The 144179-nt window shown below is 39.6% G+C and overlaps 2 protein-coding genes, 1 long non-coding RNA gene and 2 pseudogenes across 5 annotated transcripts; 2 read left to right on the plus strand and 3 right to left on the minus strand.

The window, feature by feature from the left end:
- Positions 1-4437: 4437 nt before the first annotated feature.
- On the minus strand, positions 4438-12438 carry SETD9 (SET domain containing 9). Its single transcript, XM_043488549.1, has 6 exons — positions 12308-12438; positions 10528-10895; positions 8690-8813; positions 7632-7747; positions 6830-6935; positions 4438-4904 (listed from the first exon to the last, which is right to left on the minus strand). Exons 1-6 carry the CDS (start codon positions 12403-12405, stop codon positions 4817-4819), a joined length of 900 nt encoding a protein of 299 aa, XP_043344484.1. The 5' UTR covers positions 12406-12438; the 3' UTR covers positions 4438-4816.
- Positions 12422-70206, plus strand: LOC122454239. The gene is made up of 3 exons (XR_006273351.1): positions 12422-12616; positions 60115-60403; positions 70081-70206. It is a non-coding gene; the product is annotated as an uncharacterized LOC122454239 (long non-coding RNA).
- Positions 21949-22092, plus strand: LOC122454668 (annotated as a pseudogene).
- MAP3K1 (mitogen-activated protein kinase kinase kinase 1) lies at positions 32758-106366 on the minus strand. Of its 3 annotated transcripts, none has more exons than XM_043488546.1 (20): positions 105858-106366; positions 62311-62461; positions 61486-61686; positions 58079-58279; positions 57212-57328; positions 56685-56833; positions 51941-52062; positions 51276-51357; positions 50978-51161; positions 48382-48660; positions 44877-44998; positions 43162-43253; positions 42722-42911; positions 41122-42403; positions 40597-40749; positions 39734-39896; positions 38472-38603; positions 37323-37465; positions 36589-36720; positions 32758-35340 (listed from the first exon to the last, which is right to left on the minus strand). In XM_043488546.1, exons 1-20 carry the CDS (start codon positions 106334-106336, stop codon positions 35191-35193), a joined length of 4524 nt encoding a protein of 1507 aa, XP_043344481.1. In that variant the 5' UTR covers positions 106337-106366; the 3' UTR covers positions 32758-35190. The 3 variants fall into 3 exon arrangements, with proteins under 3 accessions (XP_043344481.1, XP_043344483.1, XP_043344482.1); XM_043488548.1 differs by lacking the exon at positions 105858-106366 and adding an exon at positions 105403-105568; XM_043488547.1 differs by lacking the exon at positions 105858-106366 and adding an exon at positions 104777-105273.
- LOC122454238 lies at positions 52072-53288 on the minus strand (annotated as a pseudogene).
- Positions 106367-144179: the final 37813 nt, after the last annotated feature.

Here is a 144179-nt window from a genome sequence, read left to right on the forward strand (position 1 = left end):
GCCATGATCTTAGTTTTCTAAATGTTGAACTTTAAGCCAATGTTTTCACTCTTCTTCTTTCACTTTCATCAACAGGCTTTTTAGTTCGTCTTTGCTTTCTGCCATAAGGGTGGTGTCATCTGCATATCTGAGATCATTGATGTTTCTCCCAGCAGTCTTGATTCCAGCTTGTGCTTCATCCAGTCTAGCATTTCTCATGATGTAATCTGCATATAAGTTAAATAAGCAGGATGACGATATACAGCCTTGACGTACTCCTTTCCTGATTTGGAACCAGTCTGTTCCATGTCCAGCTCTAACTTTTCCTTCCTGACCTGCATACAGATACCTCAAGAGGCAGGTCAGGTGGTCTGGTATTCCCATCTCTTTCAGAATTTTCCGTGGTTTGTTTGTGGTCCACAAAATCAAAGGCTTTGGCATAGTCAATAAAGCAGAAGTAGATGTTTTTCTGGAAGTCTCTTGCTTTTTTTATGATCCAGCGGATGTTGGCAATTTGATCTCTGGTTTCCTCTGCTTTTTCTAAAACCAGCTTGAACATCTGGAATTTCACAGTTCACGTATTGTTGAAGCCTGGCTTGGAGAATTTTGAGCATTACTAGCATGTGAGATGAGTGCAGTTGTGTTGTAGTTTGAGCATTCTTTGGCATTGCCTTTCTTTGGGATTGGAATGAAAACTGACCTTTTCCTGTCACCACTGCTGCATTTTCCAAATTTGTTGTCATATTGAGTGCAACACTTTCACAGCATCATCTTTTAGGATTTGAAATAGCTCCACTGGAATTCTATCACCTCCACTTGCTTTGTTTGTAGTGATGCTTCCTAAAGCCCACTTGACTTCACATCCCAGGATGTCTGGCTCTAGGTGAGTGATCACACCACCATGATTATCTGGGTCGTGAATATCTTTTTTTGTACAGTTCTTCTGTGTATTCTTGCCACCTCTTCTTAATATCTCCTGCTTCTGTTAGGTCCATACAATTTCTGTCCTTTACTGAGCCCATCTTTGCATGAAATGTTCCCTTGGTATCTTTAATTTTCTTGAAGAGATCTTTAGTCTTTCCCATTGTATTGTTTCTCTCTATTTCTTTGCATTGATCACTGAGGGAGGCTTTCTTATCTCTCCTTGCTATTCTTTGGAACTCTGAATTGTAGTGGGTATATCTTTCCTTTTCTCCTTTGCCTTTAGCATCTCTTCTTTTCTCAGCTATTTGTAAGGCCTCTCAGACAGCCATTTTGCCTTTTTGCATTTCTTTTTCTTGGGGATGGTCTTGATCCCTGTCTTTTGTTTGGTAGACTCCAGAAATAACTTCCCCTAGTCTTCATCTTCCCAAGCTAAATATCTCACTTTGGCCTAATTTCACAAGTCACCGTATTTCACTTGTTCTGACCAGAGCTTTCTCTATTTGCTTTCTTAATATGCAGTGATCAGATGGCACCTAATGTCCAGATTTTGTACAAGGACAAGAGGATATCTTTGCTTCAGTTGCTCATCTAAAACCACATTTCTTCATTCACAGACACCAAAGAGCCTTGATGAGCAGGCCTCCCTGGTGGACACATACACAGAAGTGCCTTCAAAGTGGGAGAAGCACCAGTGTTTCTGGGCTGATACAGCCAGGCGTGCAGCCGGGTGCCATATGAGATCTCAGCCCTTCAGGCTTTTAGGGGAGGGAGGAGAGCCTCGTGAGCGCAGAGTCATCTAGACACTTGTAGACCTTAACCCATTTCATCCATCCATGGTTTGCTTTTCCAGCATACTGCTTCTCTTCCTTTTTCAAAGGTTTCGTGGCATCTGTCAATTGGGTAGTTTGTTATACACACTTCCATTTTTAATTTAAATTAGTCTTGGGGTGTAGCACTGTTTAGGATTTCCCACCCAGGTAAGTGATCTCTCATCTGTATTCTTTTCTGTGGCTGGCTGGGTTCTCTGAAAAAAAAACTGCACAGGAGCACTGAGGTCCTAGTCCTAGATCAGAAATGCTCACATCTTTCAAGGCTTAATATACTTTAGCTGGCATTCACTTCAGCAAGAGACATGCTTCATAGTATACCTAGATTTTGATGAGATTGTTTTTATACAAGTAAAGCTAATACTGCCGAAGTTGTTTCCTGGTGTAGAATTAATAAAAATATTTCATAAACATGTCAGAAATGAAATAAGTCATTTATAAATCTTGAAAAGTTATTCAGAAAGTTTTCAAGAAATTCTTGAAAAGTTTTTCCAGTAAGGAAAAAATGATTAAAAAAAAAATAGCAGTGTTTTCTTTTTTAAAAATAACTCCATCCCTCTAGTCCAGACCAAGTCATCATACTGGCAAGCTCTATACTCCCATTGTGAGCATTTTATCAGCAGGAACTGTTTTATTCTTTGAATCTTCCAGGACCCTTCACATAGTAGGCATTCAGTAAATGTTTGATGAATTTGATGTTTGTTTCACTATATTACACTTAAGCTGATGGTAACTTTCCCCCCAACTTAAGATAGTAAAACTTTTAAGACAAAATAAGAGTATAAAGAACACTCCTGATTGAACAATTAATGTTATACCATATTTGTACTCTATGTTATACACATTTTTTAATGAATTATTTTTAAAAAGTCTGACATGGCAACACTTCACTCCTAAATACATCAGTCTACCTAACACTACCACAGGAGTTACATTTCTGTATTTAACATAAAGTTCTGGATAATAGGATCTTCTTGATCAACTAACTTGGCTTCTTTTATATATATATATATATAAAATACTATTATTTACTATATATATACTCTACTAAATATATATAAGTAATGCTAATAATAAATAATATGTATAAATAAAATGTACATTCTACATATATGTGTGTAGAATGTATATTTTATTTGGCTTTTTTATATATATGTAGAATGTGTTTTATTTTTGGCTTATATATGTGTAGGATGTATATTCTTGGCTTTTATATATATATATATGTAGAATGTATATTTTATTTTTGGCTGTGCCGGGTCTTTGTTGCTGCAAGAGGGCTTTTCTCTAGTTGCGGCAAGTGGGGACTACTCTCTGGTTGCTGTTCTCGGGCTTCTCTTTGCAGTGGCTTCCTCTGTGGAGCACGGGCTCTAGGGTGCTCAGGCTTCAGTAGTCGAGGCTCCTGGGCTCCAGAGCACGGGCCCAATAGCCTGTGTGTTGCACAGGCTTAGCTGCTCCGAGACATGTGGGATCCTCCTGGACCAGGGATTGAACCCATGTCTCCTGCACTGGCAGGCGGATTCTTTACCACTGAGCCACCAGGGAAGCCCTTGGCTTTTTAACAAAGTGAGTTCCCCTGGTGGCACAAATAAAAGACAAATGAGGCTGAGAAAAAGATGCTCACATGGACTTAGGTGCATATACATCATACACACTACGTAAGAGAAATGAATGGGGAGTGTTAGGGGTTGGCGGTTGAGGATTGTAAATTTCAGTAGGTTAGTTAGGGAAGGTGACGGAATGAGCTATATGGCTATTTGGGGGGAGGTTTTTGGAGGCAGAACTAGTACAAAAAGCCTGAGGTGGGAGTGCACCCTGCAGTCTCAGGAGTGGCAAGGAGACAGCTGAGGCTGTGTGGAGAGAGCAGGATGAGATCAGTGAAGGACTTGGCATTTATTCTAAAGCAGGAGTAATCAAGAGTTCCGAGCAGATGCCAGCAGGATCTGATTTGTGCTTAAAAGAATCACTCTTGGCTGTCTATTCTGAAAAGGGGGCAGGAATGGAAACATGGAAAGCAATTAGGAGGCTACTGAAATTGCAATAAACTTAAGTGAGAAAAGCTGTTGGTGTAGCAGTAAAGGTCAGAATCTGGTTGTACAGGTGCCATGGAGAGGCCCATAAATCACACCCTCACTATCCAAGTATGGAGCTGAGGGCTGGACGTGAGTCAGGTTGATGGGGATCAAAGTAACTCCTACTAATAGAACCGGAGGATGTGGCTTCAGAGCTGATGCCAGGCCAGCTCACTTGATACTCCACCTCTGAACTAGACTCACTCCTTTCCTGGCTGGGCTGACTACAGGCTATTCCCCATCCAGGGCTGAGAACCACCCAGAACAGACTCTACTGGGGGAGTCCACAGAGAAGGAACTAGTGGGGTTTGGGCCATGGTGTCTAGTTCTTCTCTAAAAGTAATCTCAGAGAACCATTCTTCCTCCAAAAGGTGGAGAGAGAGGCAGAATTACTAATGGAAGCCTTCTAAACGTGAGAAATGGGAATAGGTGTTCCTCCCACCACTATCTTTTAACTATGTTTCCATATGCCAAAACAATCTCTCTTACAGTCTCTTAAGCTTTGTAGGTGTGCACGTGTGTGAAAATGTTCAAATAGAGAAAATAGTATAATGACTCCCCATTGCCCCCTTAACCAGCTAAAACAATCTTGAAATTATACACAAACCCCAATTAACTCATGACAACACAATAAATATTTTTGGTCTTGATTTATTCTGAATAAGTTTTTATGGATGTTAGTACACATCAACATGTAAGAACTGCTGATGACTTGGCTAAAATTTGATAAACTACCAAAGACAATCAAAAGAACAGTTGAAATTATAAATTCAGATGGTGGCTTTTAATTTAGTAAGCTACTGTGTACTTAGGTGAAAACCAAATTAACACTGGAATTGCATTACAAATTTGAAATTGTAACGAGGCAAATAGGTTTTATGATGAAATACTAATATCAATAAACACAAAATTCCCAGTCCAATTAGGTATAAAACATTTGTTCTGCACGTGGAACTTAACCAAAAACATTTAGAATTAACTCAATAACTGAGGAGTAAACGTAATTTCATAGAGCTAGCTGACAATTGTATAGTAGTTTGAAAAAAGCTCTTCTCCTTGTTCAATGTCCCTGAGTGCAACAAGAACAACACATCGTAGTGGACTGCAAACAAAAAAACAGACAAAAGTTAGGAGTGTTAACAGATACAAGCTCATATTTTTAATACCATCAAGATGGATTTTATTGATAATTTTATTCAGATTCCTTACTATCATCTCAATTTATGTATTTGATTTCCATAAAGAAATAGCTCTCATCACTGATGGAGGCATTTTAGAGCATATTTGTTTTGCATCATTTTAAAAAGCCCACAAATTAATAAGTATATATAACTGACTGCTTCTTTGAAAATGTTTCTATGTTCCAGTCCTCAAAACTGGTATCATAAAATGCATTTTAAAATGACATTATAGTTCAACACTTCAAAAAAAATTAATTTGTATCTTTGTATTCTGCAAGGCTGGAAACGTTACTTGAAATCTTTTGGAATTTAAAAAAATACCTTTTATGGACACAATAAAACATATGCATACCTTCAATGTTCCTACTCTTATAACTTTTCCTGTACTTGCTGAACAGTAATAATATAAATAAAATTAATAAATATAAATAAATAAATATAAATTAAAAAGCCCCAGAATATCAGGTTAAAAAAACTTCATTGTTAAAACACACAGACACATACATATAGAGACATAAAAGTTATCAAATTTTAAGTACAGGGAATTGTCTAAGTTTTAAATATCATTCATCGTCAAAGGACAATAGGACCTGTATAAAATAAAGTTTGGTAGCAACTGGCAGCTAAGTGAAATGATATAAAGGTAATGTCTTCCTATAGCATTGTTAATTTAAAAAAAAAAACTCTTAGTTATATACAATTACTTATGTTTAAAAATTGTTACATGAGTATTCTCAGTAGACTTTCCACTTAATGCACAAAATATAAGTGTGACATTAAAATATATTCTTGGGCTTCCCTAGTGGCTCAGTGGTGAAGAATCCACCTGCCAAGGCAGGGGACACGGGTTTGATACCTGATCCGGGAAGATCCCACATGCTGCGGGACAGCTAAGCCCATGCACCATGACTACTGAGTCAGAGCACTAGAGTCCACAAACCGCAACTTCTGAGCCCACATGCCACAACTGCTGAAGCCTGTGTGCCCAGAGCCAATGCTCCGCAGCGAGAGAAACCACTGCAGAGAGAAGCCTGTGCACTGCAACTAGAGAAAGCCTGTGTGCAGCCAAGAAGATGCAGAGCAGCCATAAATAAATATTTATTCTTATCACTTATATGTGGAATCTAAAAAATACAACATACTAGTGAATATAACAAGAAAAAAGCATACTCACAGATACAGGGAACAGACTAGTGGTTACCAGTGGGTGGGAGGGGAAATGCAAGGGTAGAAGAGTAAGAGGTACAAACTTCTGGGTATAAGACAGGCTACAAGGATGCAGTGTACAACATGGGGAATATAACCAATATTTTGTAATGACTGTAAATGGAAAATAATCTTTAAAAATTATATAAAAATAAAAACAAAAGCAAAAAAAATGCATATTTTTTTGAATATTTCCCTTTTATTTACTCTTAAGTTTCTGAATCTAATAGCGAAGTACACAAAGTCAATAACGTGTAATTTGGTCCCTTTCTTCAACTGGGTGCTCTCATGTAAAATGGAGAACAGGATTCTTAAAATGATTAAAGTTCATTTGAAGTGTTTGAAGGTAGGAAAAACAATAGAATCACCTAAAAAACTTTTAAGGTTGAAGCTTATAAAGTACTACATAGAATAAAAGTGGGTAGTGATAATAACCAGAATGAGCTACGTTAATGGAAATTTTAAAATTTCAAATAACCTACATTAACACATTTTATGATGAACATAAAAATCTAAGTTATACTTTCTCACACACACACAAAAAACCCAAACTCTCTATAGTTTTTTCTTAGAAAATATATATCTATTTTAAGGTACAGCATAAGACAGAAGATAGGAAAAACTTTTCGCGAAGACTAACCTTTGTCTGTCATAGCTGTAGGCAATGTTTGGAAGATACTGCTTCAGTTCTATAGGGAAAACTGCAGGCACATCAAATTCCTGATAACAGACATTAGCTGCTCTGTCTAAGAACAAGTACAAAATTTTTAGAAGCAGAACCATTTTATCTGGTCATGGAAAACAGTATGGAATTATGGCAACTGATGTATGGTTTTCTAAATTATCAGAAAATGCTCAAATTAATAATCACTATTATGTTCCAGGCACTGCGAGATTATATATATACATATATTTGCATGTTTTATTATTTACTTTTTGAAGATTAGGAAACAGAGGCTCAGAGAGAATAAAGGTTAAGTAGAAGAGTCAGGCTTCAAGTTCATGTCTAACACTAAAGTCTGTGTTAAACGTAGCCAGACGATCAAGCTTATAGGAAAGTAAAGACCTAGAGAAGACTGGTAACTCACAAACTTAGTAACAGAACCAATGTAGTGATTAATCTATAAGGCTGTGTTGAGGAACTGACAAAATAATCTCTAAGTTAACTAGTAAAAATAACTAAAATAATAGTGATCAAAAGGGCAGTTATCAATTGCCTCGTTTATTGCAAAATCAGAATAAAAACAGTTAAAGAATTCCAATTAATGTATATCATTATCTCCCCAAATTCTCTGGTTGATATCAGCCATTATAAAATTTACTTGAGGGCTTTCAATATCTGAGATATTAAACTTAACTGCCTCTGGCACTCAGTCATATGGCAAAGGAGGAACATTACCACTGCTATATTTTTATCTCACAGCCCCAAGGTGCCAACTTACCATTTGAACAATTGTTCACATACTGTCCTATAGCCAATGGATTATGAATTTCTGATGTTAGCCATGTACTATCACTCATTTTTAAAGGGCCAAGTCGATCCCTCCCATGGCAAGATCTGAAACATGTGGAAGCATTAGCTAAGAGACTGTTCCTCTGTATCTTAAAATTCAGTTAACCCTAGAATTGAGCAGTGAAATTTTTCTTAAAAACTTTTTATTGTTGTTTTAAACTTTTTAATTTTGTATTAGGGTATAAGCTGATAAACAATGTTGTCATAGTTTCATGTGAGCAGAGAAGGGACTCAGCCATACATATACACGTACCCATTCTCCCCCAGACTCCCCTCTCATCTAGGCTGCCACATAACGTTGAGCAGAGTTTCATGTGCTATACAGTGCTGGCTATCCATTTAAAATATAGCAGTGTGTACCTGTCTATCCCAAGCTCCCTAATTATCCCTTCCCCCCATTCTTCCCCCCACCCACCCCCCAGCAACCATAAGCTCGTTCTTGAAGTCTGTGTTAAAAAAACTTATCTAATCAATAGGGCAATTAACTAAATAGATTTTATTTTTGGTCAATTTTCTAAATTGACTTTTTCAGAAGAGTTTAAGGTTCACAGCAAAACTGAGGAAAAGGTACAGATGTTTCTTAGGTACCCCCCATTCCCATACATGCACAGCCTCCCCGTTTTTACCATCCCCAACCAGAGTGGTGTGTTTGCTACAACTGATGAACCGACACTGACACATCATAACCACCCCAGAGCCTATACTTTGCCTTACAGCTCACTCTCGGTGGTGTACGTTTTATGGGTTTGGATACATGTATAATGAGAGGTTATCCGTCATGATGGTATCATAGAATATTTTCACTGCCCTAAAAATTCTCCATGCTCCACCTATTGACCTCTCCTCACCTCCCCAGACTTTAGCACATGCTGATCATTTTACAGTCTCCATAGTTTGGCTTTTGCTAGAATGTCAAATAGTTGGACTTGAGTCATTGTGGTATGGTTCTGTCTCCTACAATTAAATTTGAACATGGCACCAACTTACCTATACACGACTTTTGATATTCCTTTGTCATTTCCATCAATGAGTACTCCATCTAGGCATCTAAAAATAAATGGATTTCCAATGGACTGGAAGAAGATTGGCTCGTACTTCTGATATACTGTACCTAACATACAAGATAAAAACATATTATAGCAACTTATAAAAATCATTACCATCATGATAAGGACCTTTCTCTGGAACATAACATGGAAGAATTTGCTTTAATTTCTCTACCTTTTTCTAATGTTTCCAATCTAGACTATCACATTCTCTTTGGCTACTTCCCTCTTTAAAAAGTGCCCAATATCAGAAGGAACACTGAACCAACTTGTCCGCACATGTGAACACCACATTTTAGGCTCAGTTTCAAAGTTGTGTTTTTGTTTTTATTTTTTAAAGTAGAGTTCTATTTGACATCTATTAAAGAGACAAATAAGAAATGTATTTTGTTATCAATCAATTAGTGTAGATATGTACGTGAATAGATGAGGCTGGCATTCAGGTTGTTTTTCCTTTCATTTGCAATGGAGGAAAGGAGCAAATATTTACAGGGTGCTTCCTATGCCGCAGGCATAGGAAAGTGAAGTCGCTCAGTCGTGTCCGACTCTTTGCCACCCCATGGACGGTAGCCTACTAGGCTCCTCTGTCTATGGGATTTTCCAGGCAAGAGTACTTAAGTGGGCTGCCATTTCCTTCTCCAGGGGATCTTCCCAACTCAGGGATTGAACCCAGGTCTCCTGCATTGCAGACAGACACTTTACTGTCTGAGCCACCAGGGAAGCCCTGTTAATTTATTTATTAAATTTATTTTAGTATTTATTTGTTGCTGGCTTGTTCTGTTTAGTCTTTACGGAGTTAGGACAGTTGTGAAGGAGGAAACAGATGCCCCTGTTTAAGGACATAGAATTAGACCCCTGTTTAAGGACATAGAATTAGAAGATAGTAGAATGACTACTTAAAAAACAGGTCTGTCTGACAAACATTCACACATACTTGCTACTGCACCAAATAACAGGTTTAACAAATAACATATTCTACTGAGCATTCCAGTTAATGATCTTTTGCAAAGAAAATGCTTTACTTATCAAGTTTAGAAATGGCAGGAAGATCTTTACTCAGTGATTTATAGATTTAAATTTAATCTTTATGTTTTAATCCATATCATTTTTTACCTTTAATTATTATCTAAGCCAAACTGACTTACTCTGTAGTAATTTCTAAGTAATCAGTCTTATCAAAGCAGGCCATACTATAACTCACCTAAATTTAAATATTGATTAGGAAAATTTCCTTAAAAGAAAAATGCATTTATCCCAAAATTCTCCCGGATACTTTCTAATACATGATATAATTTACAAACAGTTAATTTCCAACTCAAGATTTAAAAGTCCATGGAAATCATATTTGCAGGGAAGGAATACAGATGCAGACATAAAGAATGGATTTGTGGATATGGGGAAGGAGAGGGTGGGACAAACTGAGAGAATAGCATTGAAACATATATATTACCATACGTAAAATAGATAGCTAGTGGAAAGCTGCTGAATAACATAGCTCAACTTGGTACTCTGTGATAACCTAGAAGGGTGGGGTGGGGGTGGTGGAAGGAGGGTCAAGAGCGAGGGGACATGTGTATACCTATGGCTGATTCAGGTTATTGTATGGCAGATACCAACAGGACACTGTAAAGCAATTATCTGCCAATTTAAAAAAATATCTGTGGAAATCAGTTTCCAATACAACCCCTTACTGTAAGTCTTATAGGGTTAGGTATTCTGTTGAACTTATATTTATCTGTATGTAAGAAACTCTTGGTCAAGTACTAATTATGTCATTACCGGGATACATAGATACAACCGCGCCTTTCTGTACCAATCCTTTAGTAACGAAGACACCTTTTCCAGCAGAAATCAATGAGCTAGGTGCTCGGGCAACACTGAAACCCAATGTCTTATAAAGAATTTCTTCTGGTGTAAAGGTATTTTGCTGCTGATGTCTGTATTCAAGCTGTTTCACCCTTGGATGCTGAACTGACAGTAGGTCTTGATATTTTGATTTAACAGGTTCTGGAAGCACAGTCAAGATATCTGATTCTTTACTGAAATCATTTACGAATAGAGCCTGGAAAACTTTCAGTAATGTTCCTAGGACATCTTCATCTGAGATAACTTTGTCTTTGGATTCTTCTGGAACATATCGGAGGGTCCTGAAAATGGGAAAAGTTTCTATTCACTACTCTTCAACTGATAAAAGCCAGACCGTCTTGATGTTCTCAGGGTTACTGGCCTTTATGAAGATAATTCTTATGTGTTTGAAGCGCATAAAACTAAGAAGTTCGGAAAAGAGTTTTGGGGGTTCAGTTCTAGTTACCTGACTCCCAACAATACTTACACAATCAACAACGGCTAATACTTACAAAAGGCCCATTCCATACCAAATTCTGTTGGGTCCTTACTTTCATTATCCCATTTTTGCAGACAAGGAAACTCAAGCTTAGAGATGTTAGGGAACTTGCCCAACGTCCTAAAGCTGGTAAACGGCAGAACCAGAAGCAGAAAATGGGTTGGTTCCCAGTACACCTAAAGCCATTATGTCCTCAAATTGCAATGGCTCTTTTTACACGCGTGTAGCTTCAAAGACACATTTAACATTATATATGTCGTCAGTCTCTCTCAGGAGTACTTTAAGGATCACTTTTTAAGTATTATTCTACTTCTTGTTTTACTTACAAGGAACCAATTTCCGCCTCACAGTTTGATAGTAATGAAGCACCTGAATTTACATTTCTGTAGTACGAAACTCTGGGAGAGCTCTTCGGCTATTAACCAGCCTTCAACCGAGCTAGTCTGCCTATTTAAGTGAGCATCGCGTTGACTTCTTCCAAGAAGGCTATTTACTAAAGCCAGTATTAACACTGATCCTATGGCCATCCACTCAGCTAGATCGCCTTCTTTAGGCGCTGAATCCGTATTCTAAACCCAATAATCCGACGTGCTTTTGGTGGCTTCTTGTTCGTTTTTATACGTCAACTACTCCAAGCTGTTACCCTCACAGCCGAGCTGGGTTGTTTTCTCCGTACAAACTACAGAGCTGTAAAAATAAACCACGGTTTGGCTTTTCTAAGGCACTTCAAGCTCCTAACTATGCCTTGATAGAGAGAAGGCCACGCACCTTCACGCCGTACACGTTATTTCCCTTTTTCAAAAGTTCCTATTTTTTTGCCCAAACACAAGCACCCAACCTCTGCAGACAGTAAGACTTAAAACTCTAGCCAACGACCGCGGGCAACAGGGTCTGGAAGACCTCGCAGCGCCGGGAACGACGGGAAATGCGCCTTGGGCCCCGCCCACTAAAAGCCGCGCGCTGTCTTCAGGCCCCCAGCCGGCCTCTGACTCACCAGCCTCCGCCTCGCCCACCTGGGGCCTTGCCCACTTCGAGCCCCGCCCACTCAGGTCCCGCCCGCCTCAGGCCCGTAGGCCGTCTTAGGCTCCGCCTGCCTGAGGTTCCACTCGCCTAAGGCTCCGCCCACCTCGGTCCGCCAGCGTAAGTCGCAGCGGCCGCGATGGCGGCGCTGGGAGGTAGGAAAACGGCCTGAATCGAGCCGCGTCGCCCTCTCACCTCGGGTTGTGGCTTAGGTTCAGCGCGATCCAGGGTACGAAGCGGTACCTGTAACGGCGCCATCGCTGCCAGAGGCCCCGCATCAGGCGGCCCGGCATGGCTGTACCGTGGCGCCTTGACGAGGACGGCGCGGGAGAGGTGGGTCGCGGTCTCGGGCCCGCCCCGACCGAGGAGGAGCGGAGGCCGCGCCGTCCCGCCCCTTCGTGGTCTCAGCCCTCTTCGCTCCGCTTGGCTGTCCTGGTACTCCTTGGCTCCAGTTGCCGCTTCTCCGTGCCTCCGCTCTGTTGATGCCAGCTCGCTGAAACAGAGGTTCGTAGAGCTGTAGGAGGGCCCCTTATTTCCTTTTCCTTCTCCATTCGCTCGTGTATTTGCACACACGAGACTAACTCAGTCATCTTCACATCAGATGTTCATTAAGAAATAGATAATTGCCATTTCCTTCGGATGGAAAGTTTGCTTTCCTGTTCTTTGCCTGAGAGTGACGGTGAATCCTAACCTAAAAGTTTAAATCGAACTAGTCAGATCTCGTGGAAATTCAGGGAAATCAAGTAGCTTTAGGACTAATACGTTCTATTCCAAATAGGAATACAAAGAAAAAAATATGTCAAAGTTTCTGTTTCACCCTATTATAATAGGATAATTGGCAAACTCCAGAGGCTCTGCTGTCAGGTGTTGTGTTTGGAAATCGACATCCTCCAGAGTTAACCTGATTTGCTAAATGGAGACAATTAAGTTCCAGGATGTGTAACAAATGGCATTCAGAGAGTAACTTCACAGTCTCCAGACTTAAAAGGAACCAAAAAGAACTAGTTGACTTCTTATCCATAGTGATATACTTAACCTTTAAAAGCAAAAAAGCAGTTTTTGTATATATTTCCAGTGCTTTAAAATATTTTATCATACGTGTAATCATCTAGGTGTACACCTAGTACCAAGGACCATTTTGCCCAGACCTTATTTATTTACTTTTTTGAATTACAGTTGACATACAACATTATATTAATTTCAAGTATGCAACATAATGATGTGATATTTATATATATCACCACCATAATGTAGTTAACATCTGTCACCATACATAGAAAATTTTTTCCTGTCATGAGAACTTTGAGGATGTACTCTTAGTGACTTTGAAATGTGCAGTACAGTTTTATTAACTGTCATCTCCATGTTGTACATTACATCCCCATGACTTACTATTTTATAAAAGAAAGTTTGTGCCTTTTCACCCACTTCATGCATTTCATCCACCTGACAATCACCAATCTGTTCTGTTTCTATGAGCTTGTGTTTTTTGTTTTTGTTTTTGTTTTCAGTTCTTTCTTATTTTTGTTTCCACATATAGGTTAGATTATACGCTATTTGTGTCTGTTTTATTTCACTTAATGCCTTTAGGGTTCATCCGGTTGTTGCAAATGGCAAAGTTTCTTGTTTCTTTTATGGCTCTTCAGTTCAGTTCAGTCACTTAGTCCTGTCCAACTCTTTGCGACCCCATGAACCACAGCATGCTAGGCCTCCCTGTCCATCACCAACTCCGGGAGTCCACCCAAACCCATGTCCATTGTGTCAGTGATGCCATCCAACCATCTCATCCTCTGTCGTCCCCTTCTCCTCCTGCCCTCAGTCTTTCCCAGCATCAGGGTCTTTTCAAATGAGTCAGCTCTTCGAATCAGGTGGCCAAAGTATGGGGAGTTTCAGCTTCAACATCAGTCCTTCCAGTGAACACCCAGGACTGATCTCCTTTAGGATGGACTGGTTGGATCTCCTTACAGTCCAAGGGACTCTCAAGAGTCTTCTCCAACACCACAGTTCAAAAGCGTCAGTTCTTCGGCGTTCAGCTTTCTTTATAGTCCAACTCTCACATCCATACATGACTACTGGAAAAACCATAGCTTTAACTAGACGGACCTTTGTTGGCAAAGTAATGTCTCTGCTTTTTAATATGCTGTCTAGGTTGATCATGACTTTCCTTCCAAGGAGTAGCTTGTCTTTTAATTTCATGGCTGCAGTCACCATCCGTAGTGATTTTGGAGCCCAGAAAAAGTCAGCCACTGTTTGCACTGTTTCCCCATCTATTTGCCATGAAGTGATGGGACTGGATGCCATGATCTTAGTTTTCTGAACGTTGAACTTTAAGCCAACTTTTTCACTCTCCTCTTTCACTTTCATCAAGAGACTCTAGTTCTTCTTTCTGCCATAAGGGTGGTGTCATCTGAGGTGTCATCTGGCATATCTGAGGTTATTGATATTTCTCCCGTCAATCTTTATTCTAGCTTGTGCTTCCTCCAGCCCAGCGTCTCTCTTGATGTACTCTGCATATAAGTTAAATAAGCAGGGTGACAATATATAGCCTTGATGTACTCCTTGTCCTATTTGGAACCAGTCTGTTGTTCCATGTCCAGTTTGAACTGTTGCTTCCTGACCTGTATACAGGTTTCTCAAGAGGCAGGTTAGGTGGTCTGGTATTCCCATCTCTTTCAGAATTTTCCACAGTTTTTTGTGATCCACACAGTCAAAGGCTTTGGCATAGTCAATAAAGCAGAAATAGATGTTTTTCTGGAACTCTTGCTTTTTTGATGATCCTTCAGATGTTGGCAATTTGATCTCTGGTTCCTCTGCCTTTTCTAAAACCAGCTTGAACATCTGGAAGTTCACGGTTCACATATTGCTGAAGCCTGGCTTGAAGAATTTTGAGCGTTACTTTACTAGTGTGTGAGATGAGTGCAATTGTGCGATAGTTTGAGCATTCTTTGGCATTGTCTTTCTTTGGGATTGAAATGAAAACTGACCTTTTCCAGTCCTGTGGCCACTGCTGAGTTTTCCAAATTTGCTGACATATTGAGTGCAGCACTTTCACAGCATCATCTTTTACAATTTGAAATACCTTGACTGGAATTCCAGAATTCCATCACCTCCACTAGCTTTAGCAAAGCTCTTATGGCTGAGTAGTAGTCATCCTATGTGTGTGTATTTACTGCATCTTCTTTATCCATTCATCTGTTGATGGGCACTTAGGTTGTTTCAATACTAATGCTGCAGTGAACGTGGTGCAGATAACTTTTCGAGATTGTGATTTGGTTTCCTTTTGGAAACAACCAGAAGTGGAATTGTTGGATCATATGGTAGTTCTAATTTTAATTTTTTGAGGAACAGCCATACTGTTTTCCATAGTGACTGCATGGATTTACATTCTCACAAACAGTGCACAAGAGTTTGCCTTTCTCTACATCCTCACCAACACTTGGTTTTGGTTGTCTTTTTTATAATAGCCATTCTGACAGGTGCAAGGTGATATCTTATTGTGGTTTTGATTTGTATTTCCCTGATTATTTAGTGATGTTAGCATCTTTGCATGTACCTGTTAGCTATTTAGATAACTTCTTTGGAAAATTGTTCAGATCTTTAGCCCATTTTAAAAATCAGATTGTTAAAAAATTTTTTTAAATAAAAATAAAAAAATAAAAATCAGATTGTTTTTCTGCTTTGATTTGTATGAGTTGGAGAATTCCATGGACTCTAGAGACCACGGGGTCACAAAGAGTGGGACATGACTGAGCGACTTTCACTTCACTTTATATATTTTGGACAATACCCCCTTATCAGATTTGTGGTTGGCAGATCTTTTTTCCCACTCAGATGCTTGCCTTTTCATTTTGCTGATGGTTTTCTTTGCTGTACAGAAACTTTTTAGCTTGATGTAGTTGCACTTATTTTTTATTTTTGCTTTTGTTGCCTTTTCTTTTGATGTCAAATCCAAAAAATCATTGGTTAAGAATGAGCTTACTGCCTGTGTTTTCTTTGAGGACTTTTATGATTTCAGGTCTTACATTCAAGTCTTTAATCTATTTTGAGTTAATTTTTGTGTATACTGTAAATTGGTATTCTAGTTTCATTCTTTTTCATGTGGCTGTCTAGTTTTCCCAACATCGTTTATAGAAGATACTTTCTCTATTGTGTATTATTCTCTCCTTTCTTGTAAATTTATTATTGTAAATTTATTTATGTGCATGGCTTTATTTCTGGGCTCTCTATTATGTTCTGTTGATCTGTGTGTCTATTTTTATGCCAGTGTCATTCTGTTTTAATTACTATAGTTTCATAATATTTGATAGCAGGCAGCATGTTGCACCCTCCTTTGTTCTTCTTCAATACTGCTTTGGTCATTTGGGATTTTTTGTGGTTCTACACAAGTTTAAGAATTGTTCTGTTTCTGTGAAAAATGACATTGGGAAGTTGACTGCATTGATAGGGGTTGCAGTGAATCTGTAGATTGCTTTGGGTGATATGGGCATTTTAAAAATATTAATACTTCTAATCCATGAGCATGAAATATCTTTCCATCTATTTGTGTTTTCTTCGGTTTATTTCTTTAATGTCTTGTAGTTTTCACTGTCTAGGTCTTTCACCTCCTTGGTTAAATTTATTCCTAAGTATTTTTTTTTTGGATGCATTTGTAAATGTGGTTGTTTTTTGTCTTTCTCCTAGTTCCTTATTAGTGTATGGAGATGCAACAGATTTTTGCATGTTGAAATTGTTCTCCACAAGTTTACTGAATTTGTTAGTTTAACAGTTTTTTGGTGGAGTCTTTAGAGTTTCTTATATTTTGTATATTCAGTTTCTTTTATTTATTGAAAATATATTTTGGGGTCTCACCTTATTAGTTCATATAAGTATACTTCATTCTTCTGTCTGTTTCTAAGGTTTCACCTTCAGGTTTAATATTTAATGTAATTTTCTGGTAGGTGTAATTTATAGAGTTTAAAAAGTTCTCTTCTGTTTTTGGTTTGTGAAGAATTTTTGTCTTAAGTTTTAAATGAATGGTGAATATCAAATACTTTTCTTTGCTATTTATTAAGATGATCACATAATTTTTCTCTGTTCTCCCGTTAATGTAGTAAATTATAATATTGTTGTTGTTTAGTCAATCAGTCGTATCCAATTCTTTGCAATCCATGGACTGTAGCCCTCCAGGTTCCTCTGTCCATGGGATTTCCCAGGCAAGAATACTGGAGTGGGTTTACATTTCCTTCTCCAGGGATCTTTCCCACCCAGGGATCAAACTCAGATCTCCTGCATTACAGGCAGATTCTTTACTGCTGTGCCACTGCTGAAGCCACGTTGTCAAATGTTGCACCATCCTTGGATTCCTGAGATGACACTACTCAGTTGTGAATGACACTTTGGTCACACCCTATCATTTAAAAACTTTATTTATTTAGATGTTTTTGGCTGTGCTGGGTCTTTATTGCTGCACGCAGGCTTTCTCTGGTTTCAGTGAGCAGGGCTACTCTTCCTTATAGCATGCAGGCTTCTCGTTGGGTGGCGTCCCTCGTGGCGCACAGGTTCTCAGCACTGGGCTTCAGCAGTTGCAGCCTGTGGGCTCAGTGGTTGTGGCTTACAGGTTCAGAGGCAGGCTGCGTAGTTCTGGTGCCTGCTCCGCTGCTCCACAACATATGGAATCTTTCCTAACCAGGAGTCAAATGCACATTGGCAGGTGGGTTCTTTTTTCAGTTTCATGGCTTCTTTGTAGCTTTATTTCAGATTTTGGTGTTTGGCTTATGCTGACCTCCTGCAATGAGTTCAGAAGTGCTGCTTTCTCCTCTACTTTCTACCAAAAAAAAAAAAAAATTAACTATAAGATTGGTGTTATTCCTTTGTTGAATGTTAATGGAATTCACCACTGAAACCATGGGCTTCTAGTTTTCTTTGATAACGAATTGAGTTTCTTTTAAAGATTGTAGGGCTATTCGGAATTTCTCTTTCATCTTGTCTTAAGTTTGATAAGTTATATTTTTCATGGAATTTGTTCATTTCGTCTAAGTCATCAAATCTGGTGATATAAAGTTGTCCATAAATATCTTACTGTCTTTTTAATATCTATATGATCTGTTGTGATACATTCATTCATAATTTTGGTGATTTGTGTTTTCTTTTTTCCTTCATCATTGTAACTGGAAGTTTATGGATCTTTTCAAAGAAACAGCTTCTGATTTTATTAATTTTCTCTGTTGTTTGTCTATTTTCTATTTTGTTCATTTTACTGTTTTATATATCCTACTCACTTTGGGTTTATTTTGCCCTTCTTTTTCCAGCTTCTTGAGGTAGAACTTTAGCATCAGTGGTTTTAGACCTTTTTTCTTTTCTAGTATATGCATCTAAAGTTAAAAATTTCCTTCCAAGCATTATGTTAGCTGAGTCCTGGGAATTTTGATATATTTTATTTTCATTAGCATTCAGTATAAAATATTTTTAAAATTTCCCTTGTGATTTCTTTTTTGATTCATGATTTAGAAGTGTTTTTAATTTCTAAATATTTGGAATTTCCCTAGATATGTTACTGTAACTGGTTCTTAATTGTTTTTGTCATTAGAGAATAAGTATGTTTTCAGTTCTTTTAAATTTATTAACTCGTCTTATGTCCTAGGATATGCTCTCTCTTGGTGAACATACCAAATGCGGTTGAAAAGAGTATATACTTTATAGCTGTTTGGTTTAAAATTTTATATATATCAATTAGGTCATAGTGGCTGGTAGTGTCCTTTAGATCATCCGTGTCTTTAGTCATTTACATAAAATTTTAAATACAGATAAATGAGAAACAACAGACTGCCAGACAATTTTCTAATATATAATATATGACAGTCAAAAGATTAGTATTGGTAGGCATGGAGATGTGCTGTTGTCCAAAATTATTGTCTTCTCTCTGATTCTTTACCCCTGCTTCCTATTGTTTTCAGTCTCTTGAGATACTCTATCCAATTAAAGATATGTGCTGTATTTTTTCATTTAAATCCCATTTATGCTGTTAATCACAAAAATACCATGTAGGAAAGATAAAGTTTATTATCAATGTCCTAAAAATCCACAAATAGTGCATGTGTCCCTAAATGGATTCTAACTTCCAGAATTAGTTCAGAATGAGATTCCAACAGATAATCTATTGAGCACCTACTGCAAGTGAGGGTCTAATGTAGGAGACAGATACTAAACACATAAATAATATCAGACAGTGATGAGTGCCTTGGAGAAAATGAGGTAGAGTCCTGAGAAGAGAGTGGGATGGATAACTTCGTCTGTGTCATCTGTTTCCTCCTGGGACTTCACCTTCTTTATAAAGGTCACTTGGGGGTGGGAATTGGTGTAGCAACATTGGATAGGGTAGTGGCATGTACGACTGAGACCTAAATGACAAGAAGGCACAAAACTTGGGAAGATCTGTGGGGAGAGTCTCTGGATAGGAAATGCAAAGGCAGTGAGATGGGTAGGAGCATGCTATGTTCAGGCAAGGCAAAGAGGGCCATGTGGCTGGAACATGATAGTAAGGGAGAAGGGAAAGATGCTGTCAGGGAAGAGGCCGAATCCCGTGGGGCCTTGCAAGTTCAGGGAAGGATTTGCGATTCTTAGTGTAGTGGGAAGTCTTTGGAGGGTTATGAGCAGAGAAGTAATAGGATCTGATTCTTGTTTTTAAAAGACCAGTTTGCATGTTTTATGGATAATAGGTGGGCTGTCACCATACTTGGAAGGTTAATTAGAAGGCTAATATAATAGTTCAGGTTAGAGATAATGATAGTTTAGACTAAGTGGTAGCTACGGAGATGGAGAGAGTGAATGGATTAGGACTATATTTTGGAGGAGCTGACGGGACTTGCTGATGAATGTATGTGGGAGGGTGAAGTTAAAGTGTCAAGTAACTAGTTGAATATCCACACCTGGAGCTATAACCAGAGATAAAATGAAGATTCTTTAGCCAGAAGACTTGAAGAAGAGATGGCAAAGAATGTAGATAGAGCAGCAACCATGAGTTTTGCAAGATACAGGCCCATGATGACTTGATCAAAAGCAGTTTTGGTGAAAAGTTCGAGTGTGTTGAGAAAATGTGAGGTGAAGTAGGAAAAATGAATGTATACAACTCTTTCAGTAAGTTTTAGGAAAAGAGAGTCAGGGAAATAGGGCCAAAAGTGAAGAGAACTTTTGTAAATGAAAGATCCTATAGTGTATTTGTGTGCTGATGAGAATGATCCAACAGAAAGAAAGAAATTGATAGAGATGTATGACTAATTTCCAGAATAAAGTTCTTGAGAAGGTAGGAGCTGATTCAGAGCATAAGTAGAGAGGTCCTCTGACAGGAGCACGGATGCATCTTCATCCAAAGCAAGACGGAAGGCAGAGATTGTGGTCTCAGTGGAAGGTGTGTTAGAGGATTTGGTTGGAGAAAGTTGATGGCTAAATTGTGATTGTTTCTAGTTTCTCATTGACCTATGAGGCAAGGTCTTCGATGAGAATAGTTATAGGGGAATATTGGAATTTTGAAATGAGAAGATAAGATTTAAAATAGCCCAGAATTAGAAAGCCAATCTTATAGGGAAATGCAGGAGGGAATTACTGAACCATTTTAAATAAACCCACCGATGTTGTTCTGCTCTTGGACAAGAAAAGAGGGGTTCTCTTCCTACCTTCAGAGGGAATTAAAGTTACTCTGTCTGTAGTAAGTGATGAAAAGATTGAGTTTATGTTGACAAACTAGCAGATAGTCAAACATTTTATGAATTCCTGGCAGTTTATCCACTTAGTATTTTTTATGGTCAGGATCAGTAAATAACCTAGAGCTTTGACTTTATTCAAGAAAGAACTGTTTTTCAAACTGTTGGAAGACAAGCTCATGTTGCATGAGTCATTATTTCATAGTTCTTTGCTGTAAGAGAGTTAATATTTAAAGTTGGTGGATATTCTGGAGCCTACTTGAAGAGCTACATCATCTAGTGTGGGTAACATAACTGGCAAATATTTACTGGTAACTGTGTGCCTACATTCAATGTTATGGTCTAGTTGGAAAAACATAATTATAAATAATAGTTACCACAGAATTTGAGTATGAGTTACTGGAGTTAAGGAGTGCTTCAAAAAAAAAAAAAAAAGAGTGCTTCAAAGAGAAGTAGATAGAAGAGAGGTAGAAAGGAAGGGACAGCATAAACCAGCAGTTCTCAAAGTTCTGTCTAGTGACACTGGGGGTCTCTGTGACCATTTTAGAGATCTGCAAGGTCAAAACTATATTCATAATAGTACCAAGAGGTTATTTGTCTTTATTCTCATTCTCCCACAAGGGTACAGTGGCGTTTTCTAGGGGTCACATGATATATGGTATAACAGATTGAATGCAGAAGTAGATATGAGTATCCAGCCATCTATTATTAAGCCAGAAATAAAGAGATTTGCAAAAATAGTAAAATGCCATTTTTTTCACTATTTGGGGGAATTTAGCTATTTTTCTTAAAGATATGTCATCCATATTAACATATAATAGATTTTTTAATTGTTATTTTTAAGGAATAAGTAAATAAAGTTTATCAGTTTTAATATGATACACTAAATATCTATAGATATAACTCACATAAACAAAAGCTCCTTGGGGATTCTTAGTAAAATTTAAAGGGTAATGGGGTCTGAAGACAAAAATGTTCAAGAATTGAGTGTTAGAGCCACATATTATAATGCAAATTTTCAAAAGGAAAGTTGTGACAAGGCGTTTTATTAACTTCAGATATTGAAGTTAATGTCAGTTCTGTGAATTACAGTAGTATATTGCATATTAATAACATTAGGCGCAAAGTATTTTGAAGTCATTTTGTGCTTTAGGATCTAAGATACTGTGTGAAATAATTATCATGAAGGTGGTTTTCCCAGGGCGAGGCCTATCCAGATGTGTTGACCCCTGCAACTTCCCCAAATGGGGAAAACTCGGCTGGATAATTTGTGGTAGTGGAGGACTGTGTTCGTACTTTCTCTTGGAAAAAAGAAAGTAAAAGAAAAGAAAGTACTGCATGAAAAGGAGAAAAAAATGGTCTCTGTTAGTCTGTGAATTAGTAAAACTCACCTTTCTCCAGGCTTCCCAGGTGGCGCTAGTGGTAAAGAACCCGTCTGCCAGTGTAGGTAGCCGGAAGAGAATCGGGTTTTAAAGCCTGGGTTGGGAAGACCCCCTGGAGAAGGGCATGGAACACACTCCGTTATTCTTGCCCCGAAAATCCCATGGACAGAGGAGCCTGGCAGGCTGCAGCCTGTAGGGTCGCAGAGAGTGGGTACAGCCGAGCATGCTTGCACATTGAGCACGCACACACACACGCTCTTTCCCACACTTTGCTGCTATCTAGTTTGAGAACCATTGGCATGAGCAAAAGTGCAGACGTGGGAATGAATACTGTGGGGTCTGCTCAGAGTAAAACTTTGCATTAGAAATAGTAGGAAATGAAATAGGCAGAGTAAGCTCAGACCATCATGAAATCTTGAGATAGGCAGTAGGTCATCGTTGAAGGTTCTTAAGCAGAGCACTAGCATGTGGGAATAGTTTGAGAAGCTCAGAGGAACAGTGGTTGGCAGCGTGGGTGAGAGTCAGCCCAGAGCAGGGTGGTCTTGAGAACAGGAAGCCAGGAAAGAAGGCATCAAGTGTCTTTTTAAAGCCTTTCTTTGGTTGTAAAGTGTTAACTCTCGTCTCAAGGGGATAGCAGAATAGTATTGTCCTCTGAGAAAATGGATAAACACTGAATTCAAGGTTTTGATTGGAAAAATGGAATTGTCAGTGAATTGCCTTGTGTTTTTTCAATTTTCTAAAAGGAGCAGTGAGATTTATTCTTGAGAAAGAAGTGGTGTAAAGTCTGATTTCCAGTTATTTGTCAGTCGGTACACTGCTGAGACCGTCCTTTCACTAAAGAAAGCGTGTATTCTGCTGCCCTCTTCCGGATGTTGTCAGTTCAGTTCCGTTCGGTCGCTCAGTCGTGTCCGATGTGTAATCCCTGAATAATTCTACCGGTGGTCCCTTAGTGAAGGCTGAATTGCCACAGGAAGCCCATTACAGGGGTAAAAAGGGAATAAAGGTAAAATGCAAAAATAAATGAAACCAAGTTGAAGAATATACAAACAGAAATATTTGCCCAAGTTTTTATTTTGAAAATTTCTAACCTTTAGAAAAGTGCAGGGAACAAACATGTATCTTTTATGTGGGTCCATCAGTTGGTAACATTTTGTAACAATTCCTCTCTCTCTCTACACACACACACACACACACACACACACACACACACACACAACATATGCCTTGCACTCATTTCAGAATGACATTTAAAGTGAACAGTAATTCAGTATCATGAATATAGCTCCTATTTAAATTTTTCACATTTCAAAAATACCTTTTACAGCTGTTTGTTCTATTACTATTTGCTTTTTAAAATTGGGTCAAAGTTAATCTAGTCTAATTTAATCTATCCCTGTTTTTGTTTTTCATGACATAAAACTTTTATGAGTACTGAAATTGAATCAGCAATTTTAAAACTCCCAACAAACAAAAGTCCGGGGCTAAATGGCTTCACTGGTGAATTCTATGAAAAATTTAGAGAAGAGTTAACACCTATCCTTCTGACACTATTCTAAAAAATTGTAGAGAAAGGAACATTTTTAACTCATTCTGTGAGGACACCATTTCCCTGATACCAAAACCAGATAAAATATCACAAAACAGAAAATTACAGGCCAATATTACTGATGACATAAATGCAGAAATCCTCAACAAAATCATTGTCAAACCAAATCCAACAATACATTAAAAGGATCATACACCATGATCAAATGGGACTTATCCCAGGGATGCAAGGATTTTTCAGTATCCATAAGTCAGTCAATGTGATATATCACATTAACAACTTGAGGAATAAAAATCATATGATCATCTCAATAGATGAAGAAGAAGTTTTTGACAAAATTCAGCATCCATTTATGATAAAAACACTCTCCAGAAAGTGGGCATAGAGGGAACATACGTCAACATAATAAAGGCCATATATGACATACCCACAAATAACATTATATTCCGTGGTGAAAATCTGAAAGCATTTTCTTTAAGATTAGGAACAAGACAAGAATGCCCACTCTTGCCACTTTTGCACCACCTGCAGCAGTCAGAGTAAAATGAAACATCAGCCCAAATGGGAAAAGAAGCAAAAGTGTCACTGTTCGCAGATGACATGATATTCTTCATAGAAAATCCTAAAGATGCTACTCGAAAACTACTAGAGCTCATATTGATGAATGTGGTAAAGCTGAAGGATGCAAAATCAATATACAGAAATCTGTTGCTTTTCTACACACTAACAGTGAAATGTCAGAAAGGAAAACTAAGAAAAACAATGTCATTTACCATTGCATCAAAAAGAAAATACCTAGGGATGAAGCTACCTACAGAAGTACAGGACCCATATTGGAAAACTATAAGACAGTGAGGAAAGAAGTTGAAGACAACACAAACATATGAACATATGATATATCTACACCATGTTCTTGGATTGGAAGAATTAATATTGTTCAAATGACCACATTACCCAAGGCAGTCTGTAGATTCAGTGCAATCCCTAGCAGAATACTAACGGCATTTTTCACAAAACTAGAACAAGTAGTTAACAAATTTGTATGGAAACACAGTAGACCCCCAATAGGCAGAACAATCTTGAGAAAGAATAAAGAAGCTGGAGGAATCATATTTTCTGATTTCAGGCTATAACATAAATTACTACAAAGGTATAGTAATGAATACTCCACTGGCACAAAAACAGGCAGGTAGATGAATGGAACAGAGTGGAGAGCCCAGAGGTAAATCCATGCCCTTACATTTAATCTACAACAAAGGAGGCAAGAATATACAATAGAGAAAAGACAGTCTCTTCAGGAAGTGTGCTGGGAAAACTGGACAGCTACACATAAAAGAATGAAGTAACATTCTCTAACACCATATACAAAAATAAACCCCAAATGGACTAAAAACCTAAATGTAAGACCATTTCTTAAAGGAAAAAACAGAGGCCAAATACTGTAACATAAATCATAGTATTATCTTTTTGGATCCATTTCTAGAGTAATGGAATTAAAAACAAAAGTAAATGATTGGGACCTAATTAAACTCAAAAGCTTTTGCACAGCAAAGAGAAACCATACACAAAATGAAAAGACAGCCTATAGAATGGGGGAAGATATTTGCAAACAATGTGACCGACAAGGGATTAATTTCCAAAAATAAATAAAGAGCTCATACAGCTTAATACGGAAAAACAAAAAAACAGCTCAATCAAAACACAGGCAGAAGATATAAATAAGCATTTCTCCAAAGAAGACATATAGATAGCCTGACACATGTAAAGATACTCAATATTACTAATTATTAGGGAAATGCAAATCAAAACTATGAAGAAGTATCACCTCACACCAGTCAGATTGAGCATAATCAAAAAGTCTACAAGTAGTAAATGCTAGAGAGGATGCAGAGATAAAGGAACCCTCGTACCCTGTTGGTGGGAAATGTATCAATAAATTGCCTCAGTCAGAATGGAGAACAGGCACTTTTCAAACTGCTGCACTTCTCTCCAGGGTGAATGAGTCTGCATGTGAGCCCTTTAAGAGAGACATCTCAGTTCTCTACAGCCAGAACCTTCTGGGGGTTCATCTCTTCCACTGCAGGTCCCAAGGCTTGCGGGATCCAATGTGGGGCATGAACCCCTCCCTCCTCGGGGAGAAGCTCTGCACTTTTGATGTCCCTCCTGATCGTGGATCACTGCTCCAAGGTTGGGTTTTTAGTAAGACCACTCCTTGCCTCTCCCGCTTGTCCCAGGGTGGCCCTTTTATCATTTGTCATGAAGGCGCTGGTCAGCGAGTTTTCAGGTCTTTTCTAGAGGGAAATGTTCTGAATGTTGATTTGGTGTAGAAGGAGATGAGTTCAAGATCTTCCCACGCCACCATCTTGGACCACCCCTGGCCTGTACTTTTCTTTTTTCTCCTTATATTACTTATCTGACTTTGGTGTCAAGGTAATGCTGGGCTCATAAAATGAGCTTGGGAGATTCCCTCCTCCTTAGTTTTTTAGAAGAGTTTGAAAAGGATTGGCATTAATTCCTTTAATGTTTGATAGAATTTCCCAGCAAGACCATCTGGGCCCAGGCTTTTCTTTGTTGAGAGGCTTTGGGATACCATTTCAGTCTCTTTACTTGTTATTGGTCTGTTTAGATTTTCCATTCCTTCATCACTCAGTGTTGATAGGGATATTATCTTCTATTGATGTTGACATCACTCTCCCCTCATACTTTTTTTTTGGAAATATTTACTTATTTATCTGGCTGTGCCAGGCCTTGGTTGTGGCATGGGATCTTTCATCTTCCGTGTGGCTTGTGGGATCCTTCAGTTGCAGCATGCTGGATTTTTTTTTTTTTTTTCCCTTAGTTGCGGCATGCGGGATCTAGTTCTCTTGACCAGGGAGCTCGGAGTCTTATCCACTGGGACCACCAGGGAAGTCCCTCCCCCTCATACTTTCTTATCTAGATACTGCAGTTGTCTTCTGACATTCTCTCTGCCTCTTCTTCAGCCAGCCCCATTTGATTCTTTCTTCAAGATACTGCTAGAATGATCTTTTAAAAAATACATATATGGCCATGCTACTCCCTGCCAAAGGTTTTCCAGTATTTCCCCATTCCTTGTTATTTCCCTTCCTTTTCTTTCTTTCCCTTTCATCCTAGTTACAGCCCTCATCCTCGGAGTATGTCTGCGTAGATGTTGGGAGAGCTCATTAAGCAAATTGATTTTAAGGGAAAAATAGCACTTAGTCATCTCAGAAATAAACTTTAATACAAATTTCAGCATTGTGGGAAAAGAACTCTGGGTCATGAATCTTACATCATCGGTTTAGCCTCACTGTATTTCAACATGAGGCAAAGCTGAAGTGAGGGCTGTGGGGTAGGGCTCATAGTGATACCAGGTTGATGCAGAGTGATGGGGTTGGCTTCAGTTATGGGTGAAGTTCTTTAGTCACACGGGCTTAGCTGCACCACTGGGATGGCATTAGTGAATGCTGCATATGCATAGTGGGCTTCTCTGGTGGCTGATGATAAACAATATGCCTGCAATGCGGGAGACCTGGGTTTGGTCCCTGCGTCAGGAAAATCCCCTGGAGAAGGGAATGGCAGTATTCTTGCCTGGAGAATCCCGTGGACAGAGAAGCCTGGTGGGCTACAGTCCATGGGGTTGCAAAGAGTTGGAGATGACTGAGCAACCAACACTTTCATTTTCATGTATAGTTTGCTACATGGTAATTAGGCTTTAGTGGTAAGCACCTCACACTAGTGCATAAAATCAGACATTCGTTTTCTCCTCGTAGATTAGTTCTCTAGCATTTATAATCAGCATCTCCACTTTCCCCTTATGTCATGTATCTCAGAAGACAAAAGTCCTGGATTCAGCTTCCCGAAGCTGAGATTTCACTCTCACTTTGTACTTTTTTTATTTTACAAGCCTGGACCCAGCTCAGAAGTCAAAAGCAGCTAGTCACAGGCCAGATAAAGCATGTGAATTTTGTTTAGCCTAAAGTTCCTTATAAAAATGTAAAATTAGCTTCCAGTGTGTAAACATCAAGAAATTGCATGTCATATCTAGATCTGTCCAGCCTCTTTTGAAAATTTACAGGTTTTGGCAGTACTGGGCTTTTTTCCTTCAGTTCCAGTGTGGTAACTGTGGGCCCCCTTGGACATGAATTTGGCCTGAACTCTCAGGTCAGCCAAAAGCTCTGTTAAGGGTATTCTAGCCCCACAGGCATTTGAGTCTGTGACTCTTGGGTCACTTCATTCACAAAACACATACTGTGTATCCAATGTGCCTAGCACTGTACTGAGCCATTTATATAGGCTCTCTTCAAAGCTGTTGGTTTCATCTTGTAGATGCAGAAATGGAGGTTCAGAAAGTCAAACAGGAGTTACACGACTGGCAAGTGGCAGAACCAGTTTGACCCAGGTGATGCTTCAGGCTCTGTGGTTACCATGTCCATCATCATTCAGTTCAGTTCAGTCACTCAGTCATGTCCTACTCTTTGCGACCCCATGAACCACAGCACGCCAGGCCTCCCTGTCCATCACCAACTCCCTGAGTCCACCCAAACCCATGTCCATCGAGTCGGTGATGCCATCCAACCATCTCATCCTCTGTCATCCCCTTCTCCTCCTGCCCTCAATCTTTCCCAGCCTCAGGGTCTTTTCAAATAAGTCAGCTCTTTGCATCAGGTGGTCAAAGCCTTGGAGTTTCAGCTTCAACATCAGTTCTTTCAATGAACACGCAGGACTGATCTCCTTTAGGATGGACTGGTTGGATCTCCTTGCAGTCCAAGGGACTCTCAAGAGTCTTCTCCAACACCACAGTTCAAAAGCATCAATTCTTCGGCACTCAGCTTTCTTTATAGTCCAACTCACATCCATACATGACCACTGGAAAAACCATAGACTTGACGGCAAAGTAATGTTTCTGCTTTTTAATATGCTGTCTAGGTTGGTCATAAATTTCCTTCCAAGGAGTAAGCGTCTTTTAATTTCATGGCTGCAATCACCATCTGCAGTGATTTTGGAGCCAAGAAAATAAAGTCAGCTACCGTTTCCACTGTTTCCCCATCTATTTGCCATGAAGTAATGGGACCAGATGCCATGATCTTAGTTTTCTGAATGTTGAACTTTAGGCCAACTTTTTCACTCTCCTCTTTCACTTTCATCAAGAGGCTCTTTAGTTCTGCTTCACTTTCTGCCATAAGGGTGGTGTCATCTGCATATCTGAGGTTATTGATATTTCTCCTGGCAATCTTGATTCCAGCTTGTGCTTCCTCCAGCCCAGCATTCCTTATGATGTACTCTGCATATAAGTTAAATAAGTAGGGTGACAATATACAGCCTTAACGTACTCCTTTTCCTATTTGGAACCAGTGTATTGTTCCATGTCCAGTTCTAACTGTTGCTTCCTGACCTGCATACAGGTTTCTCAAGAGGCAGGTCAGGTGGTCTGGTATTCCCATCTCTTTAAAAATTTTGCAGTTTATTGTGAGCCACACAGTCAAAGGCTTTGGTGTAGTCAATAAAGCAGAAATAGATGTTTTTCTGTAACTCTCTTGCTTTTTCAATGATCCAGCGGATGTTGGCAGTTTGATCTCTGGTTCCTCTGCCTTTTCTAAAACCAGCTTGAACATCTGGAAGTTCACAGTTCACGTATTATTGAAGCCTGGCTTGTAGAATTTTAAGCATTACTTTACTAGCCTGTGAGATAAGTGTAATTGTGCAGTCGTTTGAGCATTCTTTGGCATTGCCTTTCTTTGGGATTGGAATGAAAACTGACATTTTCCAGTCCTGTGACCACTGCTGAGTTTTCCAAATTTGCTGACATATTGATTGCAGCACTTTCACAGTGTCATCTTTCAGGATTTGAAATAGATCAACTGGAATTCCATCACCTCCACTAGCTTTGTTCGTAGTGGAACTTCCTAAGGCCCACTTGACTTCACATTCCAGGATGTGTGGCTCTAGGTGCGTGATCACACCATCACGATTATCTGGGTCGTGAAGATCTTTTTGTACAGTTCTTCTGTGTATTCTTGCCACCTCTTCTTGATATCTTCTGCTTCTATTAGGTCCCTACCATTTCTGTCCTTCATTGAGCCCATCTCTGCATGAAATGTCCCCTTAGTATCTCTAATTCTCTTGAAGAGCTCTCTCGTCTTTCCCATTCTGTTGCTTTCCTCCATTTCCCCGCACTGATCGCCAAGGAGGGCTTTCCTCCTCGCTCTCCGGGACTCCGCGCTCACACGGGCGCGTCTTTCCTGCTTTAAAAGTCCCAGCCTTTCCTTGCCTGTGGCAGTTCAACATGTGACTCCTGCTTATGGCAAAATTTAAAAATGACAAACCTAAAATTGTCACAGCATGGAAATACGGCAGTTTACATACATTTGTCACTGTGCTCTCCATGGATTGCAGTACTTCATACATTCTATTTTATGACAAGTGAATCACTACTATGTCAGTTCACAATTGCATTCATTGGCATTTCCATATGGGCATGATACCCCAACATTTTTCTAGATTCCATGTAACCTGCAGATTTGGCCATTTTTAAAAACTTATTATCATTTAAGTAGAACCAAGGAACAATAGAATTAATTCCTCTGAAACAGAAAGCTTTAGTCAAAGTTAGTATTTTCCTGAAATGACTGGTCTGCCCTTTAGGAAAAATATTCAGAGCCTATTTATTTATTTATTTTGCAGAGCCTATTTAAAAGGTGTACATTTAAAACCAAGCTATTACAGAAAGTTTAAAATGAATGTGGAGACACACAGTGGCTTCTGAACTGTTTTTCAGTGACATTACCTATCTTGCAGGGTGATCATGAGAAAACCGACTACTGAGCAGAAATACAAAGAATGAAACTAGGAAACAACAATACACAATAAAAACAAGATACAATCGAAGACTAAAACCCTGGGGTCAGCCAAATGAGTTCCCTGGTACACTTTGAATTGCAGAATGATTGAAATTGCCTTACCTCCTCACTTGTGAAACAGAACATAATCACTGTGTTGCAAAGTGTCCCTGACAAATAGTAGCTGGTGAATTAATCTTTATTCTCATTCCCAACAGTTTTAACATAGGAGGATGGTTTTTATGTTTTTCTATATCATGACTGAGTCATATGAACAGGATCAACTAAGTTTATCTGTTGCTGTCTGGGAACAGTAGATAGTATTTATATGCAAGTTTATGACATGTCAAACCACATAAGGAAGGTTTTTTTAAAAAGATGTGATTTTCAGTTAATTTTTTTTAAGGAAAAATTTCTTAAAACGCTTTGTCAAAAAAGCATTTGATGTTGATGGTGGTGGAGGCTATGCAATATGTAGGATCAGGAAGTGTGTGGGTAATCCATGAATCTTCTGCTCAATTTTGTTGTGAACCTAAAACTACCCGGGAAAATACACAGCTTACCTTGCCTTTAGGTTCCTTTCCTTACGGGTTACATAGGTGGGTGGAAAACTTGAGCAAGTTAAGTCAATTTGTTGTTGCTTAGTTGCTGTGTTATGTCTGACTCTTTGTGACTCCATAGACTGCAACAGCCCAGGCTTCCCTGTCTTTCACTGTCTTCTGAAGTTTGCTCATATTCACATCCATTGAGTCGGTGATGTTATCTAACCATAGCGTAAGTCAATATATTGAGGCAAATGGAAGCCAGGTTTCTTAACTGTTGAGAAAAGAAGTTACAAATATGGAAAGAGGGAAGTCTTGAATGAATCTGGGTACTGGCAGACTGAAATTGAAAATTGGTATGAACTCATGGTTTTTGTGTATGTGTGTGTTTGTTTTGCATATGAATCCAAAAAACCCATATATATTCTAGCTTTGTCTACCAAGAGGGCATGGGAGCAGTGACACCCCGGAGCAATGAGCATATCTAGCACCCAGTTTTTTAATACCAAAGGAGTCAAGTTTCTTTGGAAAAACGCTGATCCCAGGGCTGAAGCAAACACACAAGATGGGTCTGAAAGTATAGAAGTGGTCAAAGAATAATGGGTGGCTTGTCAGTCCAGAGAGAAGCTAAGCTCTGAGAGGCTCCCAATGGCTAAATGTGACAATTTGAGTAAATATGTGATGATAGTAATGAATTCTATCTCACTGAATAGGAATCCACAGACCCATTTTGATATAAGTGAGTAATAAATGAAAGAAGAGAAAGGTCTTCCTTATAGCAAAATGCTCATTAATAAGTACATGGGGCTTCCCTGGTGGCTCAGCCAGTAAAGAATCTGCCTGCAAAGCAGGAGACCCGGGATCAGTCCCTGGGTTGGGAAGATCCACTGGAGAAGGGATAGGCTATTACCCACTCCAGTATTCTTGCCTGGGAAATCCTGTGGACAGAGGAGTTTGGTGGGCTACAGTCCATGAGTTCATAAAGAGTTGGACATGACTCACACACATCGACACGACTCACACATACACACACGTGTGCACACGCACACAACACAGGTGTGCAGGAACCAGAAATCCAGTGCTTGGCCACCAACCCAAGTAATAATCAGGTAAGACAACTAAGAGCAGAGAGCTAACTTTGGATAAATAGCAACGTATTTGTTTAGTCTCAAAGTATCATCTCTACAAAATATAAAGGTAGATATTAATTATAAAGGGCAGGAGTACTGTGGTGAAGCCTATCAGACCATACAGTTTACATCAACAGCAGGGAGACAAACTGACCTCATGTGCCTCCTGATACGAGACACTGAGAAGGACACGGCCTGCCTCACCTGAGATATTCCTGCCACAGGTGCTCACTCTGAACCGAAGCCTGCGGAAGCACTGAATGGAACCTGAACAACTTTTATAAAACAATAAATTAAGGCTGAAGGTCAAGGAAGAAGGAATAGTTCTGGATTGACTGGGACTCAAGAAACATAACTAAGAACAAAGCTGATCTTGGTTTGGATCCTTTTGTTATAGACGATATAACTAGACCGCTGGCAAAACCTGAGTGGGTGGGGCTTTTGAGAGAGTATGGTATATGGGAGTGCTTTGTGGTATTCTTAGGACTCTTTTTTTAAGAATGGAATTATTCCAAAATAAATAAAGGTAACAACCTTTGTTCAAAAACTTTTATTTACTATAAAGACAAAACACCAAAATAGGTACAAATACTATAAAATTGGTTCAATGGGGTAAAAATTTTAATTAAAATATCTTTGATATATTTAAAATAACAAAGAATACATTTAAGCCAAATTTTCTTAACCCAGAGATTCTTTTTTGTAACATTTGCTTACACAGTAAGGTGCTAATAGAAGTTAGCCCTTAAGCCCTGGAAGTCTTAGGAATCATAGTCATACAGCAAATATAATTTCATTGTGAAAGTGAACTTTGGTAGAAGAAAAATCTATAGGACACCTGAGGTAGTAGAAACTGGGATAAACAGCAGTAGACGTTATTTACAACTTGAGTACCAAATAACATTAAGAACACAAAAATAATTACACATTAAAATTTTCAGTCCAGCTTTGATCCAAAGAAAATAAGAATATTACATCACATTTGCATTGAAAACAAAACAAAAAAACAAAACACCACAATTACCAGCAAGCTGAGGGAACTGCAAACAAACTCAAACAATGGATTTTGACATCTAGAGGCAGTTTGAGTTTGAAATGTGGTGGGCATGGTGGTCTACAAAGTAACACTGATTAGCTGAGGTTCCTCAGTTTATACAGTTTACATCTCTGTCAGACACAGTATTAATCTGACCAATGATCTTCCAGTACATAAAATGGCAAGAGTGCATCCTTTAAAGCTTGCACATGAGAGACTTGGAAACAATCTTATTAGAACTGTGAAAATTCTAAAGTAGTCAAAAAAAAAAAGGAAAAACAACACATTTAGAGCTACCAAACTTCACATTTCAGTACTATTTTTAACTCTTCAAATATTGCCAATCTTCCAACCAAAGGAATGTAAAATTTCACTAAGAAACACATTCATTTATATAAAAAAAAAAAACTGCCCTGTAAACTTATCTTGTAACTTATTTTACTTCCAATTTGTGTTGTACATTTAAAATGTACTCTATATATAGCTTATTTCATTTATCCTGAGTCTTTGAGAATAACCAATTCTATTTAACTCTGCAACAATTCAACTGGCTTCTGAAGAGTTAAAACTTAACATCTCAAAAAGTTGTATTAAATACTTAAATCAGTACTTGATTTAAAAAACTCACAGAAAAAGGGTAAAGGAGCTGCCATTTTCCTTCAGGATTCCATGCATCTGAATTCAGTTCAGATAAAAACCATTAGACAACTGTGCAAAATCCAACGAATTAGTGCGTAAATGAAATTTCAATGTCACTTTTCTTTCTGAAAATATTTTCCAAGTTTGAAGCAAATTTATTGTTTGGAAACACTTGTTTCTAGTTGCATAATTAAATTAATTTTTCTTTAGGTATCTCTCAGCCAGGCCTACTGCAAAGAGATGATACATGGTGGAAGGAAAATAGCAGTTAACATTATCAGTGGTGATGATGAATGATGGATTATTACATACAGAGTAAGACCTAAATGATGTGAAGTTTCCTACTAAAGAAACATAATTATAAAATTCAAATACATTTCAAGGTCATCTTGATCTTGGTTGTGAGCTGCATCACAGAGAACATTTGATTTTCACTTAATTTATATTTAACCTGCATGAGAAGAGCAGTGACTGACTCAATGAAGGTAGTATTTTATCATATTCCAATTTTAAAAACAAAGTTTTTAAATCTGTATTTTAAAAAACTCTTGCAACAGCAAGATACTTAATAAACTTTAGTTCACATCTAGTTCTACTTTTTTTGTGTGTGGATTGAAAAGGTCACCTTTCCCTGAATATTAAACAAAAATGAAGGTGAAATGAAAGTATAGAACCGTTATTTCCAAAAACGAAATGAATGGGCCAACAGTAAAATGCACAATGAACCACAATTGCCCAGGCATATTTTAAAAAAAAAGTCAATTGTGGGTCATAAAGAAGTTGTCAACTTTTTAAAATATATTTATTTACTGCTATTTATAGCATATTCTGACCTAAAAGAGGCAGACACTGACTGTTATAGCCAGTGACAAAAAAAAAAAAGAACAGAACTGCAGAACCCCCTGCTTGTGATCATGATATGAAATGGAAGAATAATTGAAACATTAAAACAGATCCTGAGCCCCTCAGCTGCTAATATTGCTGAAAAAGTGCTCCAAAAAATTATGCTCTGTTAATTAGTCATGCAGACTTCACTGCTTTCCTGTTTACTAAGGGCCAGTTCTTTGAAAGGCACGGTTTACAGTTTCTGCACAAATTGTGGACTTTTGCATACTAAGCTTAGGTACAAATCATGATTTGTCAATCACATACTTAGGTAAGGGTTCCCCACTGATCTCATTCATAGCTGTTCAGTGGCATGAACGCCAGCAGATCATCAACGTGGTTCCCCACAAAAGTTCTTTTCTCTTGTTGAGCATCCTGTCTCTGTAACAGTTTATTTGTATAATTGGCTACCACGTAGTACGGAAGACTGGATGCTTCAGTAGCTCTCTCGATGGAGGTCTGTCCTGAGGTTGAAGTTCTAAGCAACGAAGAGCCACATCTCGTAAACCAGGAGACAAATGTGAGGGAATTGATGGAGCAGTAGTTGCACTGGCAATCTGCAAGAGACAACACTAGTGTTAAAGCGCTCCAGAACTAGAGCTTTTGATGCAGAAGTACTCGTGCATGTATTTCACAACCTGTGCATGCTATACAGAGGAATTAAAACAGAAGTGGGTGCACTTTTTCCTAACAAGGTATCTATGGTAAAACTCATGAATTTGACCAAATACTTTCTGATGAGATGGGAGTTGCAGTCCTCTTTATTGTCTCAAATGAACAAGGCCAAGGTGCATCAAAATGATTAGGCAGGTATTCACTCAAATCAATTCTGCTTTCCTCATATTCTCCAAAATGGTTTGTCCTCTTTGCTTCATTCCATGTTTTCTTTTTTTTTTCGTTTGTTTGTTTGTTTGTAGCACAGAGAGCTATGCAGAGTAAGACTAAACCTGGCCAGTCAATTGAGTACATCAGAAACACAACTGCACTGATTTTTTTCTCCCCAGGTGATTGAGGAAATTTTATAAGAATTGGGAGACCTGGAGGAGGTTATGGCAGGTGAGAGGTGCTGGGGGTCAGCTCGGAGGACTTACACTAGCCACTCAGCAACAGAGGTGATTGTGGTTTAAGTGCTTTACTCAGGCCCAGAGGTAATTCTGTTTATCCTCATAAGGTGAAATGAATAATGCATGAAGTAGGTGTTATTATTACACCCATTTTATAAACAAGAAAACAGAGGGCAGACAGAATAATTTTCCAAAACACAGCTATTAAAGGATGGAACCAGGTCTGTACGACTCCAAAGCCCAAGCTTTTAAACAAGCACAGGTCTAACTCAAATGCTAAAAACTCAATCATTACATTACTCTCTGGTGGAGACAGAGAAAGTTAACTTGAGAGTTGTCAGAAAGGTAGAACAGCCTTAGCCTCTGCCTTAGGTATGAACTTTCTAAATATAGGAAATAGTAAATTTAAAAATTTGTGACAGTACAATACATAAAGAGCTTCCAGTATTTTAATTTAAAAGTTTGATATGTGTGTGTGTGTTTATGTGTATATGTAGGTACATATTTCACCCAGAAGCAATGATTCAGTATCTGCTAATTCAGTGTTCAAAGTGACTTTATAAAGCATGAGAACTAACTGTGCATGCTGCCAACATGCACTGCACCATATCAACTCCTAGATACACATACTTATTTCGAGGAAGATATGCTTTCATGTTAGATTGATAGTGAAGAAGAATCCATGAAAATTTGCCTGTTGCCAGCTTTAGCAGAAAGAAGGCATTTTTGTCTCATGATTACCTTAAATATCAAAGCAAGATGATTGGAGTGTTTTTCCGCATTCCAAGGTGGTTTAGCACAAGCCATTTCTATGATAGCACAGCCAACACTCCACACATCACAGCTCCTACCATACTGCTGACCTCTGAGGACCTAAAATAGAGCAGAGTTAACTTGGAAATAGGACTCACTAGAAAAAGAGAAAGCCATTCTTTATTTATGGGTTCTAGTTTTTCTACTTCAGAGCAAAACAGGGGTAGAAAGAGCAATGCCATAGACTATCTGTGATTTCATTAATAAGCTTAATTTCTCATGTGGCACAAGTATGTTTTGGAGAACTGTGAGCTTCAGAAGAAGAGTCGTATCAGAATTTCAAAGCCGCCTCAGTACACTTTTAAACTCAAGAGGACAACTAGTAATCACTGTGTATGAACACGAAGAGCTCTGAACACAACAAAGAGACCGAGTTCAGAACACATTTATTTTGTATGTACTTTAGGTTTGCCAGAAAACAACTACTATAAATTATCCAATAATTCTTTGTTAGAAATAGGCTTTAATAGATTTGCTTAAAGGCTATGGAAAGGCAGGGATTAAGGGCCTGAAAATCAAGGATATCAGCAAAACCTTAGTTTTAGGGCCATGGACTTCCAATTAGTAAGCACACGCAGGATAACACCGCAAAATTATTTGGTGTAACGCTGCCACACAGCTCCAAAATATTTCCTCTCATCACACTCAGAGTTGCTTCTCACCTCAGGTGCCATAAATGCAATTGTCCCCAATAACTGTCCCTGAAACTCTCCTGCACCAGTTCCTTTTGATGCCAGCCTTGCTGCAGCTCCAAAATCAGCAATTCTCAGTCTCTGACCTGTGCTGTCAATGAGCAAATTGGCACCTGCCAACAGAAACAGCAAATAATCTTCTATGTTAAAAACAACAGATTAAAAACTCAGTAAAATGCTACTAATGAAATAGGACAATGACAAAAGAAAGACTGTATTTCAGAGAAGTCTACTCTCCTTCCCAATTCACTTCATTAGTAAAGGTACATAGTTCTCCACGATGTAAAATAAAATCCAAAGCCTCAGAGGGAAAATGGAGCAAAACATCAAGGCATTAGGAATAAAAGCAGAGATTTTGTGAAACTTTAGTGTTAAACTTTTAATATAATGATTCCTAACAAAATCTTTCCTCAGAGTTCAATTTTTAGTGTAGTTTACACTTTTAAGAAAAAGTTCTGTTTAAACATACTGACGTAGCTAGACCAATTCAGACTTTATACTGTAATTTCATAATTATAGCTTAATAAAAAATAAATGTTATAAAAAGGCATTTATGTCAGAAAACCAAGATGCTTTTTTTTTTTTGGCCATGCCACCCAGCTTACAAGATCTTGGTTCCCCATCTATGGATCGAACCCAGGCCCCAGCAGTTGAAAGCGTGAAGTTCTAACCGCTGTACTGCCAGGAAATTCCCCAAAGTTGATTGTAATTAACCAAACTGCAACAGATTTGAGAGGCGCTTTCTTAAAAGAAGTTTATGATATCCCAGTTATTTTAAATAAAACCAAGAACAGAAACCTTTGGGGAAGCAGTGTATCATGAGACCAAGATGGAGGAATCAGAGACCTGTGTTTTGTACTTGGTTTGCCACCAATTAGCCATAAGACTGTAAAAGTCACAGCTTAAGAAAGGCAGGATATATTATCCTGAAAGTTCTTTTCACTTCTAGTAATTCTAGTGATTTACTTAGGAGAAATTTGAGTACTCAGGAGATATTTGGAGAAAAAAATCCCATAGTGAAACTCAAGTTAGACACTATCAACAAAGGTCCAAGTTTTAAAATGACATTTGTTTTCTGCTTATTGGTAATAAGCAGACAGTAATGAAAAGAATTCTTACCTTTGACATCTCTGTGAATGATCTGGTTTTCATGGAGATATGAAAGGCCACGTAGTAATTGCTCAGTATAGTTAATAACTACTGACTCCTTGAAGGCTCCATATTTACTGAGCAAATGAGCCACAGATCCCCCTAAACATGTAATAATAATAATTAATAATAAATTTAAGCCAAAGTTAAATTGTTTATTATACTTTGATTATATAAGCTTGCAGTGCATGAGTTCACACTCACATTTGAAATATTAAATTTATCATCTGCATCAGAAGTGAAACTGACTTAAAAACTAACACATCCCAGTAATCTTCAAGTCTATCAATTAGGAGACATTTTCATGGAACCTGCATGAACTGGTTTTCTGGAAAGTCAAGATTTCAGAAACCTTTAAAAGTTAACAATTTTGGGTTGGAACTGTTTCTCATATGTACAATTCACCTCTCTTTATGACCAAGATACACAAAATGCCTTTCTTAAATACTTAAGTAAACAGTGAAATACTTAAGTAAAAAGAATGGGAAGAGCCAGAAGAACCCAGAATTAGGCTTCCTATCTCACCATTTACCATCTATGACCTGGGACAAGTCACAAACTCAGTAAGCCTCTTCTAGAAGTATTTATAGTCAACACGTATACAACCATCAACCACCTACAACCAACATCAAAGAATATAGTAAAGAACTGATTTGTAAATAGAAATACACCCTTCAAACACAAAAGATCTAAGAAGTTAACCAAGCACTTAAGTTATTCATTACACCCCAAGTCATTTATTTTACTGAATATATTTTATTGTATTATGCTAGGTAATATAGAATAAAACAGTCTGTTTGTTAAAGTAGATGACAAGGTTCAACTTTATGCTTCAGTGCTAGTATACTTGTAAGCTTTAAAAGCTGTATTGTAATTTTATTTTATAGTTATGTTAAAATATCTCACAAATCTATCCAATTAAAGATGGCCAACTAGACATATATGGATCTTATCATAGAAGGTTTGAACAATTATTCCTATAAAACAATGGCACACAATCATTTTAAAAGACACACTGTAAAAATTTTAAAGGTAATGAATATTTTATTTATATTTAAATGAAAGACAAAATATTTACAGTTATACAACTGTACTACGTTAGGGAAATTTGCTTTTAGAAACCTAAACTATTTAATAAAATAAGTGTTCATTAAACTGTTTTCCTAAATTTAATATCAAGCAGAAGTTAAATCTATGTATTAACTCTTTTCTGATTTAAAACATGAACATACCTGCCATCCATTCAATGAAGAGATTATAATTGCTCTTCTCACACGTAGCTCCCAACATCCTAATGATGTTTGGATGATTCAGATGGCTCATCATTCTTATCTCTTCTCTTAATGCTTCTACTACTTCTTCTTGCTCAGAAGATGTATTTCTGACATATGTCACCTGTTTCAATAAACATATAAAGTTCTGAATCCTGATGAGTTTTCATTTACTATTTTCACTAACAATCTGATCTAAAATGGACAAACCCAAATTAGCTTATGTATCAATAGGAGATTGCATTTATTATGCTCATGGATGCAATGTAGATACTTAAAAAAAAAAAAAAACCAAGTCAGTCTTCTTAGATAATAAGACTCTATCTTAAGCAGCAGTAAAATATCAAATTTGATAAAAGGCTGGGGTATAGCCACTCTTTCAAAACTGTCTGAAGACAGACTAAAAAATGAGAAAAGACCAATTGTAAGAACCAGCATGTCCTGAAAATGAAAACTTGACTCTTATCATATATTGATAAGCATGCTCATTATAAAGAGTAAACCACAGAAATCCCAAGGTGACATTGCACCAGTAACTTGGCTGAGGGGAGTATAAAACCATACCTCTAATAAATATAAAAAAGCACAAATAAGAAACACAACCTTTGGAAGGCCCATCTGGATACCGCATCTTATGGTAATCATGCTTCAGCTTTCAAATAGACTCATCATGCTTTTGGTGCCCTGGCAACAACTACTTTTGAAATTTAGGTTTCTGAAAATTTAAAGAACTAAAATATATACACATGGGGATATATCCTTTGTTTTTTTAATTTTACTCATTTTTATAATTTTAATCATTTATAAGCTCACTAGACATTTACCTGTTTAACAGCCATTAAAGTTCCAGTTCCCACATCTTGAGCCTGATAACAAGAAGAGAAGGCACCAAGGCCTATCTGCTGACCTTTCAGCCATTCACTGTCTTCTCTATAAGGCTGTTTTGCTTTGGTATGTCCTGGTAGAGTCTCCGGTGTCTACATAATAAATGAAAGCAATCTTTTTACTGTTAAGAGTATAAGTCTGTGAAATTAGTCTAGCAAAATATTACTCTTATTTAGTCTGGCTTCCCAAATCACCTATAAACTTGACTTCTGAATAGACAGTGTTGGTAACCAATGTCAAATGCATAAGTGATTCACCATTGGAGAATCAACCAGAAGCGCCTCTGAAATAGGCAACAAGTATTTCAGTTCAAGCAGTGACACAAAAATTGCTGTACAATTAATTCTGTGTGAAAAATCTGCTTCTTATAGTTAACTCACATTAGAAGCCATATTTCTCAACTAGATTTATTTTATTGTATGGTCCAAGGAAACTCTTAACTGCTTAAAAGACTCCATACTTACATCTTGTTGAATAATGATGATATCTTCTCCATTTTCAACCTGTAGTTGAGGAACTATGGGGAGGGCATCCTGAGATGCTGACATTGCCATGGCAATCGCTAAAGCTTCTTCTTCTTCAGCTTCCATCTTTTCTTTGCACTTCTGATTATGATTCACATCATCTTTGTAGGTATCATCATTTTCATCTTTTTCAGGAGAGAGCACAGCAACTTCTGACTTAAAAGTTACTGTTGTGTCACTTGAAGGCATAGACGCTTCAAGAAGGTCCTCAATACTGGAGTTGAGCTCTGTATTGACGTCTAATCTGCATTTCTCTTCTACTGGGGTGAACACTGTCTCGTCACTGGGTATAACAGCATTACTGCTATTGCTGCTACTGCCAAAGCTGTCATCACATTTGGAACTATTGTTCAAATCAAGTGTCATGCTATTTTTTGAGGCATCTCCCTGTTTACTTGTATTACTTGGGGTAGGTCGAGATGGCTTTGGCCTGTGTATATTACTGGAGGGCAGGGGTCTTGACTGAGTGAAGATTGGGGAAAGTTTATCTGAGTCTTTGTTTTCAGAACAGTTTCTCTGGAACTGTAGAGAAAACTTGCGCTGTGTTTGAGGAGATGCAGAAGGCATTTTGCAGGGAACAAACCCCTGAGGTCTCTGCTTAGAGAGATCTGTCCCGGTGCCAGGTGGTACAGATGGGGCTGATGAAGAAGGGGTTGACAAGGCTGGGAACATTAACTGGGAGTGAGGAGATATAGGAGAGGCGTTCAGACACTGACTGTGGGGTCTGCCCTTTGTTTGAACCATTGGCTTTGGTTGCTCCATTGTTGTTGAGCTAGGAAGTCCTACTGAAATGCTGGCCAGTCGGTCAGAAATGTCCTCTGAACTGGCACTCAGTTTTGTAGCACACAGTCCTTTTCCAGTTTTCTCTAAATGGTCCGTGCGTTCAAAGGAACTGTTGTCCATGGCTTCTGGATAGCTGTTCGGGGCAGATGGCTGCAAAAAGCGGTCATGTCGACCATCCAAAGTGTCTTCTATGCCCAGCTGAATGGCCTCAGCAATTTCCACCTCGTCTGCAATAGCCATCAAACGACGCCGCATCCTGGTAAAATGAGTGGAACTAGAAACATTCAGCATTTCTAACAGTTTTGAAAATACGTGGGGTACTGCAGTAACCATTCTTGCAGAACTCAAATATATCCTTCGGGAGAGTTTACCAACCATTGAGTGGGAATTATCAATGGACTGCAAAGCAAAGGTCAGGAGGGACAGCAGCTTCTTATACCTGAAAGAAAAAGCACATTCAATTATGAAACAAGTTAAAATTACTGCAAACTATATAGAAATAAAGAAAATGGTACTAATTTACAGCTTTTGCATTAAAAAAAAAAATTGCTTCAGTATAAAAGATCTATATATTTTAAATAGCCTAGACTTTAGGTGTTTGTCAATCAAATATTAAAGTATTAGTAACCGATATGTGCTCTGTAGTTTCTGAGTCTTTCATTAATCTAAAATGTGTCCTTCTTGGATAGGTATGAGTCGGGGTGGGATGGGTTAGGTAAGAAGAGGAAAAGAAATACATTTTCAGAAGAAAAATTACCTGACTTCAACAGGCTCAGCTTGTGAAATATCAGTACTGACAATATGAGGGTAAAATTCAGCAGGAAATTCCAACAGCAGTCTATCTATGAGACAAAGCCGGCCCAGGAGTTCTTGCCAGTTGCTGGATTCAGTTTGGTTTCCAAGAATACAATTTAAGACATAATCAACACCACCAATACCAATGGATCCTACAAAAAGGAAAGCAAAAATAACTGAAAAATAGTGATATTAAAACCTAAAAACATGATCAAATTAAGTTTAATAAAAATATTCTGAATTAATTTCAAGAATTTATCTTTCAGATTAGTTTTTAATGTTAGCTGACCAAGTCAATTTATAAAATTACTTCAAAATCCTGCAACTGCCATATTAGAGATGAGATTAGGCTAAGGAAAATGATAAAATATGCTATATTAATTTTAAGTGAAAAGTTATTACCAGCTTTAAGTATTTCTCTGCCAACTGCCAACTCTCCTGCTTGGCCTTTGCACAATTCCAATAGCGTTGATATAGACAGCTGACTTGTGCGACTAAAAATGAAAGGAAGCAACATCAGGCTTGAGTCTTGGATAAAATATATATTAAAAGGAGAGTAGCAATGTAACGCCATGTGAAAAGGTGGGAAGAAATGTTTTTGAGGACTATCACTAAAACTGCATTACTGATGTCACTATAAGTCGTAATATTTATTATTAGGTCTAATTTCATAAATTTTACCTTATCCTCTATGTTAAACACAGAATCTTCACTACTGGTTCTTACACAGCAAGTATTAATTTAAATATCAAACCATATAAAAGGCTTATTTTCATTATCAGGTACTGTTAAAATAAGAAAGAAGATTCCGACATTTTGACTTCAGGATTTTCACTAAGAATTGTTAAATTAAAAACAAAATCTTCCCATCTAAAACTTTATATTCTTTTTATATAGCCAGATTGACTTCTAGATATCATAAAATCTCTTTACCATATTTCTTATAATTTTCAGTCATTCAAGTGACCAAACAACCTAACTTTAGAATTTCAGAGTGGACAACAAAACAATTGCTATAAAAGCACTGAAATTCTCAGGGCGGGGGGCGGGGGGGAGGGTGGGGGGAACAAACCCAAAACCTATGTACTATTAAGAAATGAAATTATTTTTCTAGGCATTTTACAAACATGTTAATTTTTCTCAGATATTTATAGTATTCTCTCTAAGCAACAAGAAAACCTCTAATTCTTACAACGTGCAGTCTTGTGCAGAGAGACAATGGAGGTGAAAGACAGACTTCAAGAGATGACAAGTCAAAGTTAAGTGCTTAAATTCTGAGACCCTCTATAGACTATGTCATGTGATTTAGGGAGGAAGACAAAGTTGGCCTGGAAGAGCTCCAAAAGCAGGTACCTGCAGGGGCAAACTAAGGGAGTCAATGCTCCCAACCGCCTGGGATCTGCTGGGACACAGAGAGATTAGAACTGCCAGATATGTTGACTGTGGCTATGCTTTTATGTATGAAAAATGGGTCTTTTCCTCCCAGTTTACGGAAAGGGGAAAAGGAAGAGAAAGAACCAGTGGTCTAAGAAAAGCATAGCTTGGCACAGTCCTTATCACCATACCTCGTTTCTCTACTTTGTATTTTTATACCTCCAATTAGGGCTATTCTGTCCTTTGCTGATTTTTAAGGATATTGCAGGGATATATAGAACTATTGTTATTTGACATAAACTGTCACAGAGCAAAATTCCATCACAAAGAAAATAATCACATTTTTTTAAATCTTTTTTTTCGGTCCTGATAATACAAACAATGTGTAATAATTTTATTGGTTCCTATCCTGTGTAACTCATTCTCTAAAATGAGATTATACCTCATATATCAGCTATTCTTATCAACTGGACTTCAGTTTTAAGAATATTACTTTAAAATAAAACAGAATCACAATAACGTGGAGGTCTATGCAGTTTGTTATCCTGTTTTTACCTGCCATTAGTTCTTCTTTCCAGTCCTTAAGAGCTTTAAATGTTACATGTTAATTTCAAATCTCACATTAGAAAACCATATTCAAGGCCTCATTTAATAAGCATGTATCCTTCACTCAGCAGGTGTGAGGCTCCGTGCTAGGCTTTTAGGACAAGAAGGTTTGAATCAGTTCATTAAAAGGGCCTTACCTATTGACGTCTGCACACTTGACTAGGATGGTGTCTACAACTGGCCGGAGAAGTCTCTGCAGTTTGATTCTTTCTGCCAGACTATGGCAAGGAGTATATACTAGCATGGCTCTCAACGTTTTCTGGGGGGAAAAGACTGAAGGTCAGTTTAACTACACTTAAAAAGCATCAGAGACAATGGCCTAATCTGAGACATTTTGAGAAATACAATAGTGATAGGAATAGATTATGACCCATAAATAAGAATCCATGAGTGGATACAAATAAGAAACTGAATAAATAGGGAACTCTCAACTATTTTTGTAATTTTTAAATGTCTGAATTAATTTCAAAATAGTTATTTTAAAAAGAAAGTGAGAAAAGGAGCCAATCTGAAAGAGCCCCCAATGGCTAAAGCTGGAATAATTTGGGCAACAAAGTAAATGAAGATAGTACTGACTTATAACCCAAAGAATAAAATAAATACCCATAAGTGTATGGTGACAGAAATAAAAAACTGAATAAATATATAAATGAGAAAAGATAGCTCTTCTTCATAAGAGTTACAATTAAATAATACAGAAGGAATATGGGAAATAGAAGATCATCATTAGGACACCACAGTAATGACTGCTATAGGCAAGATTCACTAACAAATGCTAAACTCTGTGGCTAGAAACAATATTTACATAGTCTCAAAGTATCTGCCCCAAGACACTTACTAAGAGTGAACTGACAGCACCCAGTAGACATCACCTTAAGCAAGTGATGAAGGATGATGGCATCACCACCATAAGACAGACTGAGGTGATGTACCTCCTGATACTGATGCAATGAGAAGGGCACGTCACCTCTGGTGTTCTTGTCAAAAATGCATAATGTGATCATGAGAAAATACCAGATAAAACCAAACTGAGGGACATTCTTCAAAATAACTGGCCAATACACTTCAAAAGTGTCAAGGTCTACAAAAGACAAGGAAAGACTGAGGGACTGTCCCAGATGGGAAGAGATTAAGGGGGCATGATAACTAAATGACATGTGAGATTGTGGACTGAATCCTAGAAAAGAAAAAAAAGACATTAATGGAAAACCCGATGAAATCTGAGTAAAGTGTGGTTTAGCTGTGAAGGACACAGTTGGGACAACTGGGGATATTTGAATATGGACTTTATAGTACATAATAATATTGTTATTAATGCTAAATTTTCAGAGCTTGCTGACTGCATTGTGGTTATACAGAATAACGTATCTGTTCTTAAGAGACACATGCTAGAGTATTGGAAGTGAAATGTCATGATGCCTACAAACAACTTCCAAATGGTTCAGCAAACAATTATCTATGGGGAGAGAGGAGAAGAGAAAACAAAGGAGGGCAAGAGGAAGCGGAGAGCGGGAAAGGAGAGCTCTAGGGGCAGGAACCACATCTGCCCCCACGGTGTCTGGCACGTAAGTAACTGTAGAGGAATCGGAATACAGGGTCATTCAGAGCCCCTATACTCTAGGAGCTCACAAATGCACTGGGACACCATCTGAACTGGGTAATAAACAACTGGAAAGTAAGGTGGTATACCAAACAGTCAAGTACGTCTGAAGCTTTATGCTGGAAAACAGTAAGAAGAAAGTAGTAAAAAGCTGAGTCGAGAACATGGGTCTTTATTTTACAACATGCTGGTCTTTATTCCATAGTATTCTGTAGGATACTGGGTCCCTCGAGATGCTAACATGAAAAACAGACCATGGTAAGATAAATGTGGGAGATAATGCATCTTATGCCATGATTAGATTCCTACTGTATATTAACTTATGAAGGTTCCTAGAAGCCTTTCAGTGAACAGACCCATTTAACCTCATGTGACTCTGTCCTTACCAATTTTAACTGAACACACACTCTTTCTTCAGGGAACTTCTCATAACCCGTCCAGACTTCCACAGAATAAGCTTTAGGAAATGCTGTTGAAGAAACAGAAACCTCTAAAGGTTTCTGAGCTGGAGAATAAAGCGGCATTTAAGGAATAATGATGGCCACTATATTCAACTTTGCTACAATGCACTAGACATTATGGTTAGAGGTTTCTATTTCAAACCTGAGAGAAAAATATTTTCATTATTTTATAGGTGAGAAAGATAAAATTTAAGAGTCCTAAAGTTACACTGCCAGCACACTGGAGAATGGGAATTTGAATCAAGTTCTCTCTGATTTTGACCATACATCCAGGTGGGCTAGGCTAGTCCCAGTTTAACTAGAAAATTATTCAAGTATTCCAGTTGGGGTGATAAATTAGGAGTTCACTCCATCTGACTCCAAACTAATGTTCATAACCCTATGCCATACTGCTATTCAAAAAGAAGATTTTACAGGCATAGTTGTCAGAGGATGGATTAGAAAAAGATTAAGGGTGGAAGTTTTCAGGTGGCGCTAGTGGCACAGAACTGGCCTGCCAACGCAGGAGACATAAGAGACTCTGGTTCCATCCCTGGGGTGGGAAGATCCTCTGGAGGAAGGCACCGCAACCCACTCCAATGTTCTTGCCTGGAGAATCCCATGGACAGAGGAGCCTAGAGGGCTACAGTCCATTCGGTCGCAAAGAATCAGATAAGACTGAAGTGACTTAGCACGCATGGAAGAGTGGAAGCAGAGAGATGAATGAGTTTTCAAAAGATCAGGTAAGAATTATTCTAAAGCAGTGGTTCTGAACTGGGGGCAGTTTCAACCCTCAGGAGACATTCAGCAATGCTTGGAGACACTGCTGGTTTTGACTGAGGAGAGGAGAGGGCTGCCACTGCCATGTAGTGGGTGAAGACCAGGAATGTTGCTAAACATCCTATGCTGCCTAAGATGCCTGTCTCAATGTCAGTAAGTGTGGAGGCTGAGAAACTCTGTTCTAAAGATGTAAGTACTCATAATTTTAGCCTACAAAATTACAAACAGAACAGCCTCCTTGTCATTCTATCTCACCATGAAACACAGCTTCTAACAGATTAAACTAGAAAAACGACTCAGTAATTTATGTCACAGAATCCTCTTTTGTGAAAAAGTTTCTGAATTTCCATACAATGTTTATTTAAAAATCAGCTCTTGTGAAGTAATTAGCCTCCAACTAATAATAAAAAATAAATAAATAAAAACCAGCTCTTAATGTCTACTAATACCATTTTTTTTTTTTAAAAAAAACGAAGGTAACTTTGGTTACTTTGCTACCCCATAAAATATTTTTGATTTGGTCATGTATAAGGTAAGGCAAATAAAGATATGAACAGCTAGCTATTGCTACTTTACAACAGCATATAAGAAAACTTAACGAGATTAAAATAAGTAAAATCCAAGTGAAGATGCTAAATGGAAAATTGCAATTTCCTGGGATTATAAAATAAAAACAAAATTTGGATTTCCCAAAATCAAATTATGTAGTTTTACTGAATCTTAAAAATGGTAACTGCAAGCTGTCAAGAAGAAAAAAAAAGAAAACAAACAACAACCCAAAGCAAACCCATACAGGTACAGTTAGAGAATAAAGCTACTTACTAAAGCAGCAACGTACACTTTGTAGACAGGGTCAGCACAGACCATTGACAAAACGTTGCAGCATGCCTCCACCACATCTCCTGAGATACTGGTCTGGGAAGACCCACTGGTGGCTCCAGCGCTTGGACTGCTTCCGCTACTGCTCCCAGAATTTCCAGTGCTCTCCCCATTTGCCAAGAGCAGAGCCCCACTAACGTCGTGGGAAAGACGTCTGAGAGCCATCTCTCTTACATTCCAGTTTCTAGAAAATAAGCAGCCAACGAGTTCCATTCCAAATACCTATAGTCAAACAGACAAAATGAATTCAATGTGAAGAAAAACTGAAGTGTTTTGCATGAAGTATGACTTTTGATTACTAAAGGAAAATTGGACATTTCTTAAATCTTCACCGTCCTATGAAGTTTTCAAATGTGTCCATAAGGACATACTCACATTTAACTGGTCATTATCAAAAGTCCTTAACATTTATTTATTAGCTCAAGTAAAACTAAGAGTGAACACCATTAAGTAATCAGATAGATATATATGTATTTCTGTGCTACTATACCTAACACAAAACAAACTAAACATATCTGTGAACAATCCCAAATTTGTATCTGTGTTAACACAGTTTGCAGAGAAAAAAACTGAAGCAAGATTTTAAAAGACAAATCAAGAAAGGTGCAGGAGCAAGGTGTTCAGGAAGTAGCAGAATTTCTCTTACTTGGTTAATTAGAAAAACACCTAATGGATAGAGCGGAAAAAATCAAAAGACTGCAAAACAACTGTGTTCAAATCAGCAAAGGATAATGAAAAATATGTATAATAAACTGTATGTCATGATAGTAACCATTACCTCTTCTGCAAAGCCAGAGAGTCCCTAAAGAGAGGATGCATGGCCTTGACATTATGGACCAGTTAGCTAAAAGTAAACTTAATATCTAAGATAACATCATATGAAAAATTTCTAACTATTAGAGACTGAATAAACATGATTTGGGGGAAACAAATTATGACAGTTTTTGTGTGTTCTGTTTTAGAGTGATAGTAAAGAAGACTAAATCAATTAGAATCTAGTGAATTTATTATATGCCTAGCACTGTTAAATGGGGCTTCCCTGGTGTCTCAGATGGTAAAGAATCTGCCTGCAATATGGGAGACCTGGGTTCGATCCCTGGGTTGGGAAGATCCCCTGAAGGAGGGCATGGCAACCCACTCCAGTATTCTTGCCTGGAGAATCCCCATGGATGGAGGATCCTGGGGGACTGCAGTCCTTGGGGTTGCAAAGAGTCAGACACAACTAAGCGACTAAGCACAGCACTGTTAAACAGCATACCACGAGTCTTATGTCTTATATGATATTCCTCATAAAAAAACAAGAAGATACAGCTTAGTCCAACCTACAGCTTAAGCAAAGCAAACTAGACCACTGCCTTGAAAAAATGGCATCCAAGGCTCAGTATCAACCTGAGAGTTTTCTTGAGGAATCATGAAGGGGCAGGTGAGAGGCTATGTTTTAGATAAAATATTTATTAAGTTTGTAAATTTTATTAGAATCCTAACATGCTAAGAAAAGAGAATTCAAAAGCTTCAGGACTATAACGGTCACAAAAAGAAAAAGGAGAGAAATTCTACTGATGTATATATAAGTGCAATGAGTTAACCTGTGTCTGCTTACAAATTTAATAGAGTTTACCAGATTGTCAAAAACACTTTATTTCACTATAATCTACTGGAGATATTGTCTGGTTTTGGATTATACATTTTAAAAAATAATAGACTAAGCAGATAACAACAAAGAAAACCATTAGAATTCAACCAACCAACAGAAATTCTGATTTACTAAGGATGAGAAAGCATTTAAGCAGAAGAGAAAGTAAAGGGATGGAAACTACTCTTACAAATCAAAAAGACTAATATATAAGGTAAATGCCACATATTTTTTCTTATTCATCCATTCAGCACGTATTAAGTACCTGACATATGCCATGAGAATACAAATTGGAGAAACTGAGTTTAAATGGTAACAGGTAAGAAAAATAACAAATTCTTGGCAGGAATGGGATTAAACACTGGAATAAGTTAGTATTAAATGGTTCTAGTGTCCATCCTTGAATAAGGATATTCACTTTTATGTCTCTTAGTTTAGAAAGATGTTTCTAGAGGTGGGAGGTGAGACTGCAAAGAATTTTTAAAGTTTCAGCTCTATTATAAGTGGCATAGTATTAACGTGATGTGTGCGTGCATGCTCAGTTGCTCAGTCATGTCCAGCTCTTTGTGACCCCATGGATTGTAGCCTGTCAGGCTACTCTGTCCATGGGATTTCCCCAGGCAAGAGAGAATCCTGGAGTGGGTTGCCACTTCCTTCTCCAAGGGATCATCTCCACCCAGGGACTGAAGCTGCCTCTTCTACACTGGCAGGCAAATTCCTTACCAATGAGCCACCTGGGAAGCCCCTGCATAGTATTAACACCAAAGGTCAAATTAAAATCTTCAGTGGAATACAAGTCATGATGGAGGCATGCAAAAGTACTTTCTTAAATTATAAACTGGGGAGACAACTACATTAACTAGCCTTAAATGGTTCTTTGAGAAATGAAGAACAAGAACTACTTGCCTGAATCCAAGGCTCAGCTAAATCTTTGTAAGAAGGAGGGATCTGCTGAGTCCCGTAATGAGTAAGGTTAAGATTGCTCTCCTGACTCCTCCGCTGGGATCCAGCCAAGGGATGCTGCTGGGTGGTCTGCTGCTGTGTAGCTCGCAGGGGAGAAGGGGAATCCACAGGGCTGGACAACTCGTGGCTGAATGAAAAGTGAACAGAGGTTGCTAAGAAGAATTAACAGACTTAAAGGACACTGTGAAAGCATTTTTATTCTTTATTAAACATACCCAAATCATTAACGCATAATTATTACCTGTAGAAATCGTGGGATCTCCACTTAGACCTACAAAGGGGACATATTAAAGGTTCTCTATTTCTTCTACATTCTTCTGCCCCTGAAAAATTATGGGGAAAAAAACTTACAAAAATGTTTAATATTTACTATTTATGTAATAATTATTCATAATGGCTACTATAGGGTTTATATATGGAAGAAGCCTCAAAACATATAATGTTGACCTAAAAGCAGGAAAACGCAGCAGGTTAGATTATGCTGATGCTCATAATTTTTGCAAATGCTATTATGTAACAAGTATCTTATATATTGTTTTCCAAAACATTCTGCCCACTTGATAATCTGGTCATGTCATGCAAACCTTGCTTTGATGTTACCCTCTCTGGAACGCCCTGCCCTTGCATTCTTCCATCCCTTTCCCTCCATGTGCACCCACCAGATCAGAACTGTTTCTAATTCTGCGCACGCCTTTCATTACCACGGTCACACTTTATAACGTTTCTTTGCTCACACAGCTCATCTCCGAACAGATCTAAACTCTTTTTTGTTGACAAGTTCACATAGGGCCTAAGTATACTTCGCCTCTCACCAGTCTTGCCAAAGGCCATGCTAAAATCCTAGCTAATACAGTTAGCGCGTAGAGTAGCCACGTTGACGAAGCACAGGGGGAAAAGCGCACGTACAAATCGACATGCAGTGGTGGTGCAGCTTGTTCCTGCAGCCGTCTTCACACACTGTGAGACTTTCTTCATCAAGCATGCCCAACAAGCAAATGGGACACATCTGTTCCTCTTCATCTTTTATACTACAAGGAAGGGGACACAAAGGCATTAACTACAAAAGAATGTCAACAGAATTAAAGCCATATGCTGAAAACAATTTTGGCTTCTTCAGACTATGAAAAAATTAGTTAGAAATTCTTGTTTAGGAGCGTCATGTACATAAACTATTTGAGAAGTATTTCTGCTGTTGTTATAATTTACAGTAATTTTGAATGTGGTTTAACCTTTCCTTGCTATGAATATAATTCAATAAATGAGCTAAATCTCAAGAGATACATGTATCACCCAAATTTTGTTACCGCACCTTTTGAATAAATGAACTACCACAAGATCTATGTATAAATATACTACATGCCAACACTGTCAAGATTTCAATTATTGGAAGGACTGTGGAACTCATCTATTCCACATCTTTAAGTATGAAGGCCTATCTTAGACACTTTTGGTGAGTATATAATCTGATCCAACTTTCCTAGAAAAAAATCTAGGAACAACTGTTTTTTGGTCCTCTGAGGCATTTTGTTTATATTACATCCCTAGAAAAAGAATCCAAGTATTTTCCCTCCTGTGTGTTTTTGTCTTGCTTCTTCATGGTCCATGATGCCAGGTGGGGTTGTCAGTACAGTGAAACCAAGCTGACGGGACAGAAGCACGTTATTCTGCCATTTTTCTAGATCTCTGAGGTGCACATCAAATCTGGGTCTGACCACTCCTCCCTTGTTTAGCCTGCCTGTGAGGTTCACAACAATTTTCGCAGCCCTGTGATCATTGATGATTTCAAATTCGCCAATGTAACCATGCTTCATCATCACTGTTAGAAACCTGATGATGACTTGGACGATGAGCATGGCCTAATAAGCATCTGGCGTTTGCCTCTCTTTTCAGCATTGTTGATATTCTTAAGAGCATCAGCCAGGACATTTGTGCACACCATTATGGCAACATGGAAAGATGATGGAAAGAGCTAGAAACAACTATTTTTAATGCACATAATCTTTCAACTAGACTTCTAGGCATATATCATAAGGAAATAGACAAATAATAAAGATATATGTGTGAGAATGTTCATTAGAGTTCGACTTAGCATAATGAAAAAAAAAAATCAACCAAAGGAACATCAAAAGAAGGTTTTAAAAAAAAAAAAGTACACCCAGGCACTATGAAGCCTGTGAAAAGGATCAGAGATACAGGATGATAAAACTATTTATAATATACTGTATGATGAAAAAACAGCAGATAACATGACAGAATTCTAACTTGTACAGAATGGTTTCATTTATGGCAAAATTGTAACTTTATTATGTGTATTTTAATTATATGATAAATATAATTATATTGTATACACCATTCCCATTATATACAAAGTAAGTATGATATCAGTAAGAAAAATATTAGCAACTCAACAGTAAAACAAGCAAAGAAGATAAAAAGGCAGCGGGCTTAAGAAAGACCAATAGCAAATAAACATAAAAAGAGAAGTACAAAATACATGTTATATTAATAAAGCTCTTATTTGTCTTTGGTGGGGGTGGGATAATCTGACTGACAAAAATTAAATAGGTTGATAATGGCATAGGAAAACAGGCTCTCATATACACTACTGGTGGGAGTGATAAAACTTAAATTTCAGGAAAGAATTTGCTAGTATTTCTTAAGATACTAAACGTACATATCCACGACCTAAAAGAACCTGTTTTCTAGAATGCTTTCCTTCAGACATATTTCAAGTAAACAGAAAACTCACTGCATTTAATTAGGAAAAAAAAAATAGAGGTGTTATAAAGAATCCACCTGCCAATGCAGGGGACACAAGAGACACAGGTTCAATCCCTGGGTTGGGAAGATCCCCTGAAGTAGGAAATGGCAATCCACTCCAGTATTCTTGCCTGGGAAGTCCCATGAACAGGAGCCTGGCGGGCTACAGTCCATGGGGCCACAAAGAGCCAGAAATGACTGAGCACCTGAGCACAAATGTCCATTAATTATGGCAATAGCAAAATACTTTGTGTTATATCCATATAAGCTTACATGACCATAGTAAGAAAGTAGAATATATTTTTGTACTGAGGAAAATGTTCTTGATATATAAAGTGAAAACATTTTTTTAAATTTAAAAAGCAAGTTGCAGATCAAATTATGTCACAACTTTATATTTGTTTAAAAATAATGAGAAAAGTATTGGGGGTAACACAGCCATGCCCCATGCTGTCTGTGGCTACTTCAGCTACAGGGCAGAGCTGAATAGCTGTGACAGAGGCCCAATAACCCTCAAAGCCCTAAGTATTTAAAGTATAAATGTTACCTGTTATAATACCACCAGTTAATAACCATTAAAATTTTTACTCATTTATTTAAGCACCTGTAATACCTTTTATATATATGAAAAATGGGTTCATGCATGACAGATAGCATAATCTGGATTTTATTTCATACCATTCAATAGTCTTCAAAAGCATAATTTTAATGGCTGCATGAGATATTCATAATATGGGTATATCTTAACCATTCAGTTGCTGGATATTTAAGTTGTTCCAAATTCTTCACCATAGTACTGTGACAAACAGCCATATGTGTAAGTCTTGTGCATTTTTCAGATTAAATTTTTTTTCTTAAAAAAACTAATACATTTACTAGATTAATGACTATAAATGTTTTAAAAAGTCACGTTACTTTTTTCCAGAAAGGCTATATCACTTTACATACAGTAAAGCATATAAGAACTGAACTGTCTCATTACAATCTATTAATTCTGTAAATTAATCTGATATATATATATAATATATATTTTTAAATAAGCATTTTCTTAGTTATTTGGCTGCCTGAACAATTTTCATACGTTTGTTAGCCCCTTGAGATTCTTTTGTGAAAATTCTTCTCATGCTCTTTGCCCACTTCTGTACTGGATCACAGGTTTCTACTGTTTTGGTGGTACGGTTTTGTTAATTATTTTTTATATATTCAATCTGTCCCAATTCTGTTTTTCATTGTTTCTTATATACTATTTTTAAATTAATATAAACTGTGATAAGATCTCCAGATAAATTTTTTTCTTGATTTTAGTCTTAAAATGTTTACTTTAGACATAAAATTTTGTGATTATATGAAACATTAACCTTCTTACCTACACAGCATACACTTAATAAGATTACAACTTCTTCAGTTTCCCCCCTTGGATACAATAAATCCAAATAAATTTAAAAAAAAACAAAACGCGAATTATGGCCAGCACATATTTAGAGGGTGCTTTTTTCATCTTAGAGAGAGATACTTTCTATTGGCTACCTGGTTTTAAGCATTTATTATTTCTTTTCCAAAATAAAAAGCTACAGAAATATCAATCAAAAGTAAAATGGCTCTAGAATAAGTTTGGGTAAGGAAGCTTGGGAAATAAAGCTAATTTTTTCCATTTATTTAGAAGAAATGAAGGCTAAGAGAAAGAGTCCTAAACCACAAGTCAGGACACTGAGGGTTTGGTTCTGCGTCTGTTCAAATGACCTGTTCTGGTTTTACTTATCACTGAACCATGTCAACCTGGAAATCTCTAATGTCCCCCAAAACTCATAAAACTCTCATTCTAAAATCAATCCATTTAAAAAAAAATAAGAAAATTCAAACATTTACTTTCTCCACAGATAAAAAAACACTTCTCTCTCAATTCTTTACTTCATCACGCTCTTATCTGATATCATCACTTTCTATTCCTCAACAATACATAAAAGGTAGATGGAATGAAAATGACAACTTAATCACTTAGACCAGTGCTTCTCAGACTGAAGTCCCTGAGAACACATAGGAGGTGCCCTTCTAAAAAAAGGAGTACTCCTTTCTGGAGCAATTTTTAAGAACCTCATTTTTTTCATTAAAACCAATAAAGAAATCTTGGAAAAGAAAGGAAACTAACATGACTTTTTATGATAATACTCTTAAGTTTTTCCACACCTGTCATATTGGTTTACAACTCAGATCTTTCAGGATTATAAGTTTAGTCTTATCAGCAATTAGGCAATGGAAAAGTTTGAGAAGCAACACAGATTTTAATTAATAACTATGATTAACGGGTATTGTAGCTCTTAATTACAAATGATTAGTCTCTTTGTTCAGAAAAGCCTACTTATGTTCTCACATGTAAAACAGGCTGTAATAATGATTCCCTGAGGACTATCTATGAGAGAAGCAGTGATATCATGAAATTTAAAAATCCTATATTTGAAAGTAATTTTGGATAACCACTTTGCCTTGTACACAGTTTATAAAAGAATTACAGACATATTCTTTACACAATGCCTCAAGTTCATTTTCTCCCAAAGTGATAAAACCTACCTAATTAGACAACATAAAAGGTGCTTGACACAAAGTGATAATTGATGAACAACAGCCACTTACTTTCTTTTTCTCATGAACTGGACATTTATTATATTCTGATATTTAAGGTGCCATTTTCAACACTGTAGGCCTCAGGACAAAATATCCAAATATACTTTGATGACTGTTAATACTTTTTACCCGTGATTTTAACTTGAAAGCCAAGATTCAATAGTTAAAGTCATTTCAGAGCAACTTAACAAGTATATATATATAAATAAATAAATTACCCCTAAAAGAGTAAAACTGGGTTAATGCCGTCAATCCCTTAAAAAGTACTAACCTGTTTTCCGAACTAGACGCAGAAGTGCTAGATGATGACAATGTATGAGAATTCGACATGCGTGAAACAAACTTCTGGATGGTGTTACGAGATGGAGCTTTGATCCTTGAGCTACGCCTACTGTGATATTTCTGGAACAGACTCTCAACCTAACATTGAAAAAAGACAGCAACGTGACATTTGTGCCATAATGTACATATGATGAGTTCTAAGGTTGAACTATTTCGCTTTTATAAGTTTTTCACAAAGACAATTTAAGAGCTTCAAAAATAAGAATACATATAGTTTACTAAGAACAGTATTTTTATAGCAGGTCAGTGTTTACTTTTTTTCACTCTAGAAGGAAAAACTAATTAGTAAACAGATTATAAGAGAACTATTTACAAACATCAAGTAATCCTTACATACACATTCACACCTCTGAAATGACCACTGTCTACTTAAATTTAAAGCTTATGGAAAAATTTCAGGAATATCATAAAAATTGGTTGACAATTTTACTCCAAATCATGCATTTAAAAAATTACCTCAAAATTCTTTAAAGTTTTTCTCCATAACATTGGGTCTGAAGGTTCTAGCTGAAATACCCGGAGCATAACAAATAGCAGATGAATACAAAATGTTCCACGCCCACAGCTGCAGTTCTAAAGAGTTAAAAAAAAAAAAAAAAACCTCTACTTTAATAAATCCGTGTTCCACTAGAACTCCTAGGTTGATCCCTTTAAAAATATTTCCAAGTTTATTATACTAAACTTTCTATTAATTTCTCATTATCTTTATATAACAAGATATATAAGGATATGCAAGAAAAGCCTACAGCTACCTCCATGAATTAATCTCTTATTTTTGATTTATTAAAAAGACCAGGGGCTTTCCTGGTGGCTCCGTGGTAAAGAATCAACCTGCCAATGCAGAAGACATGGGTTCGATCCCTGGTCCAAGAAGGTCCCATATCCCTCAGAGCAATTAAGCCTGTGCACCCCAACTACTGAGCCTGTGTTCTAGAGCCCAGGAGCCACAGCTACTGAGGCCCGCACACCCTAGAGTCCATGCTCTGCAACAAGAGAAACCACCGCAATGAGAAGCCCATGCACAACAAGGAAGAGAGCAGCCCCTGCTCGCTACAACTAGAAAAAAGCCCAAGCAGCAACAAAGCCCCGGCACAGCCATAAATGAGCTGTAAAGAGACCAAACTTGTATTCTGAAGTATATCAAATCATAGTAACACCCTTTATAAACACATTAAATAAAAGTGTTTACAGTTCCCCAAATATAATTTGAACTCTCTTTAGATTGCAGAAGAGAATTACATAACTAACTTAAATTTAAGAATGTCACAGTATATTGAGTTAGTACCAGATCCTAATAAAATGTAAAATGGTGACAATTCCTACCTGAGGCCCGATAAACACCCGGTATTTATTGTCTGGGCTGTCTCCCCCAATCAGGAAGGAGTTGGGTCCTATCTGCTGCAGTAAGTACAGCCTGGCCCGCATCACTTTGTTCACACGGCGGTTTGTTTCCTCAGGGCTGTATGGTGAGAAGCCATCTGGTGAAGGGGCTCTGCGAGGTGGTGTGATTCTCCCGCTCTGAAACTTCACAATATTTTAAAAACTAGGTAAATTGCTCCTAAGAAATTTACTCCTCCATAAGAAAAAAAAATGACCTAAAAAAGGTCACACCAAACCTTTTTTATATTCACCAAAAAAATGCCTCAATATATAATATGATGGGACAAAATATGTTTTGCAAATCCATTTGTCTGACATATTACTATGAGTAAATTTCTAAAATCTGTCATCCCTATAATAATAAATCTTTGGCCAAGAGCGACAACCATATGGTAATTTTACAAATTATAAGTATTTGACATCTTTGAAAAGTTTTATGTAAACCAAAATAAAAAGTATAGAAAATTTCCTTTTTAAACAGGTAAAATGACTTGTTTCTATTGATGAAAATTAAGCATCCAATTTCCTGGCTTCCACTTAAGGGATTACTAAATGTGCTTCCTGTGATTGGTCACTTACAAACAGCTCCGTGGAATTCTCCATGGAGAAGGAGTGGTAAGTGACTCTTCCCAGGTCAAGACATCTCACTGGAGGCTGATGAAAACACTCCTGCGGTGAGGGTGATGTGTCCCACTCTCACTCCACTCCACTGATCCCCCTAGAACTTGGTCTTTCCATCACTGTCCAGTGGAAAGTCTAGCTCTTTTTGATGCCGAACTAAACAGTTAAAAGGTAAGAAAATGAAGCAGTTGGAAGCCTCCAACAGGGCTGGTGGGAATGTAAAATGGTGTACCTCCTTTGTAAAACAATCTCACTTTGAAAAGCTTTGTAAAGAAATCCCACTCCTATGTATATACCCAAGAAAAATGAAGCTATGTCCACACAAAAATGTGTACAGAACTGTTCCCAGTAGCATTGTGAAGCCAGAAGTGGAAACCAAATGCCCATCAACTAATGAGTGAATAAACAAAATATGTATATCCGTACAATAGAATACTATTCTACAATTAAAAGTGAGTGGAATACTGATACAAGCTATACCACGGATGAACCTTGAAAACATGATGCTGAGAGCAAAAAGCCAGCCACAGAAGACTATACATATTATACGATTACATTTATAAAAAAGGTCCATGCAAATTGTATATAGTCAGGAAGTAGATTAGTGGTTGCCTAAGGCTGGGGAGAGACTGCTAATTAGTCTGGGGTTTCCTGTTGGAGTGATGAAAATATTTTAAAACTTATTGTAGTGATGGCTACAACTATGTAAATATACTGAAACTCAATGAACTGTACAATTAAATGGGTGAATTGTACTCTATATGGGTGAATTGTACTCTATATGAGCTACATCTTAATAAAACCATTATTTTTTGAATAGGCAATTACTACAAAGTAAAACAAAACCCCAAACAAGTACACATGCACGTACTATTGGACTTGCTAAGTATTCACGCTATGGATATGCTCACTAGATGTGCAAAATGATGTATGCATAAAAAATATTTTTGCAAGATTGCTTTTAGTAATGAAAAGTTAAGAAGGAACATAAATGTCCATTAGTATGTAGTTCTAAGAAGCCATGATTTATCTTTATCCAGATAATGAAATGCTAGGTAGCTGTTAGAATGAGGAAGTCACCTTGTCTAACATATATCCTAAAGAGGGTGCAGGGGGATGGGAGACACAATTCTTTACGGGCGGTAGACTTTCACTTTGATGACCTCCATGGACCACACCTCCCAGTATATTTATACACCCTTCCGTAGTCCCCTACCACACTGATTCTGGGATTTGGGCATGTAACTAGTTTTGGGCAATAAGGCATTAGTAAACATAATCCAAGTGGTGGCTTGAAAAGAGCTTCCATGCTGGAATTTGTTCTCTTGAATCACTTTTTTTTTTTTTTGGCTTAACAGAAATGTATTGTCTCATAGTTCCAGAGGCTTGAAGTCCACAATCAAGGATCAAGGTCCTGGCAGGGCTGGTTCCTTCTGATGGCTGTGAGAACCTATTCCACCCTCTATACTAGCTTGAAACACTGTTGCAGCCCGATTTCCCTGCTGTGAGAAAGAGATGCCAACAGCCCCCAGCTGTTCCAGCTGAAGCACCAGACAGGGGAGTGAAGTAGCCGTGGACATTCCAGCATCTGCAGATGCCACGGGAAGCAGACATGAGCCACTCCTGCTGAGCCCTGCCCTGAGAGCTGTGAGTTAATAAATGATTGTTCCTATTTCGAGTTTTTTAAAAAATAGCTCATTTAAAGGTGTGGCCACATAAACCTGATAAATACTGTTGAGAATCTTGGGCTTTACTGTAAAATTTACCTGAAATTTACTTTCTGAAGCACTTATGTGCTTTAACAACCTCAGGTGTGAGGAAACCCAAATCTCCCCCTTCTGGTCACTATACCACAATTATTTTGCCATCATTCATTTGCTCTTCAAGGTTAGAAAGTTTTAACTTGCACTCCTGCCGGTGGTAGTCTTTCTGTCGTGGAGGGTCAGGACCTGTCCTTTTACAAGTCTCTTTGATGTCTGGCTCAATACAGAGACTGAACCAGAGTACTGAATCTCAATACTGAGATTCTCATCATGCTTCAGTGTTCAGTCTGCTGTGATATGGTATTTTGGTTGAGTACATGAAGAGAATCTGGCCTCACGTAGATATGTGTTTGGGAAATCCTTTTCAAATAATAATGAATATTCATCTTTGATACTACATCAAAGGAATGGCAGATCTTCTAGAAGTTCATACATTTCATGGTGCAACATACAAAAAAAAAAAAAACCACAAGTGATAATACTATTGGGTCTATTAAAAGTCTAAGTACTGAGATGCTATTAAACTGACAGTGGTGGATATGAGTTTTCCAAAACTCTAATTTTTGCTTGAAATCTCAAATTTTATTAGTGAAGAAACATATCAGTTGTTTTCCTTGAAGTGAGTCTTACTTAATTCTCCATAAGGAAAATGTCTGTCAAATACCCAAGTGAAGAACACAGCTCCTACTGTCATAACTTTAATTCAGGCAAATGCACCAGCAGCTTTACTCACCACTGTAAATGTCAATGCAGTGCAAGAGGCAAATAACATCTCAGTTTTATTACAAAATTAGTTCTGACCTAATGGATCCACAGAAAGTATCTCAGGGCAAGTACCCTGAGCCAAGGGTCTGTGGGCACACTTTGGGAATGTTGCTCTAACAGATGGTTAGCCAATCTTTCCCATGTTATAAGTAAGTTTTAAAACTGTAGAAACTTGGCACATTTGCTAAGACATTAACTTACGGGCACTGGAGAAACTCTTTTTCTCCTTACTCCTGGAGATTCAGATTTCACCGAGCGACCTGAGGGGGAGCCTCCAGGGGAAGGACTGCGTCGGCCTTTGGGAGCTGAGGAAGCGGCGCTCGTTGGGCCCTCTCCTTGAGACTCGGCTGCCAAGTTATTAATTTCAGATCCGTCTCCTTTAATAGGGATTGGTTTTACCACCTAAATTAAAATGCCAGTATGTTATTACATAAAAAATAAAAAAAGAAGTAAATGTGAACATAAGATTAAGAACTCAGTTTTTTAAATTATGCAATATTATACAACAGAAGATATATCAACTTTTCTTTATTAGTTTAAGTCGTAAGTGGGAGGCTATTTTTAACCACACAGATTTCAGTCATTTAAGCTTTATCAATTGAATGTAGATAATATTTACATAATACATTTTAAAATGTTGTCTTACATGAATTTAAAAGATTGAGAATTAAGATCCTTAGATCCTACCTTAGAGATAAAACATCAAAATAAAATTGGAAAAAACGCTTTTCTTTTTTAAGTATAGTATAAATGGCTAATTAGAGGATTTTCGAGACACTGACGTTAGAGGGCAGTGTTGCTCTAAGCATTACCTCTCCCACTCAACCAGAGGGATTAGTTCTTAGAACCGTTGAAGTTGCTTAATGAGCACAGCGTTAGCTACATTTTGTTCAAGTGTCTAAAAATGTCAAAGCAAATAAAACTGCGCTGCATTTAAAGTGAAGGGGGGAAAGCTTCCGAGAGGATCGATTTATGCTTAGTTTCCCACGTCCCGCTATGCTGCCTCCCTTCCAGCAGGTCCCTCACCACAGGGCCTCTCCTGTTTCGCCGCTCCAGCCATTCATGCTTCCAGGCCGGCATGCAGGTGGCCTTCAGCTTCTCCCTGATCATTCGTTCTTCTGGGCGATCGTCCATCTTGTGCAGTCCCTTGAGAGTTTCTTTAGTCTCCATCTCACGACTAAAACAAGGAAAAATAAGGAGAATGAGATTTACATATGAAAAATAATTTTCAAGAGCAATATGGTTTTACTTCATACTTTCAATGGATTTGTAACTAAAAAGATAACTGCTAAAATCCCCGAATGCCTTAAGCAAGATATGAAAATGTCATTATGAATCACTATGTTGTCGAATTTATACTGTAACACGGACCGTGTTAAATGCTGCCTGATAACACTAGTTTAATAATGTCTTTAAAAAGAAAGGTTCTATTTAGAAGGTGCAGGCTTACTAGTAATATTAGTGCAGACCCTCCTTCGTTTCTAGGTAGTTAATAAAAAGCATCTCAAGACATTAAGCACTGCATTAACAAATACATTCATGAAAACTGCAATGTTTCTGAACACACCATCTTAACATACTCAAGTATATGACAGACAAATATTCAGAAGAGCACTTTACTACTATTTATCCCAGGAATTCCAATAACTTAAGTCAATATAGGTAAAATCTGGAAAATATGCTCATTTGTGGAAATAAGTTAAACATTTAATAATCTAGGTGAAACCTAACCACATCTTCTAACCCATAGTATTTTTTCAAAGTCTCAATAATTAAACTTGTTTTCTCAGAAAATGATATTGTAATTGGGGTCAGTCAGTTCAGTTCAGTTCAGTCGCTCAGTCATGTCCGACTCTTTGCGACCCCATGAATCGCAGCACACCAGGCTGTGAAGAAAGCTGAGCGCCGAAAAATTGATGCTTTTGAACTGTGGTGTTGGAGAAGACTCTTGAGAGTCCCTTGGACTGCAAGGAGATCCAACCAGTCCATCCTAAAGGAGATCAGTCCTGGGTGTTCATTGGAAGGACTGATGCTGAAGCTGAAACTCCAGTACTTTGGCTACCTCATGCGAACAGTTGACTCATTGGAAAAGACCCTGATGCTGGGGGGGCTTGGGGGCAGGAGGAGAAGGGGACGACAGAGGATGAGATGGTTGGATGGCATCACCGACTCGATGGGCATGAGTTTGAGTAAACTCCGGGAGCTGGTGATGGACAGGAAGGCCTGGCGTGCTGCGATTCATGGGGTCGTACTCCATATATAAATAGTAAAAATTACCTGGTACAAACATTTTTACCTTTACACCATAATATTGTGGAGTTATAATAAAATATCCAGGAAGCTGGTAACTTTTCAGAACTAACTCTACAAAGCTAAATAGGTAAAACAACCACTAGTTTCAAAATATACTCATATCCACACACGGATATATGCAATACACAATATATATAGGCATGGATTTTAAAATCTGGTTTTATAAGGAAAGAGTTAAAGCAACTGCATCCTGGGAGAAGCAACAATTGAAAAAATACTCAGTTAACTTCAGTAACTATTTTGGAAATTCTGTAAAGCTACAGAACAGTTTTTTAAATTACACTGATAGGAAAAGGAAATATTCAAGGAAATACCGGAGATGGTAACTGCAAGCTTACCAAAAAGTCAAATTCAAACTCCTCTAGAAATATTCCAGCTAATCATTACTATAAAGCAGCAGCATTTGCAAAGAAGCAGCAAACAACAGCAAAAAACCCAATAGCAGCAACAACCCCCCCAAACCGACTTAAAACAGGCACTAGAAAGGAAATAACAGTTAACTGGTTTTACTTAAGCCTCAATACCATGGAGGGAGTGGAAACCAGGGTTAAATACCTCTGTGCCTAAAACTGGCCTAGATATTTTTACTAATGCAAAGAATACATAACATTTGAAACTTGCAGAGAGGCATTAAGACACACCACATAGTAAAATATTTCCACTACACAGGTATAAAAACTGTCACAAAGAAAGAGGCAATATGGGAGGGAGAGAGGGAAGGAGGACGTTGATGTTTTCTTTTTTTTAGTTTTCTTATTGTAAGTATTTGACTGCTTTTCCTGCTCTGAATATATTATAAAGTGTAAATGTTAGAGGTGGGTCAGAGGAAGAGGGAGGGATGGAAGGGGAAGGAAGGAAGGGAGGAAAAGGAAGGGAAGAAGAAGGGGATAGTGACAGAAAGGGGGAGAGGGGAAAAGGGAGAGAGAAAAAATGTTTTCTCAAAAATTCATCCCGCTCGGTCGATCCTTCCCCAGGGAAACTCAAATTTACAGGCAATCAAATTCATGGGCTGACTGCACACTAAAAATTCACTTACAGCTCTCTGGTATGAAAATCACTTTCCACCCAGTAACAATGTTGCAAGGCATGGCTTAAAGATTCCCAGGCTAGTACTCAAAACAGAAGTCACACTGTAGAACGCAGTGCATTTTTACACCAGAAGCTCCTGCAACCCTGAAAAAGGTGCCATCTTTCCCCTGGTCCTAGATCTCTCCTCCCTAAATTTGTTTCAGGAGTCTCTCTTCTCAATTCTGTATTTTCAGTGTCTATTCCCCAGTACTCACTCAAACACACAGAGAACTCCCCTTATCTAAACAAATCTTCCTCAATGATGTGGCTTCCTTCAAGTGGGTACGATTCTCCTCTTTCCTTTCCACTTGTCTGAAAATACTATAATCTTTCAAATCAATTTCTTATTCCTATCCTCTAATATTCTCTAATAAGTAATACTTAATATTACTTATTAAATATAAATATTTAAACATACTAGTAGCTCAACTTTTGCACACATCTAAGATTATTCCTTTAGAACAAATGTCCTGAAATGGAATTGCTGGGTCCAAATGTACACAAATTAAGACTTCGGTTAATACAAATTATCCTCAAGAACACATACTTCCAGTCACAATGCTCAGGTCAGATTGTCACCTTAGCTGGTCTCAACTAGCAGCAGACTCCTGAGGGGGCTTCTTCACTTTGAATCTTACTCCAATCTATGCTTCACAGAGCAGCCAAGGTCACTTCCCTCATTAAAACCCTCTGGTGGCTTCCCCCTGGGCTGAGGGTAAAAATCCAAAATGTTATGGCTTATGAGGCCCTGCATCATCCAGTCTTACCTCAACTGAAGTCACCTAGACCCCCTCTCCCCCCACACACTGTTTCTTTCACTGACTGGCTCCATCTCTCCTGCTCAGGTATTTTGCACAAGCTGTTTCTTGTCTCCTTTTTACCTCATTAATTTCTACCCACTCGGTGGCTTTTCTTCAACTCCTTACAGACCCTTCCCACTCTCAATTAAAAATCTCTAGTTCCACTCTTCCACAGCTCTGTACCTTTTCTTTGAAGTGTTCATTGCTGTAGGCAAACCTATAAACCACACTGCCCCCCAAACTGTAAGCTCCATGAAGGCAGAGGACCAGTGTTTCCATCCACGGCTATATACCCAACATCTAACAATGCCTGGCTTACAATAGGTATGAAAACAAATATTAAATGAATGATCATTTGTTAAATCTTTGGCAGCTCTAAGAACCTTCCTGGTTTTAAAATTTAATGATTACTCATGTAACTTAATCTTTTTACAGTTCTGCACTTAATATGTCTGTAATTGAAATGTTACTCAGTGGAACGATTTTTGTTGTTCCTAAATTGATCTGCAAATACAAACCTGTTTTTTCTAATATCTTCATAAGTAATACTTACATATTATTAATTCTAAAATGTGTATTTTTTCATATTAAAAAAAAAATTATCCCGCCTAAGGAAGGCAGCAAGGACCCTCTGCATGTCCTCCCAGAACTCCAGAGCTTCAGCACTTCCAAGGCTTCCATGGGGACACAGGTCCTGGGCCCAGCCACCACCTCCTCCATTAAATTTGTATAAACTTTCCACTCTTAGTTCAATTTTCTCATGCCTGTGCCTCACATTTTCAGTTCAGTTCTGTTCAGTCACTCAGTTTTATCTGACTCTTTCCGACCCCAGGGACTGCAGTACGCCAGGCTTCCCTGTCCATCACCAACTCCCGGAGTTTATTCAAACTCATGTCCATAGAGTTGGTGATGCCATCCAATCATCTCATCCTCTATCATCCCCTTCTCCTCCCGCCTTCGATGTTTCCCAGCATCAGGGTCTTTTCCAATGAATCAGTTCTTCACATCAGGTGGCCAAAGTATTGGAGTTTCAGCTTCAACTTCAGTCCTTCCAATGAATATTCAGGACTGATTTCCTCTAGGGTTGACTGGTCTGATCTCCTTGCTGTTCAAGGGACTCTCAAGAGTCTTCTCCAACACCACAGTTCAAAAACATCAATTCTTCGGTGCTCAGATTTCTTTATAGTCCAACTCTCACATCCATGCATGACTACTGGAAAAACCATAGCCTTGACTAGATGGACCTTTGTTGGCAAAGTAATGTCTCTGCTTTTTAAAATGCTGTCTAGGTTGATCACAGCTTTTCTTCCAAATAGCAAGTGTCTTTTAATTTCATGGCTGCAGTCACCATCTGCAGTGATTTTGGAGCCAAGAAAATAAAGTCTCTTACTGTTTCCATTGTTTCCCCATTTATCTGCCACGAAATGATGGGACCAGATGCCATGATCTTTGTTTTCTGAATGTTGAGCTTTAAGCCAACTTTTTCACTCTCCTCTTTTACTTTCATCAAGAGGCTCTTCAGTTCTTCTTCACTTTCTGCCATAAGGGTGGTGTCATCTGCATATCTGAGGTTACTGATATTTCTCCTGGCAATCTTGATTAAAGCTTGTGCTTCATCTAGCCCAAGGTTTCTCATGATGTACTCTGCATATAAGTTAAGTAAGTAGGGTGACAATATACAGCCTTGACGTATTCATTTCCCAATTTGGAACCAGTCTGTTGTTCCATGTTCAGTTCTAACTGTTGCTTCCTGACCTGCATACAGATTTCTCAGGAGGTAGGTAAGGTGGTCTGGGATTCCCATCTCTTGAAGAATTTTCCACAGTTTGTTGTGATCCACACAGTTGAAGGCTTCGGTGTAGTCAATAAAGCAGAAGTAGATGTTTTTCTGGAATTCTCTTGCTTTTTCAATGATCCAAAAGATGTTGGCAGTTTGGTCTCTGGTTCCTCTGCCTTTTCTAAAACCAGCTTGAACATCTGGAAGTTCACGGTTCACGTTCTGTTGAAGTCTGGCTTGGAGAATTTTGAGCGTTACTTTGCTACCATGTGAGATGAGTGTAACTGTGCGGTAGTTTGAGCATTCTTTGGTATTGCCTTTCTTTGGGATTGGAATGAAAACTGACCTTTTCCAGTCCTGTGGCCACTGCTGAGTTTTCCAAATTTCCTGGCATATTGGGTGCAGCACTTTCACAGCATCATGTTTTAGGATTTGAAATAGCTCAACTGGAATTCTATCACCTCCACTAGCTTTGTTCGTAGTGATACTTCCTAAGGCCCACTTGACTTTGCATTCCAGGATGTCTGGCTCTAGGTGAGTGATCACAACATCGTGGTTATCTGGGTCATGAAGATTTTTTTGCATAGTTTTTCTGTGTATTCTTGCCACCTCTTCTTAATATCTTCTGCTTCTGTTAAGTCCATACCATTTCTGTCCTTTATTGTGCCCATCTTTGCAAGAAATGTTCCCTTGGTATCTCTAATTTTCTTGATGATAATCTCTAGTCTTTCCCATTCTATTGTTTTCCTCTATTTCTTTGCAATGATCACTGAGGAAGGCTTTCTTATCTCTCCTTGCTATTCTTTGGAACTCTGCATTCAAATGAGTATATCTTTCCTTTCCTCCTTTGCTTTTTAGCTTCTCTTTTCTCAGCTACTTATAAGGCCTCCTCAGACAACCATTTTGCCTTTCTGCATTTCTTTTTCTTGGGGGTGATCTTGATCCCTGCCTCCTGTACAGTGTCACAAACCTCCGTCCATAGTTCTTCAGGTACTCTGTCTATAAGATCTCTTAGTTCAACTTTCTTATGCCTGTGCCTCACATTTTAATATCTCTGAAATCTGAATGCCTTTTTAAATCAAACTGCTGCTATAATTGGCAGGGTTTTAAAAGTTTCTCCATGGTATACAAAATAACGATACAATTTACAACCAGCGGAATCTTAAATTCAATGAAATATAGAGCAAATTCTATCCCACTTGCCAGCGGGAGGAAAAATCACACCTACTCGGCCTCATTTGTCTCTGAAACAAAAACCAAGCTGGGAAGAAAAACAAGTTTTTCTTACACATTTATTGTTCTGTTTTAATCTTCACAGATCAGACATAAACAGGGTTTTTATTTTTATCAGATATGTGTGCAGGTATATAGGGCTTCCCTGGTGGCTCAGATGGTAAAGAATCTGCCTGCAATGCAGGAGACCCAGGTTCGATTCCTGGATTGGGAAGAGGTCCTGGAGCGGGGGGGAATGGCAACTCACTCCAGTAATCTTGAGATTTATCATCTTATCAATTAATATAGTTACAGCAGGAAAGTTTTTTTTAAACATGAACTAATCTAAACAGATTAACATTGTTACAGATTAAGCTTTATCCTCCTTTCCTATTTATTTAAAAAACATGAGGTTTCTTGCTTTTTTTGAATGAATCTGTAACTGACCTAGAGCTTCAAAAAACCTTTTCTCCTGAGGTTAGATTTCTAGTTTAGTCTCTTTCTAGACCTACAGAATTTTCCTGCTAATATTTCTAAAAAACGAGATGCTGTACTTGCCCCTTCTCAATGAAGCCACTCAGTCCTCCATGTATCTGGTACCAGCCATTGTTGATTAGATGGTCCCTCTTGTAGTTCTCCCTTCCCTTGTCTTTTGGGAGATGATTTTTCCTGATTCTAACACTCTAATACTCATTGGTATCATATACGAGACCCCCTTCCTGGAACCTCTTACATGCCAGCCAATGGCCTCTTCTCACGGCACTAAAACTTTACCCTCTTCTTAGGCACACCAAGATACTTCACATCTCTCTGCCTTTGCGGATTTACTTCCTGATAGGAATATACCTTTTGAAATCTCATAGGCCTTCAGTAAAGAATTTCCTACCACCATTCTACAGCAGTTAGCCATTCCCTCCCAGGATGCTATTAATAGTATTAATTATCATACAGCATAAACTCTAGTATTTAGGGAGCTGCTTCCCTCACCACACTGGGAGCTCCTCCAGGACAGGTTACCACATCTTATTCACTCTTCCATCACTAGCACCAAATGTCCTGGACAGGCCACAAGAGGCACCCGAAAAGAAGCCAGAGGGCCTGCCCAGTCACAGCCACTGTCCTTTCCCAGTGTCTCTGACAGCCGGGCACCATGCTTTATACATCTAAACCCATCCTGCACTGCACAGCTGGCTGGCTGGTGCAGGAATGTGCCCTGCTCCAAAGACCCTCTGCACTGGATGGTGTGTGCATCTTAACCAGACCTTCTCTCTGGGAGTTTGAACACAAGATACCTGGAGAGTGTCGCTGTGGGAAGAATGGCATCCAAATAGACAAAAATAGCAAAGCAGTAACCAAGAGCAAGGAGACAGAAATAAGGCAGAAGAGAGAGAAATTAGTCAGAAGGAAGATGTGGTTAGAGACAGGGAGAGGGGAAGAAGCAATCAAAGTAAACATGTACCTGGCTCCCCTGTAAATGCTGTCAGTCAAATGAAGCTACTCTCGTGTCTCCCCGGGGGTGAGTCACCACGCTCTCCAAAGGCCACGTGTATGCGCTGCAGGGGAGAACCTTCACGGGTCCCTCGCTGGGCACTGAAATCACCCCTAACGTGTCTCTCTCCCCTGCAGCCCCCAAGAGCCGACGAAAACACTAACTCAACACAGAAGACACTCCAACCAAGAGGCTCAAACCGCAGTCGATCTGACTCCGAAGCCTGTGCTGATCTGGCAGGTCACTGTCAAGTCTGATTCTGTTTTTATAACAAGTCAGCATCAGAAGTCTATGCTTGAGACTTGCTTGAGGACTCAAAGAGGTTTAAACAACTTTTTAAATGGTGACTTTCATTATACAAATTAAAGAAGCACATTAATTGTATAAAGTAGTGGAGTACTTCACTGTAACAGTAATAATGACTACAGTGATATGAAACCTTTCTGGAAATTAATGAGGTTTAACCTTAGTACAAATAAAGATTTCCAGAACAGTTTCCATTATGGATAACTTTATTTAGAGAGAATCTCAATTCTCTCAGTGTCCAAGCAATCTCAAAGAACCCTGGAAAATACACCGAATTATTTGGGACAGGCGCAGTTCAGAGCCAGCCAGTTGACGCCTACCTGTGAAGTTCTCTTAGCAGAAGGAATTCACATACTAAAACCCGTAAGCTTTGTTACCCAGACGAGAGCGAGCAAGGGAGGAACTATCTCCCAGAACAAAACCAGACCACTCTGGGATCCTTAAAATTTACATTGCCAGGTGAAAAGCAAGAGAAGGAGACTTTGGTAAGGATAAGGAGAGTGTGGTGACGCATAAAGGCTATAACAACAGAGGCCAACAACCCCTTACCATGGACGGAGCACTGTGCTAACAGCTCCCTGAAGGGTCGCTTCAGTCAGTTCTCATGAGAATGGGACTCTCTATTGTTGGCTGCGAAATGGGGCTTGTGGGATCCTAGTTCTTGACCAGGGATCAAACCAGCGCCACCTGCAGTGGAAGCACAGAGTCCTAACCACTGGACCACCAGGGAAGCCCCAATGATGTGACTCTTACTATCCCACTGGCAGATTAAAAAAAAAAAAACCAGGAGGTTACGTTATGTGTCCAAGGTAATAAAGTCTGTATGCGAAAAACACCGGAGAAGGCAATGGCATGCCACTCCAGTACTCTCGCCTGGAAAATCCCATGGACAGAGGAGCCTGGTGGGCTGCAGTCCATGGGGTCGCGAAGAGTCGGACACAACTGAGCGACTTCATTTTCACTTTTCACTTTCATGCATTGGAGAAGGAAATGGCAACCCACTCCAGTGTTCTTGCCTGGAGAATCCCAGGGATGGGGGAGCCTGGTGGGCTGCCGTCTACGGGGTTGCACAGTCGGACACGACTGAAGCGACTTAGGAGAAGCAGAAGCGACAGCAGCAGCATCCTGCAAATACTCACTCTCTAGCTGACCTATGCCAACCTAGACACGGAAAGTGCCAGTTCTTCAAGGGCAGGTCCTTTCCCCAAGCCACACCCTGCTGCCACAAACAAAGCACCCAGAGGAATTGACACCATGGGCTTGATAAACAATCAATGACCTGGAGTTAGTGTAGCTGGTTATCAGTCCTAATCAACAAAGATCTGGGAAATAAAACTGCAGATGTATCTAGCACATGTAATAGACACATACAGCCTGTTTAATCCATAACTTCTACCACAAATGAGTGCCTCTGGGGTATATAAACAATTTCAAAGAGAACAGGAAGAATATTCAAAAGGTTTCCTACTTCTAAATTAGTAATTCATAAAAGACTGATTTAACAATCACTGTATAAATATAGTAACAGGGAATTTACAAAACAGAGCTACTAGGCAACATTAAACCATTTTTAAAGGTGGCAACTCTATTGAAGCTTTTTTTTGATGAAGTTTATGGAGTAAACTGGGCTTCCCTGGTGGCCCAGATGGAAAAGAATCTGCCTGCAGTGTGGGAGACCTGGGTTTGATCCCTGGGTTGGAAAGATTCCCTGGAGAAGGGAATGGGAACCCACTCCAGTATTCTGGCCTGGAGGATTCCATGGACAGAGGAGCCTGGCGAGCTACAGCCCATGGGGTTGAAAAGAGTCAGACACAACTGAGCGACTGACACATACACGGAGTAAAACTACAAGCCTCAAAGTCTCCCTTTAGAGAAAACAAGAGAATCAAAAAGAAAACTGTATTTTAACTGTAAAACTCTTCTATACTATAGGTTTTTTAATATGCATGCTAGAAATGTATGAAAATATTTAAAGCAATCAATAAAGTCTACAGTATAAGTAAACTACAGAGAAGTAAATTACTCCTGATAATTCTAAGTCAGTGTGCTACAAGTTCAGACATCATTAAAACAAATGTTTTTTAATGTATATAAAATATCGGTAACTAGCCATTAGGACACTATTATGATTAACAGAGGCTTAAGTGAAGAAAGAAAAAAGATTCTAGTTTGTTTTTTTCATGAATCACATTTTTAATTTTTCCTTTAATTCTGCTCAAGACTATTTGACGATTAAAAGAAACCTTTCTTGATCACAAACATTCATAGGAATAGTCAAATGAATTTGATAAGACTGCCTTGCAGGTTTTATCAAAGTAAAATAAATCTTATAAAATTGACATATGAGCATTTTGGATGGACTTCAACAGCCTCCAAAGTTACTGACACATTTAAGGTAAACTATCAAGGCTAGACTTTCAGGTAGACAAGTTCGTGCTGTTGTGCTTCAGTGGTGTCCGATTCTTGCAACCCCATGGACTGTAGCCCGCCAGGCTCCTCTGTCCATGGGATGTCCCAGGCAAAAATACTGGAGTGAATTGCCATTTCCTTCTCCAGGGGATCTTCCTAGATGAATAAATGATATCAAACTAACAGGGCTATGTTTCTTGTGGCTGAGAACCCAGATAAACAAAGAAAAATATACAATGCAAAGTGATTATCTAAATCATTTCTTAATATCTACCCAGGCCAAGAAAAATATAAAGCAGCAATGTAAAAACTTGGTTAAGATGTTTCCTTGGGGCATCCATGTCTCTCAGAAATGTAGCTAGTGGATTCCATTAAAAGCCACTACATCCAAGTTATTAATGTACCACAAACAAATCAATTTAATCTGTATTACTGATGTCATCACTCAATAATGGAACCAAGATGTTCTATCAAAATCTGGAAAAAATAATCATTCTTCCTTCTAAACGTGCTAATAGGTAAGTATAAAAATCATCCAATGTAAGTATGAAACTAATTAGGTATACTTTATCAAATCAGGGGTATAATAGAAGATAATAATCATGTACTGACAAGTGTGTAGCTGACCAGTAAATGTCAGAAAATGTCAAACTGCAATAGAAATTAAAACTTGATAGAGGAAAAGATAATTCAGATAGCTCATATATACAGCAAAATTCAAGGGGGAAGCAGCTATGTAGAGAAAATCAAGGATATGCAATGACTATTAAAATTGACAAGAATTTTAAAGAAAAAGGAAATAATATGAATAAAGTCAGGAATCAAATTAGGTTGGTAAGGAAAGTAAAATCCTAGAAGATTCAGCAATTTGAAATTTTTAAAAAAGCATTATTTTTAAAGAAGCAGTCAAGGAGAAAAATCAGAGAAGGTGAGGGCAGGTGTCTTTTCAAGTTAACACCCCTCCTGTGTGGGCAGAAAAGAAAACAAAACCGACTGAAGTGAAACCAATATGTTGTCAGTTCTGTAATGTCTTAAGATTCAACTTCAATGAAATTCACTGACTTGTCTCAAATTATGAACTGAAATTTGATGATGATATTTATGCAGACAAGTGAAAACTGTAAAAACGGTCAGAACTGAACAGAAATGAGTTTCGTGGTTTTGTAAAATTCATCGTCTCACAAAATATATGAATATCTTAGTAACAGAAAAACAGTGAGTGTGGTTTTGTTACCATGACAGACAAAACAAAATGCACTGACAAGTTACTAGCTGTCACTGCAATATTTATGACTTAAGCTTAATATTGTACAGAAATACTTTCTTTTTGTACTCATCAAAGGAACCACTTCTGTAACAAAATTTATAAATACTATAATACCATTCTTCTATCCACCTTCCCATGGGGTAAGAGTCACACTACTCTTCTCACCCATGAACTCAGAAAATCTACAGGTTTAATGCAAACTATTTGAGAGCCAGTGTTTACAGTGGGAGTTTAAGAAAAGTATGGTTCCATTTCTCATCTGTTCCTTTCCAACAAAAACCCATGAAAGCTTCAAATACTTTTCACTCTGTGAGCTTGTATTCTTTTAATATTCAGTGCTAAAAATTCCACTGTTTATTCCTTCCTCTGTTGTGTCCTTGATAACTGACGAAGAAACTTTAGAAACTGTTAAAAAAACAAACAAACAAACTGGGATGTGTGAGCATCCTCTTCCTTAGTATTTGAATATACATCAGTAAGCAAGGAAAAGGATGCTAATTTTTCACAGTATTTTGCTAAATGTGTATTTCCTTTCAAGAATTCCCCTTTCAGGCTACTTGACAAGTTTAGGGTTGGGAATGTGTAAAAGACAACTGATGCATAAATGTAAGTGAGCTTTTAGAGAAGTATATTAGAAATCCCTACATACCACTACTATGGGGCAGCTTTCAGCAAAGCCGCGTCCTGTCCTCCACGAGGGTTCTGGTACACAATCCATGGCACAAGGCGGGCATTTCTGGGAAAAGATGGCTGCTCCCTTCGCCATTTTGGTTTTCATCAAAAAGATCCCAAGTTAGTGTTATGGTGAGCTCTTAAGTATGTTTCTCTGGAACATTCTCCAATGGGTGTGTGACTACATTTTTACTAAGCCAATCATCTTGAAAGAAATGCGACCACTTCGGTTTGAATATTCTAAAAGATCAAATGAACAAAACTAATAGTTGGGAAAGTGGCATGTTACCGCCCATTTTCTCTTTCACAGTTTAAGAAAAGTAAAGTTAGAAGTATAACATGAGCTACTGTTGTTGTTGAGTCGCTAAGTTGTGTCCAACTCTTTTGCGACTCCATGGACGGTAGCCCGCCAGGCTCCTCTGTCGATGGGATTTTCCAGGCAGGAATATTGGGGTGGGTTGTCATTTCCTTGAATACCTTCTGTATTAATAAAAAAAACCTTCGGTTGTTTTTAATGTTCCCAGATTAACGGAGAAGGCATACAGTGTGAAGTAGAGCACAAAGCCCTCTTACAGCCTGTGCTGGGAGAATGATCTCTTTCAAACCCCATGGAACAGCTAGTACTATTTCTATAATACTTCTTTCTAGCTGGTGGAAAGGCACGTTAACTGGGATGCTCAGAATGAGGAAAAATGACTTCCTGACAAATGTCGCTTTTCTTCTCTATGCTTTTAATGCTAGAAAACCATTCTGTTCAATGAATGTTGGCACGCCTACTACGTGTAAGCTCTGAACTAGGCAACAGATACAAAGTGGGATAAAGAAAAAAGACAGGATCTCCATCCCTCTAGGCGCTTAGTCTAGCAGAACAGAGAAAACATGCCAGCATTGCTACAATAGGAGTATTCTAATAGAACATAAATAGTTGCAAGGATGGAGTGGATCTCCATCCTTAATTTTTTCTAGCAGAGTCCTGGAAAGCCCTACAGAGGAGGTGATGCCTGAAGAGCTTTTAAGGAAAGAAAAGGACTAGTAGGCATGAAGCTGATGAAGGTTAAAAGATTTTCTTGACAAAAGAAACAGCTTTGGTGAAAATAATGTCTGACAGGATACTAAACAATTCATCATTCTGTTTAGGAAACTCTAGATAAAGTTAAACATGTTCATTTAAAGACAAGTTCATCATACTTTTTCATGGAGGAAAAAAAAAAGGAAGGTAACAGTATTTCGCACACTAATTTGGCACAAAAGTCCTTATAAGCAAAACACCTTTGACAGAGTAGCGGTCCTTAGATTATACTGTGAGAAATCTGTACAGGATCATCTCTATACCCTTTCTGGTTCAAATTAGTCAACAGGTCTAAGAAGAAAAATACAGACAAGAAATTAATACCAGTTAATACTGTTTCAGTGGTGGCTTTTCAAGCTATCATAAAATTCCGCAACTGTCTTCAGTGAAAGTAAGCCTCCAAAAATCAAAATATGGGGGATAAGATTATTTGACAGCTAGCCAGAGATGAGTAAACCCACCTGGTATGAACTCATCCTAAGAGCAGTGGACGTCAGACACTGAAATCTGGCCTAGTCTAACCTCTAGCAGAGGCCAGTGTGTTAGTCACTTAGTTGCGCCCAACTCTGCAACCCCACGAACCGCAGGCTCCCCTGTCCATTGAATTCTCTAGGCAAGAATACTGGAGTGGGTTGCCATTTACTACTTCAGGGCATCTTCCTGACCCAGTGATTGAACACAGGTCTCCTGCATTGCAGAGGCCAGAGTCTGTCACTAAGATCTACCCCAGGCCCATTCTATTCACTCTGCTTAAGATTTAAGCCTGGAGAGAAGACAAAGAAGATCAGCCAAAAAAAAAAAATCCCTGACAAGCTACATGCCTAGAGGAAAACCCCAGAACTTGAAATAAAGAAGGGGCCTGGGGAATGGCCCTCACTTCTTGCAAACCCCTGGAGCTCTGGCATTGTGGAAGCACTCACATGTCTTCAGCACTGATGACAGTGCTTCTGGCAGTGACTGGTGGGAAGCAGGTCACGGGAGAAGCAGAGGCAGTGAGCCCAGTGTGGCTGAAGGAGGCAGTGCTATCCAGACACTATCATTGCTGTTTTTCAGTCACTCAGATGTGTCCAACTCTTTGCGACCCCATGGACTGCAGCATGCCAGGCTTCCCTGTCCATCACCAACTCCCAGAGCTTGCTCAAACTCATGTCCACTGAGTCGGTGACACCATCCAACCATCTCGTCTTCTGTCATCCCCTTCTCCTCCTGCCTTCAATCTTTCCCAGCATCAGGGTCTTTTCTAATGAGTCAGCTCTTCACATCAGGTGGCCAAAGTATTGGAGCTTCAACTTCAGCTTCAGCATCAGTCCTTCCAATGAATATTCAGGACTGATTTCCTTTAGGATGGACTGGTTTGATCTCTCTGCTGTCCAAGGGACTCTCAAGAGTCTTCTCCAACACCACAATTCAAAAGCATCAATTCTTTGGCACTCAGCCTTCTTTATGGTCCAACTCTCACATCTGTACATGACTACTGGAAAAACTATAGCTTAGATTAGACTGACCTTTGCTGGCAAAGTAATGTCTCTGCTTTTTAATATGCTGTCTAGGTTTGTCAGAGCTTTTCTTCCAAGGAGCAAGCATCTTTTAATTTCACGGCTGCAGTCACCATCTGCAGTGATTTTGGAGCCCAAGAAAATAAAGTCTGTCACTGTTTCCACTGTCTCTCCATCTATTTCCCATGAAGTGATGGGACTGGATGCCATGATCTTAGTTTCCTAAATGCTGAATTTTAAGCCAGCGTTTTCACTCTCCTCTTTCACCTTCATCAAGAGGCTTTTTAGTTCCTCTTCACCTTCTGCCATAAGGGTGGTGTCATCTGCATATCTGAGGTTGTTGATATTTCTCCCAGCTATCTTGATTAAAGCTTGTGCTTCATCCAGCCCAGCATTTTGCATGATGTACTCTGCATGTAAGTTAAATAAGCAGAGTGACAATATACAGCCTTGATGAACTCCTTTCTCAGTTTGGAACCAGTCTGTTGCTCCATGTCATCCAGAGATGGCTACAGGGAACTGACCACATTCATTCACTAGTACATGCCAGGTCCTCACTGGGGAGTTTAGAAACTATGGGTGTGTCTATTAGGGGCACTGATGGGGCAACAGCCACCCAAACCAGTAAAATCTCAGTTGTATACTCAGCAAAATCAAAAGGGCTTCTTATTCGAAGGAGATGACATAACGTGACGTACACGTCCCTAGGATAGGGGAGATAAAGTTGTACCACAAATGTCATCAAGACATATGGCTTGGGGATCAGTGATGAGAGTTCTGGAGCTAGAAGGCCTGGGTTAAAATCTAAGGTCTGACACCGACTAGCTGGATGGCTTTGGCCCAAGTTATTTAACCTCTCTGAACCTCAACTTCCTCACCATAAAAAGAATAATAATACCTACCATAGGATTAAACAGGTTTACAGGTAAAGTGCTCAAAAGCAAGTTCACCCCAATTCCCTTCCAGTAATTTCTTTTTTCTGTATAATGGAGATAATAGCCATTATTTCTGATGTACTTCCTGTGTACCTTTCACTGTTTCAAACCCTTTGTATATAGTTCTCATCTCACAGTTTTAAAAAGAATGAACAAGGAAGAAGCACTTAAAATGGCGTCAAGTATACGGTGAGCACACAGTGAATAACCTACAACTGCTCCCATCCTCACCACTGATTACCCTGCTGCTGTTCTCCACGGAGCCCCTCATCCGTACTGGGTACTGTGCAAGGTACAGGGGCTCCGTGAAATCGCTCACAAAGCTACGAGGTAAGACAGTGTCCCCACTGCGCAAACAGAGAAACTCTGCCAGGAAGATTAAGTCAGTCTAAGAATCCACGGTAAGTGGGAATTCTGAGTTTCCAAACCAGGCTTCTCCCGCTTTGAGGCCCTGGGCTCTTCCTTCTGGTCTATGCTACTTCACAGTTTCCCTTAACAATATGTTAGTTGGAAAGCAGATAAAAATAGCAAAAATAAAACTATTTTTTCTGGATTCAGGAGGTAACAACGCTGATTAGAGATATCTGGGATGTGAAGACTGCTAACAGGCTACAGTGGCCCATTACCTCTGGGGAGCAAGGAGGGAGGGGGTAAGAAGACAAAGGAGGCTCCAGCTGTGTCTGGAGCACACTCATTTCTTTAACAACCAACTGTGGCAAAAATGATAAAATATTAGCATTTATTATATACAGGTAAAAATTTTATGGCTGTTCATTATATTATTCTCTGATATTTTCCCTCTGCATGGCTGAAATACTTCCTTAAAAATAAACATGTGCTGTGTGGAAGTAGCACTTTCTCTACACTGTGGAAGGTTTCATGGAACCAGTGAAAAATAACAGGATTGAAAAGTCATAACTAGGCCATTAACAGCGACAGAATCTTAAGTAATCCCCAACCTTTCGGGAATTCAAGGATTTACCAAATCAGATCAGACTACAAGACGATATTTCAGGGACACCCAGAATGAACACAATTCATTTATTAATTGCTGTTGCTGTTTAGTGGCTAAGTCGTATCCAACTCTTTTGGGACCCCGTGGACCACAGCTTGCCAGGCTTCTCTGTCCACGGGATTTCCCAGGCAAGAAGACTGGAGCTGCCACTTCCTTCGCCACAGGATCTTCCCGACCCAGGAATTGAACCCACATCTCCTGTTTGACAGGCGGATTCTTTACGGCGGAACCCTCTGGGAAGACGTCATTCATTAAGGCTACAATGGGAACGCCACAGTTCTGCAAGGGAGACAGAATATCAAAAAATACATAGCTCAACAGGATCCACAGACTCTTAATTCTGGAGGGTACCTTCCAATAGTTTATTTGCATCAAATATTCTTTGTACATCTATAATTCAGTGCCTCCTGGTGTTTTAAAATGTGAGAATCCTTTCTCAACATTACCATTACCATAGAACAAATGTGGATCCATAGACTCTGTGAAAACTCAGGCTGGAAATTACTAAAACTTTTAGACTCAGTTTCCCTAATAGTCACTATGGTAAAATAAATTCAAGTCTAATTAGTGAAAAGGGTGAGTATTATGTACGAGGGACTCTATTAGAGCTCTCTCAGAAAGCTAAAACAACTGTCAGGAGAAACAGTGAAGAAAGGAGAGCCCACAAAACATGGATTTTTCTTTTTTTAAACACTGAAAACATTAACTTTCCTAGTGTTTGTTTTTTTTTTAAAGAAAAGAACCACAACTTTCTCCACCTTAAAAGAAACATAATCATTCTGCATATTTAAGTGCTTCAAGTCAAAAAGCTGCAAAGCAGGAGCCAGAAATGAGAAATGAAGCATGGTGGCTTTCTGGCCACGCCTCAGCTTCAGCTGTGACAGCGTCCCAATCTGTATTCTAACTCCCCCAGTCCATAGCTCTCTACAGCCACCAAGCCTGCTCTTCCCATAATGCAGTCACTGCAATTTATTTACTTATTTATTTTACTTTTAAGATCTACTCTCTTAGATGCAATTTATGATTTAAAGTGAAAAAAAAAAGGTGATTCATCTTTGGTGAATTACATTTGATATTTAGGACATAAACTTGACATATTTGGATTAGACAACTTAAAACATTTTATATGGAATGATACCTTACACTGTAACTTGGGGAGACAGTTAGGGTGAGGGACAGAAAGGCCTGGCGTGCTGCAGTCCACAGGGTCGCAAAGAATCAGACACGACCGGGCGACTGAACAACCACCTTAACTATATACTTTTTTTGTTTTTGACCTCAGGATTTTAACACAAAATATCATCCCTCGGCGGGCTGTATTATTAATCTGTCTACATCAGCAAGTATAAATCAATTTAGCATAAAGTTCACCTCCTTTAAAAAAAAAATCACTCCCTACTTGCACAGTCCAGTAAACAAGTGGAAAAGCTGGAGACAGTTGATACCTAGCAATGTATTAAGCCAATACACCACAAATGTGCCAATAAACTTCAAATGATGACCATATAACTTCCCAAATGAAGTCTTTTACTTCTAATACTGGTGTGTCCGCTTGTGTTCATGTTCTCAACCTTTCATAGATAATAACTACCAAAAAGCACCACGTGGTTTACTCTGAATCCAGTGTTTGGGATTTGTAACCTCAGGAATCTCCCCAAGTGACCTATGGCCAAGTTATGATCAGTCTCTGTACTAACATCCCCAAGGAGACTGAGTTCTCCCCAGTAGATCCTGGCCAATGCCATATGTTCCTCAATCCTTTTCAATTACTCCTGGGAATAATTCCTATTCCCTGAATGTCCACACACACGTCTTAAAACAAACACAAACCCTTTCAGCTAGAGAAAACATTAAAATAATGGGAAGGTTTTGAAACTTGCAAAGTGCTGAATCATGCTTATATTTAAGTCTCGTTTCTGCAACTGGTTTTGGAGGCTCAAACTCCCTCTAAGAAAACTAGCCACCCTAGTTAATCCACTAGAAGATCGGATCAAGAGTGAATCTAACTGCTTTCTTCACTGTCAAAAATTATTGCAATTAATTATAGCACACAGTTGGAGAAACCAAAGATTCAAAGGGAAACAGAACACTCTAGGAATAGAATGAGAGAAGATAAAATCTTCATTCAATAGGTGGCACTGTTTCCTTAAAAATGTAACAGGCAATTATTAAAAATATCATCTGCCCACTAATAATCTGAAGGAGAAGGCACATTAATTCCAATATCCTGTCCCAAATATGGTCTGAATCATTACATTCTGTCTACCAAAATAATGTCTCCTCATTTCAATGGACTGTAGGTGTTCACAAATATGCTTATTTCTTTTCATTGCACCAAAAGCTACAATTCAGAAGAACCAAAGAACTGTGTTTATTTTAAACTGGCAGGTTGTGATGTAAAATTTAGCCTGATATATGATTCAAAACACATTCTTCCTAACCATTTTCTGATTTTAAAGAACTTCATTATAAAAGAATAATCTGAATGGAAACAGGGAAAAACTATACTTGTAATATATAAACTGTATTATTGTTTTTGTTTTAAAACATGGCAGTCTTTCATAAGCATGTATGTGAATATTCTTTTTAACTAAAATAACTAACAAAATTCATTATCACTCCAGCTGATACTCAATCTCAAATTTTTAAGTTGAAAAATAGAAACAATGCTGACAATTGATAAAATGTGACTTTAACCTAGCATACAGAAGCAGCAAAAAACAGAGTTTGCCTAATTTTCCTTAATTAGAAGATTAGAAAACTTCTTTAGGTATATCCTGTTCCCATATTATTTCTCAAATTCTATCTAGGATCACCCCTTCCTTGAAGAAACTATCCCAGAAGCCACCTTCAGCTTTCCCCACTGGTCACAGCACCTCTAACTCAGTGGACAGGGGGGTGTCCTTCCTCTGTCCCAACTCAGCAAATAGCACTCTGCTATAATGGCTTCTTGCCTGTCTGACTGCGAAATCCTTGAGAGCAGAAATGAGTCTTAACTTTATGTTCCTTGCCCTAGCAGAAAGCTTGGCATATAGCAGATACTCAATAATATGTGCTGAATAAAGGAAGAGATTGATCTTTCCCCTCGGGCTGTGTTTCACTTCAGGGCAAGGCCTCTGTCTTACTCATCCTCCACTCTAACAATACTGACTCTGCAATGCCTTTTACTTGTGCGTGGCAGGCTGAAGATAGCAACACCTCTCCAATATGAGTCTATAGGCCAGAAAGATCTCTAAGATATAAATAAGCTTCACTGGGGCCTTTGTGTAAACCAAGTCCCCACCACTAGTATTACGGACGCTGCAGAAAGAAGAGTTGGGGATACCAGTTGTAGTAAGAGTGACAGATTTCACCCCCAGTAAAACAGAGATGGTCAGTAAAAGAAGCCAAAAACCATGAGCCTAGAACATCTGCACTTCAGTGGAAAACACTTTGCATAACTTGAGAACCTGTCTATGTCTCTAACTTGGTTAATGCCTACTGATATTCCTGCAGTTAACAAGAAGAAAAAGGTTGAAGAGAACCTCAAAAAGTTTTGTGCCTGAGAGGGAAGAGGCAGAAGTCACGAGACTCTACCCTACACTAGGAAGCAACCTGAATGGAGAAAGCGGACTAGATGAGGAGCTCAATGAACGGGGTGTCTCTGGGGAAGGGACCGCGCTCGAACCCCAAATCGAGACTCCTTAAACCTGGATTCTCCTAGTTTGGGCGGGGGGTATAGCTGGTAAGATGCCACAGCCTAACTATGAAGAATAAGAGCAGCTACTTCTAGAATGTCAATTTTATTCCAACATTTGGAGAGGGGATGCAGTGACAGTTTGAGGTAAAAATAAATATAACTAAAACATAAAATTCAAACGAATTAAGGTAAACTATGAGTGTAGGGACTTGAATCAATTTTGTTAAGTGCTCCAAGCAAGCATTCCCAGAGTGGCAGGCTGTGTACCATGCTCCCGGGTCCTTTCTCTTCAACAGAAGTCTGCCGAACGAATGCTCGCCAATTAGCAAAAGCAGCTCTTCTCAACAACCTTCCCATCACAATTTGACAATCACAATATATATGGTGAAACTTCAAAAATCTGTTTAGGGGACATAATTTATCAATGGTACAACCACTAGCCACATCTAAGTACCAAGTCACCCTCTACCTGAAGCAAAGATAAACTGTGTGACTGCCCAAGTTTTAGCTATGTTGCTACCATTTTCCATCCAAGAATGTCTGCTGGTTATGCAAGATAAGAAGCAGCATTTACAAGGATATGTCTCGATATGTCCTAACCTATTTTATAAAAAGAAATCATTTTAAAACTTTGATATTTTATCATTACCAACAGAGTACACTGGATTACCTCCCTAGTACTAACCACCACACCCACGCCTTCAACACCAAAATCTGACTGGCTACCAGTCAGGGACACATGCTGCCCAAGCTAAAAGGGGACCTGGAGAGTATTTCTATGAGGTAGCTGTGAGTGACAATTAGGAACAGCGTGGAGTGATGCAAGAGCCACCTGGAAGGCTTGGACAGAAAGCAAATCTTCGGAACCCTTGGGGCAGGAAGGTCACTTACGTGTTCATGTCATCCTAAGGGAAGGCCACAAAGCATGAAAAAAAGTGCAACTAGAAACCATGAAATGGATTCCAGGATTACTTACAACCGTATTTTTGTGAAGACATAATCTCTATGGGGGCAGGGATTTTTGTCTTTTTCCATCACTGCTATATTCCTAGTGTAGCCAATTCTTAAAAAACTTGTCAGGTGGATAAATGTTTCTTTACACCCTGAGAAATATTAATTTAAACACAGAGAAAACTCCTACCAACGTATTTCATAACTATGGCAAATTTAATCATGGACTGGCTTTCCAGTCACTATGCAGTCAAGCATCCTCCAAGCCCCCTCCCTGAGAAAATGTCAGTATTTCAGGAAAGAACACTCACCGCTTTAACAAGAAACTTCCCTTCTTTGCTCCACCGTCTTCAGCCTATAGGCATTCTCCCTTCTTCCTGCCTTAAAATAAAACCCAACCGAGCCCACCCCAAAATGCTTCCCTGCTTTCGCAAATCCTTGGGGCTCCTGCCTCTCCCCTCCTCTGGCTTCTCAAGAGGAGCCTGTGCTTCCTCACAGCCCTGTCATCCCTTAGAGAAGTTCAGCAGCTCTAATGCCCAATACCCGCTACAACTGCAGGCCTGGGGACGGTGGCGGCGGCCCTTGCATCCCGCCCCGAGGCACTGCAGCTGCCGACCGTCTTCTCCTTGGATAAAATCCTCTGCTCTGCTTCTTGGGTGTCATCTCTCCTGCAGGATCTTCTCTGCTCCCTTCCAGGAAATCCTGGCACTCCTCAGAGGGAGGGATCTGAGCTAGAATTCCCCACTGTCCTTTCAGTGACATGGAGATGGGCCTGCGCCTACTTATCAAGAAATTAAAATGTTCTCAGCCACTGTGAGATTCTGAGAAACTCAAGACTGAGCTAAGCAAAGGTACCATTAATGAGAAACACTATGAGAAGCCAGGAAACGTCAATCCCAGAGGCAGAATTACTATCAATGTAATAAGAAATATAAAGCTAAGCATAGTTTACTTCCTGCAAGTTGTTTTCTTAAAGGCTGTATATAAATATAATACACACAATAACATTTTCAGGTGTCTCACACTGAATCATTCTTGACTTTTTGGAGAAGATGTCAACACAAGTTTTTAGTAAGAGGGCTTTCTTAAGTGCAATAGTATTTCTCTCCTCTTTCTTCTTCACTGCCTACATCATTTGTACCCTAAAAGGACGATCAGTAGGCAGCATTCATGGAGTTGTCCAATATCCAGTGAGTACATGGAAATGGTCAAACTCAGGCAGAACCTACGGCTACTCAATTTTCTCAAAGAGCTTCTCCTGAAACTAGCTACTGATAATCAACAACTAGCTAGACAACACAACAGAATTACCTTGTTACCTACCCAGCTCTTAGCTGGGGATAGCTGAGTTCCTAGAACAGCAGTGTACCTGTGGTATATCATTAAACATCACTGAGTTTGGAATGATAGTCTAAGTTTCCATAAGCAGCACATGCATAAGACTTCTGGGACAGCAAACACATCACTTTTGTTACTTAAGAAAACAAAATAATGGAACATTAGAGACGCAGTTAAAGGCAAAGATATTTATCTTGCCTTAAAGGGGATTTCAGTTTTACCTGAGTGACCTTTCTATAGTTAAACTCAAAGATAATCTCCTTTGTTTGCTGGGGAGATTACTGAATTCTCTCAGAGCCACTAAGCTCTTTTAATCATAGAAGAAGATGCCTGCTGAAGACGAAATATTGATAGGCAAGCATTCATTGATCTAAATTACCAGTAGAGAACAAACATCAGTAAGAGAAAAAAATGAACTTAAGTCCATTTAAGCATAACTCTCTATTGGATGCTGGCCTTAGAAACTGGTATCTTTACTCAAATTAGTAAACAGGCACAACCAACAATCAAAACACACCAATTAAAAGTAGGCCAAAGTCTAAATTGAGCTTTAATTTAAAACCACTGGAAATGAAAACTAGCTATTATTTTCATGACTCATTTATAAAGAGCTCTAATAGCTATGTTCAGCTGTAAAGAAATAAATCTCAAGTGCCTGAGCTGCCCAAGGCAGCTCCCTCCAAGCACGCACTGGGACGCGCAGGTGTGAGCCTGGGAGAAGGCCAGAGGAGGGGGTGTGTGTACGCCCAGAGCAGAGGGTCAGGAGTTTTCACTTCGCCTGGTTTCTGAGGAGACCCACCAGCTGTAAAATGGGAGCAGGGCCGGTTCACAGGGTGAGGAGGGAACTGTGTGCAGGCACGCTGCAAGGCCTCCACGAGTGTCCGCACCGACTGTGCACTCCAAGCACATCTCCCGCTCTGCTGGCAAAGGTTTGCACATGAACAAGTCCAACCACATCTGCACCCTGAGCCTACTCTCTTTTCCGGCACAGTCAACACACTGAAGTCTAAATTTGTGTTTACAACCGGCCTTATTTTATAAGAATGTCTCGTAACAACAAAAAATGTTAAAAAAATATTTCACTGATGCTTCTTGCATATTTTGAAAGACCTAAACAGAATTTAAAATATCATCATTAGGTATGATTTTTTTACTTCAGTAAAAGCCAAGACAAGAAAATGAATAACGGATAATGAAATGTATTCTCTGATGTAACTCAAACTCATCTCCTGATTTTCAAGAAATAGTAAAATATGCATAAAAGATTATCATAAGGTTAAAGAGCCATCTTGGAGTCAAACTGCCAGGGTGCACACCCCGGCTTCAGCACCCACTAGCTGCCAAGTTACCTCATCTCTCAGGGTCTCTGTTTTCTCATCTGTAAAATCGGAATAAAAACTGCTCTTACTTTACAAGGATAGGACTAGGCTTAAAATCAGACAAGCTATATAATGCACCAGTGTACCTCCTCAGAGGAAATTAACTACTATCACTATTTCCAGTGAGACAAGCACAGCAGGAGAAAGCAGCTAATCAAGGACGGACTAAGGTCAGCTAGGCATGGGTACCCCAGCCCCGCACTATACCGCAGAGCTCAACCTCCTGACAATAATGGGGCCTCTCTAATGCCACTCCGAGTCAGAGCTTGTACTTTTGAGTTCTAATATACTGTGACCATAAATTCTAGTAATTTTTACCCTTTGAAAGTATTTTCATATCCCACCATCTCATTTGATCTTCTCAAATTCTGGTAGTAGGAAAGGTATCATTATTTCTAGTTCGCAGATGAAGCCAGTCAAATTCAAAGCAGTTAAATAAGTTAATGTCCTGCAGAAGTGGTAAGAGAGCCCTGGGGACAGGACTGATGAGCCTGAGTCCACCAACACTGAGTCCACCCCAATAAGCAGCTGGAAAGCAGGTTAAATACCTTTAAACTCAAGACAGCTGGCGATTCCCTATCCCACAGCTAAAAGAGGAAAAGAAGCAATCAAGTATGTCCACAAGGAACTCTTGAATTTGAACTGCAATTTGAGTAGGCTTTTCATTTTAACTGAGACAGTAAAGAAAACTGAAGTTTTGTTATCAGAATAATTTTGGTTTTTAAAGTATTATCCACACTATTTCATTTTCAGGTAGTGCTACTTGACTCAAGAGCTCAAAGAAGAATTCTCATGGAATGTGTTTATTTCTAATTTTTTATTAGTCCTACACAAGCAATCACAGATATATCTTGAAATAGACTAGAATGTTCATAAGGTTCTTACAGTAAGTTACAAATCAGAGGTTAAAAATATTTTAGGCCAAGGTCTTCTGTGGTCCATCTTCCTCTCTCAGAATCTACCTACCTTGGGAAAAAACCTGATCAAGTTTCACAGCTCACTGGTTCTAGAGATCGACTCTGGCCACCAACACCACAAACAGCCCTTCCTGCTCTCTCCCATTCCTGAGCTGGTCTCCTAAAAACAACCTCATGGCTGCTTCTATGCTCCAGCAGGCAGGAACAGTTCAACATCCTTTTGTTGTTTTTGTTGTTGCTGCTGTGTGTTTAGCTGGTTTCCCTGGTGGTGCAGTGATAAAAAATCCACCCACCAATGTAGGAGACACAGGTTTGCTCCCTAGATTGGGAAGATTCCCTGGAGAAGGAAATGGCAACCCACTCCTGTATTCCTGCCCAGGGAAATCCCAAGGACAGAGGAGGCTGGCAGGCTACAATCCATGGGGTCGTGAAAGAGTCGGACACTACTTAGCGACTGAACACCACCAACAAACATCCTTCTGAGCAAGCCTTATTCAGGAGAAGCAGCTCTGAGAGATATCTGAAATGATCCATACTGAGAACTCACCCTGCTTCAGCTGCAGTAAGCAGCTGACCGTTCTGCTACCCAGGATCCAAGGTGAGACTAGTGATGTTTCACATCCCAGACTTACTGGAGAGATTCCAAAATAGTCACCGGGCTGTGGGGCAGAATCTGACACTCTAGCAGCTAAGAGTATGCATGTCACCGTTTCCCCCATGACAATCACAGGGGACATAATCCTGGACGACAGTTGGTGATGGCTGTCAGATAGCCACAGTGACCACAGCCTCTGAACCTCAAATTCACACACGTGATCCTAAAAAGCCAAAATCTTATCCCATTTTCACAGGTAAAAGAGCTGTAGAAGACAGACCTGGAATGCTGAAATTTTAATGGTTTGTGGAAAGACAAAATATTCTATTTCAAAAGATTTGACACATGTGGCTGCCTAAGTACATGGTAAAGAATGAATCAACATTTTAAACATGCTATTCCTTAAGGAGAAACTTTTTCCCAAAGCTATGTATTATTATCAGTATTCATAATGCAGACAATCTCCACAGTACACAGAAACAAATCCTAGATTAGGCACCTAAAAAATAAATAATTGGTAGCATGCAATTTTCTATGTCTTTGGGCTAACTTTTGCAACAGTTTTATAGGGCAGGGGTAACCCAACAGTGTAAGGACAGGAAGTCAGCCTAGGAGTAAAAGTATGATAAGAGATACACATTCCATCCCGGGTTGGGAAGATCCCTTAGGGAAGGAAGTGGCAACCCACTCCAGTATTCTTTCTTGCCTGGGAAATCCCATGGACAGAGGAGCCTAGCGGGCTATAGTCCAAGGGGTTGCAAAGAGTCAGACATGACTCAGCACATACACATATACATAGGTCATCTACAGTGTCAAGAAGATTTCGTAAAAAATGCAAACCCTTATAAATGTTCAACAGATAATTTATAAAATGAGATTTATTTTTAATAAAGAACAGAGAAATACAGGAAAAAGTATGAATGCACTGGCACTATAGGGCCTTTGCTACAGAATTCAGTGTAAGTTGCTCATTGAAGACTCTGTAGTAGCAAGTTCCAGTACAACCTGTCAGCATGGAATGAAGAGTCAGTACTTTAGAAAGATGTGTGTGTTTGGGGGGTTGGGGCAGAGAGGGGGTGGCATGTGTGTGCTGGGAGGAAAAAGAAACAGAACACACACACACACACACACACAATTTCATCTTGGCTCAGTGCATGGCTGACTATATTCTCTACTTAGTTAAGAAATTTCCACTAACTTATTTTTAGTAATTAAAATACATTCAGTATTTTGGGTAACCTTCGACAAGAACAAAGCATTCTATTACACATGCAATTCTGAACGTATTTCTTTTCAAGCGGCTGTATTTAGAGATAAGCTGACTTTAGACACCAACAGTTTTATATATTATCACCAAAACTTGGCCTAGGAAGTGTAAGGGAGAAGAAGAATGAAGTTCTTGAACATAAACCTTTTTCTCTTTGATGCCAAAACTGCCTTTACAGACCTAAGTCCCAAAAGTGTAGGCTTTGTTCTCATTTGTTTTTGGTATTATTTAAAACTCTTCTAGCAAATCTTGCAGTGGAGGGTATGTTCCACTATCCACTTATAAAACTGTAGGATGATTCCAGTCCACATTGTGCAAATGACATTCTAACTGCCTTACTGACTGGTGACAAAACCTACAGCCGGCTATCAAAATCAATCACAACCAGCTAGAAGAATGGTGCTAAAGCAACCAAGACTCAAAAGGACTTTGCTCTATTTCTTATCACAGCCTTTGTGGTGATAGCATGCAGTGTGTGCATGTGTGCTAAGTTGTTTCAGCCGTGTCTGACTCTGCAATCCTATGGACTGCAGCCTGCCAGGCTCCTCTGTCTGTGGAATTCTCCAATACTGGAGTGGGTTGCCATGCCCTCCTCCAGGGGATCTTTCTGACCCAGAGATCGAGCCCATGTCTCTTCTATCTCTGGCACTGGCAGGCGGGTTCTTTACCCCTAGCGCCACCTGGGAAGCCCATCATGCAATAAGTGCTCCCAAACAACTGAATAACTGTCACAACAATTGGAACTCGAGCTGTGTGAGTTTTGATAGAAGCAGGAAGGGTCCAGTATTCTTCACTACCAGGAATCTAAGACAAATAGTTCATTACTGTTGGAGGTCCCCGTGCTCAGCACTGAATTATGAGCAGCTTCAGTTGTGTAGATGAAGAATAGTGGTGGGTGAGAGAGTCTGCAGGTGTGAATATGCTTCAAATTGACGTAACCACAATTAAATCAGTCAAAAAGTTCTATTCCAAAATGATTTGATAGTCAAGACTTTCTAGAACTTGAGCTCCAAATTATTAAAGATTAAAAAGAAAAAAAAAGATAGTGAAATTCATACTGTTCAGTAACTGCCAAAATTACATGAAAAGAACCTACAAAACAGAAATCTGAATTTTCACAATTAAGAAACAATACAATTCAGTGTCATTTTTTAAAAGTTTTTTTACTTAAAAAAAAGTTTGTATACATATGTATATTTACAAAAAGGTCTTCATAAACATAGGAAAAAAGTCAAAGGACTGCTTTGCTTATTAGAGGTTATCCCTAGAGAATATCCTTTCCTTATGCAATTAAAGTTAAGGGGAAAATGTTTTTAACAGCAGTCGAGTTACCAGAATTGAACTTTCCTGGTGGCTCAGATGGTAAAGAATCTGCCTGCAATGCGGGAGACCTGGGTTCAATTCCTGGGTCAGGAAAATCCCCTGAAAGAGGGCTGGGCAACCCACTTCAGTATTCCTGCCTGGAGAATCCCCATGGACAGAGGAGCCTAGCGGGCTACAGTCCATGGGGTCGCAAAGAGTTGGATAAAACTGAGCGACTAAGCACACACAAGTTACAAGAGTAGACTTAGAAGTTATTTTCAAAACTACTCTCTACACATATTTGCTAAACATAAACATGCAAGCGACCATGCCCTAATTTATTTTTTCCATTTTTAAAAATATGTTCTCCCAGCATAGTTGTGTGCTTCTTAAAAAATAAATACTTATCATCATTTAATGTCAGTTAATAGACATGACTTCTCTGTTTTCTGAGCCTTCCCTGCTTTTCATTTGCATTTTTATAGTTGATACCCAGGTTTAAAACTCCAAGAATTAATAAGTTCAAAAATCTAATTGTTTCAATAATCAGAACTAAATTTAGCCATAAGAAATAATTTTCAAGTTAAATTTTTGGAATATTATTTGCCAGAGTTTGAGGAGAACAAAAAGATTATGTGAACCAACCACTTCTTTTCACAGATAAGAAACAGACCTAGGAGACCAGCCTTAGGTCTTCACAAAGTGATGAGAACCCTCATCAATGTCCTACTGATGACATGCTTTATCCCACATTACATAATTTTGAAAGTTGCGTTTTCCATTATTCTAATAATTTCAAAATAGTAAGGAAACTATATTGCTCTCAAGATGCTGCATAATCTACACAAACTGCCTTTGTTAAATTAATGGTAACTTGTAAGGGAACTGTGAGTCTCTTTACATCATCCTCATCTGTACAGTCAAATGTTTAAGTGGGGAGTCTTCATAGTTACTTGCACTTATACTACAGTTTTTACTGAGTGCTTCTCTGGGTTAAGAATGGTGCTTCATTATCTTATCTAATCACCACCACTCACTCCATTTTCAAGATGAGAAATTTGAGGTTCAGAGAAATTAAGTGACTTTCTTGGAGTTCAGTGACAGGTGAGTGACTAAAGAGGATCTGCCTCCTTGGGCCCAGCATCCTTGTGCTGCCCCTGAAATGTAATCGTGCAGTTTCAAAACCACATTCAGGGACCAGGGTGGCTGGAATTCATCTGCCTGAGAACATTTCCCTGTGAGTCTCTGAATCTACGGAGAGCTACTAGAAATGCAAGAGCCACAGCTTCTAGACTGCAGCCTCAGACATAGACTGTCTTGCTCCAGCTTTGATGTAACTCCTCCTTTGGGCCTCCTGACCCACTTCCTAGGACGCTGGAGTTACCTGTCAGACTACAAAGGCTTTCTATTTTGTCCTAAGCACTGCGAGCAGTATGGAGGCAGAGAGCCCTGCGTGGTTCTCGGGCTTGGTTGCTGAGCCCCGACCCCACCCAGACAGGGCTACCTGAACTACACTCACAGTTCTCCATATCAGCACACAACCCACCATGGACTGCCAGGCCTCCGTGTGTTCTCCACACACCCCGGCCCCTAGTCCCAGGCCACAAAGCCTCTCTCCAAGTCCCTTTCACCTGTTTAACTGCTCTGCACTCTTCAGGACTTAGTAGTCCTCCCATTTCCTGGAAAACCCTTCCTGTATCCTCCCATTCCCAGCAGACTGGCCAGCCCCACCCTTGTCACCGGGCAGTCTGTTACCTCGTTAAACTTCATGGGCTTCCCCACGGCTGGGTCCCCAACACCTTGGCACCTAGCTCACAGCAAGTCATTCCAAGAGTGTTCATGAAGGCATGACCCCACCCGGGTCAGGAGTGGTGATAGCACTGACAATGGGCATTCACCCCGGCATGTTTACCACTCTGCCTTTCCGTTTTTCTAGAAAAACCACCCACAGACCAGACAAAAAGATCTGGAATGACCCTACATCTGATGTGCTTGCTTTCCTATAACCCTATGAGTTCCTCGGCACCTTGCCCATAGAGACCAGGCGGCTGATATAAACCTTGTAATGGATGCACCTAGGCCACAGTCAGCCTCTGTGCTCAAGCACTGAGCATATTTGTTCTCTGACTTGGGGGGTCTTGGATTACTCTGGGTGACAGCAATCCAGTTGTCCCCCTGGAGCCACAGAACACTGATGCCAGGACCTCCTGCGGGCACCAAACTCTACAGATGTTCAAGTCCATATACTATAAAACTGTGTAGTACAGTCAGCTCTCGATACCTGCAAGTTCTGTAACCATGGAAACAGAGGGTCGACAGGATGCTGCCTGACACCAAAATATTTTCCCAAGACTGTACCTCTGAAATTTTAACACAAATTAAAAGAAAAATCTGATTTGCTTTACCATAATGTATTGCAATTTTAAAAGAATTTTTCTTTTTAAACACTTGTTCAGTAAGACATGACTGTACATGGGATGACAGAGGAAACACTTCTTAATAAGATTTATAAGGGGTTTTCCTTTTTTTAAAAAAAATATTTATTTATTTATTTGGCTGCACCTGGCCTTAGTTGCAGGATTTTCACTTACAGCATGCAAACTCTTAGTTGAGGCATGCGGAATCTAGTTCCCTGACCAGGGATCGAACCCAGGTCCTCTACATCGGGAGTGAGCAGTCTTGGCCACTGGACCCCCAGGCAAATCCCTAAAAAGGCCTAAAAGTGGCAAAACTAATTCAGATACCAAGGAGCTTTAAATCAAAGAGTTCAGTAGAATTCACAATACGTATCGACTTCTGGGTAAACTCTGGGAGACAGTGAGGGACAGGGAGGCCTGGCGTGTTACAGTCCATGGAGTCGCAAAGAGTTGGACACAACTTAGCGACTCAACAGCAACAAGTGACTTCCGCAAATAGTCACGTTTATACTTAATACAATAGAATACCAAAAATTGTTCACTGCGGGGGGAATAAAAGCATATTAAAAATTATCTCACAGCAGAGACAAAATAAGTATTCTAGACAGAAGAAACAACATTTAGTGCACTGAGAGAAAAGAAGGGTCAGCCAGGGAAACAAAAATGTGAACCTAGCCCTGAATGACTGGAGCTAGGTTCAGGAGGGGGAGCTGAGAGGGGCGCAGAGCCAATTACCAAGAGCTTCTGAACTACATTAAGGAGTCTGGACTTTATTCTCAGGATGAAGAAAAGTTTTTTTTTTTCCTCTCTGAGTTCACTTATTCAAAGATAGAACACGGCCATTCAAATTCGTAGAGCACAATATCAACAGAGTTTAAAGCTAGGGAATTAAGTTGAATTGTTCTATTTAATTTACATTAATAAATATCTTAAAAGAAGCAAATGTAGATTTTAAGATTTATTAAGACACTAATGACCCAAGTAACTAGGAGAATCTAAGTTGAGAGTGATATTGTGTGATTTTCAGGTTGAAAGACTACAGTAACATATATGTCAATTAGACAGCAGCAAATACAAAATCATCTTTTGAACTGTACAGTATACTGTATGAAGGAGTTCATTCTATAGCATTTCATCATTCTCCTGGCCTCAGTTTGTGCACAGAAGACCTGCTGGACACCAGCAATTCACATTACATACATTATCCACCACTCACAAGGTGTAAAATCTATCTTACACATGTATAACATGCATGAACAGAAATTATTCTTGAATGCCAGAAACAGTGCCAGTTATTTCTGACAGACTTGGGATTTCCCACCTTTGCCACTGATTAACTATCTGAACTGTTTAAGCCTGTGTTTCCGTTTCTTCATTTTTAAAATGAGAAGACTCAGCTAGATTTTGTCTACTGAAGTGTCAAGATCAGACTTCCACAGTAGAAACCTCACTCTAACTGCAGTGCAGAGAGCGACTGGGGAGGACATGTCCAGGAGCCAGAGGCTGGTTAGGAAGAAGCCTTGCAAGAACTGGGAGGAGGTGACAGAGGCCTGACCCTGGGTTAGCAGCTGTGGGGGTGGATTCCAGGGCTAGCAGACAACTGACAACAACAGAACTGGAGACTGACTGGATGCTGAGGGCGAGAAGGCCAGCCTGAGAGCACAGCCGCTCGGAGGTGGTGGCCGGAATTAAACCAGTGGCACTCCAAAGGACCAGGAGATCTGACCGGGAGGATGGAGATTCAGTTTGGGTGTGTGGTGGCAGCAGCTGGCTGAGCTGCACCTCCTGGAGAAACTATTCCAGAGGCAGGGGGACGCAGGGTTCCGTCACTGAAGCCAAGGCATTTCAGGCACCAAAATATTATAAAAACAATTCAGCGAAGATACAACTAATAGTCTTCTGATGGATCTTTTTCTCTCCAGTCAATGACATTCTTTAAGGATCTTTGTATAAAACTTGAAATGTGATTATTTAAGAATTGAGCCCTTTGTGCAAGAGTGAGATCTGAAATAAAGAAATGTATTTGGGAACGTCAAAATATTTGAAAATTTAGTATGTGATAAACTGGATACTTTTAATCAATAAACAATGCTGGGACACCTAGCCAATCATTTGGAGAAAATCAAGTTGGGGCCTTAAACTTCAGATAGATCAGAGACTTTTTTTTAATCTATAAAAATAGTACTAGAAAAGATTAGTGAATTTTTATAAACTTGTGGTAGGGAATAATAACAGCTATTACCTACATAGCGTTCATCATGCACCAAGCACTGTTTACAGTGTTTATACAAACACTTTGTCCCTGCAACAACTCTGAAGTAATATCTCCATTTTATAGTTGAGGAAATTGAAGTGCTAAGAAGTTAAGTAACTTCCGAGGTACACTACTTGACCGTGCTGAAACTCTGACTAGAACTCAGACATCTGTACTCTGAACCACTACACAGCACAGTCTCTCTGTAAGACCATTCAGAAAGAGAGGGAGAGAGAGAAAGAAAGAAATGAAATCTGAAGGAATATTTAAAGCCTCTTTATGGAACAACAGTATAGTTGAAATTCATAAATGATAACAGAGGAGAACATTTCCAATAAATGTCAAGCTAATATTCTAATACATAATAAAAATCAATAAGAAAAAATAAACAATTTTCTCTCGTGTGAAAGTCACAAAAGAAGCAGGAAACTGTTAATAAATACAAGTTGTACTATGATGCTAATAAGCTAAGAAATGCAAATTAAAATAAGAAACCATCTTTCATAGACTGATAATATCAAACACTGGCAAGAATGTGAAGCAACGAGCACCCTCACATACCGTGAGATGAATGTAAGGTGGCACAATGTTTTACAGGGCAATTTGGCTAAACGATAAAAATTTTAAATATGCATAATCCTTTGACTCAGCAGTTTTACTTCTGAATATTTGTTTTACAAAACCAAATGCACAAATATCTGAAAATGTACATACAGTGGTAGTCACTGTAGCGTGATATAACAACCAAACAATAAACAATATGTTTAGAAAGAAGAGACTGGTTAATGAGACAACCAAATGATGGAATGCTATGCAGTCATGAAAATGACAGCTCTTTGTTCATCATCAAGATAATAAACAAAATGCTGTTAAGGAAAAAAATACTGTATAGCAGTCTACACAGTACTGCTACTATAGTACATAGTACCACATAGTACATAGTAGTACTACCTAGTTCTTTTGTTAAAAGATAAATGTTTAAAATAAATTGTTCTGTTGCTTTCAAAAGGACTGTCTAACCATTTTATTAATAAAGCTTAATCTAAAAATTCTGAATTCAGAAAAATCACAAGGACCGTATCTAACAGTGTAGAAATGCCAGTGTGCCAGAAAAACTGAAACGTATTTACAAATTTCGAAATAAGTTTATACTGACATTAAAAGTTTTTCAGGAATGTTAGTATCTACATTAATTAATGTCACATCTTTTTTTTTTTAATCTAAGGATCAATGAAAACAATCTGATTTATTACCCAAGAAGCATTTAAGAATATCAATAAAATCCAGATAATAAATAGTAGGTACAGCCAATTAATTATTTTGAAAGAGAAAAAAAAGAAATGTGAAATGTCTTTCTCAAAACACTGAACATCTTAAGACATGTGAACATCAAGAATTCAACCCTTTCGCAAGCAAACATCTTATTAGACCAAAGTCCTCACAGTAATTAAATAACTTGGTCAACATTGCAAAGCTGGCGCTTACTGCCTGACTTCTCACAGTCTAGCTAGGAGAAAGGGCAGTATATATTGGTGGTGGTGATTAACTGTTAAAGCATTTTTTTTTAATTGCATGATATAAAATGACTCAGGCCAACAAACAGAGCAAAAAAATTCTGCTACACAGCCAATCCACAGGACGTTTGTAATGAGCAGCATCCAATTTTATGTAATTCTAAAGAACACTTCATTTATTCAGCACCAAGGCTACAGGACCACCTCTTCCAGATAATTTAGATGTTTACCACTTTGAGGATCAAAATACTCTCTATGACTATCATGGACAGAAAACTTCCTTAATATGTTACAAGCTTCCTAACTTAGTTGACTGAGTGGAGGGAAACACAACAATCTTGCAAGCCACAGTCATTATCATTACAGAAGACAAAACCAATCATATAATCTTGATCACTCTCATTTTACAAATAAAGAAGTTGATACCCCGAAAGTAATGTGGGAAAGTGCTGTGATTTAATAAATTCATAATCTTAGCAGTGATCCAGCTGTGTGGAAGCAAACGCTCCAACACCAGGTGGCCGCCAACTGCAATGTCCTAATGTCCTCTCGGCAGGTCCCTTTCTCCTCCCTTCTTCTTCTCACCTGGCAGGTCTCTGCCTATATTCTGCCTGTAGGGAACCTGTCTCTTGCTCAAAGCATGGGTCTTCTAACTGGCTGCTTTTAATTGCTACACATAGCTTAGGGACACCAAATAGACAAGGCTACAAGAATAATGAAGAAATGTCAGCAAATCCTGAGTGAATGCCCCTGGAACTCTTCTAAGTGTAAAATCAAAGAACTTCAAAGCGCAGATTTTGTTACAGGCCCTTTGGCAGGGCAGAGCCTTCTTTTCTTACTTCTTAGTGCTAAACCGTGTTCCAGATAAGGGAGGGTGCCAGGTTTAGTTACCACCAGTAAACTTCAAAACATTTTCTGTTAACGTGGGTTCTTGGTTCCTGAAATCTCACATAGTACTTGTCTGGCAAATCTTTTCTTTAATGCAAATGTGAACTATTTATCCCAAGTTGAATCATTATCAGTAGCAAATTCATAAATTTTGGATGAAGTAGGGTAATTGGGACAAAAATCCTAAACATGGTATCCTAAATTTAGATAACATTCTGAGAACTCAGAAAAAGGAATCATTGTATTAATGCATAACAGCTCCAGGTGTATATTTATTTATATACAGATGTGCACACACACACACGTGCACACACATACGCGCGCGCGCACACACACACTTTCAACTCCCTGGTAAGAGCACAACTAAATACACGGAGCAAACACTTCTTCCTACAGCATATTATCATGCAGTATAGCTCTTTCCTCTGTACCACTTAAGCCATCCTGTGGCCTTTGGTGTGTCTAATACTTCAGATACCTCCTAATGAATCTATCACACACTGAATATTTGGAAACACCAATCATCTAGGCTTTTGCCATTTAACCCCATTTCAGCTAAGTCTTGACTACATCTGACCAAAGGGGAAGAACAGACAATCCACTGGTTTGATCTTGCAACATCATAACTACCTGCATCCATTTATTCAACAAATTCTTACTGCGGATATACTCTGGGCCAGGCATTTTGTTAGGTTCTGGGTTCCTACCCAGACAAAGGCTCTGCCCACTTATGTCCTTTCAGTCTTCAAGGGAAGGCAACCATTCATCAAATGAGATAAATACAAAATCAAAACACTAACAGTAAGGACATGGAGCTACAAAGCCAGTCTAGGAGACCGGTCTGAACAGGGCGGAGCTGACTCCGACTGGGAAAAGTGCTCCAGGAGAGACAGCAGGCGGTACCACAAAGGCCTGTGGCAGAGGTGGTGTGCTGAGTCAGGAAACGAAGGCAGTCCTGCTGAGAATAAGGGTGTGTGTGATCAGAGATGGGCCCAGAGAGGCAGCCAGGGGCGAAACCAGGCAAGGACTCTGTAGGACATCTTAAGAATTCCGTGATCTTTATCCAAAAAGAAAGCATCTGAACGTTTTAAAATTCAATTTACTTTTTAACAGGAAAATTGCTACACTCAGATTTACATTTTAAAATGATGACTCTGGTCGCAATACGGAGAACCAACTGGAAGGGAGGAAGTAGGAGACAGGGAGCAAGTGAGGAGGCTACTATGTCAGTTCAAATGAGAGATCACGGAGACCTGGGCTAGGAATATGGTAACAAACCACGTCACCAGCCTCTGATAAGGAACTGAAGACCCGGCGTTGTCAAGGGTAACTACTCGGTTCTGGTCCTGCCACTTCAAGAGCAGAGAACTCGTGAGTATGAGTAGGGTAAGGTGTAAGGAAAATCCTAAATTTGGTTTTAGATACCTGAATATGGATGTGTTCTGTAGAGAGGTGTGGCATCTAGGAGAGGTCATGGCTAGGAAAATAAACTGTACTCATTCAGGAAAGGCCAATAGTTGATCTAAAGGCATTAATGAGACTGGGGCGGGGGTGGAAGAGAGGAAATGACAGAAGGCCTGGACCTGAGGATGTTCTAATATTAATGCTCAAGAAGCTGAGGAGCCATTAAAGAAGGGTTGGCAGGGTTAAGAAGACAATCAGGAGGGCTTACCCATCAGCACAAAAAACTAGACACTCAAACCCCAGAAACTCAATTTTCTCAATATTTGACACTTTACACATGCCTCCAATTACTTTGTAACTACACTGAGTTATTAAGCTAATTCTGTAAGGTTTATATTATATAAAATTGATCAACATTATTAATCACTGCTTGCTAAATACCAATTACTGCTACAAAATACCAAGCAATACACCAAAACTCATAAGAAATAATTCCTGCCTTCAAAACTTGCCTTAAGCTAGATTATGATTAAAATCACATTAAGTCATGAGTCAGTGTATCTTCTGATACACTTATTTAAAAATTAATTCATCCTAACACTTTGGGAAAATTAATTCATCCTAACGCTCGTCCTAACACTCTTAGAAAAGACCTTGATGCTGGGAAAGATTGAAGGCAGAAGAAGGGAATGACAGAGAATGAGATGGTCGGATGGCATCACCGACTCAATGGACATGAGTTTGAGCAAGTTCCAGGAGATGGTGAAGGACAGGGAAGCCTGGGGTGCTGCAGTCCATGGGGTCGCAAAGAGTGGGACGAGACTGAACACCACCACTCACATGCATCCAATATTCACGGGTGCCAGACACTAGTCTAGATGATGGGCAATGGCATAAAGAATAAGAGAGAGTTCCTTGTCTGTTAGCAATTGATATTTAGTATTCAGAATGCTGTAAGACCAGTTTGAATATTATTTGATGCTTTATCAGTTGAATGGTTATTTAGGCCATAAAGGAAGACAATAATCCCAACTATTTATCAACAGTACAATCTCCACCCCCCACCCCGATATCTACCCTCTTCCTCCTCCACATACGCTCATCATCATGCTTACTGTGACACTTAGTTAACACATTAACTACAGCACTGTGTGAGCTCCAGGCACTTGCTTCAGTCTTCCAGAGGACTGAAGGTCTCATCAGCAACTCCCAGCTGACAGACTGCATTTTCAGAAATACACTCTTGGTGGGTCTTAAGAACTTAACAGCTCTTGGCTCTCTACAACATCTCAATCTATTAAACCAAACTAACCAGACTGGTTATTTCAAAGGATTCTATCGCTAACAGTACAGAACTCCTTTCCATACCAAACATACCTAAACCAACCCATGGGCCAGAGTAAATGAGACAAGGATATCTTCTTGATTATCTTGTAGCCTAGAGGATACTTTATGTGTTTCCCAATGTTATTTTCCTAACTAGCAGAGTTGCTTGTACTAATAATAAAGCCTGAATTTTAAAAACAGTGTTGGCAGATCCTGTTGCTTGCTCCTATACCCCTTCTTATTTTTCTCTTCAAGAAAGAAAAAAAACACACACATCTGAACTTGAAGTTCCATACTCATACCTTTTAAGAGTATAGGCAGAAGTAGTTTGAAAGTAATCTGTATTCCTTTTGCCATTGCTGTGGAAATGGAAAAGCTACAGTATATATCTGTCCTAAGAAAGGGAAAGAGACCAAAGGGAAAGAGCAAAAACTAGCAGATCAAAGGTACAAGCAGAACAAAGCTTTCACCTTTAACTACTGTTCTGGAAGGTCAACTATTCCTCAGAAAGCTAGGGAAGTACGACTGTATTCACTGCAGAGATACAGTGTGAAATGCTGTGGGTGAGATTCAGAGCACTGATCCTTAATCTAGGTGCCCCTCTCTAGTTCCATGTCTCTTACAACACTTAACATGGTAGTGTGAAACCTCTTCATAATACAATCTGCCAGCAGAAACAGAGGCTGTGTGCATTGATGACATTTTTCTCTACCACCCAGGAAATTACCTCGCAGAGGTTCATAAAAGTTGGATGAATGAAATCTAAAACAAGTACAAACAAATAGGGTCTGACTCTACTGGAACAGGTTCCATGTGTGATGATTAAAATGAATGTGTGGTATTATATTAGCTTCTTTATTTCCTTCTACTTATAACATAAACCGCACAAATCAAGAAACCTCAGAAACACTCAACACTAATCAACCATTCTCCCTGACTAACACAATGAAATGATCTAAGTACAAATCACTTATTCTCCTTGCCTAACATGATGAGGTGATCTAAGCACAGTTTACCTGTATTACATGTATGAGTCCAGGTTACAAACACCATGCTTTATGGACACGTCAGGAGACAAATGTATGGCAATGGTACTGGGTAGAAACCTATCATTCTCACATTGACTCTTTTTTTTTTTTAAATTCTCACATTGACTCTTGAAGGACAACTTCCTCCTTCAAATCATTAATCTGGTCATTAATTTGTAAAAGAAAGTGGAGACAGCAGAGAGGGATGGATAGAAATGGACTGTGCAGAGACCTTCATGGACTGGAATCCTAGCCTGTTTTCCAGTCATGTGATCACGGGGCCTTAGCATCACACATGAGTTTCTACCTCTTGAAAACAGAAATTACAACACATTGGAAGGATGCAGACATGATGAAATGAGCTAATATATAACTTGCCTGACACACAGAAGGCAAGAAAAGTGACTATATAAAAGTACTTCTACTTGATCAATGAACATGTTTATTAACCACAGCAAAAATCCTCTTATTCTCTTGCAAGAAACACCCAACTGGCACAGTTAGCTTTGCAGTGAGCATTTATAAATGAACATTTCCTTCAATTCTGTTTCTGATTATTTCTTTCGTGTTTCAAAATATTCTTAAATTATTTCTTAAGAACAACTTTGGTTGATTTTTAATAGTGCATATATTTCCTCACATTAATGTTTTTTACCCATTTACATTTTAAAATAATTCTAATTTTCAGCTTAAGATATAAAAAGAGGCCAGGACTGAAGAAAACAACCAAGTCCAAGGAATATACCTGGTACATCTGATACAGCAAGGCATTTCAAGGTTAAAAGTGCAATATACTGCAGATCTTAAGGAGCCTCTGGAGACTAATGCTTCTCCATGCCACATTCTCCTATTGCCTTCCTCAAAGAGAAATAACCCTCAGCCCAAGAAAATTGGATACAAAATGCAAAAGTTGTGCCTTCTAACTCAGAGAACTTCTGAATGCCCCATGTTTTTCCTCAGGGAAATCCATTCCCTATTAACTGCCCCAGCCACCCCAGCATTTCTTCTGGAATGCTCCCAGCAACTGTCAAGGGCTGATCAGCAGACAGCCTAGGCAAGCTGTAGCTGGTTCTTTTGCTCTTGTTGAAAGCAAAGAACACTCCTTTCATTCCATATTTTGAAATCTTCCAAGTCAGTAAGTCAGCAACCATTTCTAAAACGTGCAACATATGCTTGAGGTACTATAGGAGATGTGAAAAAGAATATCAATGAACAGAGCTACTTCCTGTTTTTTTGTATCTAGCAAAATGGGAGTTATTATAGCATATTGGAAATAATGTATTATGGAATGTTGGTTAACCAGTCACTCATGCCAGAATCAGATATGAAAAGAAAACTAAAGTTGGCAACAACTGTAGTTCTAATATTTCTCTTTCAGAATTATATTTAATAATCTTTGAAAAATGCATTCATTTTCTTACCTGATTCAAAATTAAACTTGGAGACAATTCCTAACTACAAAACTTACAAATTCATGTAAGACTAACTGATGTAACTACTTCTGTCATTTTATAAAATCACCAGTTTTTAAAAAAAATTTATTTTGGGCAATAATTTTCCTACACCTCCTTTAGTAAAAAGTCACTAAATTATATTTTTAGTCCAGAAGCTTCTAAAAGGAAGTGAAAGCTGAGGGCTATATGAGGATATAAAAGCAGCCTATAAAACAGCTTCAGTTTTAAGGAAAAACTAACATTAACAAGTACAGCATATCTTGTTCTTTCATGGGGCCAGCAAATTGATAGTTAGGTGTTTTTTTTTTAAGTTACAAAAATAGGATGGAGTAATTATATCTACCAAACTCACAATAGCCTGTTCAATGGAGAGTAACACTGTAATTTCTCTTCAAAGACAGTAAAGAGGAAGAAAAAGCCCCTAATTCTGTAATAGAAGGAAAAATCCCAAACCCTTGGGCGCCACTTACAGGCAAAAAACTTTCACTGATTTCAGTTACTAACCTGAAAAAGGGGTGGACTTAAAATCTTCTATTTTTAATATCAGCATTATTGATATTATTTACACTACAAAATTATATTTCCACAATTTCAATTTCTGCACCCAAAGATCAAAAACTAAAGGAAATTATGAAATTTTAAAACTTTAGGAATTCTCTTTAAAAAAATATGACAGGTCTTAACAGATGGGTGTCCAGATGTATGGTACTACTGAAACATAAAAATATTTCAAAATCTCAATGTTAGATGATCCTACTAAAGTATGAATGTAACTATTATCCAAAAAGTAAAGTTCAATTACGATTTTACTGCTTACAGTCAAAGTGCTTATACCAACAGCTTCAAATGAATTTCAACCCCATGAACAAGGAAATATGGAAAAAACTCACTATTTCAAAAGTAGAGGAAATCAATATTTTACTATAAATGAAATGTTTATGTATAACATTTGGGATGAACAAACAGCATTCTAGCCAGTTAAATTCATTTTAAGAAATGATTTTGCCGATTAGTCTATTATTTCATATACTATGCAATTACAATCCACCCTTTCAAAAAAGGGGAGGGGGAAAACTAGCTTATAAAATGCAAAAATTAAACACGGATTACTCACCCCCTGAATTTTATCTGCTTTCACTTTCGTCCTCTTATTTTGTGTGGAGACAACACTAAACATCTATACATTAATTTGACAGTGGTTCCTCTTCTACTATATTCATAGCTCGTTAAGATGCCTAGAATGCTGAGGCTTGCTAAATTATTTACTGCATCCAAAAACTTGGTTATCATGGGAATAAGACAAAATTCACCTCTCAAATTCTGGGTTTAATATCTTTAACTGGACCTCACTTGTAGTAACAATCGCCTACAACGAATCATTCCAGTCAAGTTCTAATGCAATCTGCAAAGGAGCAGTAGTGTAGAGAAACATAACCCTTGTAAGACTAAGCTACATGTACAAGTGCACACAGGAAACTAGCATAGTCACAAGTCTCCGTTCCTCTCGACACTGCCACGGCACACTGCTGACCACATTTTTAGGGTTCCCTCCCCCGCGAGGTGGGGAAAGAGAAGGGGCCAACTTCTAAGTAGCAATCAACACACTGCGGTTTTAAACAATCAAGTTGCCCCCCAAAGTGCCAAATCACTAGATAATTAACGAAAGCCAATGATTCCTACTGTCAAATTCGTTTCACAAGGGAAACCAATAATACAAGGCAGTCTTTAAAGCACTAAGAATGAAGGTCAGGAAACCCTACAGGGAAACGGGTGACTATCGCAACATTTCCAGCAACTCAAAATACCCCTCAAACCTGTGCTCTGCATACACTAGTTAGATTTAAAAACAAACAAAAACAAGGACTGTGGCTGTCACATTTAAAAGAATTTCCTTAAACAAAAATTTCTAGTTGCCAAAAGAGTCAGGCCAGGAACGGCTGGCCTGAGTTACCTTGCACAGACCGTATCGCGCAGGCAGCCCAGGGCCCCGGAAAACACCACACCGGGTCCCTTGGAATCCCGCGGCGGCCCGCGCAGCTGCAGGGAGCAGGAAGCACCGCACCCGCGCCGCGGTCCCCAACCACGCCGGAGAGGCTGCGGGGAGGGGGCACCACCGCTTTGCAAGTGAATGGCTGACACATCCGGTCCTGGCTCTTACACCACTCCGCCAAATGCAAACTTCAAAGGCCAAATTCAAACTCCAAACAGAAGTCACTCAAGTCTCCGTGGTGCGGTCTGCATTCCCCAGGAAACTAGGAGTCCCTCGGGGGACGCGATTAGAAAACTCTCTGTCCTCACACCCCGCAAGCCCCCGAGAGCTTGCAGCCCGTCAGCCCGCACCGCTTTGACAGGCGTTACGGAGCCGTTCACCCGGAACCCCCTGCGGCCGCGCTCGGGGCGCGCCGCCTCCGTTCCGGCCCGACCTCCGGGTACCTGCCTAGAGGCTCTGCCTGTCACGGCCCGGGGGACCCCACCGCTTTCTGCGCCGCCGCCCTCCGGCCCCCCAACTCGGCCTCGGGCAGGGCTGCCCACCTACTCCGCCCACCTACACCGCCCGCCCGCAGGCTCAGGCCTCACCCCCGCGCCCCCCGGGACTCAGGTCCGGGGTCGCCGCCGCCGCACTGCTGCTCGCCTCTTCCAGCCTGACCCGGAGGGCAGCGCCAGGGTCCTGTTCTGGGGCCCCTCGGAGAGCCCCGATTCCAGGAGCCCCACAAAGCCAGCCCGGTCCCCCACACCTTATCTCAACTGGTCCAAGCAGCGCGGCTCGCACGCCTGTCACATGTCTGCAAACAATAACAAACTCTCCAGCACGTCCCCGCCCCGGGCCCCCGTCCGGTCCCCCAGGCCAGGTCTGGGGCGCCGCCCGACGCTGGAAGGGTCAAAGGGGGTGCCCGAGGGCTCGGGTCCCGGATAGCCGCGCGCAGCCTTGCTTTGCGGAGCCCTGGGACGCCCTGCGCGATGCCGGGGTTCATTCATTGCACTAGCCCGCCCGCCCCCCAAGTCCCCGCCGCTCCCCGGGCCGCGCTGCTTACCCGGCTGGGGCCGCCGCAGTCGGCTCGGCGGCGGGCGTCCGCTTCTCCCCCGGCTCGGCCCCCGCGGGGCTCTGGGCGCCGCTGTCCGGTGCGGCCGCCGGCTCGGCAGGGTGGGCGCCACCGCGGCTCGCGGCTCCGTGGGGCGGCGGCACCGCCACAGGCTGGAAACCGCTCCCGCCCGCCGCCGCGTCCGGGGGCTCCGGCGACGGGGAAGTAGAGGAGGACGGCGGCGAGGCGGCGAGGAAAAGCGGCGGCTCGGGCAGCTGGTCCAGCTCCACACTCCGCACTTTGCGCAGCTGCCGCCGCCTCCAGTCCGCCCGCTCACGGCCCCCACTGCCCGCCTCCCGCAGCAGCCCCGCGGCTGCCGCGGGCGCGCTGCTCGCCTTGAGGGTCCCTCTGCCGCCGCCCGCTTCGGGGCTCGCCGCCCCGGCGCCCGGGAATCCCGAGGACGAGGCGCGATTCCCCGCCGCCGCCGCCATTTTCTCTCGCGGGCTACATTCGCTCGGCCCCTGCGAGGGAGGGAGGGGGCGGGGAGAGTGCAGGGGGCGGGGGGCGGGCTCTGCGCATCTAGCGTAGGGCTGGCTGCGCCAACTGCGTGAGCGCGGCCCTTCGGGCGCCCGGACGGGCGGGCGCGCGGGGTTCAGTAAGGGGAGGACGGGCCGCAGGTTTCGGTGGGGAGCGGGCTCTTAGCTCAGCCCCGCACGCGGGCCGCCGCGGTGGCGCTGCGGGGGCGCGCTGGGGTTCGCGCGCCTCACCCGCCGCGCCGCCAGGTAGTCCCGGGCTGCACCGGCGAGAGGAGGAGCCTCGGCGGCAGAGCTCCGCTTCCTCTCCGCCGCAATCTCGGCCCGGCTCGGCAGGCGCTCGCCCTAAGGGAGTTGCACTTCGAGCTTTGAAGGACGGTGCGTTGCAGGGGGCACAAGCCAGAGGGTCTGCAGTCTGTCATTCGCCTGCCCGTTGCAGTGGGCGTCGGGGAACCCGGGCGCGGACCGACCTACCCCCGCCCCCGCCTCCACTCCGCGCGGGACGCGCAGGTGGCGCCCGGGGCGCTCGCCTGTTGCAAAGCGAAAGAAACCCAATGTTCAGCTGACGTGACGCCGCGGACCCAAAACACAAACTTCTTAAAAAAAAAAAAAAATTTCCTCATCTTTTGCCCACCCCCACATCGTACTACAAATAAAACAAGTTTCTGGAATATCGTGTTCAAAACCTGAAATCACAGGTTTGGGACGTCCTCTTCACCCACTGTCTCGCCCCCAGCTAGAGGGAGACAGAGAAGACCGGGCCACGGGGTCGGGGGCGGGGGGAGGGTGGGGTGGTCGAGGTGAATTGTTATACATCTTTTTCTTTTTATTCCTCCGCTGCCTTTGGGAAAGGCAGATATGCAGGACCGCAGACAGCATGCTTGGGGAAGGAACCAGGAAGTGCCGGCTACTGTCATCCTCCGCCAGGTTCTGACCCTCCCCAAGTCCTATGCCTCTGACTGCACGTCCCTCTTCCCGGCAGGGTCGGGCTGCCGTCGGCTTCCCTCCGCCCCCACCCCCCGGAGCCCGAGCTCCCCGGCGCGGCGTCACGAACCCTGCGAGTCCCTGAGGGCGTCTGGCGATAAGGTGCTTCGGAATGGAAAAGGCACCATTTACATGTTAATGATTTTAGAACTTTCTGTTCGCTTCCGTGTCGCGTTTACTTCTCCCCTCTCTCCTTTTCCTCCAGCCGGTGTGTCTGGGCTGAGAAATCTCCCTTAAGCCGGGAACAGAGTCCCTAGATTTATTTTGTGAAACGGGAATTAAGGCGGGGGTGGGGTGGGGGAGCGTCGTGGAGGGAGAGAGCTGCTCTGGAAGAGAAAGGAGAGCGCTAACTTGTCAGTATGCATATATTTAGACAAAAGTCTAAACTGTCTACAAAATAATTCCTTTGATTTCTTGGAAACAGATAAAATGAAAACCTCTTTCTTGGCTATAAATGGTAACTGAGGAGGATGGTGATATCCGAGGGATTTTTAAAGCGGGTTCAGATTTCATATTAGCTCCGTGTTAACTGCTACAAAGTCTGCCATAAGCTAGTTTTAGTTACATCCAACGGTACAAATTTTGAAACTTTAGATAAATCTGTTAAAATTTGAAGTCTACAGTTAGGCTATGATTATACAGTCTTTTAATGGTAGCCAAGTGTATCATCCACAGCAAACAGTAGTTATTTCCTAGGTCTTCCCGGATTGTTACACCCACCAAAACCTCCATGGGGAAGGATAAACTTGTTTCTTTCTTATTTAGATTAGAAAACCTTTACATTTGCACACACATACCCTAGGTAACTGTAAATGAGAAAAATAAGTAGATGCCTTCAGCTTTTCAAAAGTGTTCCAGTTTTGAAGTTTGGCCAGAGTAGCAAAACAGAACGGGATCCAGTGAAACATTTACTTTAGCCTCTTCATCTGTGCTCAGTGATGAAAACGGGACCCAGCGAGAAGAGCACGCTACTATCAACTAGCCACAGTCTCTGGCCTCCATCCATCACACCGCCATGGCGAAACCTTAAGTGCTGGTCTTTCACCAGGTTTTTGGTGCTTTGAGTCATTTCCGCCTTTAATCTTTTATGTATATATTCGAGTTGTCATTATGCACCGTGCACTGACAAACTTATTTTTTAAGGAAGAATTATAAAGGACGTGCTTGACTGAAAAGGGTGTTCTTCCTCCATCATCTGTTGATATAAAGTCTTCTTTGAGGAGACGTTAACCTGTGGGATTGCTACCATAATTTTTGCATCTTAAGCATGGTTAAAATTCTATCTCTAGTTTGGTGCTGCTGGGTCCTGCTTTATATTACTGCATAAAGACATATGTCAAATTGCCTTAATTTGTTTCTTTAATGACATAAAGGAGTCTTGTGACTCTTCCAAGTTTGCTTGTACACTGAAAATTCCAGTTCCTATTTCCAACCTCTTTATTTCTACTCTCTCTCAGACACAAATGTTGCAGTAATTTCATTTATGCTATGACAACTTTGGTAACCTTTACGTCAATATTTTACAGATCACTGCTTCCACATAGTGCTTCTGGGAATCACCTAAGTCATACTTCAGTTCCTGAATCACACTCATTTGGAGGATCCAGTTTAATATTGGCGCATTTCCTCCTTGTGCATAAACATCACTGATTTAGAATGAACAGATTTAATAGGCACTGCAGAAATATTTCAGTCTGTGTATCATTCACTTTGTATTTCTTAAATACCTATTATGCACACATAAGAAATTTTCTTCTCTTGAGAGATTTACAAAAGTAAATAAAACGATCCATTTGCAAATATTTTTATGAGTGGGTATTTATCAAGTTGACTCTGCTAGAATTTCAGATCCATCTATGTGTGGGGTTTCACTCCTCTGTTTGTGAGATCTACATCTTAGGTAGATGTAAAGAGTAAGAAGATAACCTTGAGAATAGAGTAAAAGCTGGTATCCTATCAGAGTTATAAATATTATTATAGAATACTTGCAGGAGAGTTGGGGTGAGAACTTGGTTTCTCTGTTCTTTCCAGACACCATACTTCCCAAGTGTTTGCAGATGTCCTAAGTTGGGAAATCTTGTCATGTATAGGATAGTGACCTTTTGTAAATACACTGTAGGTGACATAATAGTAGAAAGCTTCTTCACCAACCTCCACTTACTGACTCATCTAGTAACAGATTCCGGTCATTCCTGGTGTGGTGTGCAGCAGCCAGAGGGATGCTGCAGCATAATGAACACTCGTGACACCGGCACACTTCTGCTCCCACCAGGTGAGTTATGGACCCCAGCGAATCCACCATATTTGTTCCCAAATCTGACTATAGCTGCTGTAACTGTCGCTATGGAATTTAATTAAGTCCTATTGAACATGACTGTGTAAGTGCAAAACAAAAGTTATTCCGATGAAAACTAAGTTAAATGCTTTGAAAGAATGAGTGAAAGCAAGACACTGGAAAGAGTCTCTGTCAAATGAGTTATGGATATGAGGATTGTGAAAGAATGGAGAAAAAAGCATTCAAATCTATAAGAACTTTGTACATGTCTCTCAGTTTTCACTTTGCTTGAAAGAAAATAAAAGTGAAAACTGTAGACCATGAGAGATGTCAGAAAGCCTCTGGATAATGGACCCATACTCAAAAGACCAAGGCCCTCCACCCAAATACTGATTAAAACCCCCAAACTATACAAGACAAAATCCTGTTGCTTATGTTTTAAGCTAAAGGAAAATATTTTATACTATATGTACATATGAGATTCCTTTTTATTAACCAGCCTTTGAAATATTTTGCTTATATTTGCAAGTATTTAAAATCAGAAACTAAATTTTTGTAGTGAATAATGAAAGCCAGCTGAATCGGGATTTTATATTTAAAAATACAACTGCAACTAATGAAATTTGATTTATCACACAGTTAGCCAAATTCGACTTACCTTTACAACTCTGAATGATCCTTTGAATTCTGTTGAACCCTGTTCATTGCTCTTTTTTGATGTATAATGCAATATTCTTTTTCTGTTTAAGTTTTATGGCTTAATCATGACTATCATTTTTGCAAAAAAAAAATATTTGAAGACTTCATACATTTCTCCAAGGTCCTCCTGTAATATTCCATTTCTTTCTTTGAATCAGTGTCCTTGTTAGTTTCCTCTTCATTTGTGGTCCACTGGTCCAACTCTGCTAAATCCTATGTTGACAAGACCTTACACATGATCTAGGAAGTTTAATATCACTTCTGGTGGTTTAGTCAACTTCTTCATCTTTTGCAACATTTGCACCTTCCTTTTGTAATTATTTGCATTGTTTTGGGGTCAAAACTGCTAAAGAAGTGTACAAAATTGATATCCACTAGAGCAGTGCCATCTGATAAAATGTAAAGCAAGCTGCAAATGCAATACTCATATGTAATTTTATTTTACTTGTAATTTTAAATTTCCTAGTAGCCACATTAGAAAAACTAAAAAGAAGCAAGTGAAATTGATTTCAATAATATAGTTTATGCAGTATATCCAAAATATTACTTTTTCAGTACTTAATCAATATATAAAATATTACTAATGAGATTTTGTCATTATTTTTTAACTACATCTTTGAAATCCAGTATGTTTTTTATTCTTCAGAACATATCAAATATCATTTGAGTCACATTTCAGATGCTCAAAAGGCACATGTAGACAGTGACCAGTGTTATCAGACAGCACAGCCCTAGAGCCATTATACCTAATACTTAGGAGTTTTCAGTTCACTTCACTTCAGTCTCTCAGTCGTGTCCGACTCTGCAACCCCATGAATTGTAGCACGCCAGGCCTCCCTGTCCATCACCAACTACCCAAACTCATGTCCATCGAGTTGGTGATGCCATCCAGCCATCTCATCCTTTGTCGTCCCCTTCTCCTCCTGCCCCCAATCCCTCCCAGCATCAGGGTCTTTTCTAATGAGTCAACTCTTCGCATGAGGTGGCCAAAGTATTGGAGTTTCAGCTTCAGCATCAGTCCTTCCAATGAACACCCAGGACTGATCTCCTTTAGGATGGACTGGTTGGATCTCCTTGCAGTCCAAGGGACTCTCAAGAGTCTCCTCCAACACCTTATGGACCATTAAATGTCCAGTTAGGCCTCCAACTCTTTAGTGGTTCCTATTACATAGAATATAGAGTGCGGATTCCAGATTCCTTTTTTCATTCATTGTGTATAATTACAAATATCCACATTTGTATGTTCAAGAAATAACGAATCACAATAGATATAAATTAGTAACATATAAGTTAGCATATTACTCTTTCTATCTCCAACAGCTAAACTTTCAAATAAATTCCAGGCACCCTTGTCAGTTGCTTTCTTAACTGCAGTTCTGATTCTGTCCCCTCTCCTCAGACTCTTTAGTGGTTCTATGTTACATAGAGTATAGAGTCCAAACTCGTTCTTTCTTTCATTCATCAAATATTAAATGCATTTTCTTCTGTGTGCTGGGCACCACTCAAGGTCAAGGAATGAGATCAGCATAGACCTGACACCTGCCTTCATCACACCCACAGCCTACCACCATTGACTGTTGGGTTCTCAGCACAGTTCACCCTGTCTTGTACCTGGGCTCCCACCACAGATATCTGTTCCCCAGGTTGGGAGCAGGTCATGCTATCTTTTCCTCCAAAGGAACCTATGAGCCCTCTTCTTCTGAAAACTCTTCCTTAAATCCACTCCACTCCCAAACTCTGGCCACCACCACCCCTGGGCCTGGCCCATTCTTAACCTTTGAAGGGGCAGGGTGAGTACACATGAAGGCCCCATAACAACATTTTAAATTAGCTAAAAGTCAGAATGTAAACCAACAGTGGATAAAATATATTTTAGACTTCTACCTTGATATATATACTTTCATAAAGACAAAACTGAACATTATATAAAGTTGTGATTTTTTTAAAAGACTGGCAACAAAATATTAAAGACAATTATATCTGGTTTCCATTGATGGGCTGACTGGATGAGGAATAAAATAAAGATATATCAAAATTTTAAATAACAAATATTTAAAGTTGAATTCTAAATTTTTAAAAAATTTAATTAAATGTAATCAAGTATTTTATTAGGATAAAACTATTTGCAGTCTTAGCATTCAATATCCATATAGTTGCCAATGTAAGGAATAGCAACATACTTCACATGATTTGTCTATACCTACACAAATACAAATGTAGGTCATATACATTGCTTAATATTGCAAAATTTTTCTTAGCATTTGTGTATAACTGTTGTGAATACTGGCCCAATGAGTGAGTAGCCCAGGACCCATGAGAAAGGTCAAAAAGAGAAGCAAGGACGTGCGGTTATTCAGGAATCCATTGCATTCCTATTATCAGAGGGACAGATTCGACAACTTAGCTTATTTTTCCCTTCTCTTATTGAATATGTCTACTAGTAAGATTCTCCCCAACTACAAATTAATGTTGATCTCCAACATGGGCAGCAGTACAGTCACAGACCTTCTCGACCTGTCTAAACCAGGGGGCAAGGCGTGTGAAGCAATGCATCTCTGGGTCCTGAAAGGCATCGATCTTGAGAACAGAAGCTTAGGGTTATGCGTCATGCTAAGCCAGCACTGCACCCCAGACCCAAGTGACCAGGGCAGCTGTGTATTCTTTAAAACACTTGTTCTCCAAATTTGTGACACATGATGCACTTCTATCCTCTTGCCCAGGTCTGAGGGAAATACTGCTAAGCACCTGCTAACAGGCAGGCCCCTTCCAGGTGCTGGGGGTAGAGAAAGTGAGAAGATGCCCTTTCCCTGGGAGAACTTCCAGAGCCTGCCTTGCGTGAGAGCCACTTGTGTCCATGTCAACATTTTCCACCGGCTAATGAGACCCCAGAGGGAGGGACTGTCTCCTCTTCATCATCCTTGCCTCCCCAGAGCCCCTAGCTCAGTGCCTTGCATGTAGTAGATGCTCAAGTAATGGGGGTTGACTTAGGTCGCTGTGTGCTGTGCTGTGCTTAGGCACTCGGTCGTGTCTGACTCTGTGACCCCATGGACTGTAACCCCTTCCAGACTCCTCTGTCCATGGGATTCTTTAGGCAAGAATACTGGAGTGGGTTGGCATGCCCCACTCCAGGAGATCTTCCTGATCCAGGGATTGAACAAGGGTCTCCTGCATTGCAGGTGGATTCTTTACCAGTTGGACAGGTCGTTACCAAACACAAACTGTCTAAGACTCCTTAGGATCTGAGCATCAATCACAACATTTGCTCCCTAATGGGGAAGAAGTTCTCTTTCATAAAAGTGATATGACTTTATTTGCAAATATAGCTGTGCACTTTCTTTAGAAGAAGGTGAGAATTAATTTCTATATGCATTCTAATTGGCTCTTATTGGGGATAACTGAGGGGGAGAGAAGAGGGATGTAAGGAGAAAAGGAAGGGAAAAGGGGAGAAAGAACTGAGGAGTGGGACTCTGAAACACAGAAGAAGAGAATGACAGAAAAGGAGCCGTATCTGTAACACGTGAAACAAATCTGAAAGTTTGTAGGAAGAGCATCTCGGAAAGTTTCCAAGGGAGCATAGGAAGTTAAAAATTATTTACAGTTATAAATTATTTATTGACCATTTATTATATGGCAGTATGTGATAAGTACTTCATATATGTTAACTTTTTAAAAAACTTTTTATTTTATATTGGAGTGTAGCTAATTAAAAATGTGATCATTTCAGGTAGACTGCAAAGGAACTCAGCCATACATATACATGTATCCATTCTCCCTCAAACTCCCCTCCCATCCAGGCTGCCACATAACATTGAGCAGAGTTCCGTGTGCCATACAGTCGGTCCTTATTGGTTATCCATTTTAAATATAGCAGTGTGTACGTGTTGATCCCAAACTCCCTAACTATCCCTTCCCCCATCCTTCCAAGAGGACATATAGGTGGCCAAAAAGCACATGAAAAGATACTAAACATCACTAATTATTAGAGAAATGCAAATCAAAACTGTAATGAGGTATCAACTCACATGGGTCAGAATGGCCATCATCAAAAAAATCTACAAACAATGAATCCTGGAGAGTTTATAGAGAAAAGAGAACCTGCCTACACTGTTGGTCGGAATGTAAATTGGTTAAACCACTATGGAGAACAGTATGGAGGTTCCTTAAAAAACTAAACATAGAGCTACCATATAACCCTGAAATCCCACTCCTGGGCATGTATCTGGAGAAAACCATAATTCAAAAAGATACTTGCACCCCAGTGTTCATTGCAGCACTGTTTATAATAGCTAAGACATGGTAAATGGATAAAGAAGATATGGTACATGTATACAATGAAATATTTCTCAGTCCTTAAAAAGAATGAAATAATGTCATTATCAGCAACATGGATGGACCTACAGATTGTCATATTAAGTGAAATAAGTCAGAGAAGGAGAAATGTTGTATGACATCCTTTATATGCGGAATCTAAAAAGAAATGATACAAACAAACTTATTTACAAGATAAGTTAGGGAAGGGATAGTTAGGGAGCTTGAGATTGACATTACACACCAGTATATTTAAAATGACAACCAGCAAACTCCTACTGTATAGCAAAGGGAACTCTGCTCAGTGTTATGTGGCAGCCTGGATGCAGGGGAAGTTTGGGGGAGAATAAATGGATACATTTATATGTATGGCTGAGTCCCTTTACTGTCCCTCTGAAACTATCACAATATTGATAACTGGCTATGTTGTTTAGTTACTAAGCCGTATCTGACTTTTTTGTGACCCCATGGACTGTAACCTTCTAGACTCCTCTGTCCATGGGATGTCCCAGGCAAGAATACTAGAGTAGATTGCCATTTGCTTCTCCAGGGAATCTTCCCAACCTAGGAATCGAACCCACATCTCCTGTATTGGCAGGTGGATTCTTTACCACTGAGCCATCTGGGAAGCCTACTAATTGGCTATATTCCAATATAAAATAAAAAGGGGGAAAAAGAATTGTGACACAGAAAGACTGATCCTTACGATATATTCAGCGCACACTGTGGACACAGCATCCTTTTAGGTACATTAAGAAATTAAAATGTTTTTGCAAAGTTAAAAAAGAAAAGTGAAAAAGAAATACAACTCATGAGGTGAGCGAAACAGTCTTGATTTGGGGACTCAGTTTAGTAACTGCTCTGCATTTCCTAAGAGGACACCTTCACTGACTTCCATCTCTAATTAAATTACAAAGAAAAATAATTTCTAAGATGAAAAAGTAAAAGTGTCAATGTAGTAATGGCTCTAAAACACAGGAAATGTCTGCAGAGAGCCCTTCCCTAACACTTATTTATTGGCAATTGCAGGATGCATCTGTTGCTTCAGATGATTTAGTGGCAGAGTGTCTGCAGGACCAATTGTAGGAGAAGATGGTAAGATATGGAAGCTTAAAAGGAAGCATTTACTCTCCTCAATTTTGTCATTTCCAAAACAAGTCATATCCTACCCTAGTCTGAGAGAGGGAAAGGTAAACTAAAAATAGCTTTTCTTTGAGAAGTGCTCCTAATGTTGGGGGAAACCACAAGACTATCTTCTTTTTTACTAAATAGAGTCATTTAAATGGGTGGGCAATGGACAAGAGTTTGAGCAAACTCCGGGAGATAGTGAAGGACAGGGAAGCCTGACTTGCTGCAGTTCAAGGGGTTGCAAAGGGTTGGACACGACTTAGTGACTGAACAACAGTTGTTATAGCTCATTAGTACATATGAAAATACTGGAATGCCAACTCATTTTAAGATAAGAAAACAGTGGACCAGGCAGAATAAGACCTTGGAAATAAACACTTCCTCTTATTTTATATCGCTTGATATCTCGGAGAGTCTCAAAGTTTTGTTTTTGAAGAGTCATCTCCTTTAAAAATAGCTACTGACAGAGTCAGTTGAACTGACTTGAATTCCAAGAAGATTTAGGTTTTTTAATTTTTCAGACAATAAATTTTCAGGGATGAAAATTATATGGGAATATCATTGGAAATCAAAATCTTCTGAAACATAAGGACATTTCTAAGCCAATTTTTAAATTGCTAACTTTTCCTAAAAGGAATTCTTTATCATCCTGAAACAGCTGACTGCTGTTGGGTGGTACTTAAGGTTCTTCATTGAAGGCTGAAGAGACTCAGGACTTTGCAAGAGTGTTGTCTACAACCGGTGTTCCTCACTGAGTATCAGGCCCAGGCCCAGCTCTGCTACTCATGTGGCAGTTACTGATTATTCTCTGGTCTGGAGGAAGAGAAAAAGCAGCTCCCAAACAGTCTGGCCTGCCCCAGACCCAAGCTGTTAGTCTCTTTAGAGGACGAGCATATGTTTGGAGTGGCCCCTTCTAACTTAGCTGATTTTTAGCCCCTTCACTTGTATCTCTTTCTTCTTCCGTGGGTGTTAATTTCATTTTATTTAAAGGGAACTATTTCAGCATCTGTCATAACTTTTCATATTAATCTGACAGTAATACCAGCTTAGGTGACTACCAGGAGGCCATCCCTAATGAGAGGATGACATAAACTTAAATCCTTTGGGTTCTCTGTGAAAAGCTCCAGTTATTTTAACCCAGGGAATTTGCCACCAGATTCACTGCCTCCCTTATTAATATACACAGAGGAGTCTGGTGAGCTTCCCAGTTTCTCAAAGAAGGTCTTCCTCCTTTTTTTATTGACATTGTAATATTTCATATTCCTATTATTTTTGCCTGCATCTGTACTTTGCCAAAAATGAGTTGATTGTTTTTAAGGGAGGAGGAATACTAGATGATCCAGAGAACAAAATAAATATATAGCAGAAAGTTATTGGTGGGAAGACCAACATTAGCGGCAAACTCATTCATGAGAATGAATGATTTTGGATCTGATTCACCCGAAGCTTACTGAGATTTCCCTCATGTGTCGGGTGTTTTACATTCTGTCCCCCTATTTAATTCTCCCACAACTCTTTTTTTGAGACCAATTTCTTCCTCCCATTTTAGAGACTCAGAAATGGAGCCTCAGGGAGAATTTTTTCATCCTGCCCCAAATCACTTGGCTGGCAAATTGGCAAGATAGGCTACTAACCCTAAATTTGTTATTCTTTCCACTCTATATCACTGCTTCCAGGAAGAATAAAGGTATTCCTGTATAATAATCAGGCGGCACTTAATCAGTCAACCAATATGTATCGAGTGCAGATAAGGTACCAGACACTTCAAGGATTTTTGAGTAACCACAGCGTAATCGCTCACAGTCCTCGGCCAGTGCTATTGAGAGTACAAGGTGTCCCAGCGGTTCGTTGGAGCCGGAAGTTCAGTTAGTGGTAAAAGTAATAAAGTTTCTCTGAATGATGCTGAGTAACTCAAACAGGACCATGCCTGCCACGTCACCTCATTAGTGTTAACCATTCGACTCACAGAGGTAGCAGAGTGACACCAAAGAACGTGGGACCAGAGCAGATTCTTACGCATTCAGTGAGGTCATTCAGCAGGCCCAGTAGCCATTCAAGATACTCAAATGCCCATATAATACTTTCAGTTTTGTGTTTTCTCCGTTTTGCCCATTGAATACTTCACACTCACCTTGTTCAGTGAAGTCTGTTTCAAAGTGCAGCTCTTTCTTCTTCTTTTTCTTCTAAAGATGCTCGCATGGATGAGAAAGAAAAAATCATCTAAAACAAAGGTGCCAAGAAAACACTTTGCTTTATAACATCCTCATAAATGAAGGAATGCTAATCAAAGTTTCTCTTTAAAATAAGTTTTGGGTTGACTCCAATATGGAAAGTTCCAGCTGCAAAGTGTATAATCCCAGAGATTTGTAAATCCCAGATATTTTCCTTATTCTTTGTCTTTGACTCCAGTCTTTTCTGTTACTGTTCAGCGTGTGTGCATGCGTGCTAAGTCACTTCAGTCATCTTGTGTCCAGCTCTTTGAAACCCTATGGACTGTAGCTTGCCAGGCTCCTCTGTCCATGGGATTCTCCAGGCAAGAATGCTGAAGTGGGTTGCCATGCTGTCCTTCAGGGGATCTTCCTAACCCAGGACCCAGACATTGAACTTGTGTCTCCTGTGGCTCCTGCATTGCAGGTGGATTCTTTACTGCTGAGTCACCGGGGAAGGCCTAGCATTCAGTAGGTTTGATACAAATCCCTTGGAATTGAACGAATGGAGTTTGTTAAAACTGAACAAAAGCGTTGTTTGGTCATCAGCAAACAATAGCACATAAAAATATTGCTGTTCAATTCTTAACTTTAGAAAAGCCTTTGGGTGAAATGTCATTTCTTCTTCCCGAAGTTCCATTTACCAAGTAATTAAAAATTTAATTGAACTCAAAAGGGCAGAATAGGCCTTCAGCATTTTACACTTGAAGTATAATCAGCATCTAACTTGTTTAAATCCATGGTAAATGAAGGGATATTATATGACAGCACATGATATATGTTTAAAAAATTGTTTTTCCCTCTAATATTTATATGTCACTGAATTATAAATAATATCCTAAAATAGCCAGATGACCTGAAAACTCTGTCAGACCAGCCCAAGTCTGGTTTTTCTCAAGATGGTGGTAAATCAATGTTGCTGTCCTTGACAACTCACCATGAGAATCTGTGTGTAACTCTTTCTTTCCTACATGACCCATCTACATCTTCTTTTCACTAGCATTATACCCCTCTTAGAAAAGCTTGAAGGATTGATGACTTGATTTTGGGATAGGAGAGGAAGTGAAAAATAGCATTTGGTTTATTAGTGGAACAAGGGAAAGAGCAATTCTTAGAGTCACCACATAGCAAGTTCTAGCAGTGAAAAGTGGAACTGGTAAATTTGGTAGAAGAAAAGGACGGGCCCCACTTGTGAGGCATCTGGTGGTCAAGGCACACTCCTGCCCTCAGCCCCTAAACTAGTTCCACAGGCACCCACCAGGTCATGGCAGCAATACCAGCAATTTGGATCTGCAGAATCTCCCAACAGCCTCACAGCAGGATTTAGAGTATTAATAGACAGAATGTTCCCTGTTCCATTATAAGTGGAGAACTGTATCCTGGAACACTGAGTTAGAATTATAGCCATTATTTTCTCCAAAATAGTATTACACATGTTAGTTTGGTGCTATAGGACTATTAATCTTGTACTGTATATTCAAAGGTACAACAGGTTTTCTGTTATGAGGTTTTCTAAACCACAGGTCATAACCAATTGAATGCTTGCAAAATCATTTTATTGGGTTGTAACCAGTTTGGAAAAAAAAGAAATATAATAGAAAATACCAGAGTACATTGCCTGAGGTAAGAGCAATGTGAATCTTGGGGGTGTATGTGTGGTGTGTGGTCACACTGTAAAGTGCAAACGTGTATTCTTTACTCTTCAGTTCAGTTCAGTCGCTCAGTCGTGTCTGACCCTTTGTAACCCCATGAATCGCAGCATGCCAGGCCTCCCTGTCCATCACCAACTCCCAGAGTTTACTCAAACTCATGTCCATTGAGTCAGTGATGCCATACAGTCATCTCATCCTCTGTCGTCCCCTTCTCCTCCTGCCCCCAATCCCTCCCGGCATCAGGGTCTTTTCCAGTGAGTCAACCCTTCGCATGAGGTGGCCAAAGTATTGGAGTTTCAGCTTCAGCAGTACTGTAGGTTATAGTAAAAAAGGATTCAAGGTCATTGATTTGGGGATTGTAGGACCAAACGAATGTTTACACTTTCCAGTTCTAGATGTTGAATCAGGCACATGTAGCAAAAATCAATTCATTGACAGTGAATTCGCCATAAGCCAGTTCACCAAAAATCAATTCCTCGGATGATTAATGTGCTGAATCATCAATTCATTGCCTTACTGGGGACTTTCCTCACTTTTCAGACTCCTTGAAGCGTTGCTATAACCCTATAGCTAGAGACTTGTTAGACTTGTCAAATGACTATCAGTCTCACAATTTAGATACCTCTATCCCTTTCTGCTCTCAGCCATGTGGATGGCTCTTACGGTAACAGTTGCAGTGTTGCCGTAACTAGCTGCAGTGAATTTCCTGACAAATTTTAGCAAATTTGTCATTTGATAGTTTGATCATTTGATAAATTGACTTAGGGCAAACTGACCTATGACTTTCTCCTATCTTCCCTACTTAGGAAGTTCTTTTCCAGTCATTTCTATTCATAAGGACCTCTTTCTTCTCTGATCGCTTTGCACATTATCATATGTTGTGCTATTCTCTAATTACCTCTACCATATTATGGTATTATACCATGTTGGTGTAAACACGTGGCGCATACACACACACACTTTGGGGCAAGACAGTCCAAGTTTCAGCTTGACTCTGCAACTTAATACTAATGTAACTTTGAACAAATTACTTAATCTCCACATGCAATGATTTCCTCATCTGTAAGATGAGACTAATAGTACCTTGTAGTGTCAGTGAGAGGAATGAATGAGTTAAAATAGGAAAAGCACTTAAATAGTGTCTGGAACACAGAGAGTACTACATATGTGTTAGTTGTTATACTTCTATATGCAGTAATATATATGAAATATTTATAGGTAATTTTAGAAATTAAAGATTTGGATTTCTTTTAATGCCAACATTAAAACTGGCATTTATTCAACTAATATCATCAATTAACCATGGATCGTTTGTAGAGACTCTACTATTCCCTAGTAATGTGGAAGAGAGCATTGGAAAGAAGTATAGAGCAAAGGAGTTTATAGAAAAGCCTGTTATTAATGCATTCACTCACTCAGTTTCAGCTTGAGCAGTTCGACTGGAATTATCAGAGATAGAGCAATTGTCCTAAAGGTCTCAAGAGTTTAAAAAAACAATGCAAAGAGATGAGATCTGCTTTAAGAAGGAACTTTGAGGAAGAAGGAAGAACTGCCACCTTCACAGAAGGCTTTTGTTTGGAGGCATTGCTTCCGTCAGTTCCAGCAAGAGGAGTTTTGGTGTTTACATCAACCCAAAGAAGAGAATGACAGGACACCTCCACAAAGAGGAAAAGACAGCTTTTATGTAAAATTATCACTAGGTGTTTGTTTCAAAATCAACTATAAAAGGGATATGTAGATAAAAAATAAAATGCTATGAATAAAAAATATGCCGCCTTAAAAAATAACAAAATTGGAAGAGTCAAACATTTCAAAACAGTTTAAATAGCAACAGCAATTAAGACATTGTGGTATTGGCATAAGGACAGGCAACTAGATTAATAGAATGAACTGAGAATCCAGAAGTAAACCCTCACATTTAGGGTCGGCTGATGTTTGATGGGGGCTTCCCAGGTGGTGCTAGTGGTAAAGAACCCACCTGCCAACACAGGAGATGGAAAGACCTAGCTTCGATCCCTGGGTCCAGAAGATCCCCTGGAGGAGGGCATGGCAAACCACTCCAGTATTCTTGCCTGGAGAATCCCATGGACAGAGGATCTGGTGGACTACAGTCCGTAGGGTTGCACAGAGTTGGGCATGACTGAAGTGACTTAACACACTCGTGTGATCTTTGACAAGAGTGTTAAGGAAATTAAATGGGGAAAGAATAGTATTTTCAACAAATGACTCTGGATGAGATAGTCATGTGCAAATGAATGAAATGGAATTCCTACCTCATAGAATATATGAAAATTAACTCAAATTGAATCAAATGTAAGAGCTAAAATTATAAAACTCTTGCGAGATAACATAGGGGTAAATCTTGGTGACCTTGTGTTTCATAATCATTTCTTAGGTGTGACGCCAAAGGCACAAGAAACAAAAGAAAAAATAGATAATTTGGACTTCATTAGAATGCAAAGCTTTTGTGTTTCATAGGACATTAAGAAATTAAAAACTCAACCCTGACAAATAGCTTGTATCTAGAATATACAAGAAGAATTCTTCCAACTCAGCAGTAAAAGACAGATAACCTGATTTCAAAAGGGACAAAAAATTGAAATACACATTTCTCTAAGGAGGATATAAAAGTGGTCAATGAGCACATGAAAAGATGCCTAAGAATATTAACTATCAGGGAAATGCAAATCAGAAGCACACTGAAATACCACTTTACATCTACTACAATGGTTATAACAAAAAAGACAAATAAGAAGTGTTAGTGAGACTGAGGAGCGATTGCTGATGGGAATGTAAAATTGTGCAGCTACTTTGAAAAAGTTTGATAGTTCCAATGCTAAATATAGACATTCCATATGATGCAGCAGTTCCATTCTTAGACTTCCACCCAGGAGAACTGAAAACATATTTTCACACAAAAACTTATACATGAATGTTCATAGCAGCATTATTCATAATAGCCCAAAAGTTATCCATTCAATTGATGAGTGGATAAAGCAAAATATGGTAAATTCCTACAATGAAATATCATATAGCCGTAAAAAGGAATGAAGTATATACCTATTTATGCTGCAATATGAATAAACCTTGTTATGTTAAGTGAAAGAAGTGAGGCACAAAAGAAGATACATTGTATGATTCCTCTGATGTAAAATGTCCAGAAGAAGTAAATCCATCCAGACAGAAAGTAGATTTATGGCTGCCAAGGGCTGGGCAGAGAGGCGATGGACAGTGTCTCCTCAGTAGGTACAATTTCTTTATAGGAAAGTAAGAATATAGTAATATATACTGTGGTGACAGTTGAACAACTGTGTGAAGATACTAAAAGCCAATGATTTGCTCATCTAATTTTCTATTATTTTGGGCTCTCATGACTTTTTAAAAATCATTTGCTGGGCATTTTCAAACAAAAATTACAGTTTAGAAAAATTAGACTATTTCACAAAGTGGAAGCATCTATTAATAGATAATTTTAACTGGTACAAAGACAGCATAGTTGGGGAAAAGAACTAGCAAACCTAATGCATCTCTGTTCAGACACTGTAACTTAGAACAGAATGAAAGTAGGCCTTGTTGCTAATCTTGCATCAGTGCAAAGATTAATCCATTTTAAATGGTTGAACTGTATGGTATGCAAACTATATCTCATTAAGGCTGAGACAGAGTTAGCATGCAGTTGCAACAATACTACCCATTTTGTAAGAATCCATGCAAATGTATCCATCCATATTAAGCACATCAAATGCGTCCCATTGGTGGAGCAGAAGGTTTCCCAGGAGGTGTGCAAGGCACTCAGCCTTTCAGCTCTCCAACCTCAGTTTGTTTGCTCCAGTCTCTCCTCTGCTTACAACCTCAGTTTACAGCCTTAAAGATGTGTAAATACCCAGACAGTTTGACCTAGTTTGGTCTTAACTTTGGAGCAACTCTTGTCCAACTGGTCTGTGTGACTGGCCTGTCCTTCAATGTTTCCTGGTTAAGTAGTGAAATTTTCATATAGCAAATTTTGTTCTACAGTAATTTCTTCCTTTTACGAAAGCGTTATATTTATTTAGATTGGACTGCTGATCATGCATTGCCTCTGTCTGCTTTTGTGTTTTTCTTCTTATGCAATTTATGTTTTGATGTGTGTTATTTTTTCAGTCGTGTACTTAAGCTTTTTCTTCTTGACCAAATTATAAACCTCTTAAAGGCAAAACCTTTATGCCTTTAAAAAAATTCCACACAGTAACTGTTAAGATTCTTTTCATATAACAAGGACTTAATAACACTGATTAATTAACAAATTGATTGGTGGTGTTCTTGGATTTACTAAATCAATTTGGTCATCATTGTCATTCAATAGCTGAGTCATGTCCGACTCTTTGTGAACTCATGGATCGCAACACACAAGGCTCCCCTCTCCTTCAGTTGAGTCAGTGATGCTATCCAACCATCTCATCCTCTGCTACCCCTTTCTCCTCCTGCCCTCAATCTTTCCTAACACCAGGGTCTTTTCCAATGAGTTGGTTCTTTGCATCAGGTGGCCAAAGTATTGGAGCTGCAGCTTCAGTATCAGTCCTTCCAATGAATATTTAGGGTTGATTCCCTTTAGGATTGACTGGTTTGATCTCCTTGCAGTCTAGGGGACTCTCAAGAGTCTTCTCCAACACCACAATTCGAAAGCATCTGTTCTTTGGCATTCAGCCTTCTTTATGGTCAAACTCTCACATCTATACATGACTACTAGAGAATCATACAAGAAAGAGGACTTTTTCCAAAAATATCTCAGGTAGTTCTGTATATGTGTTTTAAAAAATCAAAGTTTTTGGTTTAGTGTGAATTTTAATCCATATACTTTTTAATGTCTTCATATAACTTGAAAAGAGGTGACATGATTTGTAATGCAACAGCTGGACATTTCTCCAATCACCTCATTGGATTCTGTGCAGGATTCACAGATAGACAGTCTCTGCTCTCAACAAGTTTGCCAAAACAAGTTTATGAAAATATAAAGTAATATGACATGAGCTTAAAATTAATTAGCTCTATCTTCTGTTCCAATTAACCTTATTTTTGAAACTTAAAAAAATATATTTCTACATGACTTTTATTTGCGGAAGTCTGACGCACTGGCTGTGAAAGACATCTCAAGACAATCTTAGTTCAGTAATTACACTCTATCAACCACAACAAAAGCAGTCCTGAAGCTAAAGAGTATAGCTTTTTCAAAGGTTCATGTAGCATATGCAGAAGGTCGTAGGTCCAAACTGCACAGGTGTCTCACATTCTCATTTTGTGTCAGAGGATGTGAAGTGAAGTGTTAGTTGTTCAGTCATGTCTGACTCTTGAGACCTCGTGGACTGCAGCCCACCAGGCTTCTCTGTCCATGGAATTCTCCAGGCGAGAATATTGGAGTGGTTTGCCATTACCTTCTCCCATGTCAGAGGATGGGAGAACATAAATGAGCATGTCAATGTTAGGCTTCAGCCCTGTGGTACTTATTCATTTAACTGCTTGAAAGTGAAAGTGAAGTTGCTCAGTCATGTCCAACTCTTTGCGACCCCATGGACTGTAGCCTATCAGGCTCCTCTGTCCATGGAATTTTCCAGGCAAGAGTACTGGAGTGGGTTGCCATTTCCTTCTCCAGGGGATCTTCCTGACCCAGGGATCAAACCCGGGTCTCCCGCATTGTAGGCAGACTCTTCACCATCTGAGCCACCTGGTTAACTACTTGAGTGTTTGCTTTTTCAGTCTAGAATCTGATTCCTGAAACCAGTGCGAAAACTTAGAACCTCTAGTAGCTTTTTCTAGTCACTTCTAAGTTTTAAAATAATGGGTTTCTTTAAAGAACCCTTTAACTTTACTGATAGCTGAGACAGTGTGGAACTGCCCCACAGATTGTGATGTGTTCAGGGTACCAGCAAAGCAAAAGTATCCTTTCTCTACAAATAAGCAAGTTATCTTTGACGTGTGCTGGGCTGTGCTGAGTTGCTCAGTAGTGTCTGCTTCTTTGCGACCTTGTGGACTGCAGCCCGCCAGGCTCCTCTGTTCATGGGGATTCTCCAGGCAAGAATACTGGAGTGGGTTGCCATTTCCTTCTCCAGGGGATCTTCCTGACCTAGGGATCGAAGGACTCCATAATCTTTTCAATGTTTGTGGTTGTCCAGAGGGTCCTGACTCTAAGAAGCCATACACTATGTATACAAAATCAAGTGCCAATTTTCTAACTTCCCTCACATAAAATGGATAATCTAATTTTTGCAGGTGAAATTGAGATAACATTTTAGAAGCTGAGCACGGGAAAACTTCGTCTTACCAGAAAGAAACCAACTGAACTTAAGGTCTACAGGTACCTACCTCAAAGCTGAAAGTTGGTTATCCTGTCTCAAATATCTAAGAATCCAAGTAAGTCCCCTAAATCCTCTAAAAAAGCCCCCAAGCACTAGACAGTCATTTCTGGCTTCATTCAAGTGGTGCATTCTAGATGGATTCTTTGGGATAAATTATGTTCTTTCTTTCTTTATAGCCTTCAAGCCCATTTCCACACCACATAAAGATGCAGAAAATTCTCTTCTCTGGTATTTACCCTACTCCAAAAACAGCTAAAAAGATTTTAGTTGTATATATATTTTTGTTTTCTTCAAAATGTATAGATGTTTGACATCATAGTGACAATAGACAAATGTGAAGTTACTTTTCTATTATTAGTTTTTTTTAATTTTATTAATTTATTTTTATTTGAAGGATAGTTGCTTTACAGAATTTTGTTGTTTTCTGTAAGACCTCAACATGAATCAGCCATAGGTTTATCCATATAGTATTAGTTTTTAAGGAATGTGTTTCTCATATATAATTAAGGAGATGTAAATGTAGCTGATGACTTCATTTAGAAAAACTTGAGGAACACATGTAAATGAAGCTCTTATAAAGCTTCATTATGTTTCTCCAATTATTAAACTATATAAAATTGTAAAAATTGGTGACAATAGTAAAGCATTAGGTAATCACTAACCAGTTTTAATACGTGCTGATATTTTACTGCTCTTGCTTCAAATATTTTTTTGAAGAAATAAAATTGTATGATAGATAAAGATGAAAGCTTCCTTTTTAAATTCCCTTCCCTGAACCCCAAAACTAATCTCTATCTTGAAGTTATTTCATATTTTTATGTTCTTACTATGTGTGTTTGCATCCGTAAACAAGATACAATATTGTTTCATGGTCTGTAAAAATTTATATAAATCTCTCTTGAAATGTTGTTTTTGAGATTTAATCACTTTGATGAGTGCAGAGGTATCTTATGTATTTTAAGACTCTATGGTGTTCTACAGTGTAAATATTCTTCAATTTTATTTTAATCTATTGTCCCATCATTGAACATTTAGATTACTTCCAATTTTCCCTTTGTTAAATGATGCTACCTGAAATATTGTTGTATAGCTTTTCAGTGAAGATGTGAAAGAGGGCAAGTTTGGACTTGGCAAAGTAAATAATCCATCCAACTTTGTTACTTAAGGTCAGCTGGAGTGAAGACAGGCAGCAGAGAGGGTGAATCTGCACTTCTTGGGACAGTTTAATAGGCTAGCTTCATCCCGTAGAGCAAATGGAGCCCATGGAAGTCAGATAAATCAACTCTCTAATTAAAAACTCACTTAAGGAGTGAGAAGAAAGGCAGTGTTACTACAGAGACAATTACTACAGAATAATATGGTGGGAGATTTCCACCATATATTTAAGTCTTCATTTTTATCCACAATAGATGTTTATAATTTCCCCTATAAACATTTTAGACAATTTTTTCTGATAAAATTAATATTTTTCCAAGAGCTAAGCTTATCATCTTAAAGTAGCCCATAGAATCTCTTAGGATTTAAAGAAGTCTCTACTTTTCAAAAGTAATGAATGCTCATTTCCCCATTCCTAGTTTTGATCTGGGCTTTGTTCTTTCTCATAAAAAAGTTTGACTATTTTTTAGTTTTTTCAAAGAACTTTCAAAGAACTAGAGTTTGGTTTTATTGACATTCTCTTTGGTTTTCTGTTATTGATGTTTGCTCTTACCAAATTATTTCCTTCTGTCGACTCTCTTTGGGATTTTTCTGTGATTATTTTCCTGATTTCCTGAATTGAAAACTAATTCATTAATGTTCAAATTTTCCTCAATATGCGTATTTGAGTTTATGTATTTGTGTGGATCACAACAAACTATGGAAAATTCTTAAAGAGATGGGAATACCAGACCACCTTACCTGTCTCCTGAGAAATCTGTACGAAGGTCAGGAAGCAACAGTTAGAACTGGACATGGAACAACAGACTGGTTCCAAGTAGAGAAAGGAGTACGTCAAGGCTGTATATTGTCACCCTACTTATTTAACTTATATGCAGAGTACATCATGCGAAATGCTGGGCTGGATGAAGCACAAGCTGGAGTCAAGATTGCTGGGAGAAATACCAATAACCTCAGATATGCAGATGACACCACCCTTATGGCAGAAAGTGAAGAGGAACTAAAGAGCCTCTTGATGAAGGTGAAAGAGGAGAGTGAAGAAGCTAGCTTAAAGCTCAACATTCAGAAAACTAAGATCATGGCATCTGGTCCCATCACTTCATGGCAAATAGATGGGGAAACAATGGAAACAGTAAGAGACTTTATTTTTCTGGTCACCAAAATCACTGCAGATGGTGACTGCAGCCATGAAATTAAAAGATGCTTGCTCCTTAGAAGAAAAGCTTTGACCAACCTAGACAGCGCATTAAAAAGCAGAGACATTACTTTGCCAACAAACGTCCATCTAGTCAGAGTTATGTTTTTTCCAGTAATCGTGTATGAATGTGAGAGTTGGACTATAAAGAAAGCTGAGTGCCAAAGAATTGATGCTTTTGAACTGTGGTGTTGGAGAAGACTCTTGAGAGTCCCTTGGACTGCAAGGAGATCCAACCAGTCCATCCTAAAGGAAATCAGTCCTGAATATTCATTGGAAAGACTGATACTGAAGCTAAAACTGCAATACTTTGGCCACCTGATGTGAAGAACTGACTCATTGGAAAAGACCCTGATGCTGGGAGAGATTGAAGGCGGGAGGAGAAGGGGACAACAGAGGATGAGATGGTTGGATGGTATCACCGACTCTATGGACATGAATTTGAGCAAGCTTCGGGAGTTGGTGTTGGATAGATAGGGAAGCCTGGAGTGCTGCATTCCATGGGGTCGCAAACAGTCGGACACAACTGAGTGACTGAACTGAACTGAACTGATTTTCCTCAAAGTTCTACTTCTCTGCATCCTACATGTTTTTTTCTCATTATCTTTTATTTTATAACAACTTTACTGAGATATGATTTACACACCATAATGAAAATATACAAGAGTTAACTGCTCAGTCGTGTTTGACTTTTTGCAACCCCATGGACTGTAGCCTGCCAGACTCTTCTGTTTGTGGGTTTTTCCAGGCAAGAATACTGGAGTGGGTTGCCATTTCCCCCTTAGGGGATCTTCTCAATGCAGGGGTCGAACCTGGGTCTCCTATATTGCAGGCAGATTCTTTACTGTCTGAGCCACCAGAGAAGTCATACCATAATATTCACCATTTAAAAGTATAAAATTAAGTGGTTTGTAGTATATTCACAGTGCAACCATTACCAGTGTCTAATTTTAAGACAATTTTATCACCCCAAACAAAGCCCATATCTATTAGCAGTAGGTCTCCATTCCCTCCTACTCCCTACTCTTGGCAACCACTAAGCTACTTTCTCTCTCTATGGATTTGCCTAGTCTGGACATTGCACATAAGTGGAATACTATAATAGATGGTTTGGGGACTGACTTCTTGCACTTAACTATAATGTTTTCAAGGTTCATCCAAGTTGTAGCATGTAGGCATATTCCATTCCTTTTAATGTTAAATAATATTTCATTGTATAGATGTGTCATGCTGTATTTATCCATTCATCGGGGATGGGCGTTTGAGTTCTACCTTTAGCTATTATGAATACTGCTGTTGCAAACATTCATGTACAGGTCTGTGTGTGAATATATTTTCAGTTCTCATAGGTATATACTTGGGAGTAGAGTTATGGGGTCACATGATACCTCTGTTTAGCATTTTGAGGAACTGCCAAACTACTTTCCAACAAAACGGTCGCATTATTTTACATTCACAGTTGAAATGTATCAGGGCTCTAATTTGTCCATACCTTTGCCAACATTTACTGTTGCTGGTTTTTAAAATTGTGGCTGTCCTAGTGAGCACGCATTGATATTTCGTTGTGATTTTTGTTTGTAGTTCTCTATTGGCTAATGATGTTGAGCATGTTTTCTTATGCTTACTGGCCATTCATTTTCCTCTTTAAAGAAATGTCTATTCCAATTCTTTGCTCATTTTTAAATTGGGCTGTCTTTATATTGTGCAGTTATAAGAAATCCTTTCTGATTTCAGTTTCCTTTGCACTGAAAAACTGCAGTTTCCTTTGCACAGTCTTTAGTGGCTCTTTTGGCCAAGGACTTTGGATGGTAGACTCTCCTTGTTTGAAAATGTCTTTTTTTTTTTTTTAAATACTGACCTTTTCTCTTTCTGTCTTTGGGTGCCTGTGAGCTATCCTGGGCTGTGGAGGGGGTTTTCTCGCAGGAGGTTTCATTTTTGCTTCCACTGGTCCAGGGAGTTTCAAGTATCTCACTTCGGGATTTCCACATCCGACAGTGTTAAGTCTCCACATTCATACAAGGCCCACTGGGGATTGAAATCTCCCACATAATCTCTCTTTTTCTGCTCAGAGCCCAAGGAAAAGACCAACTTTCCTTGGCCAGAGAGCAGTTTTTCTAATCCTCCTGTCACCGTGGGTGGGGGGTGTCTCAGCTTCATGAAGAGTCTCAGTTTTAGGTCCCTACTTCATTGGGTCCAAGTCACATCTCTGTTCCCATGTAGGTAATAAACCCCACCCCCTGGGACATGCTGTGGCACTTGCTTACTGTTCTGCTTGTGCGTTCCCGTACGCCTGTATCACTTTAAAAAAATATTATTGTTACTGCGCTCGGTCTTTGTTGCTTTCTCTAGTTGCAGCGAGCGAGGGTTCCTCTCTAGCTGCGGTGTGTGGGCTTCTCATTGCAGTGGCTCCTCTTGTTGCAGAGCACGGGTTCTAGGTACAGGGGCTTCGGTAGTTGTAGTGTGTGGACTCAGTTGTGGTGCACAGATTTAGTTGTCTCACAGCATGTGGGATCTTCCCAGACCAGGGGTCGAAGCCATGTCCCCTGCGTTGGCAGGCAGATTCCTAACTACTGGACCACCAGGGAAGTCCTCCCGTCCCATTTTTTTGCATCTTCAGATTTTCTATTATTTCTTTGGTGCTTAGTTTGTATTAAGCATTTCTACATGCTGTAATATGAGAGATTCTGCAGTGCCACAGTCCTCCATGTTCTTGGAACCAATTTATTGCTTTTATACTGTTAAAAGGGACTTCCCTGGAAGTCAAGTGGTTGAGAATCTGCCTCCAAATGCCAGGGACATGACTTCAATCCCTGGTCAGGGAACTAAGATCCCACATGCTGTGGGAAAACTAAGCTCATGAGCTACAACTGCTGAGCCCAGACACCCTAGAGTTTATGTGCCACAACTACTGCTGCTAATTTGCATCATGCAAAACTGAGGAAAAGAAATACACTAACTCCCATGGTTTGAGGATAAATATCAGCTTGAAGCATGGGTAGCTTTTGCTGTGACAAAGTCTATTGCTAAAAGAAATGTAACCACTTGTGCTGAACTAAGACTGGATTGAAAACTAGATATCTCAACTCCACTTTTTAGAAGGCAAGCCCATCATTCATTCATTCACCCATCAACCTCCCCCCTCACCCCTAGTGATAAGGCTAAGTTAGTAATGAAATAGTTTCCTGTTGACTCCAGAGCACAAGGGCAGATTTGCTTTTTGTTTTGTTTTGTTCTTTTCACGAGAGGAAGTGTGAATAAGGCTCCTGAGAAATAATAATAATAATATTTCCATGAACAACATTCCCATCTTTTCTTCTTTCACCTTCTCAGTTTCTCTAGGGTCAAAAATTGGAAGGCTAATGGGTGGGACGGTACTCCTATCTGAAGGGGCTTGGATAGCATCAGCAGGATATTTTTTCCTATGTGTTGGTTTAGCAATGGAATAACATCCCATTAGGAAGAAAGCCTGAGAGTATCTTTGTTGGTAGGATAGCTCCTTGTCCCTATTTCAAGGACATTGAAATTTCAGTGACTATCTAGTAATTTTGGATAAAACTACCAATTGATCTATCCATTTTAAAAATCTTTTTTTCTTTCATATAATCATCCGTTTAACAAATGCTTTCTAGATATGAGGCACTGTGCTCAAAGCTGGGATGCAAATATAAAAATACTTCAGTTCCCAAACTCAAGGAGTTTGCATTTTATGGGAAGAGAGGAACACTCAAAGCAACAATTTTAATATGGTAGGATACCTGCCATTATGCAGGTATTCTGGAAACTAACGCTTTGGAGCCTCTGTCACTCGCTAGTTAGAAGGATAACAACTTGCCAGGCTTTCAGATTTTCAGATTAGCTGGAGTCTAGCTCTAGACCGCCTCAGTTTAAATCACATCCCTTTTTGTAATTATTTGGCCACACACAAGTTACGTGACCAGTCTGTTCTCAGTTTCATCATTTGGGAAGTGAAGATTATACCTCTTGCATAAGGCTGATACCAAGATAAAACAAGTTAATATACATACAGCACTAGAATTAATGATATTTAGCAGTATTTACCTATACTATGTAAATGTTAATTATAATTATCATCCTTTATTTTCAAGATAGAGTTAACATTCCCTTACAGCAGTAGACTATCTGTAGACTATCTCTGAAGACTATCTGTTGAAAGTAAGAAGAAACTGCTAAATTCTTATCCCTTTTCAATTTCTATTTTTGTTGTCATAATATATAATGTAATATATTATTAGAGAATATACATATATAGTTTATTAATGAATGAATAAACACACATAGATATGGGGTTAAATGTTCATTTCTTCTTGCTGGTACTCAATCAAGAGCTTAGAAATAATTGTGTTACTGAAATATAGGACGTTCTTGTCTACAGATGAGAACTGCAATTTATAATGTATAACATATGCTTTACATAAATTAGCTCAAGTGCTCAAGAGCATATTAGTAACTACGTGCTTTTCATCAACTCCTGATTCTCGCCAAGTCTAAGAGGACAGAACTGAGTGGTGCAGAGAGGCATGCCAGAGGAAATAACTTGAGAAGTCAATCCTACCTTGCACCCTTGAAGAGCCATTTGCTAACCTTTGCAGGGCATCAGATAAGTTGACTTGTGCTTTGCTAGCTTATGTGGTAATTACACACAGTCAGGGATCGCATGGCAATGAAATACAAAAATAGAAAGTTCATTGGAATATAAGTTGAATATCTCATTGGCTAATGTTTTCTCCAGTGTAATGGTTAACGAATGATCTTTTTTGGTGTTTACTTTTCTGAGACTTTAAAAGTTCTATGAGACAAGAATATAATAACATTTACCATGGAAAGCAATCTGGTCTTCCTGTCTACATGACTCATTTTCAGATTTTCTTGTGAAAAAGAACTGAAGATGCTACCAAAACAACAGCTGCTTCACTATAAATTACTAAAACAAGCCTCTCATTCAAGATTACTATTGAAAAGCTTTATTTAGAGCAATTTAAAAATTCATGAAGGATTTTACTTAACATGTTCATACTTGATATAGCTTTAGAAGTCATTTAGGGAAGCTCTGGGAATTACTCAGGAGCAACTGCTATATTCTTGGCTGAAAATTTGAAGATTAATTTAAACAAAAAGGAAAGTCATGTTTGCTAGAAATTCCATCCATATATGATAGGAATTCCATAAGCTCACTACATATTTAATTAGGGCTTCATAAAAACCTACTCATTAAAAAGTAAAGCATATCCGGTGGAAAGAATATTATGATCAACCTCTCACTGACTAGAAAGATAACCAATTTAGGTGGCAGTCATTAGCAGGAACCTTGGAGGCATACAAATTGTTAGCTTGTGAAATTTTATTCTTAGCTTTAAAAAAAGAAAAAAAAACCCTATTCTTTTCACCAAAGCTTGTTTTTCCAAATTAAGTTTTTTTTCCTCCTTTGGTTCTGTTTTGTAGTTCTTGATTTTTAGGAGACAAAAATCCAAAGCAATTGTCTTAACATAGTGTCTACTCTGCATTTTGCACTGCCTCATGCCTGCCTTGGCAAGTCATTACATGCTCCTTCCTCAGTTTCTCCATATCCACAAAACAAGGATAATCACGCCTACCTCACCGGCTTGTCGAGTGAGTTCATAAGCTAATGTTGGTGGAGCATTTCTAAAGATGGAATGTTCTGATTGTGACTCCTTTTGATTTGTATAATTTGGGGCACACTCTAAATTTTTAAGTCAGGATAAATAAACCACAAGTTTCTCTTCTTTTGACTGTGTATGAGGTGTGCAAATCAATGTGACTTGGTTGAGGGCTTACACCTGTGCACAACGCTATTTAAAGGCCTTGGATAGGGCCACCAACCTCTAAGAGCAGGTACAACGTCGGGTCAGCAGTAAGAGGGGCCTCTCTGGTTCGTTGGTTTGTCCCTGCTTCTGGCTTTGGGCTTTTGGTTCATGCGGTTTACCTGAGTAGAGCTATTCGACTTTTCCTGCCAGATTCTGCCTTCCAGGTGGATAAGATGTCTTCTGCCAAGCAATGTGGCTCCCTTCTCATGTTCAAGAGTATATAACTGGAGCTCTGATCCCTGCCAGGGAAAGAATGTTCCAGACACTGTCTGGTAGCATTTTGTAGGGCCACTATAAGAGTAGTAAGTGACCACAGTTTGAACCTCTTGGGTGATACAGCAAGGAGTTAGAGGCAGGAAATAACCCTGGGTGGGTCTAGCAGGAAAGAAGTGTGTTTCCTGGTTTCAGCTCTGCAGCTCTGATGGGTGAGGTGTTCTTAAGCTTTGTGGCTGATGTCCTTAATATTCTGTATGCATGGATGCTCTAAAATGTGGAGTGTACATCTACTAGCCGGGGCAACTAGAGTGTGTTACAAGACATGGCAGGGCTAGTGGCTTGTCCTGGGTCGTGGTGACTGGGATGATGGTCAGCCCCAGGGCTATCCTTCTTGGTCTTAACGTGAGTGGTAGGTGATGGGATTAGAAAAAGCTCTTCCCATGCCAGACTGCTGAGGAGTCAAGAGCTGGCTTGGTAGGAGGTGGGTCGATGGGTGTACATGCCCTGGGTCTGCTAAGACTTGGCCCTATCCTTCTAAATAGGTGCGTGGGGAGGAAGGCTTTTCCTTGGCTGGATGCTCTGTGATGGCAGCCTCCTTCAGCATCCTCTGTTCTTTACAGGCTCCCGGATCCTATACAGCTACTGGCTTCTCCATTTGGAAGCCGCCCACTTCTCTGGGATCTCCTTGATACAGTTGCAAGCGTGAGTGCCTACTGCTCCCCACCCCCATCCAGCTGAGCTAGTTCTGGAGTTTGAGGATCACTGGAGGAGCACCCAAAGATTCCTTCTGGGTTCTTTCCCCACTGTCTCTCCATCCTATCAATCAGTCAGAGAAAGGATCATTATTGGAGATCTCCTGTTTGCTAATGTATTAGGTGGAGCTGGTACCCACCCTCATGGCCAAGGAGACGTTTCCATCACTGAGTTGCTGACACTGGCCTGAACAAACATGTCCACACCCGATGGCAGGCGGGATGCAGGGCTGCTGGTTATGTCCTGGCTCCTCGAAGAACGCCTTCTGTTTCACCTGCCTTCCTGCAGGAGCCCTTTGTCCCTGATGTGGGTCCCGGGCCAGTGTCACTGGTAGCTAAGGCCTGGCCAGGCTAAGTGTCCAGCAGAGAAGCTCTGTCATCTGTAGGATTACAAGGTGATACTTCACAGAGCTGCTTGCAGAGAGTGCATTGTTGCACCCAATTTCCCTTCCTATCCGGAGACACACCTAGCTCTTCCACAGAGGTCAGTGGTCCCTTCGAGGTCAGGTGTTTCTATTTGATGGCCCAAGATGATGAAGACAATGAGTGTGTGTTGCATGAACACATCCCTGATAGAAACGTGTGGCTGCTTTTGAGACACCCTGGAGCCTCCCACTGGCCCCACAGTCACTCAAGTTTTGGGACTCTATTGGGGACTCGGATTAGTCTTCATAGTGATGAGAGCTCTTTGAAGCTCTTTGGTTTCTATTTCTCAAAGCACAGTAAGGATGGAGCTATGAGAGTAACTCCTCCTTGGATGCTTGTCTTTGACGGGGGCAGAGGCCCCTCTAGTGCTATGTCGCCCCATCACTGAGTGAGCCGGGCCCACTGCATTCAGGACGTCTGCATAACTGCTCCGGACAGTGAGTTGGCCAGGTGTAATGCCACCTTGGGGGGCACGTAGGAGGGGAAGGAGGAGCTGGGATGGGTGTGTTTGCCCTTGGGGTCGGGGGAGAACCTTTACTGGTGTTCAACAGGGCTCTGCTTTTGAACCCTTTCAATCTATTTCCCTCCATTTCTCTGTCTCTGCCTCATAGGCCTGCAGCTGGGCCAAAGCTGCCTTAAGCCTCAGATGGTCAACTCCTCCACACCTAACATTCCTAGCCTCTTTGGAGTAGGTGAGGACTCGATCCAAGGGAGCACTCTGCATGGGACAGCCACGGTGGAGGACTCCAGGCCTTAGCTGCTAGTGAGTGTCAGCTGGGAGTCTGGGCGCCACTGGACTTGGAGGACGTTGCTGGAGTCTGACCCTCGGTGGCAGAGAACTTTGACGTCACAGAGAGATTGCATGCTCAGTCCTTTCGGTCGTGTCTGACTCTTTGTGACCCTATGGGCTGTAGCTCACCAGGCCCCGCTGTCCACGGTATTCTCCAGGCAAGAATACTAGAGGGGGTTGCCATGCCCTCCTTCAGGGGATCTTCCCAACCCAGAGATCGAACCTGCATCTCCTGCGTCTCCTGCACTGCAGGCAGATTCTCTACCCACTGAGCCACCTGGGAAGGCTCCCAACAGACAGGTTGTCTCTCACTATCATTTGAGCGACTTTCTGCCTAAAGATGGGCTTCCCTTGTAGCTCAGTCATTATAGAGTCTGCCTGCAATGCAGAAGACCTGGGTTCTATTCCTGGGTTGGGAAGACCCCCTAGAGAAGGAAATGGTAACCCACTCTAGTATTCTTGCCTGGAGAATCCCATGGACAGAGGAGCCTGGCAGGCTATAGTCCATGGGGTCACAAGAGTTGGACATGACTTAGTGACTAAACCACCACCACCACTGCCTAAAGATGGTTTGACTCAGTTATATTAGCTCTTTTGCTATCCTCAATAATCTTTTATAATCTTTTGTAATCATTTTGTGAGTCTCATACTCTCTTTTGATGTCCTTGAGTGTCTGAATCAGAATGAGTGAACACATTGGGTCTCAAGTCTTATTGTCAAGGATCCCAGAAAAGAGAAGCAATTCAAATTGCTCTTTGAAATGTTTGTCCTTTACAATGTTTACACTTGTCTTCTGGTTTTAGGTTCTGGAACCTAGCTACAAAAATATAAGGAAGTACTCCAGTGTGGCTACAAATGTAAAAATTACTTGTTAGATGTTGGTGCAGAAGAGAAACTGAAAGTTCAAGTTGACATTCTGCATTTACTCAGTACCTTAATGTTATCTGATCGGTCATAAAATCCTAGGAAAGAGGAGGAATATACATCACTTACACTTGGAAATCTTAATATAGCTGCATTCAACGTTCTCAGCAGATGGTCATAGTTTTCCATGTCAGCCTGCCCCTTGCAGCATAATTTATGGAGTTGGCAATATGGGAGAATGGTGGTTGGAATGGGAACTCAATTAGAAGACAGAATAGTTTCTGGCTCTTGTCTTTTCCAAGCTCTGTCTCAGAGCTTGGTATTCTGTAAAGCAGATGTACTAACTTGTTTGGTAGATATTTTTTTCGTACCTTTGCCAGTGAAGTTCTAACACATTTGTGGAAGTAGTTTGTGCTATAAATGTAAAGAATAGTAAAGTTTATGAATGAAGGGCCTGCCTTCCACCACCAATCCTATCCCAAAGTCATTACCATTAGGCCTGACATGTGCCCTGCCAGACTGCTTGCTTTGCATAGGAGCCTAGTTCCAGTTAACCCAGTGTGTGAATACTATTGGTGGACACTCAAAAGGTATTTAAAGTCATGTGTTGTTACTGTGCTATGATCTTTTTTTTTTAATTGGAATATAATTACTTTACAATGTTGTGTTAGTTTCTGCTGTGCAATGAAATGAATCAGCTACAGGTATACATATTTCCCCTTGCTCTTGAACCTCCCTCCCACCCTGCCCCTATCCCACCCCTCTAAGTCATCACAGAGCGCCAGTCATAAGAGGCTTGTTTTCCAAAGAGAGTTTATGATGCTCTCATAATATGGAAGCAACATATGTGTCCACAGACAAGTGGCTAAAGATGTGGGATACATATACACACAGTGAAATGTTAGTCATGAGAAATGAAATCTTGCCATTTGCAATATCATGGATAGATCTAAGGGGTATTATGCTAAGTGAAATAAGTCATACAGAGAAAGAGAAATATCATGTGATATCACTCATATATTCAATCTAAAACAAAGAATGAACAAACAAAACAGTAACAGAGGCATAGATATAGAAAACAAACTGGTGGCCCCTAAAGGGGAAGCTGTGGTGAGAGGCGAATGAGTGAAATAAGTTGGGGGGGGGTGGATGAAGAGGTACAAACTTCCAGTTGCAAAATAAGTGAATCATGAGTGTGAAATATAAAGTGTGGGGGAAATAGTAAAAAACTATGTCCTGTCTTTGGATGATAACAGATGGTAATGAGACCTATCATGGTGATCATTTTGGAATATAAGAAAATATCAAATCACTATGCATACCTGAATCTAATATAAAGTCGATTATACTTCAATTAAAATTCAGAATACCTCTTAAAATTTTTTTTGGGGGGTGGGGATTAAACTGAGGATATGAAGAGAAATTTCAGTGTCTTGTAGCATATTTTGCAGACCTTTGGGACAAGGTATTTCTAAAAAATGCACACAATGCGCTGTTTTCTTTTAAAACATGATCCTCATTCTTTGCTCCTACGCATTTTGCAGGGGAAAGAAACATACATCTTTGCCTCTAGGTTCTACTTCTGTGTCTGTCTTCCGTCTGTGCCCTTTAGATCCAGTTTTGTTCCTTGAAGGCAGGTCTCTCCTTCCTGCTTAGTTTCACTGAACTTCGCAACAGCAGCCCATCCATTTTCAGCTGCAGTCACATCCAGTGATCTCCGGCTGGCTGGTCGGAACTCGGAGCAGGCTGGCTCTGGGCCCCATTCTGTCACACCCCATTAGATTTTGAGACACCATTTTTCCCCAGGGATTGGGTCTACTTAAACTAAACTGTTCAGAACGCTCTTAGAGAATGATTATCTGGGGAGGCTGGAAAAGAAGGAAAAGGAGACATCTTGGAAAATATAAAGAAAAATAGTACTGGAAATGGGAAGAGATGGGGGCAGAGGTTAATTCTACCACAGCCCAACTGGTGCATCTTGCTCTGTATCATCTGAACTATCTCCTTTGACCAGCACTTTACAGGCTGTCTGCTGGTAACTGCCACTTAATTCACAATCCTGAATTCAAGGGTGCCCATGACAGAAGAATAGAGTATCTATTGAAGGCTCCCACATGAAGCCCATTGTGCTGTCCCCTAATTTTAGCTCAAATCCAGGCATGCTGACATATTTTAAATGGGGGATCTGTGCACAAGCTCACTCACTGCTGACAAGCCATTCTCCTGCTATGTGGAAATCTCCCATTTCCCTTCCCCACTGTGTCTTTGGTCAACAGTTATAAACTCTCTCAGACAGCTGGTTGTGTATTAAAGTCTATTTATAACAGTCAACAGACAACTGCATGTTTATGGGGAATCGTGGCAATTTTTGCTTAGGAAGGACAATTGGGGCATTTCTTCTGGAGTGGAGCGCATTCAGCCGCTGGACTCCACAAACATTGCCTCGCTTGTCTTCTAACATTCTGTGGACTGAGGTTACCCTGGGTGTTAATGGTGAATTCAAACCCAGCACAGACTGCTGGTTCTTCAGTCAAGGTTCTTGGGGACTGGACAATGGAAAGCATAAAACAATAATACTTTGTGAGGAACAAAGAAGTAAAGACATATAAAAGTACCCAGAGCTCTGAGGAACAGCATACTCTTCTCAGAATCTGCAGCAGAGTTCATGAAACCATAGATTTTCCCCCCCTCTCCTATGGCTCTACTTAAATATTAATATTACCATATGATAACTTGATAGCATTCAAAAAATTCTCTATTCTGGTGGGTCTTGAGGTGCTTTTTTTAATTTCAGAAAGTTTTACAAGTAGAACATAATACAAGTAAAATCTGCTGGTCGTGAGTGGGCAGGGAAGTAAATATGCGAACAGGAGAAAATCTGTTTGGATTCCTAGAGCATGTCTTGCATAGTGTTTTTCTATTAGTTCTCACTTTATTGAAACTGCTTCTCCCTTCCGCAATATTTTTTGAATAATAGAATGGGTAAAATGATATTTAATTTAAAAATAGAATGTATTTGGTTTTTAACATAAGAATATAGAAGAATTAAAATGGACGATAGCCTCACTGACCATAATACTTTTTACACTATAAAGAAACTGTCACTAGCATATGGTTAGGAAGCTCAACTGAGTAGCTTTACACAGAACATGAAATGAAAACGAAACATAGTCATTGTTTATGATTATCAGTCCAGAATAAAACTGTGTATCCACTTATACATCTGTATCATTGTTCTTAGAAGAGTTTTAAACAAGTGTATTTAAATACTGCAGCATTTAGGCCAAATACCTGGCCTACCTCGTGGTTGTCTGACCCTGATTTCACATCATCTGTAAAACTGAGCACATCTCTTACATTTTAATGTGCCTTCTCCAGAAGATGCTTATGTGTACAAAAAAAAAAAAAATGATGTTGAGTGACTTTTAAAAGTTAATAAGAACTTCTATAATTTGTAAACCAGGATTTTAAAAAGCCAGTTTGGTAAAGAAGCAACCTTGTGTTGCTGCAACAACTTGTTCTAATTTCTGTACTAATCAGGGACTGTTTTCCAGAAACAGCAGGATAAATCCTGCTCCTTCTGCTCAGTGAGGCCTCTTTGAGATTTGTTTCTTGGGCATTTTTCTTTTGGCCTCTGCTGCAGCAAAAGGTAAATTAATAATGAGGTGCAGATGAATCAAGCCAAAGTCCTTTTAAGAGAAGCCTGTACTGCAATATCGTGGTTTCTGTTCTCACAATCTGCCTAAAGTCTTGGACGTTTCTGGGAGGCAAAACTTCTGTCCAGGCTGGAATCGGTTTCAGGTTGTTCAGACAAGATTATCATTCTTATTCCTGGTTCTCACCAGAGCCAGGGCTGAAGGTTGAGCTATTGAAAGCTTTTCTTGTGGCCACATAGATATTAAACTGTCATAGAAGAAGGGGAGAGAACAGTTAATTCATCTCAGATAAAAGCCCCTTTCTGTGGGTTTATCAGTGAAAAGCAGTCAAAGTTTTACATTGACTGATGTCTCTGTGAGATAATTGAGGTGGAGATAAACAATTAACATGGGAGGATAAAGACTTAGTAGGTCAAAAGGAGTATTTTCAGAATTCTATTCCACATGTGAATATAGAACGTACCAGAGGGAGTGGCCAATAGAAACAACAGTGGTACGTCATTTAAAGCAGAGAAACTTTGTTTTGTTAGTTTGGAGCCATATTTTAATATGGCTTTACTGGGGAAAAAAAATTCAGGGTGGTTTTTCCCTTCTAGCAGTTAAAAGGTCTGAGATTTTTAAGAACTGAACACTCTTTGAGGAATAAGGTCCTTGTACTTAGAGTGTTCCATACACTAGGTAATGTAACTTTTAGAAAACAGAAGCAATTGCTCCTCAGGGTCATCCAGCCCCCAAGATAGCCTGCCTATCCAGAACACACTTCTAAAAGCCAGCAGCATCCCTGCCAGCCAATTTTAGGGGCAAGAGAGGTTTGACAAGTTTTCCTTCTAAAAAAATCACTGATAGGGTAGGTTCCTAGGAACGATGAATAGTGACTTTGAGCATCTTTTCTTTCTCTCTCTCTCTCTCTTTTTTATTTCCTTTTCCACAGACAGTGGTTTCCCAAGCACACTGCAACAAAGAAATAGAACATGCTTTCACCAAAGCTTTCTAGGAAACTTTGAAAGGGTGGGGGTGGAGGGGGGGAAGTGGATTATTCAGGAAAGCGATTTAAGGTCACTGGTGGCAGAGCAAAGAATCAATGAGAGAGAAAGCAGAGCAAACCGAGGACAAAAGCTATAGGTACTGCTGGATGGAGGGAAAACCTCAGGAGCTGAGGGGATGGGGAAACTACGTGAGCATCCCTTTGGAAGCAGAGGGGGCCCTTGGCAACCTTGAAGGCAGTGCTTCTCTCTGCTGGCTCAATTGGGCCAAGATGGGCCTGGGGCCATGAGGGCATAGTAAATTAGAACCTCCATAGAGAGATTAGCCCTGGTTTATCCATGGGAGATGTGTTCTAAGCCCCCAACAGATGCCTGAATCAGTGGATAGTACTGAACCCTATATATGTTTTTTTTTTCCTATACATACCTATCTATGGTAAAGTTTAATTCATTAATTAGGCACAGTAAGAGAATATCTGAGTTGCCAGCATCACTATTCTTGTGCACTGGGACCTTTGTTAGTAAAGGGTTACTTCAACAGAAGCACAGCCGCTCTGCAAGAGTTGATCTGATAACCAATATGGCTACTACGTGACTACCCGGTGGGGTACCCTGGACAAGACCTGATTCATGTCCCCATTGGGATAGCACGAGACTTCATCATGCTACTCAGAATGATGTGAAATTTAAAACTTATGAAGTGTTTATTTCTGGAATTTTCTGTTTAATATTTTCAGGCCATGGTTGACCAGAGGAAACCACGGAAAATGGGAGACTGTTTAAAATCCTCTTTAGGTAATTTTAATGTGGAGCCATGAAATCAGCTTCTGAACAGGAAAATAGTATTGGGTTGGCCAGAAAGTTCATTGGGTTTTTCCATAAGATGTTACGGAAAAACCCGAACGAACTTTTCCCCAACCCAGTATCTGTGGGCCATGAAGGAGTGACTATTCCGAAAAGATCTTTTGTATTCCAGCATGAAGACCTTCTTAGGAGGTAACCTTGGGTAACACTGCAGGTAATGCCTACACCATAGAGATTTTCTGGGAAGATTAACCTTGTGATTGAGTTCAGAAGTTTGGAATCAAACACATTGGGTTCAAATCCTGGGTCACCCATTTATCAACTGTATGCCCTTGGGTAAATTGCTTAATTCCCTTAAACCTCAGTTTTCCCACTTGTAAAATGGGTGTAGTAATATGTGTCTGGAGGATTTAGTTCTGTAGCTGCTCTGAGCATGCTGCTTGGCATATTAAAAACAAGCAAAAACTGTGTTTGCCTTTTTCTTCCCTTCTCTAAGGGGAAAACACTTCTTGTTGTTATGTCTAATGCCTAATAAAATGTGTAAACACCTGAATGTTAACCTTTCTTCCTGTTTCCAAGCTTTTTGTTAGTGCTATAGAATACTAACAGACTGTGGAAGGTTATTATAGCATTATTATTGTTATTATGTATAGCATACTATACAATGTATAATGTCGGCTGCTGTTACTTCTTTCATTTCCAGTCTTTAAAATCTTTCATCACAAGGTGAGCAGAATGTGTGCAAGGACTAAATGCCAGTTGTCTGATTGGGATTCAAGTCAAATCAAATGTAACAAGCCTTTCTAGAAAATAAGAATGACTTCACCACCACCTAGATATTAACTGAATGTGGTAAGCATATCACATGGACTGCCCAGTTCAACATAGTATCACTTTGAGGTCATTAATAGATTTGTCCCTGTTTTTTTGATAAGAAAATGGAAGTTAACAGAAATTAAGTCATTTGTCCAAGGTCAGAGAGCCAGCCTGAGGCAGAGGAGGAGGAGGAGTTCTATTGATAACTCAGGCAGGCTGGCTGGGCATAGCTCTGCCTGTAACTTCTGTGTATAACAGGCCTCACTTGCTGTGGATGAGTGTCAAGTTCAAAGTCTGTTAACAAAGACCTGCTATTGTAAGAGAAAAGGGAGCCCAAAGAAGTCTTCTCCTTCAAGTTGCTAAATAGCAGCTTTCCTCATTTGTGAATTGCCGTTAAGTGTCATAATTTTTACCCTATCATTTTGGGCCTGGTAGGTTTGCCCCTGTGTTTATATTATTTGTGTGTACTTGCATATCCCTGCAAACTTGTATGTGAAAGAGGGTTAAAGGCCATGAGATTTCTCAGAAAAATCATATCAACTTTAGTTTTAAAGATTTATGTTCTTACAAAAGGTACAAAGATAAAATACATGTACAATATCCTAGCCTGTTTAAAAATCGAAATCTTATCAGTTCAGTTCGGTCATTTAGTTGTGTCTGACTCTTTGCGACCCCATGGACTGCAGCATGCCAGGCTTCCCTGTCCATCATCAACTCCT

Source organism: Cervus canadensis, chromosome 16, assembly GCF_019320065.1.
Source record: "Cervus canadensis isolate Bull #8, Minnesota chromosome 16, ASM1932006v1, whole genome shotgun sequence".
In the NCBI taxonomy this organism is placed as follows: domain Eukaryota; kingdom Metazoa; phylum Chordata; class Mammalia; order Artiodactyla; family Cervidae; genus Cervus; species Cervus canadensis.

Bases quoted from the DNA above. Each gene is read 5' to 3' on its own strand.
- SETD9 (XM_043488549.1), bottom strand. From the start codon at position 12,405: ATGCCGGGCCGCCTGATGCGGGGCCTCTGGCAGCGATGGCGCCGTTAC. The intron at 7,748-8,689 runs GTAAGTTGGTGC...CACATGTTTCAG, and splicing joins ATATCAAAAGTCGTGTATAG to ATCTTGCCATGGGAGGGATC. The intron at 6,936-7,631 runs GTAAGTTGGCAC...ACTTGTTCTTAG, and splicing joins TGTGAACAATTGTTCAAATG to ACAGAGCAGCTAATGTCTGT.
- MAP3K1 (XM_043488546.1), bottom strand. From the start codon at position 106,336: ATGGCGGCGGCGGCGGGGAATCGCGCCTCGTCCTCGGGATTCCCGGGC. The intron at 40,750-41,121 runs GTAAGTATGGAG...TTTATTATGTAG, and splicing joins TCATCATTATTCAACAAGAT to ACACCGGAGACTCTACCAGG. The intron at 36,721-37,322 runs GTGAGAAGCAAC...GCTCTATTTTAG, and splicing joins TTGCATTTATGGCACCTGAG to GTCCTCAGAGGTCAGCAGTA.